The following is a 144,179-nucleotide window of genomic DNA, read 5'->3' as shown; positions in this document are numbered from 1 at the left end:
CCAAAATCCTCGTTTCAGAACATCCTGTAGAAATCTCTGAACATCCTGTAGAAACCCCTGCAGACATCCTGTAGAAGCCTGCACACTCGGTTGCCGAGCACCTGAACGTTGTAGACTTCTATGGAATGGTGTTTTGGATCCCCTGGAACCTCTCCTAACCTCCCTGACCTTTCCCAAGCTTTCCTTCCTTTCGCACCACCTCTGCACAACCAAACCCTAATAAGAAACAAAATCATCATCACTCTAACCAATTAAGCAAAAATCCAAAAACATGTTCTTTTCAATCAAAGTAGTTTAAGTTCATGCATTTCACATCATTAGAAGTAATGGCATCATTTCTAGACACTTGCACTCCACCCATTGCATCCTAGAGGATAAGCTAGTCAGATTAGGGTTTACTAGGGTTTCCATGTTTTGGTTGGCTTTCAGTTCATTTTTGCAAAGTAGATTGATTTCCTCTGAGATAGCCTTCGTCCATCAGTTAGAAAGCTTCTTCTGAGAGCATATAGAAGTTGGCTTGAGCCCTAGCGTACTTGTGCCAGCTGACCAAGTGACAGCTGCGACAAGAGCTAGTACTTGTGCATACAGCACCGTCGCTTCCAAGTTTGTACGAACTACCGGGTTGATAAAATTAGAGATAGGAAGCTCCAGGAGTTGTAGCATTATTGCTACAATACTGGAGCCCACCATCTTTTTGGCGTCGTTGCCAGGGAAGCGGCAGAGTATTGGTGATTGTTGCTATTCTTCTATCTTCTACTACAACCTTCTGCTAAGTAGTTTATTTCATTTCCATTATGCAATTTCATTTATGCAAAAGTAGATTAGCATTTCTTGCTTTCATAGATTAGCATTTCAATTCCGCAATTTCATTTCTGCAAGCGTAGATTAGCATTTCAATTTCGCAAGCGTAGATTAGCATTTCCTTCCTGCAATTTCATTTGAGCAAAATAGATTAGTCCTTTACTGCTTTCATTTCACTTCCGCATTTTCATTTCAGCAAGATAGTTAGTTGCAGTTCATTCTATTTCAGTTTTGCATGTAGAAGTAGAAAAAAGAAAAAATCAAGCAAAAAGATTTCATTTCATGCCTTGTAGGAGTAGAGATAAGTTAGAAAAGTGATTGCACAACACCCCCACTGCTTCACACAGCCAACGTTCTTCTTCGATGGCTGTGATGAAAGAACCCCTGGGTGGACATTAAGACATATCTGAAGAACCTCTAGGGGAGAAGAAGAAAGAAACATTCCTCTGGAGCAAATGGCTACAAGTAGAGATGTTCGAAGCAACATCTTGTCCAAAGATGAATTTGAAAATCAGATCAAAGATTTCAAGAGTGATATGAGGCAGTTTCTTGCCATGCAACTGGATACCTTGCGGATCCAAAAGAAGCAAGAAGAAGCCAAGAGGGCTTTGGTCATTTTTTGTCCTAGGTGCCTTAAAAAGCATCCTAGGAACGAATGTCCAATGCACTCCCTAGAAGTGTGTTTTGTATGTGAAGAATACCATCCTACAGATCAGTGCCCTTCCTTGCCCAGAATTAAAGCTGCATATCAAAGAGCCAAGGGAGCCACTGGATCACTCTATTATATGAACCAAAGGAGGCCACATGGACCTAGATCTTACCAGCAGGAACCACAAGGGATACCCGAGACCTATTATGACCCTTACCAAGCCACCTTCATGCCTTCTTGGGGTCCCCCTGCTCATCCTTCCTGGTCTACACCTCCTCCTTGGTCATATTCTCCTTGTTCCTTCACAGATCCATATTATGCCCAACCAGTTGCTCATTCATTTCACTCTTATGCTCAGCCATAGCCTCAGTGGAATGCACCTTATCAGGAGTGGAGACCCCAGTACAACTCTCATCCCGCTCATTTTCCTCCACCACCTGCTCATCCACAACCATCACCTCCTCCTCCACCAAGGCAACCCAAAATGCCTACCCAACCACAATGCCATCCATCTCCATCTCAATTTCACACCTCCACTCAACTACCCGTACCATTTCCAAAGCCATGCAATGGAGCAGCTCAACCCCATTGCAAATCTGAGGCACAACAGGTGCAAATGATTCCTCGTGAGCTCAATGATCTTCACCATAGCTCAGGAAAAGCATTGCAAAAAAGAGATCATCTTGAAAGCATTGAAGGACCAAAGGCAAAAGAAGATCCAAAAGAAAAGATCAAAGAATCATGGGCTGCACTTGATGAAGAAAAGAGATCTAAATCAGAGACCGAGAGAGATCCCTCATGGTTACCATCAAATCTTCCATGTACTCAAGAGAAAGATCAACAAAAAGAGGAAGATCAAAAGGTCATGATAGAAGGTGACATGAAGAATGATCCAGATCAGCAAAAGAACCAAGGATATCAAAGCTATATTGAGATATGGTTTCAGAAGGTCACTAAGTTGCAGCGGTACTTTCCTCCTCAGTTTTGTTTGATCCCTTCAAAGTCAGATCATGTGGTCTCTGAGATCTGGATACCTATCCAAGCATGCATTTCGAGCCTCCACATCATTTTTTCTCTAATATCGATGTGCACATGGCTCCATTGGAAGTATTCTTATACTTGAGAATGAGTTTTTTTTTCAAGTAGGGTAGGGTAGAAAAAAAAAAAAAGAGAAAAAAGAAAAAGAAAAAAAAATGAAAAAAGAGGAAAATAGAAATCTAAGGTGAAAACCTCCTCGGAGGCGCCTTAGATTGGCTCATCGATTGAAAACCTCCATGAGGCGTTCAATGGGTTGGAAAAAAGAGAAAAGAAAAGAGAAAAAGATCTTTGGGTGAAAACCTCCCTTGGAGGCGCCCAAGGCAGGCAATTAGGGTGAAAACCTCCATGAGGCGCCCTAGTTGTTTTTCAAAAAAAAAGAGAAAAAGAAAAAGAAAAATAAAGCTAATCTCCATTGAATAATTTCATGTTGCAGCAGTGACATTGCAGGTTGCGAGAAGGACATTGTAGGTCAGGTGGACCACTCAAAACAAAGACAAAGGAGTTTTTGTGCCTTCTACAGGAAGTTTCGTATCTTCTACAGGAAGCTTACAAAAAATCCAAATTGATCTCCGAGGAGGACCTGAGGGCTTGGAATATGTCCATGAGGCCTACCCACATCCATGTTTCCATTCCTCACCCCTTTTCCATCATTTTTTTCATGTCATTATGTTTCTTTCCTCAAAACTGTGTCTTCTACAGGAAGCTCTGTATTTCTACAGGAAACATCCTGTAGAACCTTGGGACGAGCCAAATCCAATTTCAAAAGTGAATCTAATGGTGGGAATCTGTTGATTAGGCCTACAAGCACTTGTGTGTCCATCCCTTGCCTTCATCCATCATTTTTTCCACCTCCTTGTGCTTCTCATTGTGCTTCTACAGGATCTTCCTGTAGAAATTGTGGGAAACTAGGCATGCATTTCAAAAAGTGGTTTGGCGAACATTCTAGCTTCCTCAAGGGTTTAGAAGTCCTCATGCAGTCTTCCAACTCATCCTCCATCATCTCCACACCTGCATCACAGCCAAAATTCATTTTGTCATACCATGCAACCAAAATGCAAAAGGCCTTGAAGCAAAAATACCTAGAGCCAAATTTGTTTTTGCCATAACTTGAAAACCATGCATCCATTTGACAAACCGTTTTATGGGGTATTGTACAAGGTTGATGACCACATGCCTGAACAGTTTCATGCAATTCCGGTGCACGGTTTCCAAGGAATCAGCCTCCATCACCATCAGCCATTTTTGCATTTTCTCCATATCCGTGCATCCGTTTCAAAACCTGTTTTGTCGAGAGATGCACATGGGTGATAGTAACCTACCCAAGCAGTTTCAGCCGATTCCGATGCACGGTTTCCGAGAAATTGAGCTCTGAATTATTCAGCCATTTTCAATTTTTCTCGAAATCCGTGCATCCATTGATCACGAATTTGCTATGGGAGATGCATAATGATGGTAGGAACATGTTCACCAAGTTTCAGATCAAACCGATCTACCATTTGGGAGAAATGGCAAAAAGAAGTTCTGGTCCTGTGAAAATTCAATGGCAGCAGTTTGAGGGTGCAGATCTGAACGTGGAAATGAACTCTTGTTGCATGCATCTGGCCAGAGGACACCTGCACAAGGAAACCAGCCATGAATCAGCAACCAAGCCATCATGCAACCATAAAATCAAGTGCATGCAGCAATGACAGGCCACAGCAGCTCACGGCAACCATTCAACTTCGAGGTATGTGACTAATCTCATTCTTCTATTGCATAGATTTAATTGGGAACTGCATAAACGAATGGGATGAGGGATTAAGCCACGAATGTAGCAAGGCTCAACTGATTGTCTGCTTCAGAACTCCGCCGGCAGCCACGCAGTGCACGTGGACAATGGACTCACGTAAAAATTAAAAAAATTTAAAAGAAAAAAAAAGCAGAAAGTTTAACTCTAGTGCAGTTGATTAACGGGGAGAGGACATGCAGCTTCACAGCACTGTCGTTTCATGTGGCCACGTACACTTGGCCACTTCACTCTCTCATGCAAATCACGCAGCAATTAATGACGGCTCGGCTGAAGACTCGCGTTAACTGCTGATTCACTTACACTTGCACACCTCTTCAGCCGAATCCTCTGCCTCTGAATTTTGTTAAACTGACGTCCTTCGCCAAGTTTTTCAGCTTGTTAAAAATCCTCCCGCATGCCAAGATCATTCAAAGACGCAGAGACACCCTACAGGCGTTTCTACAGGAAGTCTTCTACAGGAAACGCAGAAAACTGCCTTGCAAAAAGAAAACAAGCAGAAGAGAAAGCAATTGTTCAAGACAGTACTGAGACAGATGGTGAAGCATATGATGACCACAAACATCAGTCTGAAGTACGTGATTCAACTGCAGGCCAATCTAATGTGACTGGCGATAAAAAGAATGGAGTCTCTAAGGGTAATGGAAATATGTCTAACCAGCATTTGACAGAGTTGAAATCACATAGGCCTGGTTCAAGTGTTCTTGATAAAGGTGGAAATTCTCAGTGAGGTAGGCCTGAACATAACTTTCCCATGCAAATAATTCAAAAGGTGGTGAATTCGATGTGTTGAGGGGGTAAGGAAAATGTGAATGGGAGTCTGTCTACGAATTCAAAAGTTGTTTTTATTATCGCTGCCTGGAATTGTCTTCATGGTCTGCATATGAGATTTTCTCCAGGGTCTTGAATTAAAATCTCTCATGTAGAAAAATTGAAACCGCTGTAAGGCTCACCTGTGCACATATACATGTTTTTCTTTTGTGACTGCTATATGGTTAGTATGAAAATTAGCTCTGCACTCTGTTTGTGAGAGCCATATTTCAGTTTAACCGTCAAGTTTTGGGGCAGCAGCAGCAATATAACCAGACAGACCACCAAAGGAAAAGCCACAGGTAAAAGAACAAGAAAAGCTAGAGGAAAAGCAAGAAAAACGACAAGCTGCTGAGGCCAAAGCTGTGGGTGGAGTAAAAACCCAAACACCAAGGGAGAAATGGTTTCAAACACGGGCAGAGAGGACTAAAAATGTCAAAACAAGTAGGGACACACCCAAGGCAACCACAGCACAGGTCGAGGAGAAGGCACCCTCAGCCAAGCAGGCCAAAACAGCGAACTGTTTCTACAGGAAGACAGAAAAAGCCACTACAGGACAATTTCTACAGGAAGCTTGGAAAAAGGGCAACAAAAGGAGAAATCGGCCGGGATTTTAGCTAAGGAGGCAGCACCTGTGTTGGCCACCCTAAGCACATCCATCCCCTCCATGAACACTCATTTCTTTCAAAGTTCGGGCACAATTTAGTCACGGTTCAACCTTCTACAGGAAGTTCTGTATTTTTACCAAAAACATCCTGTAGAAGCCTTTTGGCAGGCCAGAATCAATTATGGAGAGGGATTTGAAGCTTGAAGTCTATTGAGGAGGCATGCAACCACTCTTTTCTTCCATCCTCCACTGGTTTCATCTCCTTTCACCACCATTTCCGCCATCAGATTGAATACACTTGCACAATCATACCCAAGCTGAGAATTCTTTAGGAAAAGGAGAAAGTAGTAGGAAGAAGCAAAGAAGCATGGTTTCATGACAAAGAAGAGGACATCACTTCAGAAGCTTGGCATGACAAGGAGGCCATCAGGGCCATCAAAGACAAGGAGAGAGATTGGTTGCTCAGAGGATGAGCAACACTTTCAGTAGGGGGGTGATGATGAGCCCCAAAAATGTACAATTATTTGGGCTCATTCAACCTCCTAATTTGGCTTAGTCCACCATTCTCATTTGTTTATTGCATGTTTTTGATTATTTTTATGTTAATAGAGTGAATTTGGTTAGTCATTATGCCAACAAGTCTAATGGGTGCTTTGTGTAGCCTTGTTGGTCAACTTGGAGACAAAATTGAAGGTCTTAATGAGCACTTGGCAGCCAAATTCGTGGGAGAACAAGCTAGAGTATTTGTAGGAAGGTGTCCCCCTCATTTAGGGGCCCTTACCTCGAATTCTCCACCATCATCTCGGAGTTCAAAGGCCACCAAATCAATGAGCACAAGGGCAGCCAAGCAAGTCAAGTAGGACTGCTGTTAACTACAAGTCTTGGGCAGCCAAGTCCCTAACTTTTAGGAGGACTGTTGGGTCCTCAAATTGTATAAATAAGAAGGCTTGGGGCCTCATTTTGGTTAGCTAGTGGTTAGTCATTTTGTAGCCAGTTAGTCATTTTGTTTTAGCCATTAGTTAGCTAGTTTGTAGTTCGATTTTTATGCAATAGATTAGCTTTGCTTTCAGCTCATTCTCAAGCTCTCCTTGTGGACAGTTTTGATGTAACTTTTCATTCTTGATTAATAAAGATGAATCCAGCTTTGCACCAGCTCTAAATATTTCTTAGGAGGCTGTAGCTCTTGGGTTTGGGCCCATCTCAAGCGCCCAGTACCTCCTTTGTTTATCGTTATGTGTCTTTGCTGCATTCTCATAATAAAATCTGCTATTTAGATTTAAATGTTGTGTTGTTGTTTAGGTTGCTTTTGATGATTAGCAAAAGGTTTTTAATGTTCAGATTTGCTTGATAGGTTAATCACAGGGAAGATCTTCAGAAAAAGGCTGCCAAACACCTTGGATCTCACCTCCCCCTTTGTGGAATCATGAGCTGGGACCAATGTGACTTTGCTGCCAACAAAAACGTTGTTTTGCTTTGCCATGCAATTCTTAGTGTTGGAATCCTCGTTTGTAGATGTTAATATTAGTAGTGTTAAATGCTTCAGTTGATGATTTCTTAGTGGCATAAGTTAGTTCATGCATTTCATTTTGAATAAGCTGCTGTCCATTCTTGTTACTGTTAGCTAGGTCATATTAGGGTAGCACAACTAGATCTTTGTTTTCTTGCATGTCTTTGTTTGTCCAGTTTGAAAAACCACTTGCAGAGTACCTGTTATCCTTCTCTATCTACCCATAATCCATCTGATAATCTGCTCCAACCCTTAGCCCATGATTCGTACCCTTCATTTGCCATACTTTCCCTACCTTGCCCTAATTACTACATTCTTGTGCATCATCACTTCCTCCATCCTTGAACAAATCCAATCGCTCCTTAGCCTCATCCACCAAGTCCTAGGCCTCTTCACACCCATACTTCACCTCCATACTCATTCGTCCACCTTTTTCCCTCCATCCATTCTCCAAAATCCTCGTTTCAGAACATCCTGTAGAAATCTCTGAACATCCTGTAGAAACCCCTGCAGACATCCTGTAGAAGCCTGCACACTCGGTTGCCGAGCACCTGAACGTTGTAGACTTCTATGGAATGGTGTTTTGGATCCCCTGGAACCTCTCCTAGCCTCCCTGACCTTTCCCAAGCTTTCCTTCCTTTCGCACCACCTCTGCACAACCAAACCCTAATAAGAAACAAAATCATCATCACTCTAACCAATTAAGCAAAAATCCAAAAACATGTTCTTTTCAACCAAAGTAGTTTAAGTTCATGCATTTCACATCATTAAAAGTAATGGCATCATTTCCAGACACTTGCACTCCACCCATTGCATCCTAGAGGATAAGCTAGTCAGATTAGGGTTTACTAGGGTTTCCATGTTTTGGTTGGCTTTCAGTTCATTTTTGCAAAGTAGATTGATTTCCTCTAAGATAGCCTTCGTCCATCAGTTAGAAAGCTTCTTCTGAGAGCATATAGAAGTTGGCTTGAGCCCTAGCGGACTTGTGCCAGCTGACCAAGTGACAGCTGCGACAAGAGCTAGTACTTGTGCATACAGCACCGTCGCTTCCAAGTTTGTACGAACTACCGGGTTGATAAAATTAGAGATAGGAAGCTCCAGGAGTTGTAGCATTATTGCTACAATACTGGAGCCCACCAGTGTCCTCAATTTTTCATAGATACCAAAGTTCATTTAGTGGGGTGGCTTCCTTCTTGGCATATATACTTGATGTGAAGTTGCCCCATTCCTCAGGTAATCCATTGAGCACCATAATTGTCATCTCTCTGTCTGATGTAACTTCTCATATTTCTTGCAGTTGGTCTCTCATCTTAGAGACCTTCATGAAGTAGGGAGCTATTCCTTCTTCCTTGGATATCTTCATTTTATATAGTTCATTACGCAACGATATCACTTCTCCAGTTGTACTAACTGAGAATAGATCCACCAACTTATCATAAATTTCTTTAGATGTTGCAAGTTTGGAAACATAAGGAATGAGAGGGTTTGATGGATTCTATCAGAATCCTTTGAGCCCTTGTTTCATCCTTATTATAATTTTCTAGGGCTTGAGTTTGTTCCTTAGCGGGAATAGTGACACTCCCTTTGATGTATTCCATAACTTCATTTTCTTTGAGAAGTAGATCAATCTTCTTTTTCCATGCAAGGAAATTAGTAGTCCCAGCCAATTTGTTGCTCCACTTGCAAAATTACATTTTTACATGTTCAAAAGAGGACATAAAAATACTTACTTGTGAGTGTTAGTGATGAAGAGAACCTCCTACTTCCTTCATGGATGAAACTTCATATTCTTGGATCTTGGAGTTCTTAAATATGCTTCCTTCAAGGTGCCTTATGAGATATTTGCTTGTTGATGAAAACTTCTTAATGTGTAGATATGGAGATCTTCAATGATGAGCTCGGATATGAGTACCTTCCTTTGAAAATAATGAGTCTTTCATGTAAACCCTTCTTGGATAAACCTTCTTGTTGATTCCTTTAGATGGAAGGATGTCCTCTTTCTTTGTTCCCAGGATGGTATTCTTCTTGATGAATCTAGGAGAGGAGATAGTAATCCTTCTTGTATTTGATGGATTTGGAACCCTTACTTGTGGATCTAATGTTTTAGCCTTTTTGTGCCCTTGCTTCTTCATCTTAATGCTTCAATATTCTATGCTCTCTTGAGATGCCCTTCCGCAATGTGTCACCTTAGCTCTGATACCATGTTGAAGAATATAGTGCATCTACGTAGGATGAGATTCCTCTGATGATGATAATTATTTGTGAAGTACTTTTTACTTTTCGTATTAGCACAATCTTCTCTTATTATTATTAGTGTGTGTTTTCTTTCTTCATTAAATAGATACCAAAACAAAAGGAGATAAGAACACAGGATATTAGTTCTCAGCCGGGGCAAAAATTCTCTCTCCTAAAGAGGAAAACCATTCTGCAAATTTCTCTTATTCAAGCTTCAATTGACAAATGCCAAACCCTAGACCCTTGACCAGTAGATCCCCCAAGCACAAGACACAGTCTCTGTTTTGACACTTCCATTTTTTCCTTCAATCAACGCCTTATTATTTATTGCATCTTGATCTCTTTCTTTGCACTTCTTCCGACACCTGATGGCACTTTCCTTCGCTCCTTTTCTGGAAACTGCAGAAACCATAGGTCTCCTTAAAGACATTATTCTTTTGTGCCTTCCTTTCCTTCGCTTGAAAATATTCCTTTTCCTTGACACTTGGACTAGGCAATGACCCTCTCCTTCTGGCATATTTCTGAGTTAGAGGTTGATCCTCTTAACCATGCTGTAGATCATATTTATTCTCATGTGTGGTTGACCTAGGGCTTGAGATGGACCTTTTTACTTGCTCCCTTCCTTCGCTAGATGTGGGATCTCCTTTGCTTGATATGGAGGCCTATTTGGAGTCCCTTCTTAGCCCAATCAAACTATATTATGTTGTTGACCTTGTGGATCTAATGTGATTGCAAAGCTACCCTCCTTTTTCACACATGTGATAGAATTAGGCCCTAAAACAACCCTCCCAAGCTCGATTTCTTTTTCCTCTTCTTTGTTTCCCTAGAATCACCTCAATACTCCTTTTTCACACCTCTTTTTCATCCTTCTTCGTTGATTTCAGAGATGAGTAGTGATGCTTTTTTGAGGTCAAAATGCCCTATATATAAGAGATTAACCCTCCTATTTTGGCTGACTTGAGCTAGTGAGGCTGACATGTCCTTAAGTGTATCAAAAATTCATTTTTGAGTCGACTTTGAAGAGGAGGCTTGTCTTTGCTTTGGAGGATTACTATAAATATATATATTTGACTCTAATGCATATGTTTACATAGTCTAACATGCCCACATTGGTCTTCAACAATTACATTGACTCTTTGAGTTTCCAAGAAGCACTTAGACATGTGCTTGACCAATCAAATGGGCAAGAAACCCATTCTTGATAATGACAAAAATAATAATTCTTTTATTTTACAAGTACAAATATCAAAATTACATTTATGAAGACTAAACTTAGTTACACTTTCTTCAATAGATAGATACCTGGGGTCAAACCCCTACGGGTGGTATGTTATTTGTTTTATATTATATATGGTACATAAATCTGTTATAACCATTACATCATTGTCAAATTTGGTCAGTGTTTCACCAACTTTTTTTGAGTGCTAAACTTGGAATGCCACTAGTTGTGGGTTAGCCATCCCTTTTGGCTTCCAAATGGGTGCCACATGGTGCTCAATGATTGGGTCGCATGGTGATTTTTCCACCTCACTACTGCTAATTTTAGCCTAAACCACTAAATTTGGCGAGAATCCACGTTTATCTAGAGCAAAACTAAATTTTGTCCAATGCCCAAGTTTGACTGGAACTTTTCCTAACTATAAATTTTGCATACAAACTCGGATTAAGGCACCATTTGCACCATTGGATTCCTTGCAGCGATATATTCAACTTGACATTGGTTTCATTGAGTTTTGAGGATTTCATTTTTTCAGCCTTTTGGGATCCTCCTGAATCACACATTATTATTTCCTTCATGATCATAATCTTCAAGGTGAAACATAATTAAAGATAATACAACAATGCCTCTCAATTAGTACAATGAACAAAATGCAATAAAAATATAAAATATTCCAAACATTCTATGTATGATACATAGGTGATTTTTTGATCCATACCTTAATGATTAATTCTATTATATTGCAATTTCAATAGATGAGGTGTCATTATTCATGGTTTCAATGTAGTCCCTTCTTTCCCATTGAAAATATCTTTTTCGGTACTTCAATACCTATTTTTCTTAGAGAGGAAGTTCGTATACTCATCAAACACCTCCTTTCCTAAACTTATAGAATGACAATATTTCACCTTTGGACCACAAACTCGACATGAAAATTTACCCTTTATTTGAAGAATTATAAGAGATGGATTAAACTATATACCAATTATTTGAAGTATGTTATTTAAAAACAATGCTTGACATGAACTCCATACTTAAAACACTATTAAATTGCAGTGTAATGTTACAACATACCACATAAATGTGTTAGCCCTGGGTCATCATGAATTGTCCATACAAGCACTGCATGGAATTGAAATTCCCTTTGCTTGCCTACTAGTCTAGAGATATCACGGATAGTGATGCCCTCCCATAACTCCATTAACTTGTTAATAAGAAGCTCGGCATATACCTTCATATCTTTGACTTGGTATTACCCAATCAATTGAACATGTAATACTTAATTACTAAATATATCGGTAAATAAAAAATTATCAAACATATAAGACATATTTATGAAAAAACAAGACAAATGAGATGATACTATGTTGAAAACAATTATTCTAAACAAATAACTAGAACAATCATTGTCAACATTATGTGTTCCCTCTTTTTTGACATCCATGGAGGAATGTTATTGTTGATAACAAAAACATAGCACACCAAGTAAGTAGATCGAAGGTCTTTGAATGGATTGACACCGTCAGCTGCGAATGAAAGCCTAAGATTACGATGTTCATTTTAAAATGTTGTCATATGTCTTGTATATTCTTAAATTTAGTTCCATCTACAAGCACTCAGAGGACACCATCTTTACTTTTATTCGTTGCATGTTAATCCATAAAATGTGTTATACTTTTGCACCTAAACAATCACCACAAAAGTGAAATTATGGGAATATAATGAATAACCTTGCAAGATACATTTTTTTACTTAATCGGTTTGATAACTACTAATTTGACATTTCGAGCATTCTTGTTTCAGCTCATGTTCTCCATAATACAAAATATGATCACCGGGACATGCATGAATAAATTGATATTCCATTCTAATATCTTTCATAATGGCATGTAAATATTGGTATGTGCAAGTTAAAACATTTGACGATGGTAACATAAATTCATCTAACAATCTACAACATAATTAAAAAATCAATATTGCTTAATGTAAAGAATATTAATCATACATATTGCATCCAAATTTTACAAATGATCAAATAATAATAGAGGAAAAAAGAAAACCTTTATCATCATGTACTAAATGTCACAAATATATTGCATACCTTAGAAGTTGTGTGACACAAGTGTTAGACAAACCATTCGTAACATTTAAGTTCACCGAAAACAATATAACAAAGAGAAGACTTGTTTTGGAGCCTTCATAAAGAGGTTTTTTTTCCTTCTCAATTAGAGGTCATCATCATCACCCTATCCAACATTATTAAATGTCTCCTAGATCAATATTTGTCCCCTCTTCGTGTACTTTGTTATTAGCATCATCATCTTCTTACATAGGATCATTAACTTGATTTTCAATATTTTCTCTATGTTCATGAACAAGCCCTTGTATAACAACCACGTCATCTTGATCCATGACCAGTGCCCTAGGGCACTGCTTATTTATAATTACAAAAAGACAAGTAGTATTAGTGTTTATAACAAATATTTAAATGACACAAACATTTAAAGGTATAATGTAGGAAAATAAATACAACAAATATAATGAAAAATAAAACTTAGGTGAGAGCGAGAAACAAAGACAAGAAATCAATGATGAAGCTCATGCAATTTATCAATATCTTTATGAATATGTTGAAAAAAATATAGGAAAATTATTAGTTTTATTGACATGCAGAAAGAGAGACACTTTGTGAGATATACTCAAAAATTGCGAAAACAACCTATTCTTATTTCTCCTTCATTATTATGTCATATTATTTCTTGATTTCACTTGGAGACCACAAGTTTAGTGTGGATGGAAATTTTCCTTGGTACAACTAATTGGAGACCACAACTTAATTTATAATCAGTTGAAAGTTGAAGGATTAGGGGTTGAGGTTATTGACATCCAATAATTAGGGGTACTTATGAATTGGTAGTCTAGATGGAGAAATCAACTTAGGTGAGAGCGAGAAATGAAAACAACAAATCAATGATGAAGCTTGTGTAATTTATCAAGAAGTTTATGGAATATATTGAAATTTTTAAAGAAAAACGGTTCATTTCTTAACATCTAGAAAGAGAGGCACTTTATAAGATATATAGTAAAAACTAGAAAAAATAACCTATTCTTATTTCTCTTTCATCTTTATGTCATAATTTTCCTTGATTTCACTTGGTGACCACACATGATTTTAATTCGATGGCAACTTTCCCTCTAATCCCTAGTCGTTAACTCACCCCTAACCTCTTGACCTTTATCCAGCCCTAACCCTTTAATAAGGTCAAACCCCTAAACACTTATACCCTATAATCCCCCACACTCCTTAACACCTTAATACCCTTCCCCTACTTAAGCCCTTAATCCTCTAACCCCTAAGCCCTTAATCCTAAACACCTAAACCATTTAACCCTAACCCCTTAAGGAATAACTCCTTACGACCCGTTAAGACCCCAAACTATTGAACCCTTACTCATCGAATAAAACCTTAATCCATAGCACTAAACCCCTTAAACCATAAACTATTAACCCCTACTCCCTAAAACACAATTAACCTCTAAATCCCCTAGGCCCTAAACCTAGCTTAAACCCTAACGTATTAAAACCTTAACCCCTTAACCACTAACCCTAACTTATGATTTGAAGTTGAATTTTTTATAATTTGAATATTTTAAGATTTTTAAAGACAATTTTATGACAAATTTTATGTAATTTTTTCGTTGATATTGTTTCAAATTTAATATTTTTTAATAAAAAATTATAAATTTTAATTATAGAAATAAATTTGATACTTTTCAAATCTCTCACACACTTTATATATATATATATATATATATATATATATATATATATAGAGAGAGAGAGAGAGAGAGAGAGAGAGAGAGAGAGAGAGAGAGAGAATTTTGAAAAGAAAGATAAAATAAATATTATTTTATTATTATTATTAAGAAAATGTGTACTATAATATAACTTTTATTAAATAAATTTATTAAAATTTAAAAATTATAAATTTTAATTTCACATATCGACTTAAAAATATTTAAATCCCACACACACACATACATATATACATACACCATTAACTCACTCCTAAGTAACATCTAAACCATTAACCCATAACCCTTTAATCCTTAATCCCTTAAAACCTATCCCCCTAATCCTTAACACTTTAACCTCATTAATTCTAATTAAGCTTTGAATCCCCTAACCCTTAAGCCCTTAAATCCTAACCCTAAACCCTTAACTAATAACCCTTTACCCCCTAAGTCGCTAAACTATTAGCCCCTTAATCCCTAACCCTAAACCCCTTTTAAACCCTAAATGCCTAATTTAAAAAAAAAAATACAATATAAAGACATATAATGAATAACTTACCAAATTACAATATTGATTCCTTCCTTCAAGGTGTGCAAATTCTCTACAATGTTGTTCAATCATTTTTATTAAAATTCTCTCCCTCTTGTAGCCTTTGCATTTGGTACAAGGGAAATAACATTTTCCATCACCCATTAGTAATGCAATTAACTAGCCTAGATCCATCTTAACTCTAGATCTACTAAGGGTGGAGAGGGACCAAATCTCCTTTCACTCTAAAAGACATTTGCATATCAAGAGATTTGATCTCTCTGGGCATTGATTTATTTTTATTTTATTTTAACTTTTATTTAATTTTGACTGCATCAAAATGTTTACAGGACATTACAACATCCTTGCATACTGCACTGGAGAGTGCCTCTCAAGGCAATCACTTTTAGCCTTCTATTATTTTTTAATTAAGCCCACATGTAAATGCTTACAAACATTTACACCACTACAACATCTCCCCATAGCGTTTTGCTTTTAGATTTGATTTAAAAAATGTTATAAAACTAAATATTTATAAAATATTTTGATTTTGAAATGAGTTATGGTTTTTGGGCAAGTCATATATATAAGCCATGGTATTGGCCCATGGTAGTGTAATAAATCCTATTTATAAGTTAATAATATCCATGGTAAAATGGGGTGACTATTCATGGTTAAGAATCTTGTTATATTGTAAATATTAAACTTTCATGTGCTTATTAATTAAATTTAAACATGGTTAGAAAATCCTTATTTTAATGTATATGGTAAATGGATGTTAATTTATAACTAGTATATTTTAATGTGGTATGCATATTATGATTTTCTTTTATCTAAAAAAATGTTTGTAATTTTAGTAATAAAAACAAAATTACAATATAAACAAAAAATGAATTTAGAAAATATATACATCTAACATCTAATGCCTACACATCTACCCTATACTAGGTTGTAAAGCGCCTCTCAATGCAATCATAATTATTTTTGAACAAAAATAGCCCTTATATATAATTTTTTTCCATCAGATTTGCAACATCCATAGATTATGGAGAGAAGTTGTATAAGAGTAAAAAAAATTGACCTCCCAACACTGGAATTTCATCATAGTTATGGATGACTTGGTCAAACATCAGAAATCCGACAAATGCCACATACACGTCAAGAATGTGAAGTAGTTAGAATGCATCGCATATCCGACGAATGTTTCAGATATCTGACACAAAATATAAATGCGTCAGATATCTGACGTTGTTTGAGTTCTTCTAAAAAATACAAAAACTTCAAGTAAAAATCTAACAATACGACCGATTTTATTAGTGTTGTTGGAGTAATGTGTCAGTTTTTCCACCCATATGTAGTAGTGTTGCTTGTAAATATTAAAACATATCCATCACTTTCCTCACATGAGCTACTTTCTGTCCTAGACTAAAAACTCTTCTTCTTAGTATATTTTCCTATTTTGTGTCTATAAGTTTTGTTTTATTGTTATATTTCTTCTTAGTCATCACTGTCTTCCCTTTTTGTGTATGAATATTTAGTAAAAATATGTCTGACTATACCTCAATTAAAACATTTGAAGGGTAGCTTACCTTTGTATTTTCTAGATCCTCTTTTTAGCTTTCTTACAAATTATGCATCTTTTGTTTCTGATTCATAGTTAGAACAATCATAAGATCTGTGTCCTATTGTATTATTTGATGCTTTGAAAATTGCTTCCTTCTATACTAGTTTTTATTTTCCTATCCTCATTTTATATGTGGTGAGAATCCCATGTAGTTCATCCATCATTAGTTTCTACAGATCCTTCAATTCTTGAATTGCATAGATCTTGGCATCAAATCTTAACGACGATAACCTTAGCACCTTTTGCACAAACAATGATTCTTCAACTTTCTCACCAAGTACTTTGATAATGTTAACAATTCCATCCACGTAGAGGAAATAGGTTGCAACATTTTCTTCATATTTCATTTTTAAACTCTTGAACTATCTTCTATAAGTTTCGAGTGTTTTTGCATTCACCTTGTCATCACCTTCATTAATGTTTTGAAGTTTTTCCCAAATTTATTTTTCTAATTCACAATGCATCACCTTGGAAAAATATGATTTTGATAGATCACACAAGATAGCATTCACGACTTTTTCATTATATTCAATAGCCTTCTCCCCAACTGTATATATTGAAGGATTTTTTGGGGTTGTATAACTAGTCACAACTGAGTTCAAAATATCAAACCCAAGAGCCATTAGATAATTCCTCATAATTATATTCCAAAATGCCATTTTTTTCCATCAAACAATGGGGATTTTTTTTTGGAGAAACCTTTTTGACTGGCCATGTGTGCTCTTGAAATCTACCTTCCACGGGTTAAACTGTTTTTGAAGGAAACTGCTCTAATACCAATTATTGAGCACACACTTGAGGGTGTGGGGTGAATCAATATAAGACAATTTTTACTTATTTAAACATTCATGAACCATAAAAAAACAATCACAAATGATATCTATGACTAAAAAACACAAAACACAAGATTTACATGGAAACCGTTTCAGGTGAAAACAACAAAACTTATTTTTATAATTCTTTGTAGGCACCAAACTAATGTTATAATGATTTGTAGGCACAAATATACTATGGACACTAATATCCACTGCTACAAATATTCGTAGGCACCAGCCTATTGGAGACATGAATCCCTACTATTACAATATTCATAGGAACCAACCTACTAGAGACACTAATCCCCACTATTGCAAGTATTTGTAGGCATAATCGATTGGAGAAACCAATCCCAGTACTACAAATATTTGTAAGCACAACCTATTAGAGACACCAATCCCCACTACTACAAATATTTAAAAGCACCAACCTACTTCACTACATCTTCTTGCTATTTCTTCCTTCATTAGTTTAACTAGTTGCTTCTGCCTTTATCAAGTCCTCTTGCTACTTTTTCCTTCACCAACTTTCCTACTCTAAAAAAATTGTTGTTTTTGGCCACTTCCTAGGAATGGACTTGAAAAACATGCCACATATCCAATTTTGCAATCTGATTATGAATTTTTTACTCGAGAAACATATGCATGTCTCCTCGAATCTCCAAAAATTTTAAATTCTTAAAAGTCCCATAGAAGAAGTAATTGAAAAGGTTCCAAGCTAACCTATTTGAAACTGATTTCAAGATTATTCAAAAACTGTAAATTCCAAAAGTCCTATCTTCAAAAGGATAGAGAACCAAAGTTTATATTTTTTCGCTTGAGGTACTACTATATGTCTACACACATTTATAAAGATTTCATAGTATAAAACATCTTTAAAAAAATTATAGAAAAAAATGTCAAACTGACCAATTTGAAGTTGATTTTAGAACTATTTAAAAACCCTAACTTCCATACGGAATATTTCCAAAATTATAGCGAATGAGTCTAAACTTTTGACCACATGTACCTAAATATATTGCCTCTATTTCTTGAAAATTTCACAAACTGAAATGTCCCAAAATTTAAGTTATAGAAAAAATCCCAAGAGGACTCACTTGAAGCATATTTCAAGATCAATCACAAACCCTAAATTCTATAGGGAATATCTCAAAAGGTATAATGAAACAATACCTATATTGTTTTCCACATGTACACAAATTTATTGCCTCTATCTCCTCTAAAATTTCACTATATGAGACGTCCAAAAAGGAAAGTGATCCATAAACTGTTGTGGATATTCCATTCAAAAGTTCGTCACAACAAATCTAATAATATTATATTAAAACTCTAAAAATTCTACACTATTAGAGTTTATTAAACTTTAAGATCTGTGGATTTAACTGTAATTAGTGCATGCATGCGAATGGAAATTATGTAGAAAAGTAGAGAATGACAAAATAAGCACACACACATATTGGACACAAGATATGCTCTCTAGGAAACCCTTTTGTGAGAAAACCGAGTTGGAAGGTGAGGCCTCTTCACTCTCTTTCTATGTCTGGAAATGTGGCTACAGGTACAAAGAAGTAATACTCGTGGCTCGTGAGCTACTACAGTCCATAGATCCTCTCTGTGTTCTCTAGCTCCTCTCTCTCCTAGCTATATTTTCTAAAATATGGAACAAAATGCTCTCGAAAGAATGAAGTACCTCTTCCTCCTAGTGGCCTAGTTTAACACAACCCAATAGCCTACTAGTGGTTAAGTTTGACTACATCAACTCTTAACTAGAGTTACAAAATAGACTCTTCTAGAGTATTTTACATCCCAAACACATGGCTAGCCCCTTTTCCATGAATAATGGGGGTTGACGTGGCATCCTCCCGAACTATAGGTGTGAAAATAGGAAGGTCAACTTATCAGTGGCATACCTTTTGCATACGGACTTTGCTTGACGTGCTTCTTGTGCCATTGGGAAGGTCTTTGTGTGTAGAATAACGTGTATAACTGCCACACTAAAGCAGAAAATTTTTAGCCCCAAAAAACATCATTTGGTGCCTCAAAACACTCCTAGAAGGTTTGAGACCCTGTTTTGCCAAACTAGGTCCCGCCAGTAAAAATGGTCCTGTGAGTCAATTCCTTTGCTTTTTCCACTCCAGATGCATTGAGATGGATGAGAAACAATATAATGATCGAATTTGGATCAGAAATTTATATTGAAAATGCCAAGATGACACATTGAATCCACAAATCACATTTTTTCTCCACATTTAAAACCCCAAGAGTATTTCCCATCTTCTCTTGTGCATCGTAGATCTCTTATTTCTTAGATGATATTCAAATTCATCCATTCATCCTTTATTTATAGTGTTTTTTCATTCACATATGGGTCCAACTTGTAAAAATGGATGGGTCGACCTATAGTTTCTGGGTGAGCTAACCTAATATAATCTTTCATATCTCTTTATTTCTTTGGAGTTAGAGGGAGTGCCATATACCATTGGAAAATTCTTGAAATATAATTTTCAACTATAATATCCTATTCTCCCTTTTGAGCTAGTTATTTAGAGTAAAATGGCCTTCAAATACATGATATCCAAATTAGGCATTAAAATTTTAAAAATAATATTCCCACAATCTCCATTGTCCAATTCTTATTTTTGATAACTATACTGTACCCCTATCTTTGACATCAAAGAAAACAATATTTCCCACGTATGAGTAATTTGAGGTTCGAGTAAAACAAGAATTCGTTGTTGTAACTTTGTGTATTTACATTGGGAAATGGACCAAAGATATATTAGAAAAGGTAATGAATTCCAGATAACTCATTGAAAATTTTAACAGTTAGGTTTTAGACTCATATCCATAATTTTAAATTTGGAAGAAATCCTCAACACAAAGAGTTTTTTTCTAGCATTGTAAAAAAATCGTCTAATTTGGTTCCCTACTTTCCTTCTTCTCACTTAATGTTTATTCATCCTTCTTAACTATGTAGCTTTCCAGGTATTAAGGCCAATTCCTAATGGTAGTTTATTTTCTCGTCCACATATTTTTCTTATTGGAGGAGCCCAATCCCTATCCTTAAATGGAAAAGTGAATTTTAAATTTCTCACATATTATACACTTTATTTAAATACTTTTATATTTTTTAGATATTCCATAGGGAAATATCAAGATATTATATTTATTGTAATCACTGCAATTTAAATTTAGAACTTGACATTCCAAGGTTCTAACTCTTTTCATCCTAATGAGTTTGAATGTAATTATCTTTTAAATTTCTCTATGAATGCATTCCATAATTGCTTTTTGTCCATCCAAATGTGTGATTCATTATGTACAATTGTGTTGGAAACTCATAATTGATCATTTATGTTTGAAACTCATAATTGATCATTTATGTTTGTATCATTGTGTTTTATATTATTAGGAATATTTAAGGCCCGGTCATGTGTCAACCCTTTCCCTTTTTCTATTTTCCTCTTTTTCTTTAATTTCATAATTTTCTTCTAAAGAGGACCACCACCTCTATGAAAATGGGGAGGAGGATAATTGGTTCCCTCAAATGTTATCATTGAAATTTGGTCAATCCCAACAATCAATAACACCATTGGATCTTTTCTCCTTTTTATAAAGTATGCTTTCAATCGTTTATTGTACAAGGTTAAAACCAACATTTTGTTCTATGTTAATAGTCATACTTGTACTAGAGTATAAATCCTTGAGTATTTGTAGTTTTTTTTTAATATCATAGGAAATCCTCACCATAAGAACAATATCATGAGCATAAAGGAGACGGATGTAGATTATAACAACCAGAGTCATGCCAACACATCCAACTTCTTCCAAACAATATTCTAGATTGTCAAATATGTATTTGTCAAAAAGGATAGATGATAGGCGACAACCTTGCTTGACTCATATATTACAATTAATTTCTTCCAACCAATCCTTGGTGTTCCTAAACATGGAATAAATGCTCTCATACAACTTTGCCATAAAATCTCTCATTTTGATAAGGAAATTTCAACTCTTCTAACATATTCCAAAGTGTGGTCTTCAACATTGTGTCAAGATCTTTTCTAAGGTGAACAAAACAACAAAATATATTATTTTTATTATTACAACACTCTACAACGATCCTAAGCATAAAAAGGTGGTCCAAAATTGAATGTTAGCTCCTAAATTTGATGTGGCTTTTATCTCTTTAGCCTTGGCTTTCTAACCACATGCCAATATTCTTTTGCAAAATAATCTCACATAGCTTGCTCAAAATGGGGCTAATAATAATGACCCTATAATTAGAGGGATTGTTTTTATCCACACTTCTAGAAGTAGGTACTTTGTATCCAGGATTTAAGGAAACATCACTTGGCTTCTAAATTGAAGAGATTGTGTATGTGAGGGATGAAAAATAGCCCTCAAAATTTTAAGATTTTAACATGGTAGTATTTGGTATCCTTATCATTTTACCCTAATTTCTATGTCTTCCACATCTTCATCTTCAAATTTCTTTGGATATGGCTTAAATAGGTGTAAAATATTTTCTTGCTTTCTATTTATATAACACTTTTTTTCCTTTTTAATTATGGATTTGTAGCTATTTATCTTATCATATTTTAAAAACACATTAGAAACATATTTAATCACTTTTCTAACATTTTTACACTCATTAGTATTATTTTTCTTTCTGCTTAAAAGCTTACTAAAGAACTTGTTAATGAAGTAGAAAGAATTGTTATAAAATTATAATATAGGTCTTCAACGTTGTTCTTATAAGATAGAGATAAAATTTATCAAAAAACGAGTGCCTTTTATTTCTAAAAAGAAAGTGCCTTTCATTATCAAAATTTTCTTCAATGGAGCTTTTGTGCATGACAGAGTATAAAGTTAGGGTTACACATTTATGATTAGAGTTGGGTAAAGAGTCAAAATTAACTATTTGGTTGTATACAAATATATATATATATATATATATATATATATATATATGATGATGATGATGATGGCGGTGGTGGTGGTGGTTAACGTCGAGACCAAACATTGGTCTATCGGACCTAAAGAAACAAATTATTTATTTTGATTTAAGATTTTATTCCTATGCTCAAAAAGCTTGGAGAGAAGCCTCATGAGCTCACTATAATTTTGACATTGTAAAAGGCTAGGAAGGTTAGTATTGTAACAAATATTGTGAAACTGAGATCTAATGTGGTTGTACGCGGGTCACTCTAAGAGGAAGTGGTTTTCATCCTAGGTGTTCCTATTCTCACATATATGATAGAGCCTTTCCATCCATGACACTACTAGCTACCCCATGAATATGATCCATCCAATTGTCTTAGACTATTGCAAATTATTAGATCTTGAGAACTACATATCTTGATTAACTTAATATCAAACAAATTCTTAATTAGATTTCAAATTTTCTTTACTATTTATCAACTAAAATGAAATACTTATAATACTATAAAATATAATTAATAATAAAAAATATCATTATATTAATCTAAATTTATTTCAACTCTATTAATTAAATTTAAAATTTAAAATACAAACTTATTATGTTTAAATAATTAAAATAAAAATATATTTAATTATTTTATAAAATTAATTTATCGATATCACTTACCTACATTTTCCCATGCATAGCAAAATATTTTATAATTGGTTACTTTCGACATAATAAATATTCCTTATATAATGCATATAAAACATATAACATACATACATACTTTTGTTGCTTTCAAGTAAATGTAGCTTTAATAAAACATGAAAAAGTTACATGGAAACAATAGGTTCTGTTGCTCTTTAAGTAGATGGATGGGAGTACACTCTAACTCGATAGCTAAAGTTAGAAACGAATTATGATTTCCAAAGTTGATTGGGATACTACTTTCCATGAATGAATAATAAGGACTATTCACAACATCTCATTCAGTCAGAAGGATAAGCAAGCTACAAACTAAATTTCTTGTACATTTCTGGTTTATCTCTTGACCATGTGTGGTTACTTTCTAATTATCATATTCAGTCGAGAGTGATGGAAGTTAGGAATCAAATCTCTTGTACATTCGGGATTGCTTTATAATTATCAAATTTTTCGAGTTGAAGAAAAGACTCGAGATTTTATTTTTCCTGGAATAGAGGATACTCTGGTTAAGTGGCAGTAACTTCAACCCCGTGTAAAGGCACTTGAGACCACAGGACTGAATTTGGTTTGTGGAGAGGTGATGGAAAAGTAGGAGCCTTCTTTTGCTTCAAAGGAGGACCATCTGGTCCCTAGGGAAGTTAAACTACACCCCTGAATAATCAGGGGTTGAACGGTATTCGGATTTGATTGAACTTGAAAGAAAAAGACAAAGAAAGAGACCCCAGGATTGAATTCAATTTGATGGAGACGTTTAATTGATTTGATTAAGGAAGGAAGGAAGGGAAAAAAAATGGCAGCAAGTTTAGGCGTGTAAAATCTGCGTGGCGTAGGGGTTGTTTAATAATAATTCAAATAGAAGGAAAGACGATCAGTGCATATATTTGTCCTCTCCACTCATGGCATGCTTATGCGTAAAAAAAACCGTCCCTACGAGATATTTCCTTTGATCTCTGCATTTTGCCTGCCTTGCTTTACTCGGTGACAGAATTCCTGACTCTCCCGATTCGTATCTGCACATCGAAAGTAGTATGGCACGGATGGCACTTGTGAAGGGTACCAACACCATATGCCACAATTGGTTCCGCTAGTCTTTTTCAGGCATCAAACTCCAGTTGACGGACTGTCGTTTCCTATTTTAGCTCTCTGCCACGCCATGACAATATGAGTAGCTGGATCGGTGCAAAACTCATTAACCCCTGCCATGCCATGCCATGCCATGAGAGAGAGAGTAATAGTAAAATACGAAAAATATACTGAAGCACGTCAGGAAAGGGTCAAAGGCACGGTGAAGACTCTACAAAAAGAATCTGGACCTAATGGCATTTATGAACTTATAGGATTAGCAGATCAATAGCGAGGAGGAGGGCATTCTTGATCTTGTGAAATTAAAAGTTGCAGCTGGTGCACGGATTGATTTATTCATCCAAGAAAAGATATTATAGCCTCCAGCTACCTACTTCGTTCCTTTGTCCTGAATCAATCAAGCAGGCTGCAACATGGGGCGTGGAAAAATAGAGATCAAGAGGATCGAAAACACTACCAATAGACAAGTGACCTTTTCCAAACGTAGGAGTGGCCTTCTGAAGAAAGCCCACGAGCTATCTGTCCTATGCGATGCGGAACTCGGGCTGATCATTTTTTCGAGCACGGGCAAGCTATTCGAGTACGCAACAGCTACCTCCAGGTTAGTGAAATCAATTACCAGATCGCTCCATTCGAATCTTTAAGAATATTCATATGTATATGTGCTTCATGAACCTGCTTGTCTTTCTCATGATGAGATAATAATTCGTTACCTGTTCAATTTCAATTTCTGATAATTGCCTATCTCTATCTTTCCATGCCTGTTCACTCTATAGTTAATGAATAATTTCCTTTCATATAATGTCTGTCTTCTGCTCTCTTTCCTTTGACTGAAATTTTTCTTTGAAGAAATGCTGCTTTAAAGACCCTACAGCGTCATATAATTGCAGATTTAACGTTCTCCCAGTGCTCAGAGCACCACAATACCTGTTTTTATTAGAAGACTATGCGAGGAAAAAGAATAAAAATATTATTTAGATATAATTTAGTTAAAGTGGTTAAAGGCTAAAGGCCGCATGTTTGTTTCTGAAAGATGATCTGTTTCCCAACGAGAAAATAGGAGTTCAAATTGTGTAATATATTGAGAAACTTTGAGATCGATTAATCTTTCGATTGTATTACTAGTCGCTTGACTCTCTAGACGAGCTTTTAAATACTCGTTTGCCATAGTTTGTCGCTCTTTATAAGGATTTCTGTGACAGACACACATATTAATCCTGCTGCTAGAAAGGGCAGAAGCTAGTCCTATCCTCTACAGATCGCAGATCGGAATTTTTATTATTAGTAGCATCTGATCTGTGTATCCAACCAAAGTTTTATTAATACAGTACCCCTCATTAGTGATATCGCCACGAAGATATTAAACCCTAGTGAAGGTATTCACAACCCTTTTATTGATATAAGTTCTATGATCATGGTTCGGTTCGATTTGAAAGAAGGCGGAGTTTTATTATGAAGTTATTTAGTTGAAAGGAGCATTCTTCAATTCAGTATCGAAAAAGAGTGTAACGTAGATCTGTGCTGGAAATTCAAAAGATTATGCGGCCTGCCCACTGTTTTCTACAGATGAGAGAATAGATCGGCCATTGATCAGTAGGGTCTCACTGTGGTCTCGGATTATATGGGCCTAGAGATCGGCTGTCCATAGGGATCCAATATGTGCTAATAATTTCATTGAGAAATTAATGATCGTCATTTTGCATACCGGAGGAAGAGGGTTGCAGAATTTGGAGCTGTCATGGCTATTGATTTGTGAGGATATGTGGATGTTAAATAAGAACTTACCTTGTGCGTTATGGTTTTTCTTGGACAACATCCTATTTTAGGGTTATGACATGGATCGAGCCACCAGCCACTTCGTATAATTTGTCAGTTTTGTAATCCCCATAAGCATAACTTTCTATAGGTAGAGGCTAGAACATAGATTATGGTCTGCACATAAGAACTACGAACACTGTAAAATATCCAAAAAGCTTCTTCTACCATAAATTGGATTACGTTAAACGGAAAATTCGCAATTTTATTGCTATTTTGTGATTATAAATTAAACGAGTAGGCAGAACTTTGGGGAACATGAAAGAATGCAACTGTTACAGCTCATTTGTCAACTTCCAGCCCTGCGGAAACAACAAGTTCTTGTAAAATTGCACGAGACAGGAGCTTAGCCATGGCTATTTCGGTGGAGCAGACAAGAAAGAATTGCAGGAATGACTAATGGCACAGACTCATCGTTCCAGGAATCAACTTGGCCAAATGTACTTGAGTTTATGATTTATGAAAACCGTCTCTTCTCAAACCTGAAGGGTTCTCAAGACAACAAAAAGGTAATTATAGCTGAAAGTTTTTGGTACACTTCATTGTGCATCTAAACATCTACGTTCCTGAAGTGGTGACAGGTGAAGATAGTGAAGCCTTTCTACCTTCATGAACAATGAATTTCATATATCTGTGATATTATCATATTAGTACGAGGGAGAAGACCCGAGTTCACAATTTCTGGAAAAGGAAAAATTCAGTAATCATAGCCATAAAACTGACTTTTACATTTATGAAGCAGTTTGAATTAATGACTTACAATGATATTCATAATGAAATTGTTTTACAATATGATTCTAGTGACCACTGCCCTCACCAATTTGACATAAATAATGATGAACCACCAAATCCGTGAAACCTTTTTGCTATAAATCATTCTTCCCGTTAGTAGGGGATTTTTTAATACTAAATTGGCATTAGGGTTGGAGGCAATAAATAACCAATCCAGTGAGGGAACGATGACCAAAACCTAAATGTCCGTAATTTTTTTTTTAATTCAAATTTATATAATATATAATTAATCTAATAACATCTCTCTTGTACAATCATATAATTTTTAAGTAAAACGATTGTAATTTTAGCAGATAGTTTTATAAAGTAATATTTTATCAAAAAAAAACTAATAAAAATTTCTAAATTTTTATTTAAATAATAAATAATGATGACTATAGTTTACTAAAATATATTGTTTATATTCTAGGTAAAGGATTATTTAGAAGTTTTTAATATTTTATTTTTATGTTATAAAAATATTAAGATAACCATTCCAATATTACTATAGTTTTGCTCATGTAAAAATCAAAGTTAAAGAATGTTGGTAGTGTGATAAATATTTCAAAACTTAGATTGAATATAAGACAATCTTTTCATCTTCAACCTTCTTAGTGTAATAAATGTGATAAGCTCTTATTTCCATAAGTGTTTTGTTAATTTACCAATGCTTAGTTTCATATGAAGCTCATGAGAATTCATTCTTATTTTAGCAATGTTTATTTTCTTCTAAACACTAGAAGAAAATATTTATTTATTTATTTTAGAATGAGCAAAGAGACTCATTCTACAACCATTATGAGGGGACATGTAAGTTTGTTCTTCTCTCAGTTCAATTGACATGTGCCCCTTTCAAATAAAAATAAATTATTCTCTAAGTAGAAAACTAATGTTGGCTATAATAATAAAAATTGAATATAATGTAGATAACAAAATATTCAATGCGGGTTATCAATAAAATATTTTAATACAAATAAATATTGGCATATACTTAAAAATATATTAATAATAAAAAAACTATTTTAATTTGGGTTGATAAAATGCCTCAATGTACATATCATGTAAAATATTTTAATAGCAATTATGTATATATTATATATCATTTTAAAAAATTATGTATATATCATGAAAATAAGTTTTAATAGTTAAAACATTTATTTGGTACTATATATACTATATATAGCATTCAAAAATACAATTTAAATAATGAAAAATTACACATTGTATTTTGTTTGCACGTGAAGAAATTTGATCTTTGTGGGCCCATGGCTCATGTTAGATCAATACTTAATATGGATCTATGGTGGTCTTCTTCTTAACACTCATTTTTTATTTTCTAGTTTAGGGTTGATCACCTCACAATTTCTCCTTAAATTTTGATGTAATAATATTCTTAATAGTATTGATATTGTACAAAATGACCTTCTCCTTTATCCCCAAATTGTCTTGCCAACACTAGGCATCCTTATGCCATCCCCACCTGAGGTTTTTTTCAAAGTTAGAAGAAATTTATGAAACCTCTTAGCTTCCATGTTGTTTAATTTCTTCTCATGCATAAGATACCTAGTCATACACATGCTTTCAATTGGGGAAAAGATTGCTTCAATCAAAATGATAGGATATGGAGTATTTCCTTTAATATTGAGATTGTAGGTTCTAAACTACTTTATTATTTGTTCAATCTTCCTCCATGACTCTTGGGAGATTCTTAAACCCCAAAACTCACATCCATATTGAATAACAAGGGTGATGAGAGTCTCACAAATGAGTTTTTTTTTTTTAATCTCATATCCAAAGGTTTGCTAGCTGATAATTTTTTTCAAGCCCATAATAAGCTTTCCCAACCTCCATTTATTTTTTTCTCAATTATCTAATTCTAATTGAGCTTGTAATGGATATCAATTCGAAGATGTTTGTATGAAAGAACTTCCTCCAAGTAATTTTCATATGTGAAGTTTTTGGATTTAATTATCATGACTTTAATTTTGTTAGTGTTAATAGTCATAACCATCTTGGAGGATTCTTAGTTGTTTGTGAAGATCATAATGGATCCTTGTCAAAAGAATAATATTGTCAGCATAAGAGTGAAGAGTTTTGAATACACCAGTAAGGTTGGGACCAACACAACTCTTGTCTTCAAAACACTCTTCAAGCTTCTCAATTTATTGCCAAAAAGGGTAGGGGATAAAGGAGACCCTTGTTTGACTTCAATATTACATTTAATTTCTTCTGAAAAACCCTCATTGTTCCTAAACTGGAAATAAAATTCTACTACATCCTTGTCACAACAACCCTCAACTTGAGGGGAACCATTATCTCCTCCACCCTCTCGACAATTTTGTCCTAGGAATAGTGTCAAAACCTTTTAAAGACAATTAAATAACAAAACAATTCAATTTTATTGATATTAAATTCCTCTACAATCATCCTGAGAGTAACAAGGTGATCCATAATTGAATGATATACCCTAAACCCGACTTGGCCTTAACTCTTTTTCTGTGGCTTTCTAGCCATAGGCTATTCTTCTTTTCCAAAATAATTTTCTATAGCCTAGATAAAATGTGGCTAATAATAATGGCCCTATAATTATACGGAATTCTTTTATCCCCACTTTTAAAGATATGCACAATGAGTCTCATCTAATGCATATGGATATGGAATTGTTTACGGGAAAAATTTCGCCAATTGGCTATTTTTTGGCCATTTATAAAAAAATTATTTTTCCATTTGGTTAAAATTTCGCCTATTTTTAACATAGATATTATTACACTGATAATATTTGCAAAAAAATACCAATTTTAATAGTAAATTACATGTTTTTTTATCGAACATTCTCTAACATTCTATATCTATGATTCTTCAAATTAGAATAGTCCCTTAGAATACTTTACATATGTATAATATTTGGATCCTCAAAAAATACTTTGCTTAGGGAAGCCTTGCTTCATTGCAAAATTCAAGAGCTTATGTGTGTGAGAAATGAGGATAGACCCTCCCATTTTAAAATTTTAAACATGGGAGCCTTCAATATCTTTAACTTTCCCATAAGCGAGCCAATTAAGCCCAAACTGAAATTCTTCCAGAGAAAATATATCATCCTCTATAGGGTCATTTGAAATGATGTCCATTGTGTTAGGGGATTTATAAAGGTTTTTAAGGTAGAAATTTTAGTTCTTCAAGGGAATCAAATTATTTTCTTTAGTTTTATGAATTAGAATTTTCTTATCAAGATTTAAATAATTTTTAGGAGCATCCCTAGTTGCTTCTCTACCAATTTTACAATCATTATGATACAACATTTGGTAGTTCTATTATGCTTTTTATATGACACCTTAATAGAGAACTTGTTAATGGAAGTAGATGCTATAGTAAAATTATGCTAAAGGTTTTAAATGTTATCCTTAGAAGTTAAGAGGTGCAAATCCCTATTTAATCCATTAAGAAGAGATCAATTTTAATTTTGTTGAAAAAAACGCCTTTGATTCTCACAATTCTCTTGCATGTGGCTTTTGTACAAGGCACAGTTTAGACTTAAGGTTAAAGTTATATGACCAAAGTTATTTTCATGGTAATTTAAAAGGTCAAAATTTACTGCTTGGTTGGAAATAGGAATATGTAATGTAACATAATCCACAACACTATTATCGATCCCATGAATATAAGTCCTGTGGTTGGAGTTTAGCCACTTGATTACACCATTTAAAACTATAAGGTCTTGAGAACCACAGAACTTGACTAAATTAATATCAAATAAATTATTGAATGGGTCTTTAGAGTTTATTTTGTATTTACTAGCTAAAACAAGATCCCCATCTAACCAAAGAGGTTTAGGGTTTTAATAATTTCTTAGAAGAATATATTAGTTAGTTGTGGTTCTAGCATTAAATTATCATGACAAAAGGATATTATGTTCATTCCTCATAGTTTGAATATATTGTTATAACATATTATAATGGAATTTTTTATCTAGTTTATTTTTCTTATAAAAAGTAGAGTTGATAGGTGTAAAATAACAAATTTCAATATAAATCCTATTAGCATTAATGCAATATATTTTGATCCAAATGTACTAGTTGAGGGGGTCTATATTATGAAGTGGAGTGTTAGGAAAAACATTCATTTTTATATAACAAGTTATTCCTCCAATTTCCTTGAAGGAGGATTTCTTATTCCATGTTGACCACAATGAATTGATTTATGTGACGGACCTTATACCTGTCATGATCCTAAGTTTCAAATAAAAATATAATAACAATATCGTTTGAGATCTAACTTAACATAAGACTATCATGCCATGGATACAAACAACAATTCCAAAAAAGGATCTAGAGTGTTCCAAATTCATATTTATTACCCTTATTTTGGTCTCTATCCCTAATAATAACTTTCCTATTTATAATGATTTCCCATTTTCATTCCTTTCTTGCTTCCTTTACCTTTTGAAGCTCCTTTCTTAACTTTGTTTTTTCTAGAATGATTTCATCATATATAAAGACCCTTGTCCATTTTAAGCTTGGAGATTTATTCAGTATGTCAAATTTATGATCATGATAACTTACCCTAGCACAGATCAATCTATATTTATTCTCGAGTATCTTTCCCAACCTTCTTGCTTCAATTAGAGTTGTTTCAAATTTTGACTTAATATTTTGTTCTTTTACTATTGCTAGTGTGTCTTCATTTTGTTCTTTTATACCAACAATTATAAAATTCAAGGCTCTTTTATTATGCTCATGATCCAACTCAATTTTCTTGTTCATTTTCTCTTTGATAGGTTTGCTATCTAATTTATTTTCCATACTACTTATGGAAAAATTGTTATTTAGTTTAATTATTAACTTTTTAATCCCATCTCTCAAGGATAAAATTTCTTCAATTATATATTGTTTTTTATTTTCCATATTTTGTAGCCTATATTCAATTTTTGTAGTTGACTTACAAACCCTAATATTTTTTCTCTAACTTTTCTACTAATAGTTTTAATTTGTTGTCAAGAATTAGTGCTAACCCTATTTTATATTCTACTTCTCTTTCTTCTCTTCTTTTATCTAATGAATCAATGTGATCATGAAGATTCTCTAGGGTGGCTTCACGTGGCCTCCCATTAAACCTAACTAGATAAATATTCACGACACGTTAAATATTCATAGTAGTTAAAATTAATTCCTATAAATATTCCTTGCAATATGTATGATAAAAAATTAAACACCAATATTCATTGCAAATAATTAGTTTCCTCAAGCTTTGCGACTTTGATGGTTTTTTAGGTGTCGATGTTTTCAGTGGCTCAATGACTAGCTAAGGGGGATATGTTCCTACACCCCCTTAGCTTTCTCTCAATATGGATTATTTCAACTCATTGGTTACAAATGGTCCAAGTCTTCAGAAATAAAATCCTTCTTGTTTCATTAAGAAATTGGAGGAAATCCTAAATGTAGAGGTATTTGCACCTTTGTTAAGAAATTGAGCTCTACAACTAGTTGAGCATGGTCTGGTGGGCCATTTCATGGGAATTTAGCCCTCCCCACATTTTGTGAGGTTGTGGGTGGAAAAAAATTGGAAACCCATGATCAAGGATTCCAACTCTTTGGCCTTTTGCAACAAAGGGTTTTTTACTTTCTTATTCGAAAACAAGGTAGATCAAGACCCGATCTTGCGAATTGGGCCTTTTTTCATGGGGGTCAAGGGTTATATCTGGATTGGTAGAGTCCATATTTTAATCTGGAAAGTAATGCTCCATTTTCAATCCCAATATGGGTGAAACTCCCATTTTTTCCATTGCATTGTTGGAATGATACCACTTTCAGAAGTATTAACAATTCCCTTGGAAAGTATATCAATTGTGCTAAGCTAAAAGAGGGGTTTTTCTCTTGTGTCAGGATTTTCATGGAAATGGATCTGGATAAGAGACTCCCAATAGCCACATATATCAATCTAGATAGTTGGTCCCATATCCAAGAGGTAGAAATGATCATCTTCCATTCAAATAAAAAGTATGCCATGAATATGACCACTTTGTAAAAATATGTAAAAAGAAACGGGAGGAGCAACAAAGAAAAAGAGAGGAAGGAGAACAATGGAGACAACAAAAAAGGAGAATAGGTCTAGTAAAACAACAAAGCAACTAGCCAAGGAAACCAGATCAAATTAGGAATAAAGGAAAAGTACTGGCCTCCCACATAAAACCTAATCCTTGAAGCAGAAAAGGAAGGAACAAAGGGAAGAAAAAAAATAATAACATATATGAGGCATTAACTATGGTGAATGAAGAAGGGGAAATTTCAAAAAATAACCTCTCCTCACAAGAGAAAGATCAAAAATAAATATAAGATCCAAATCCAGAAAAAAATTGAGGAAAATATGTTGTCATTAGAAGAATCTCTTATGGAATTAGCACAAAAAATCATGGATAATTCTATGGAGGATGAAGAATTCCTCTCTCCTAAAAACACTAATATTGGGTTGTACTTTCTGAGTTTGATAGAAGAGAAATCAGAGGATTAGAAGGAAAAATAATTAGAGAGGATCGAATGAAAGGCTCGATAAAATACTAATAGAGAGGTGGTAGTGGAGAAAACGGAAAAATATAAGGAAATGGGCACTCATTCAAGTCTAGCTCCAAAACTCAAAGGATATAGAAACACCAAAAAAGGAGAAAACTATGACCCTCGGCAAGGGAAAACTTATACAAGCAGTAAGTAATGAAGGTTCTCTCTTGGAATTGTATGGAATAGTTTCAAAAATATGAAAGGAGGAGGTGAAGTCATTAATCAAGAAATAATGGAAATTAGTTCTCCTACTCTAGGAGAAAAAATGGGGGATCAAGAGATCCTTCAAAAACATCATAATATTTGGAATGGTAATGGGATTCTTTCTATTAGAGACTTAGGTGGTGTGTCCACCCTATGGGCTCAATCATCACTTAGGTTTCTTGATCATCACTTTTCCACCCACTAGTTTGTTGCCATATTTCTTCATATCCCCTCAAATTAGCTATGGTCTTTTGTTAATATCTACATGTGAGTAAAATTTTGAGAAAAACAAGAATGTTGGGATTTTTTGTTAACTCTTGCTGATTTCATATTTAGAGGAGATTTTAATACAAATCTACATCAATGGGAAAAGAAATGGGGATCTCATGTTAGATATCACTTTCAAGAAAATTTAGAAGATCTCATCTAGAAATTAAATTTGTTGGACATACAACATTCCTCTAACAAATTTACTTGGACAAACAAACGATTTGAAACAGGCCATATTGTTGCTCATTTATATAGATTCTTAATAATGGAATCATTCTTGTCTCAAAATATATTGGTCTATTCTCGAATCCTTCCTTGGAATAGTTTGGATTACAAACCAATTGTTCTTGAAATCACTAAAAATGTTGATTTTGGTCCCCTTCCCTTCTATTATTATCCAATTTGGGAAATAAAGTGGGTTTCAATGATCAGGTAAAGGAAGTATGGAGTGACTTGGTCATGGGCATCTTGATGACAATCTAGGAAAAAAATATTAAGCAATTAAAAATCACATTGAAAATGTGGGCTCGAGAACAACAAATAGAGAGACAATTAGTGGTATAGGAACATGAAAAGAGAATGGAATTTATACAATCAGAAATAGAGGATGGACTTGTGACAAATGGCCTATTTGAGGAAGAAATGGGATAATTTGTAGCCTATCATAAAGCAATAAAAGAGGAAGAGGAAATTTGGTGTTTAAAGTTTTAGAGTATTTGGTTAAAGGAGAGAGAGATGAATAATATTTTTTTTCATAAACAGGAAAAGAACCAAGTTTGGAAAAATAAAATAAAGGAGATAACAAGAGCTACTAAAAACTAAAACTTTACTCAACTAAAGGAGGAGGAAATATGTCACTTTAGTGATTTGTACAACAATACAACCCTAGGTAGATTAGAAGTTGAATTATCAATGTTGGAATAGATTCTAGAATCTATATCGCAGGAGGATAACCTTTATTTCATAAAGGAGGCCGAAAAGAGGAAATATGTCAAGTAGTATTCCCCCTCAACCCAAACAAAGCTCTATGACTAGATGGATTTTCTGCCCATTTCTATCATCATTTTTGGAAGGTAATAAAAAAATATTTTTGCATAATAGTGGGTTACACTTTTAAGAATAATTGCATGGGGAGGGATTTAACTCTTCCTTTTTAGCATTGATTCCAAAATAATTAAGCCCTACTTATTTTTCAAGATTCAGGCCTATTTCCCTTTGTAATGTTTCCTATAAAGTGATTTCTAAGATTTTGGCTAGAAGACTTAAGCCCCTTCTTTTAAAAATAATCTCATAAATCAAAGAGGTTTTGTGCAACAGAGACAAATATTTGATAAAGTCATTCTTGTTTAAGAGGCCATCAATTATAGTCAAAATCGGGGAGATAAAGGCATGATTCTCAAACTTGACATGGAAAATTCCTTTGATAGAGTGAGTCAGGAATTCCTATTTAAGGTGATGACAAAATTTGGATTTGATGCTAAATTCATTCATTGGGTTTTTCTTTACATAAAATCACATTGGATTGTGCCCCCGGTTAATGGGAGAGAAGCTGGGTTTTTTTCGTGCCTCGCAAAGCCTTCACTAAGGTTGCCCCTTATCTCCCTTCGTTTATATCATTATGACAAATTCCCTCAGCCATAGATTGGAATTTGAAAGAACATGTGAGAACCTCCTAGGAATCAAGTTTGTCAAAGCTATCAAGAGCATCATTTACTCTTAATTTTTTGATGACACACTTTTGATGGGTGGAGCTTTCGTACTAATAGCACAAATACTTAAAAGGGTTCTAAATAATTTTCTTGAAGCTTTGGGAGGTAAAAAAATTCTAGATAATCTTATATGTATACATGGAATGTTTCATTTCGAACGAAGAGACACATTGGAAGAACAATGGGCTTTCAATTAGTGTGAAAATGGAATGAATATGAGTATTTATGCACTCTTATTTTCCTAAAATCACACTCAAACCAATCTTGTGAAGGTGTTCTTTCCAAATTCAAGGGAAAATTCATTGTCTGGGGAGCTATATGGCTCAATCTTTCAAGGCATGTTATTTTGATCAAAGTAGTCCTCTTTACTTTACCACTTCATCAATTCTCAACGCCTATTGCTCCACATAGCATTAGTTATAATTTAGCAGAAGAATTTTGCAAGTTTCTATGGGAAAGAGGAAAAAAGAACACAAAGAAATTCCATTTGATTAAATGGGTTACTATGAGGCATCCTAAAAATCATGGAGGGCTTGGAATTAGGGACCCTATACTATTAAATAAATAAATAGGGGAAAATGATTTTGAGATTCATTACCCAAGAAAAATACTAGATGAAGGAAGTTCTCAAGCATAGATAACTTCAAGGATACATAATAAGAAGTCTAGATTCAATTCAAGCCTCAAGAGGGTGCTCCCCTATCTGAAAATTATTTGTATTAGTGACTCCTCTCATTCATTCAAGTTTGTATTGAAAGACGGGAAATGGCGAAAATATAAACTTGTGGACTAGTAAAATAATAGATCAATTGCCAATGTAACATTGCTAGGAGTTTCTTCCTCTAAGATAATTCTTATGTGCTCAAAGCAAATTCACCCTAGCTAATATTTCGAATTGGGATGATCAAAATATTGGGCTAGATGGATCCTTAGAAATATTCCATAAAAATTTTATCCCTCGACCTTCAAGCTTCATGATTGATAGGTTGTATGTGCTCCATGGAGCTGAGAGGAAGTAGATCAAGTAGGATTCAATGCCTTGGTTTATTTGGAGAAGTAGGGATACGTCTCATTTCTCTTCTAGTCTTGAGTTCCCTCAAATCTCAGCACTTGGAAAAAAATATGGAAAGTTAATTCTAATATAGAGGTAAACTCTTTTTGTTAGCTTCTTGCTCATATAAAAATTATGAAAATTGAGAATTTAAGAACGAGACGCATTCATGGTCCCTCTCGATGTCATATTTTCTTGCATCAATCAGAAGACATCTCTCATATCTTTCTGGATTGTGATTATACTAGAGAAGTTTGGATGGAAACAATTGCCCCACTCTCCAGTAGAGTGAAATGGCCCTTTGATTTTCAAGAATTTTTATATTACTAGAAAAAAAATTATGTTGGAAGATTTTCGAGGAAACCTATATTCAAAAATTATTGAGAAGCTTCCCCAACAATTTATATATTGGAAAATATGGTTAGCAAGGAATAATGCAATCTTTAATAACATGAATATTCGTTCCCACATCACAACAATGAAATCAATCTCATTGTGTGTTGAATTTGGAGATCAAAATATAAACCCAGACTCTTCTCAACAAACCTTAAACTAAATGGAATGGGATTGGATTAGAAAGTTTATATTTTATAGTTTTAGAACAAGTTTGAAAATGAAAGATGGAAGCTAAGACTGACATAGGTAGAATTAAGAGCATAGAAGAGCTCACAACAAGGTTGGATTCTCTATTTTCATGGGTCATCCAAAAGAAACCAAAAGGTGGCAGGAGGGGGGGGGGGGTTACTCTGTGGCCTTGAGGGGGACAATGTATTCAAGTAATCCTGGGGCCTTGGTCTATGAAACATAATCCCTCTTTTTGTTTCTCATATATATCCTCCTTAGGAAAATCATGTATTCCTATTGGAAAGGAGAAAACAATTGGGAAATTTTGATGAATTAGTTGTGCAATGTCTAAAGTATTTAATGAGAACTAGGTGTAGAATTATATAATACAAATACTCTTTCCAGTTAAATTAATAATAATAATAATAATAATTTCCTTAAATGTATTGTAATATGTATACTTAGAAAATTTTCCACAAATATTCACCATAAATAAAATTAATTCAGCAGAACATGTGTTTCCTCCTAAGAGGTCACTGGTTCAAAACCAAAGGGGGGTAGAGTATGTATGCCTCCATAGACTTAGCAGTAAAATCATTGTGCGGAGGTGGGTCCATTGCCCCACAAACAAGGGGGTCTCATACACCAATTTGGTGTCTATCTTGGCACGTGAAGAAATTCGATCCCTCTTGGATCATGGATCTACGCTTGTTCTATAGGCTAGTATGAGGGGATGTGTTCGTCTGTGCCCCTTTAAAATAAAAAATAAAAATAAAAATTATGTTCTAAATAGAAAAATAATGTGTTATAATTAGAAAAAATAAATATTATGTTGTCAAGTAATTAGAAGTAAAAATTTGTGTGAATATGTTTAAATCTTATACTTTTCAAAAATATTTCAACAAGAGATTTAAAGAAACTATTTGAATATCTATGTTAACTTATTTGGATATCAACTTCATATATATATATATATAGAAAAAAATAAGTTTTATGGTTAAAATTTGTATTTGTATTTATCATTTAAAAATAAAATTTAAGCAAAGAAAAATAACACATTGTATTTTTCACTCTAAAAAGAATTGCACATCAAGAAGTTTGATCCCTCTCGGCTTATGTTAGATCCATACTTAAGATGGATCTATGCTGGTTCTATAGCCCTGTATGAGGGGATGTGTAAGTTTGTCCATTCATTTGTGCCCCTTTAAAACAAAAACAAAATTAAAAAATATGTTCTAAATAGAAAAATAATCTCTATTATAATTAGAAAAAAATGAATATTATGCTCTAAAGTAATTAGAAGTAAAAAAAAAATGTGTGAATCACATGTTTAAATCTTATACTTTTCAAAAATATCTCAACAAGAGATTTAAATAAACTATTAGAAGATCTATGTTAACTAATTTATGTCGATATCAACTTCATGTATATCTATATATAGAAAAAAATAAGTTTTATGGTTAAAATTTTTATTTGGTCTTATATATACCTTATTTAGCATTCAAAATTACAATTTAAACAATGAAAAATAATACATTGTACTTTTTACTTTAAAAAAGTTTGCACATGAAGAAATTTGATCCCTCTCAACTCCTGTTTTTTTTCAGGGAAAAATCACAATTTTATTCATTTGAAAAAATTACACATAGTAGATGTTAAAAGCATATGCATAATAACAGATCTTGGTGAATCAAATAAAAACTCATCAGAGAGAGTTACCATGATCTATTCTTACCTTTCTTTTTTTCCACTTTTCGCCAACCACTAGAGTTGGGTTTGGATGATACAATGGTTCTTTGAGTCTCGTTTATATTTGACAAGATTTCTTTGTCAGAATCCAAGGCTTCTGATGCATGAGTTCGTTTGGTACCAATTGCTTCTTTTTCGGAGGTAATCATCTCAATCTGTTGTTGTTGTTCAGTAGGCATTGGAACTAATGCTGAGTTGTGTTCTGCCTCGTCCTTCTGCATGGTGTCCTGGGAATTTTGAGCATTATTATTTGTGGTATTATCTATAGTTTCTTCTTCTTCTGTTTTAGCTGCCTGTGTTTCAAAAAATTTCCATCCTTTTGGCTTTTGTGGTTGTCCCTTTTTTCTTTTCTTTTTTATTTTGAGGACAATCACTTTGAAGATGACCAGTTTGAAGACATGTATGACATTTGAAGGTTGTATTCTCATAGTCAAGGGGTTGGGACCACTACTGATTGTTGTGATATAGAAGGATTTGATATGGTAATCCTTTACTAAGGTCTACCTCCACACAGATTCTGGCAAAGGTGAAGATACCCTTTGTGACACAATCTGCATCTACTTTTAAAAATTTCCCTAGGGCATTCCCAATGCCTGATAATACTTTTTTATACCGAAAATGCAAAGGTAGATTATGTAACCTTACCCACACTGAAATTTTGGAAAACACCATGGTATTTGCATCAAAGCCAGGAAACCATGGTATCATGAATAGACTTTCACCGCCCCAAAACCACGGTCCCTCGTGTAAAGAAAATTCCTTGTCTTTTGTTATGTCAAACTTGACAATGAAGAAACCTTTAGAGCATAAATGGATGTCACAGTTTTTTTTCCATGTGGAAAAAATCCATTGATGTAGTGCCTTCGATTTGGGCCAGAACCCATTCAATTTGCAAATCACTACTTTAGAAAGAAATTCATCATGAATCTCATTTACCTCGAGAAAAATAATTGTCAGAGTTGGCACCTGGGTCATCTACTCCACAATGTAGGGACCAGGAGTAGTGGAAGGTTATTCTGGTTGTTTTTGTGGCTCCATCTTCCCTTTGACTGCATCTTTGAATGAAGCTTTTTTTAGCTTGTCCCAGGACATCCTCTTAGAAGTCTTGTGTTAAGGAAGATGGCTGAGTCACATCCAATGTTATAATCCTATAGCTTGTATTCCTCCAGCAATACTTTCCCTGCATAAATCAAAGTTTGTAGACTAGTTGGTATACCCATCTTTTCTTGAATCATTTGTTTGAGAGTTTTTATCCACTCCCAACTCCAAACCTTCAAACAAACTGATTTCCCTTCAAGTGATTTGATAAAGATATGGATCAGAGTTCCTTCAAGTGGATCTGATGTTGGATCTTCAAGATCCATCCTTGACTTGCTCGCTATTGGACAATGTTCTCAGCCTGCCTTTATTGCTTGTTGTAATTCAAGGACACTATCATCCCTATCTCGCAACTCCCACTGTTGTATGCATTTTTCATCCCTCGGGCATTGATCCTAGAATTGATGCAAAGGAAAATGTATAGATCATTTTAGAGCCTCTGCATTGATTTGGTAAGAAAGTGGAGACTGCATTATTTGGGGGATTAGTGTTTGTATTTGGAGTAAAAATTAAAATCTAGTGAGAATGTTGCTATCAGGGATCCCACTCTGTTGTAAATCATGTGATCCACTGAGCCACAATGAGATCGACATATTTGTCTTGAGAAAGATTTACTGGTGGAGATCTCCCACAATTTCTAATCTGGATCAACAAGATCTACGCCTGGTGAAATCACTTTAGTGCTTTATGTGGATAAAAATCGCACCTTGGGACTCTTGTAAACTTCACGTTCGATGCATCACAGCCTAGCATTTTGTGACTACTTCGAATTTAGCTTCCTCTTGATCTATTACTGCGATGATGGAAATGGAGATGACCACATCTAAATTTTTGGGGTTTCTGCAATCCAGGTACCCACCAAAAAAACCCCACTCTGTGAGCTCCATAGATCCCCATCGTCCCCAACGTTCTTCGGGTCCCTCATCATATGTGAACATGATAGAATGGTAATTGGAGGACTCGGTATTTCGACAGACTTCCTCAACGATCTTACAGTTTTTGCCTCTAGTCAAAAGGCGTTTGTCTGCGAGCTTCGGTGGGAGTGGGATGCAATCTTCGCAAATAAGAGACTTCAAAGAGTTTTTGCCACACCATGTATCAAGCTGGGATCATGCCAGAGCCTTGCCTCACCGCAGCATGAAGTAGATAGTCACAGACCTGTAAAATCCTTACTTCCTTCGCCATTCTCAGAGCCTCCCCAACGTCCTCCCACTCTCGGCTCATGTTAGATTAATACTTAAGATAAATCTATATTAATTTATATTTTAATTTAATAATTAAAATATTATCAATCAATTAAACATATTTATAAAAATATACTTAAAAATTTGTTGATTATATTTATCTACATCCGTACTTAAAATGAATATCAAATAAAAATATTATTAATCAAATTAACTATATTGATAAATATATAATTAAAAGATTATTAATATATATTTATTTTGAAAATGTAAAGTTTCTATCTTAAAAGGTTAAATACATTGCGTTTATAATAAAGAATAATACAAATTAAATTGCTGGACATGGGAACAATCTCTTTCACTTAAAATTAATTGATGTTCATGCAATTTCACATAGCGTAACCACTAGAGAACGTTTCAAATTTATTAAATGTGTTCGAGATGAAAAGGGGTATGATGGTTTAGTTTCTTGGGTATAGTTAAGATGAGAAAGGGAGTAATGGTCTGAAAATTGTTCAATGGACAAAAGTCATTTAAAATAGTCCATGTCACTATAATGATTTGAAAGTTTTAAAAGTGTTTTTAGTCACATATATCTGCAAAGAAAAATGGCAAAAAAAATTATATATTAGTGGATAAACCTTAATGGCAGTAGAACATAACATTATCATTAAATATCAATAGAACATAACATTACTATTACATTGGTTGGAATACAAAAAGTCACGTAAATTATCTTATAATATAAGAAAATGCGGCCTACATTATATTCCATAGGAAATGGAGTGAGCAAAGATAGTTTTATAGCATGTATAGTTTTTTATTCATAAATATATATTGTATTTAGGTTGAAGGGCAATAGCTTGAGTTAGCTTGAGTTGTTGTAGTTAGTAAGTTTAATTTTTTATTTTTTTAAGGTTTTTTTTCAAAAATATATTAGTTTGTGTGGTAAAAATTTGGACATGTAGAAAATCTTGATAAAAAATTCTTACAAGTCTGTAAAACAGAATATATATATATAATCGAAATAATATATATATATATATATATATATATATATAACCGAAATAATAAATATATATATATATATATATATATATTATAGAGAGGATTATGTTTTATTATTTAATATGAATAGGAGTTTTGATCTTGGCATAGTATACCATAAAGATTTTTATGGTTTACTTTTTTAATTTTTATGGAAATAGATACATGTTATTAAAGGACAATAGCTTGAGTTGTAGTTAGTAAGTTTAATTTTTTTTTTTTCATTTGGGTTTTTTCTCCAAAAATATATTAGTTTGTGTGGTAAAAATTTGGACATAGTAGAAAATCTTCATGAAGAATTCCTATAAGTCTATAAAACAGAATTATATATACACACACACGAGATATATATATATATATATATATATATATATATATATATATATATACACACACACACACACACATATACACAAACATATACATATATTTGAGGATTATATTTTATTATTTAATATGAATGGGAGTTTTGATATTGGCATAGTATACCCATAAAGATTTTTATAGTTTACTTTTTGTGGAAATAGATACATGTTGGATGTAAGTTTCACATAAGAATGTACCATCTATCGTTTTTCTTCTTGTTTAGTTTTCTTGTTTAGTTGTGAATGCGTGGAGTATTAGCATTGGATATGCCATTTATGGATGTGGAAGATGTTTTGCTTAATGTTGTAAGTACATGTATAGGTGGTTGATGTTTTCAAGTGGGTTGAGAGGTATTTGGCTATCTAGGTGCTTTATATATATATATATATATATATATATATATATATATATATATATATATATATATATATATATGCTTCATATAAATCTATGTTGACGATAATAGATCAACTGCTTCATATAAATATATATATATATATATATATATATATATATATATATATATATATATATATATATATATATATATATATATATATATATATATATATATATATATATATATATATATGCTTCATATAAATCTATGTTGACGATAATAGATCAACTGAATATATACATAGTTTTGTTTTTCATATTTATTTAGTTTGGAAATAATATATTGTCCGAATATATTTATAGATTTGGACTTTAAAAGTATGTATGTTGGTAATAACACATTAATTAAATACATATTTTTTATTATTTACAATTTATATATTATTGAATGTTCCCATTTAATATAAGCAAGTAATAATTTCTCTAGTTTTTATTTTTGATAGACATAAATATCCTTCCACGCTAAGAAATTCACCCTTTCAGTGAGAGGGAGGACTAGAAGACCTACAGATAACCATTATGTATGTTGGAATTCAAAAATTCTTATATAGTAATGAACATTTAAGGGTTTACCCAATCATTTAAACCATCTATCCATGTCATTTTTTTATGAGTAGGCCATAATTCACAAGTTCAAATTTAATTAAGTCCCTTAAGATTTCCAATTTCTATTGTGGTTAGTGGTTAAGTCGTCCTCTATATGAATATTTCAAGGATGATTAAGGGATCCTACAATGTTCTGATAAAATCCCAAGGTGTTGTTTGAACTAAATGTCATTATTATTGCTAGAGATTTGGCTAGTTACATACTAATAGGTATCTTGTTTGAATCACCCTAGGTTAGGTGCATTAGTCCATATTATTGGGTTTATTAAGGAAGAAATCCATAAATTTGGGGATCCATAGCTTCAGTTTTCTCATCAAGTTTAATAACTAGAGGAAAATAATCCTACATAGGCATGCATGACTGATGATGACTTTTGTTATTGTCTAGATTTGAGTGCATCTGGCATGGTAAAGCTAGATATGCCTCTAATCATCTTAGAAGATGTTTTTACCAACATTAAATGTGGACTTGCATGGGTGTTTGATGTTTATCCCAATTTTGTAGATGGAATTTCTTGCAAATTAGATGTTTATCCTCATGTTGCAAGCAATCTTGCGATTCTAATGGTGTAAAGTTTCCAAAGTTAAGGAAGATTAATTTGGAGGAATTTATGTAACAACATGAAGATTTGAAGAGTAGAAAACCATTTGAAAGATGCAATCAAAACCTGAATAAGCTATAAGGAGAAGGAACTTTCTACTACTAAGAGTCAATTAAAAAATGGATAGTAACAAAAGCATCAATTTGTTAATAATAATGTGCTAATCAACTAAATATATAGTAATGATCTAGAAAACCAATATATTTCCAAAATCTTCATACAAAATGTTTTGAGATAGGTGAAGAAAATGAAGATCTTACTACAAAAAGGAACCACTAATATAAAATGCATGAACATCATAAAAAACTATAGTGTAAAATAAAAAATCTCCCTAATAAGTCATGAAAAATAGTATAAAATGGAGATGAATATCATTTTATAAGTTGAAGGTGTTGATAACCAACCAAATTGAATTAATTAAAAACTTGAGCATGATCTCAGAGGTTAAGAAAGTGATCAAATAAGAAACATATGCAAAATCATGGTATTCCCATCAATGCATAATGCTAAAAAAAACATCCAAGAATTAATGCTACCAAGGAATCGCTCAAATAAACTAATATCGTAGTTAAACAAACGACAAATATAGGAATTGTCAACCTAAATAATCATATGCCTAAATTAGCATAGATTGGTGTCACCATTGTATGTAGTATAAAATTTTGCAGACTTAAAAAAAAATCACTCAATAGAGTGTTCATATCAATGAGCTATGACTACTATAAGTTCCAAACATTAGGCTTAACCATTGATTTTTGAGAACAAATGAAAATCTACAACAATAAACAAAATTATTATGAGATACAAACATGTCATTTATCTATATAATTAGAAAATATAGGTTAAAAAAATGAAATCTATAAAGGACTTCATATACAAAAGTTGGGGAAATTTAAAAAAAAAAATAGTTTTAGAAACAAATTGTGATCCTCATGAGTTGATTTAGAAAAAATAGACATGGAACAGAGAAAAACCAAATTTAATGAAACAAGATGTGTTATCATTTGATAATATCACAATGGATGCAATCGTAACATCCATTTTCCTAAAAAATGATTCAAAAATCCATTTGAATATCTACAACCAATACCTCCAACAAAAAATAACAAATTGAAGCATTTAGGTCTAGAGAAGGCAATAACCAAATTGCGTGAATAAAGGTGGAAATAGATAAATCTATCATTTGAGACACAATGGGATTAATATTTTTCCATAAAATTATCACATCTCATAAAAATGAAACATGCATTTTGGGTATATATATATATATATATATATATATATATATATATATATATATATATATATGAAAATGAAAACATAAGACATGGATATCTAAATTACTAAAACAACATGTCTAATAAAAGAGAGTAAGGCTACAAATTCAAAATCATGTAGAAATGGCCTAAAAAATTTCTTTCAACCAAATAAAGATAAGGAAGAAATAGCAAGAGAGATAGGTTAATCTTGCAGTATGCATAAAATGATGATAAAGTAGTCTTCAAAGAGCATTGTTGAGTCTTATGAGATATATTATCTTTATAGAAAACAAAAAAACAAATATACACACTAGGACTAGGTAAATATGCATAAACATAACATAACACCAAGATAACAAGGAGATGAACGAAAATTATATAGGGAGTTACCACACTGAATTTGATGCCATGATAAATAATTAGATAAAAAAATGGTATTCCATAACAAAGGTCAAGCCTAAACATTAAGGATCTAGCCAATCATGATGCTCATGAATAACAATAGCATCATAAGAAAAATTAGAAATTCAAAATGAGGGGTGTGAAGATAAGATCTATAATGGTAAAACAAGAAGGTGGGGAAGATCCACCCTAAGTAGCTACTCCATTCATTGTAGAAAATATCATTACAACCTTCCCTTAGAGACCCCTCAAGTATGGAGTTCAAATGTGATCCATACATTCATTATACTAAGAAGACTTGGATTTATGGTAACCATGAAAGACATGTATCATTAATCACAGGGAACAACCAAGGATGAAGATAACCAATCCATAAAGGTTGATGATGGGGTAATTAAATTTTATCAAGATATATAGGAGAAGTGGTGAATAAGAATAACATAAGAGTGTAGGTCATGATTACTTTAGAGATGAATTACCACCAAATAATTCTAAAACCATCTCTGTGTGCATTATTACAAAATTGTAGTGAGAAACCATTACATGTATAAGTTCTTGACAAATGATGTCATAATTATCATCATTATTATAGCACCCCCCAACCACCCAACTAAGAGACATTGCCACTTAATTGCAACTTGATTGCTACATTTCTCTGAGAAGTAAAATTTCTCAACAATCAATGACGGTAACCTATTATTTGATTGAATACATAGGTATCCTATCCTTCAATAAAATTATTGACCATCAACTACCTCATAAACTATATGTTTGGATCTATAGTTGGTCAATTACCATGTCAATTAGACAAAAAAATTTACTATTCATTCACTATATAAAACAAAACTATGGTAAAATAATTGGTCCCACTAGGTTCTAATAATTGTTTATGGTATTTTAGTTAACCTATAAAATATTTTGGTTTCTTTACTAAACTTATTTCAACAACCTGGCACTTTTGGGCCTTAATAACTTTGTTCACGCATGTATAATGTGATTACATGACATGCAACATTAATTATGACCAAAACAATCATATAATCATGCATAAACACATAAATGTGTACAAAAAATATAGACTTTAGAGAAACACAAAATTTAATACATATAAACTATATAATTTCATATTTATATATTATAAGACACTAACTAGCTAAAAACCTTATACATTCCACCTAGAAATAGACCTCACTACTCTCATACTCTTGACATTAGGTCACCCTCAAGCTATGGATATGACTCCACTATGAAAAAGGGTCACCCAAAGCCAACCATACTCATATAGATAATACCAAATGAGTAATAATTTTGGTACCAACTCCAAAAACCTCTCTAACCATACTCCCAAATCCCCTATCCTACATAGCCCATGATAATGAATCTATTCTCTTCCTCTGTAGTCCATCAGGATATGCCACTACCCCTCCTAGGTTTCCATCAGATACCAGTTGATGTAGGAGCATCTAGGCCTAGCCAACAATGTGATGGTGTGGTCACATGTTGTGGCTAATGAAAGTTTGGAGGAAGAATTGGTTGTTTAATTTTATTAATTGCAAAGTATGTAAGTAGTTAATTGTTGCCTAATTCTAAATAGAATTGGGAATAAGTCGTAAGTGATCCTCCCTGTGTGGAGATCAAGCCAAGTAGTTATATTGATTAGTTAGGGTAGGATATGATTTCTAAATATATGGTGAATTCCTTCATTTGTGGAAGGAGATGGTTAGATAGAACATATATGTATTTTCCTTCTTTTCTGAAAGAGAGAGGGAGAGAGAGAGGATTCACGATGGAATTGTATGCCTACAGGAAGATTAGGAGAGCAGAGGATCTAATTAGAAGAATCAGGTCAAAGAGGGATGGGGAGCCTCAAACATGTAATTATGTGTTAATTTTTTATATACACAGAGTTGAATCTGCGTGTGGAAGAGTGTGATTCATTATGAAATGATAAATTCTATTGTATTAGTGATTCTGGTTAACATATGTGTCCAGGCGGAATTCAGTGAACACAGAGAGGAGAGTGAGACGGAGGAACTGTCTATTTAGCCTTTTTTAAGCTATTTTGTGTGTATAAACATTAATCATTTAAAATTCAATTTGCAGACATATTGATCAACCATCAATCACTATAAGGATCGATGGCGATCCATTGATTAATTGAATGATAGTAATATGGATGTCATAACATAGTATGGCAGAGGAAGGTGTTTTAACACAGAATCCATCAATTGCGAATGAAACTAAGTTAAAGAGGAATAGACAAAGTTGATGCATAGGATCCGTTGGATCTGTGAGATCAACGGTCCAAATCATGTCGCATGGAGCAGAACCATAAAAATTGCATTGGTGGAAACCCATTGGAATGATATCAGAACTAGCCAATGAGAAGTGGCGATTGCAATATTGCGATTAAGCATTAGCCATCGGATCGGCATCAGATCGATGGTCTCGATGTGATCGCTAATCGCATATCGGAGAGGTCCAAGGCCTAGCGGTAATGGATGTTATGATAGTGATGTGCGAAGGACCAATACGCCGAGAGCGTTAAAGTGTTGATTGGCAATCAGAGGTTTCAGAAATTGGAGTGCCACACTGTGGAAAGTTTAGCAAGGAGTGGACTCGACAATAATTATAGATGTGAGTGTATAAGTTTTGAGATCCGGCCTAAGCGTTTGTGGTCGGATTTCTTTGTATTTCTGTGTATTTCGATATTGTGTTTCCGCGATAAATGCGATAGCAATATTGCGATAGACCAATGGAAAAGGGGCAATGAGCAAACTCGAGGGATTTATGAAAGTGGGTTTAATATTTTTGAAGTCCAACTTATGTGTAGAAGCGGGTTCCCAATGCATTTCCGTGTGTTTCAATGCATTCTGATAGTTTGAAGAACTGGGTTTTTTTTTTAAACAAAATGCATAAATTTAACGCTTTCGATATATGGAATTATGGGTTAAGTCTCGGTATAGGCCAAAGTAATAAATGTTTTATGAGGGTTAAGAGTCCCGATAGGGTGTTTATGGTGTGGCATCCATATGGTTGGGTCATTTTGGTATCAGAGCAAGGATGTATTGCTTATGAGTATTATGATGACAAAGGTAACAAATTTGCAGCAGTTGAATGAATGACAACTTTGACACCAGACTACAGTAGTAAGACTGTAGGAAGAAATTTTGGGAGTTCTTAGAGATTGTAGCAGAACCTCATTCAAGCTGAGGCTTGGAATAGATAGGGACAAAGGAGTCCTTAAAAGAAGTGAGTGGAACAACCAGAGGGAGAGAGCAAGAGTGCTCAGTGCAAGTTCTAAAGAAAGAGACCTTAGAGACCAGACAGAGGAGAAGCTTGGTGAAAAGATCAACATAGAAGGAAGTTGATTGGTTGGAGGTGTAGAGCTCACACATAAGAGAAGATGGCTATGGAAAGTCATATGGAAGGTTTAGAAGAAGGCTACAAGATGAAAGAGAAGGGTGCTTAAACAATCTATAGGAAACAGATGAGTCAAGCAAAGATTAACAATGAAATAACTGAGATAAGAGAAGAACTCGATGTGTTAGTAATGTTGTTAGAGGAGAACCAAAGAAAAGATTCAGTCTTGAAGAGGAAGCCAGTGAAGTGGCCTAAGTTGCAAAAAAATCTACAGTAAAGACAAGTAAAGTGGTTGATGGAAAACCTCAGAGAAGCAAAGGCAGAAACAAAAGTTTCCATTTGTAGACTAGAATAGGGTGAAATGTTGGGTGAAGAGGATAATGGGAGATCATCTGAAGATCTCATGAACTATTGGAATAGTTCAGAACAACTAGAAGATATGTTGACAAGGGAAGCAGATGACGCAATGAAGCATTGTGATTTTAATTCTCATAGTTTGTGTATGTTTGCAGGATATGTAGAGGATGATGGACAGTCTGGTTAAACTGCCACAAACAGGAATGAAGCTCTTGAGGTGAAGTATGATGGAGAATGCCTTTTAGAGGAAGAAGGTGCTGATTTATTGCAGCAGAAAGAGTTCATAGATGAAATTTTGTTTGGTGTAAAACAATCAGATGAAGTTGATATGGACCAGAAGTCTAATGAAATTTCCATAGTGGTATTCCAAGAAGGTAGGAAAATGAATTTGTCTGATGAAATTGATGAAAGAACTTTGCAATATGATAGTGTAGAAAACAAGATAACTCAGGAGGATTGCCATAAAAAGACTGAAACTGAGAATGGAAGTTGTGATGAACTGTTGGAGAGATTTCATATGGAAATAGAATTCTTGGAAAGATTGCTCAAGGAACATGAAGGAGAAACGAAGCTTTCAGAACCTGGTAAAGAAAAGAATATGGTTACTATGCATGATAAGGATGAATTGTCTCAAACATTTATAGAGTTAAGTAAATGTTTAGACTGTTCAGTTAATGATGTGACTGTAGGTATGGAAGACAACATTCATAAGTATGATGCTGAAATCAGAGAAATTGAGCAGAGCTTATTTGAAGGTGAAATGGAAGATCAAGAGCAACAAGGAAGTTATTCCCTTAGAGACATGAAGGAAATAGAAGTATTAATCCAGTAGGATAAATATGGAAGGAACCAGTAATTTAAAAGAGATGATCAGCAACATGAGAGTGAATTTGAGGAAGGCATTAGATTGCAAGAGTATAGCAACTGGCAGCAGAATGAAGAATAAGAGATTAGTCTAGCAGTACAAAGGAAGACAGATGAAGACCAAAGATACAGGTGGAGAACGAAGAAACGGGTCAAGTGGAAGATATTGCAACAGAGGTGGAATGGTAAGATGATGAACAAGTTCAGGGAGCTTGAACAAATTCATATTGATTTCTTAGAGAAGGAGAGACTCAAAGGAATGGAGTCATAGCAAGAAGGATCTGCTGAAATCCAGAAGATCTATGATGGAGGATTGGTGCTTGAAGCATCAAAAGAGGATGAAGGATCTTGTATTTTGAAAACTGAAAGTTCTTGTGTGTTTGCAGGTATGTAAGCTTAGGGAAAAACAAACAGTTATTGGAAATTGTCATATACACATGTGGAAAGATGACTACCCACAGTCATATGAAGAATAAGGAGAGAAGTTACAGTCAAGTGAAGGAAGATCTCTAATCAGATGACATCCAAAGGATAAGTCAAAAGGAGGATGGCAAAGGAATTATTGAGATCAAAGAAGTGTTTGGAAAGGAAGAGATCCATTCATATGAACATAGAACAAAGAGTTTTCTTAGGAAAACTGATGAAGCTAATACAAAGCAAATGGAGAATCTTATGGTGTATTCAGGAAGTGGGAGTCAACTGGAAGGATTGATGATGAAATTATTTGAGGAGATCTTAGTGTCTCATAGTTTTGAAACTAATATTTTGTGTGTAAATGCAGGATACATTGAAGTAAGGCAACTATTTAATGTTGTCATAAGGGAAAGGAAAAGTAAAGATATGAATTTTTAGAAGTTAGAAGAAGGAAATTCACATAATCTTGTGATGCAGAGGAAAGAGCAGTTGTTAAACATAGCTGCAGTGAATTATGCAAATATTGGACAAATATTGAGGACTAAAGCTAAAGGAAAGTAGCTACTGAAGGTTGATATAGAAGACTTTGTAGATATTAAACAATTATTGAGGATTATTGACCTTGAATAAAGCCAGAGTAAAGAAGGACTAAAGACAGATGTTGCAGACAATGAAGTTAGTGAAGATCGTGTAGAGCTCTTGGGAGAAATTCCAAATGAGATGGTAGATTTATGGCATGAGTCTAGTCTTTTGGAGAAGAGGCAAGGAATAAGTGATCAGACTGTAAAACCAGAACTGAATAAGAATGAAGAAGTTGTCATGGATGACAAATATGGAAAAGAAGTTTTCCAAAATGTTGGCATAATGAGGAAACATGGTAAAGAATTTGTGTTTAATGAATTGAATAATTCTAGTGAAGATTTATATGTAGAAACAAGGCAATGTGAATTCAATTCGAACCAAGGAATTTATTCTGAAGATCAGATCAAAGTAAGGAAGGGTGAGATCAGAATGTCTCAAAAGGATGGAATGATGTTGAATCTACAATATGAAATTGTTGAACTAGATATGATTTCAAGAGATTATAGTAACAGGATTACTATTGTATACAAAGAGTTATTGATGAAGAAGAGGCTGAAAATGACATTTCAGAAACAGACAAATATGATGCCATAATCCTTAAGGGTGAAGAAATTAAGTTACTAGAAGAAGAGGTATTCCAAGTACCTAAGCAAGAAGGAAGAATTCTTAGTTTTCAGGAAATTTGTGGAATTGCAAGTATACTGGAAATTGAAGTAGGAAGTGGTGAAGTCATGAATGAGAAACTAGAAGAAAGAACTGGAATTATTGTAGGGGATCAATGGAGAAGGAATTTGTACATTTTAGAAATGTATATGGAAAATATTGGCATATGGATTATGATGTTCTTATGCAAGAACACATCCAGTTGCAGGAGAATACTATTCATCATCTGAGTATTGAAGTGGACAAAGAAATTGATGAATTACTAGAGGACAAAAGGAGAAAGGTAGATTAGCTGGAAAGAATGGTACAGGTGAAGGTAATGTTAAATTTCAAATTAAGGTGTGGAAGCCTGACATAAATTGTGATGATGAGCAAAAAGCAATAAGTTATATGAAAAAGACAGCAGCAGAAAGTGAGAGCATAGTTAATGGGACAATGCAGCATAAAGTATGGAGACCTGAAGGACAACCAAAAACAGCAGTAACCAAGGACAGACTACTAAACAAAGTATGGGATCCAGGAGGACACAAATCAGAAGCACATGATCAGGAGATCATGATTATTTGTAACCTTGGCAGTCTGAAGCAGGAGCATCTAGGCCTAGCCAGCAATGTGATGGTGTGGTCACATGTTGTGGCTAATGAAAGTTTGGAGGAAGAATTGGTTGTTTAATTTTATTAATTGCAAAGTATGTAAGTAGTTAATTGTCGCCTAATTCTGAACAGAATTGGGAATAAGTGGCAAGTGATCCTCCCTGTGTGGAGATCAAGCCAGGTAGTTATATTGATTAGTTAGGCTAGGATATGATTTCTAAATATATGGTGAATTCCTTCATTTGTTGAAGGAGATGGTTAGATAGAATATATATGTATTTTCCTTCTTTTTTGAAAGAGAGAGGGAGAGAGAAAGAGGATTCACGATGGAATTGTAAGCCTATGGGCAGATTAGATGAGCCGAGCCTCTAATTAGAAGAATCAGGTCAAAGAGGGATGGGGAGCCTCAAACATGTAATTATGTGTTTATATGTTATATACAAAGAGTTGAATCTACATGTGGAAGGGTTTGATTCATTATGAAATGATAAATTCTGTTGTATTAGTGATTCTAGTTAACATATGTGTCTAGGTAGAATTAGGTGAACACAGAGAGGAGAGTGAGACAGAGGAGCTGTATATTTACCCTTTGTGAGCTATTTTTTGTGTATATGCGTTAATCATTTAAAATTTCATTTTTAGGCATATTGATCGACCATCGATCACTATAAGGATCAATGGAAATCCATTGATTAATTGAATGATAGTAATATGGATGTCATAACAGAGTATGGCAGAGGAAGGCATTTTAACACAGAATCCATCAATTGCGAATGAGACAAAGTTAAACAGGAATAGACAGAGTTGATGCACAGGATCCGTTGGATCTGTGAGATCAACAGTCCAAATCATGTTGCATGGAGCAGAACCATAAACATCGCATTGGCGAAAACCCATTGAAACGATATCGGAACTAGCCAATGAGAAGTGGCGATTGCGATATTGTGATTAAGCATCGGCCATCGGATTGGCCATCAGATTAACGGTCCTGATGTGATCGCTAAGCGCATATCGGAGAGGTCAAAGGCCTAGCGATAATGGATGTTACGATAGCGATGTTCGAAGGGCCGATACAGCAATAGCGATAAAGTGCCGATCAACGATTTGAGGTTTCAGAAATTGGAGTGCCCCGCTATGGAAAGTTTAGCAAGGAGTGGACCCGACAATAATTATAGATGCGAGTGTATAAGTTTTGAGATCCAACCTAAGTGTTTGTGGTCAGATTTCTTTGTATTTTTGTGTATTCCGATATTGTGTGTTCGTGATAAATGCAATAGCAATATTGCGATAGACCAATGGCAAAGGGGCGATGAGTGGCCCAAGGGATTTATGAAAGCAGGTTTAATCTTTGTGAAGTATGGCTTATGTGTAGAAGCAGGTTCCCAATGCATTTCTGTGTGTTTCAATGCATTCCGATAGTTTGAAGAACTGGTTTTTTTTTTAATGCAAAGGCATAAATTTAACGCTTCCGATATATGGAATTGTGGGTTAAGTCTGGGTATAGTCGAAAGTAATAAAAATTTTATGAGGGTTAAGAGTTCTGATAGGGTGTTTAGGGTGTGGCAGCCATATGGTTGCGTCACCAATCACGAAGTCTCAAAGTAATATAGCTTTGGGAGTTTCGGCTACCCTAAGGAGTCTTTTGGGCAACCCCTTAAGCCTCACTTTTAGCAATTCTACCCAACCAATTCCCTATCTAATCTCCAACCTTCCCAAGACGAATAAGGAGAATTGTCCACAAAATCCCACCAATCAGTTCAACATAGGTTTACCAAGTTATAGGCTTAGCCTCTGTCCAAGCTCACTTACCCTTAATTCTATTACATGAACTATCATTATATTAACAATGAAACAGTAGGGTACTTGGGAGAAATGATGTTTGAATGATCATGGAATCCATGAGAGAATTATGGGAACATGAATTTTGTATGCATGTGGTATTTCTACTAAGTATGACATGAGGAAGTTACCCCCACCACTTAGGAACTCACATAGACCACTTCCCCCTCACTTTTCAAATCTAGGCTTATTTCATGTTTTCATAAATTTGGGATATATTCATAAAGTCACTTTTAGAGTAAATATTGTTTTAACATTTTAGGAGGCATGGCATGGTTCCACTCCCTTACCTTTCTCTCTTATGGAGTATTATCCCCTTATTTATTGTGTCCAAGTTGATTTGTAGTGATGGTGTAATTTATTAATATGACTATGATTTATATATTGCATTGTTAGGCTAATTGGCCTTAACTACATAGGCACTCTAACCTCAAAAAATATAAACATAAGCACGTAGGCCCCAAAACGAATATATACATATGGGCACACAAGCCCAACAAAACCTAGCTCACTAATCTAATAGAAAATCTACAAGCGCAACTAAGGGGTTATACTAGGGGTGCTACAATTGTGACACTAAGAGCAAGGTCACATCAAGCCAATTAACAAGATTAAAACACATTCTAATAATGATATACATATATTGTAAGGAAATATCGTAATGGCATAATGTTCGCCTTCCTTTATCTATCTATCCATGATGCTACATCTTATATATTATTTCTCGACCCTTTCAACATAGTATTGGGTCTTTTGATTAAATCATCTCTTCACACATAATTTCAGACAAAGTCATACTAGACACCACATAATTAGAGGTAGGAAAAATGCTAAGAATAAGAAGACCTTCAATATACTATTAGGTATCCTATATCAACTATTAAACAATCAAAGTAATTTACTCCTTACTATCAATTGCCATGTTTGAGATCAACATAAAATTTAGCAACACCCCCTATATGTTCTAAGATAGAGTGTATTAATCCACTACATATATTTTTTTTTTGTTGATCCAGGAAATTTCATTATATTATCAGATAGAAACAACATCAACCAGATTTGTTAACGAGGAAATCCAAACAAAAACATAAACAATGTATCCATTTCGTACAGATATCCCAAGGTCAAAATGGTCAGATTATCCAAAGCACATTCAAAACTAGAAAACATCTTGTAATTTTCATATCAAGGAGGGGGATTTAGAGCTTGACCGCCCAAAGTTGCTGAGGGCGATGACCTTCATGGACATGATAGTTGATGTGTGCGAAACACACATCAATCTCATCCATTTTCTCATTTTTGCAACACTGGGTGTGTTGCACATAACCCAACTGCTCCAAAATTTCTCCCTAGTTGTAGTGAACATCGTTGATGTAGGCTACGATCTCATTTTGGTCATCATACATTTGTTGGCAGATAATGTCCAGGTTGGCCTGAATATCTTGCAGTTGATCAACTATTCTTCCAAGTGAGGGAAGTTATTCTAAGCGGCATGCAGATTGGGCCTGGGCATGCGCTATCTCACCTCCCATATCCACACCTCCCACCTCATCCTCATTCATCTCCCCCGCCCTGTTAGCCCGAGCACCATGTTGGCCACGGAGGCCACCACCCTGTTGGGCACAGCCATGCTAGCATATCATCTCTTCTGCATGTAGCTGATGGACTCCCCACCAAGGCCTCACAACAAGGGGTTTACCCCACTAGTGGACCACGTTACGCAAAGAGACGTTATATCGCATAGGACCCGACCCTGGCACTCCCCAAAAGGAGAGACGAGCCCAGAAATCCCAGTAATGGTAGAATTGATAACACAAAATATCAATCAAACAAGATGCAATAATACCTCTAAGCAAAGGGCCATCATAGGCCTAGGTTGTCGCTGCCTAACCCCACCCTAACCCCACCCTAGACACACATTGTTACCTTGAAAAGTTGGGTACCTAGAGAACCCTAAAATTCTGACCATGCTGGTTCAAAAGAAATTTCCGCCACTACAACATCTTTCATCAGAAAGCCATAAAGCTCCCTGGCGACCAGACCATAGGATCATAACCTGCTACTCACATTGCTTCAAGATCCGCACAAGTAAAACATTGACATGAAACACTAAGAGGGATAGGAATGATTGAATTATCTCCTCAGTTACTTTTGCAACACAAATTTGGGGTCATGAGGCTCAATGCCTACTCACTGAGCTGAGGGTAGCTATGAGATAGCGAAATAGAGCCAATCCCCAGATAAAATGTGAACAAAATTGAAAAGAAAGAGATGTAGCTCTCAGGTGTGGCCTAGACCTGGAGACTACACTCACAAAACAGAGAGATCACTCTCGTACACTCTATTCACCATCAATGAAAGATTACATCATTAAATACAATACTAGGAATTAGGAAGTTGCACCCAAACCCCTAAACTTTAGGAACTAATCCTAAACTAGGGAGAACATTACAACAATGTAACCATTTTTTCCATTAATACAAAATAATATTAATTATTTTTAACTCCCCCCCTTAATGGAGAAAGGGTTCTCCTGGACTCCTAGCATCCTTCTAAACAATTCAAATTTCACTCGTGTAAGAAGCTTTGTAAAAATATAAGCCACATTGTCACAAGTTTTACAATATTCAACAACAATTTCTTTTGACTGTATTTTCTCTCTAACAAAATGGAACTGAGTGTCTATATGTTTGGTGTTTTTGTGAAACATTGGATTGTATGCTAATTTAATGGTGCTCTGGTTGTCGCTTTTGATGGAAGTGGGATTCTTCTGTTCTTTTCCTGCATCTTTGAGAAGCCTTCTCAACCAGATCACTTCGCACATCGCTGCACACAATGCTTGAAACTCAGCTTCACACGATGACAAGGCTACAGTATTCTGCTTCTTGCTACACCATGCTATGACCCCATGCTATGACCCCGGATCCTATGTTGAATGTCTAACCTGTGATGGACCTCCGATCATCCAAGTTACCTACCCAGTGTGAGTCTGAAAAACCTGCTAGAGTAACATTAGATACATTAGTGTATAAAATACCATAATTAACAGTACCACAAAGATACCTCAACACGCTCTTCGCTGCTACCCAGTGACTTTCAAGCGGTTTCGACATGAATTGGCTCAACACACTAACAGATTATGCCAAGTCAAGTCTGGTTGTGTTAAGATATATCAAGCTGCCAACTAGCTGTCTGTACATTGTGGCATCAACCTCTTTAGTGCCATCGTCACTGCTCAATTTCAGATTTTGCTGCAAAGGTGTCGATGCTGATCTACACTGATCCATACCAAACTTTTCCAACAGATTTCTGGCATACTTCCCTTGGGTAAGAAAAATTTTCCCAGTATCTCTACATACTTCTAATCCCAGACAGTAGTGAAGGCTTCCGAGATCTTTCATCTCGAAAACTTGTGCCATAAGCCTTTTGATTCCTCTGATTAAATCATCTGCATTTCCTGTTATAATCATGTCATCCACATACAAAGAAATCAAAATAATCTGCCCCTGATTATAGTACTTGGTATACAAATTTGGGTCATTTAAACTTCTATGGAAGCCATGCTCTACAAAGAAAGAATCAACCTTTTCGTACCAAGACTTGGGTGCTTGCTTTAAACCATATAAAGCCTTTTTCAATCTGCAAACAAGATGTTCCTGCCCCTGCTTTACAAATCCTTCTAGCTATACTAAGTAAATTTCCTCTTTTAAATCACCATTTAAAAATGCAGATTTAACATCAAGCTGGTGTAATTCCGAATTACATTTAGTAGCTAAAGCAATAAGCATTCTGATTGTATTTAACTTTTCTATAGGTGCAAAAGTATCATCAAAATCTATACCTTCCTGCTGTGAATATCCTTTTGCAACCAGCCTAGCTTTTAATTTCTCTATACTTCCGTCTGCATTCATTTTTGGTTTAAATAGCCATTTGCATCCTATGGGTGTTTTATTCTTAGGCAGCTCAACTAAATCCCAAGTATCATTTCTAAGAATTGATTCCATCTCTTCATTCATTGCAGCACTCCATTCCTTAAATTGACTAGCTTCTTTGTAATTAGAGGGTTCTACAATGTTCAAAACCTTTGACATCAAAGCATAGTTTCTCAATTTTAATGGTAATTGAGTCTTCCTACCTGATCTCCTTGGTAGGGGACTTACCTCAAATTTGTTTTCTTCTGCTACAACTGGGCTTGCATTATCACCTTCTTGCTGTTCTTCTTTTTTCTCTTCTTTCTGCTCCTGCTCTTTCATCCTCGCTGCTTTCCTCCAACAACAATGGAATGTGCCAATCATCGCCAACATCATCTTTCCCTTCTTGTACCTGCTCATGAAACACTACATCCCTGCTTGCAAATGTCTTACGAGACTCAGGATTGTATAATTTATATGCTTTAAATTCTCTGCCATAACCAACAAAGATGCATCTAACTGCTTTAAGGTCTAATTTCTTCCTATTAGCTTTGGGTATATGGGAAATGCTTTTGACCCAAATACTCTTAGATGGTTTACTGCTGTTTTAAATCCATATAGAGCTTCCAAAGGGGTTTTGAAGCCAAGATACCTGGTAGGACTTTTGTTCTTCAAATATACAGCAGTGTTGATAGCCTCTGCGCAAAAACTATTAGACAGACCCTTACCTTGTAGTATGCTCCTTGCGCATTCCACCAAGGTTCTGTTTTTGCACTCTGCAACTCCATTCTGCTGTGGTGTGTGTGGCACTGTATACTGCTGAACAATCCCGTGAGATTTGCAGAATTTCATGAATTCCTTTAGCTTGTATTCTTCCCCTTGATCAGATCGGAGAATTTTTATACTCATACCAAACTGTTTTTCCACCAAGGTTTTAAATTCTATAAAGCACTGGAAAGTCTGACTTTTCTTGTTCAAAAAATAAACCCATGAATATCTAGTGCAGTCATCAGTAAATAACAGAAAATAATATGCTCCTCCTAGCGACCTTGTCTGCATAGGTCCACATTCATCAGTGTGCACTAGTTCTAAAATATCTGTTTCCTTCCTCCTATCATGCACAAGAAACTGTTCTCTATGCATTTTTCCTAAGGCACAACCATCAAAATTTAACTGAATATTACGAAAGATAGGGAGTCCCTCAACCATACCTTTCTTCTGCAATAACATGAGGTCCTGCAAATTCAAATGACCGAACCTCTAATGCTAGAGTTGTTCGGTTGTCGATCCTCCTGCAACCATGGCTTGCTTTGGTATACTTTTTGCATCCAGTCTGTATAGGCTTTCAACTCGCATGCCTATTGCAACTATTTCATTCCTGCAATCCTTTATCACACAATGAGTTCTGAAGAACTCGACTTGCATATCTTGATCAACCATCATGGATACAGATATCAGATTTTTCTTAATTCCAGGTACATATAAAACATTTGTAAGGTGACTAATTTTTCCATTTGGTAACTTACCTGAAATCACCCCATAACCTTTAATTGCGTATCCACTATCATCTCCTAGATATATTTTTGATCCATTTATACTTTCTTCAAGGCTATCAAAAAATTCCTTTTTACCTGTCATGTGAGAGGATGCTCCGGAATCGACATACCAAATATCGTCCTCATTAGATGCTGAAAGGGCATAGTCGATTGTGAACAGTCGAAATTCATGACTGAAGTCTTCTTCTTCAACAAAGTATCCTTTGTGCTTTGCATTTGTCTGCCTCCTCTTTGCATCATCAGCCTGCTTCTTATAACATTCACTCTGTATATGACCCTTCTTTCCACAATAATAACATTTCTTTTCAGAATGATTTGCAAGCATACCTTTATGAGAATGTGAATTCTTATGTGATGTTCCTCCTTTCTGCTTTGGTTGCTGCTGTGACTGCGTTCCTTTGAAAGATCGTCGTTTCACCATCAGTGCAAGATCATCACTCTAGGGGTTCAAGTTCTGCCGCTGCTCCTCTTGCTGCAAGATCCCTGTGAGATCATCAAATGTGGGTGCTTTCTCCCTTGGCCGACAATCCAGTGATGAACATTTGAAAATCATCTCGCATCCCGTTCATTGTGATTGCGACAAGATCTTCATCAGACACCGTCACTCCAATGGCCCCCAATCCGTCTTTCACATCTTTAATTCATGCAACAAATGTAGTAGTTGTCTCCATTTCATCCATCCTCATTGAAAATAGCTTGCTTTTAAGTGCCAAGACTCGGCTTGTGTTCTAGGTCTGATACAGATTTTTGATTTTCGTCCAGATGTCCGCGAACGTTTTACAGTCTCTGATGTGCGCAATGACGTTGTCCTTCACAGACATCTTCAACAAGACTTTGGCCTTGTTCTCTCGTTTTTCCCAATCTTGCTCCTGTGGCCCTGCGTTCGGCTTCTGCTCATCGCCTGTAACTATGGACCAAGCATTCGCACCCTCAAGCAAGGTCTGGATCTTAAACTTCCAATTCGTGAAGTTAAATCCATCAAGTTTACGAGACTCGTTAAGGTAAGATTCCATCGTATTACTCATTTTGACCAGATCTACAAAATGAATCTACCCAACAACAAAAAAACAATACCTGTCAGATCGATCTGTCACCTCTGCCACTGATCTACAGTGTCTGGCAATCCCGCTCCAATGAGCAAATTCGGCGTTTTCAATACAGCCGAAGAATTGATCTGATCAAAATTGATTCGATCTGCCTCTCCCGGACAGATCTGCAACTTCGCCGATCTACACCCGTTGCAAACCGCCAAACGAAGTTGAGGCTTCCCGCAGATCCCCTTGAAGGAAGATTGGTGCGTCCTCCTGTGTATCGGCGCTTTCCCGAGCGAAAAATCTGCACCAATTAAAAATCTCTTAGAGTAATTTCGCTGGCGCGATTAATCCGTAAAATTCTGCGCCAATCGGATGTTCCGGCGCTATGGCGCGATTAATCCGTAAACAATCGTGCCAATTCCCCCTGCTGGCTCTACTGTCAGCGCGAAAAGCGCGCCAATCTCCTTTCTACTCAGAAAAAAAAAAATTATCCGAGTCCGAGCCAGGTGTTCTGCAGTCTACCTGCTGAATTGAGCACAGAGCTCTTGTGTACACGCGACCACAAAGGCACTTCAAGCCACACAGGCAATTCTACCACACAGGCAAGCTAGCTACAAAGGCACTTCAGCCACAAAGGTGACAAAAGATCAAGCTCACCCAATCTGAGCTCTGATACCAAGATAAAATGTGAACAGAATTGAAAAGAAAGAGATATATCTCTCAAGTGTGGCCTGCACCTAGAGACTACACTCACAAAACAGAGAGATCATACAGTCTATTCGCCATCAATGAAAGATTACATCATTAAATACAATACTAGGAATTAGGAAGTTGCATCCAAACCCCTAAACTTTAGGAGCTAATACTAGACTAGGGAAAATGTTACAACAATGTAACCATTTTCTCCATTAATACAAAATAATATTAATTATTTTTAACTTCCCCGCTCAACACCGACTTGAAATCCCATACAACTACTTGTTCGGCTTTTGCTTGCAGTGCTTCCTCTGAATGCTAGCTAGCCTGTAACAACTTCTATACCCTAGCTTCGCTCTCGAGAAAGGCCCTCTGAATGAACCGAGCAAGTGCTATCTTCCAACTTTTCATCTCCTTTTGACACTTCTGCTCGCCGCAACTATCGCGAGGGGAATAATAACCCAAGCAATCTCCAGAAAATTCTCTGCAAGCCACCCGGCCTCTAGACTTGACATAAGTGTTTTTATTGCAGTCGCGTGGGAAGGCTTGAATTACCCCCAGACAACGTGCTTCTCAAGTCAGTCGTGGGGATAATCCACTACATACATCGTTTACATCAACGTTTTTTTTGGCTGCATCAAATATTTTGTGCTCTATAACACTAGAAAACTGCAGTCGATTTCTCTGCGTGCTGCTCTCCTTAGCTTCAGCATTCATTTCAGTTCCACTAGTATGCCTGCCTAGTAATGTCAAACACATCGAGCTATGCATGTTTAATCATCAAGCATAACATTGAGCTATGCATATGTTTGCTTGCAGACAGACATACGAGGAAGGTTAAAGACAAACTTCGTGTAGGATCTCTAGCACCTCGTTTAACTTGGCAGGTGGACTCCAGAATATTGTTTTAGAAGTTTGAAGGTTGGGTTTTGTTTTAAAAGTTAGAGGGTTGGGTCTGTACGTTCCACCTCATTCATGAAGATAATTTAAAATACTATTTCGGGAATAAAAACTACTGTAAAAAAATAAAAACATTTTATCGGGAGAATACATAACCATCTAAATTCAAATGATTAAAACCATGCACCATCACGTAATCAAATCGATGACACTCATAGGACAGCATTTGTATGAAATCGAATTAGTTTGGATATTAGAGTTTTATTTTTCAATGGTTAAAAGAGACTCATTGGATAAGATTTGTATGAAATCAAATTAGCTTGGAATTTATAGTTTTTACATATATATATATATAAACTGAATTTTGGCCCAAGATTTTGGTCAAACACAATTGAATATCATACAAATTCGATCTGCTTAGTGAGAGAGTCAGTACTATGTGAATCGTAGGATCAGTCCTGAAGTCGCTGTGTTCTACCACTAAGAAGCCAAATCAGCTTTCTGCACACTTACTGGATTCCTCGACTTAGTTGGACCCAAAATCCTGCGTACGGTTGAATCAAATGCACAAAAAAGTCCAACCCGACTCTTCATCTTTGAACACAGAACTACAACTCCAACTCTGTGCACTCACGAAGTCTCGTGCGCTTTAGGAGCCGAGGCCGTTGTCGCCGTAAAAGGCGAGCGCAGCAATTTATTTTTTTATTCAAATAAGAAAGAAATCTTTAATAAACCAAAAAAAAATTAAAATCAATAATTTTTTGGTAAATTAAGTTTAATATTAAATTTTATAATTATGTTTGTTTTATAATAGAGTTTTATTAAAAAGTAATACATAGATGATAAGGATTTAAAATTCTTATGGAAATTTTCATTAGTAGTGAAAAGGTTTAAGAGTTATGTTAAGGTTATTTATGTATTTGTGCTTTTTTTAATTAATTAATATAATTAAAATAGTATAAAAGATATATTTACAGAGGAGATCAATTTCAAATTGTTATTATTTTAAATTTATGATTATTATAAAGAATATTTTAAAATATTTTATTAGGGTTAAATTTTTATAATTTATTTAATATTTATTTGTGGTTATTAATTAGTATAGATCGATTTTAAATACGGATCTAATATGAGGTGTTATACTTTATAGTGGGCTGTAAAATGAACTTTTCGACTCAATAAAAATATTTTAGAATTTTTCATGGAGGTTAAATCCTTGCTATCTATTTAATAATTATTGATAATTAAATTAACATTATAGGAGACTGATTACAAAATAGACACGGCAATACAATTTTATGATGATGATGGTTAACGTCCGTTGAGACCAAACTTTGGTCTATCGGACCTAAAGAAGCAAATTATTTATTTTGATTTAAGATTTTATTCCTATGCTCAAAAAGCTTGGAGAGAAGCCTCCCGAGCTCACTATAATTTTGACATTGTAAAAGGTTAGGAAGGTCAGTATTGTGACAAAGATTATGAAATTGAGATCTAATGTGGTTGTACGCGGGGCACTCTAAGAGGAAGTGGTTTTCATCCTCGATGTTCCTATTCTCACATAGATGGCAGATCCTTTCCATCCATGGTGTTTTAGGAACTGCCCAATGACCTGTTTCACTATGGAGCTCATGAGAATTTGTTCTAATCTTTGCTATATTGATTTTCTTCTTTGAGCTAGTTAAAATAGAGAGATACTTTTGATCCTCTAGGGTGGGGTTGATGACCTTCTTATAATAACTTAATTTTCTTTTAGCCGCTAAATCTTTCTCACACCACAATTTTTCTTTGAACTTAGAAGTAACAATATCTTTAATATTATTAATGTTTTGTAATGCATCATTCTCTTTGATCTCCCAATAGTTTAACCAGGCCCTCGTGTCTTTATACCACTCCCACTTGAGCCTTAGGTGGTTTTGGTTGGAATTTAAAGCTAGCTTAGGAAGTCTATGATCGCCTATGTTATTGAGTTTGTGCTTGTATAGCAGAAACCTAATCATAGCTAGGCTTTCGATAGGGGAAAGACATACTTCAATAAGGAGAATAGGATAGGGTGTATTACTTTTAATTTTCAGGTTATACATTATAAAGTGCTTTTGGATTTGCTCAATATTTCTCCAGGATTCTCTAGAGATGTTGTAACCCCAAACCTCACATCCATATAAGATAACAGGAGTGACTAAAGTTTCAAAGGGGAACTTCCTTTTATCCCATGTTACGAGGTTTGTCGTTTTACAATTATTTTCAAGACCAAAATAATATTTCCACCCGCCATTAATCCTTTCTCAATGCGACAGTTCCAGTTGAGCTTGTGATGAATATCAATTCCTAGGTACTTGTAAGAATACACTTCCTCCAAATTATTATTGTCATACATAAAATTAACGTGCGTGTCCTTCTTGGATTTGATAGTCATAACTTTTGTTTTGTTCAGTGTTAACAGTCATACCCTTGGTGGAGCAGAAATCCTTAAGAAGTCTGAGTTGCTTATCAAGATCAAATGGGCACCTTGCGAGAAGAATAATATCGTCAGCATAGAGAAGAAGGATGACGACAATCCCAGCTAAGATCGTGCCAGCACATCCTGCTTCCTCTAAATAGCCTTCGAGCTTGTTGATGTAAATGCCAAATAGGGTAGGGGAGAGGGGGCAACCTTGCTTAACTCTAATATTACACTTAATATCTTTTGACCACCCCTCATTGCTCTTAAGCTTGGCAATTACATTCTCGAGAGGAACCTTATAGCGACAACTCTCAACTCGAGAGGAACCTTTAGCTCTTCCAATCTATTCCAAAGGTTGTATCTAAGAACCGTATCGAAAGCCTTTCTAAAGTCCACAAAGCAACAGAAAAAATTGGATTCATCATTATGACATTCCTCCACAATGATCGTAAGCGTAATGAGGTAGTCTGTTGTTGAGTGATGCCTTCTGAAACCTGCTTGTCCTTTAGCCCACTTACCTTTACTTTCAAGCCAAATGCTTAACTTCTTTTCCAAAATACTACCATATAACTTGGCTAAGAGAGGGCTGATCATAATTTTCTAATAATTAGAGGGGTTATTTGTATCCCCACTTTTAAAAATAGGGATAATGAGGCTCTCAGTCCAAGGTTTAGGGAACCCTTGCTTGACAGCTTGATTGAAAAGCTTGTGGATGTGGGGGATGAGGACAGGACCTCCAATTTTTAAGATTTCTACCTGGTAACCTTCAATGTCCTTGGCTTTTCCATTAGCGAGGTGATTAACCCCAAACTTAATGTCTTCTAAAGAGAAGACTTCCTTCGTTGTGGGCAGGGTTTCGAATTTATCCATGACATTTGGAGATTCATCAAGCTTTTTAATATAGGAATTCCAATCATGAAGAACAATTTTATTATTATCTTTAGTCTTCCTCATTAGAATCTGCCTCCAAAATTTCTTAGGAGCTACCTTAGAGAGGTGTAAGAGATTCTCCTGTCTTTGACGAATGTACTGCCTCTTTTTCCTTTTAGTTAGGGCTTTGTATATTTTTATCTTGTCCATTTTAAGAGATTCATCAACAATTTCCTTAATGCTCTCCTCGCATTTTTACAATTTTTGCCATACCATGGGTTGGTTTTGTTATTTCTTATATATATATATATATATGAATTAGGGTTTTTTGAGCATGCGGTGTTGATAAGCCATATTATTACAACAAAGCCTATTTATATGTTAAGAATCTCTATGATAAAGCTAGTTGGTTAAGAATCTTGTTACATATCTTTTTAAGTATATATATTTTAAATTCATATACTAATTTTTTTGAATAAATAATAATAATAATTTAAAATAATAACTTTCTCAATATAAGATGTATCATAAGGTAATTTTTTTATGTCTATTATAGATCCATGTTTACTAAACATTTGATTTTTATAGTTGTGCTCATATGATATTTGTTCCTTAATAGACATTCTTATTTATAAATTAAATTTTGTAATTAATTTTAATATATATATATATATATATATATATATATATATATATATATATAAATTAAATTGACTAGCTTAATCTTAATTGGTAACATGGAAAATAAGATTTATCAACCTATTTCAATTATTTTATTAATATAATTGTGCTAATTATTAATTACTATAAATTCATAAAAAAAAATCTATATAATAATCATGATCAATAAACCTCAGTTAATAAAAAATTAACTTCAATAATCATGATTTATTTGCCATTGAGTTAAGTTTTGGAAAAAGTGCCACTAGAATAATTTTGCCCGCAAAAAAAAGAAGAAGAAGAAAGAAAGAACAACAATAGAGATAATATGAAACCTGCTCCATTTTAATCGTGTTTAATGGTTCATATCATAGGTGGTAGTGCTAAAACACCAATAATGATGTGTAGATTTTAGAATTAGCTAAATTAAAAAAGGAAAAAAAAAACACAAACAAAAATCCATCAAATTCAACCACGATATAATCTCAATACTTGCCAGGTCTACAAATTAAAGTTCTCCACACTCCTTCAACCTCTTAGGAAAATTAGGTGAATGGGATTGATTTCCACATTGCTTCAACCCCTAGACAAAAAGGCATGCATTTATTAAATAGAAATAAATCATGGATGATGACGATCAAAGAAAGAATGTGTGAGGAGATGTGTGCCACGCACTGCACTCCGCTCCCTTTGAATTTGATGTGATAATTCAAATATATGAAACAAAAAAGAATTGAATCATATCAATGCAATGCGTCTTTGCTTTGTATTCTTCAATAAAAGGAAGAGGTAATATTATTCTTTCTCTCAACCCATCAATGGAATCATTTTTGTTTGAAGAGGTGATGGCCGTGGTGAAAATTTTGGAATCATTTATCACACGCTATAGTTTAGCGAGCCGCTTGTCTTTTAATCTAATATTAATACGACTTCGTGAATTAAATGTTAGATTCAACATATTAATGTTGTTTTGCTAATTAAATGTTAAGTTTGGTCAAAATATACTACTAACAATTAAGGCATAAAATAATTATATACTATTAACCATTATTTTTTAAATAATTATAGAATTATTTTTTAAATAAATTTAAAATATTTTTAACAAAATATTTAAAATTTTAAATTTAAATATATAAAATAAATAAATACTACATAAATGAAATTCTTACTATTGAATATTTCTATAAAGCAACCAAAAAAAATAAATTAATTTTCAAAACAATCCCAATCATAGAATTAAACCATTAAAATAATAACTAAAATATAACATAGATGATAATTCATGTTTTATATCATAACTAAATCTTTCCATAAAGCAACAATGTATTTTTATTATTATCAATAACAATGTATTTTTATTATTATCAATAGTTAAATCAATTAAACCACTGAAAGAAATAAATAATGTATAATATTTTTCAAATTGAGATGATAATTCACCTTTTATATAATCACCAAAGTTTGTGATTCATATTAGTAAATGGAATTAATATAATGTTAAATAGTATTAATATTAGATTTTTAGGTAATTTATATAATAAATTAATAATGTTCAATAATAATTTTTTTTGTGAAATAAATATTCTAACTAAATATATTTTCTGTGAAATAAATATTTTAACTAATGGTAAGAAGATTTATTAAATTTATCAATGTTATATATATATATATATATATATATATATATATATATATATATTAATATTTAAAATTTTTTGCGAAATTAATTTCATTTTTATTTTTAGAGATATAGATTAGTGGGTGATAAAGTGCATTATTAAAACACTCTTTGGAATGATTCAAATTTGGACTAGTCTTATAGAAGAACGTAATACATCTAAATATTATAGTGGTAGAAAAAGAAATTGACTCATTATCACATGATTATAAACCCGCCCTAATTTCAATTCCAACAATAATAACTAATAATGTAAATAAATTAATTAATTTTCATTTTTTTCAATTGAATAATTACTTTATTCTCTATCATAAAAAATTACATATAATTCTATGTAACCTTGGATTGATTATCTAATATCATCATATTTATTGGTTGATTTTAGAAGGTTTTTTATTATTTTGACTTAACTCATTTTGGATGTGGAACTGAATGTTTCTAGCATTGTTGAGATATAATATGTTATTATACTTTTTTATTTTTAACTCTTTACATATATCTTATTAATTCTCCAAACATAAGGTGATTCTTAACTATATGTGTATGTAATAGAATTTTCGGAAGTTGTTTTTTTAAGCTTAAGACACTTTATATTAATCTCAAAAAGAAGTACATATTATCTTTCAAGGTTTATTGATCTTCCATTTGGGAAACTTGACTAGTAGCAGAGGTTCAAAATTTTAACATTACATATTGCAAGAGTTACAAGTCTATCATTTAAATTGAAAAGAAAACTAACAAAAGTGCTTTGACAAAAATTGAGAATCATAACTAAAAGAATGCCACAACATAAGTCCATAACATAAAACTTGGTTCACCTGATCATGTTAGCCTAAGGAAGAGGCCACTTGTATTGATGGAGGAGGATAATTGTCTTCTTTAGAGGAGGTGAATGTAAGGATTTCTAGCTTCTTGGCTAGAACAGAAACATTTCTATCTAACCTTTCCATTTTGTCAATCATCTCTGCAATACACATTATAATTTCTTGATGTGTATCTCATCGGTAAATGAGAAATTTTTGCATGATATTTTTAATGTGTCAATATAGATTAACAATTTTCATATATGAAGTTTGAAGTGATCAGGATGAATTAAAAATCTTTGATATCCATTCCTTGTGTCCAAGTTAACCTGATAATTAGGGGTAAATCTATGACTATACAGACCTCCTCCTAAACCTTCATAATAGTTCTGCAAACTTCTTGAGGAATTACCTCTATAAATTGAGTCATAGAATGATGAGCAGTAGCCTAAGCTCAAGGTTGAGAAGACAAAGGATGATGAGCCTTGGGATGGAAAGGAGGGGTTGATCTACCTCTTCTTCCTCCTCTGAGAATAGACGAGACCCTGGGACATGCCATACTAAGAGGAGAATATAATGTCCCATTTTAGAAGAAAAGGGAGATTGAGTCTTAGACTATCTAAATCCCATAGGATAATGATAATAAGAGTAAGGGGTGATCATAAAATAGCATAATAATTAATAAAAGGGGAAAAAAGTCACCCATGGTATTTATCGTGTTATTTGAAAGAGGGAATCACTATAAAAAGGAGAAGGATTATGATTGAATAATTATTGGGAGATTGTTAAGGAGTTGTAGGAGCTACCAAGTAAGAAGGGATAAACCCTGATATTTATCAACTTCGGTATTGAGATGCATACCCTAGTTATAGATCATTAGCTTCAGGCTTGGAATAAACTCCCTCATCAAATATTTTGCTGGAATTGGCTCTGGTGGCCACAAAACTATCCTAGCCAATTCTTTCAATTCGTACATGGAGCTTGCAAGAGCATAATTGATAGTCATGGAAATTGACAACTAACATTCAGGAAGGTCATCCCACGAAGGAGCCAAGTCAACCAATGGAGGGCTTTTCGTTGGACCAAATGGAGAAAACCATATGCCTCAATACCTATGCCAAGTGGATAGTCTGCCAAACAACTAAATTATAATTCCATCAGGAATCATTGATATTATTAATAACAAACTAGGAATATAGAGCCGATAGTTCAGCGATTTAGTGCGCTCGATAATTTTCTAAACCAAGCAATAGTTTGTATCTAGAATATTTCCAAGGAAAGGGCCAAGTCCCTCATTGATAAAGGTGATAACATAGGAGTGGGGGGCGATTTCCTCAGCTCGGGGTGGATTTGACCAGATCAGGGTTGAGTACCTCATTAACAAACTAAGAGCCAATCATTATTACCAAGGTAGAGTTTTCTAGGACCGAGGGTCGAGCTGCATTGCTTCCTATGCCAATCAGGGTCAAGGTTGTAACAAAGGGAGCAGGAGTCATGTCCCTTAACTCAAGGTAGAGTTGCAGGATTAGGGTCGAAACCCTCATTGACAAACTAGGATCCAAGCATCATCACTAAGGTGGAGTTTACCAGGATGGGGGGCTAAGATCACATTGTTTTCTACGTTAAATCGGGACAAAATATCTAGGATTGGGGGTGGAATCTCTTGTTGATTAAGAAAAGGGTGAATTGATAGATCGTGGGATACCAAGTGAACAACTGTAAAATATTTGAGCTTCTCATTTGGAGGATCATATAACATAGGTTGTTGGTGTGAGAGACAAATCTAGCTACACAAAGATTGAACATATCATGCATACATTACAAATAACTTCCCAAGGGCTCACTGTCAGCAAGCAAAATGAAGGGGCCATATCCATGAATTCATCAGAATCAAAATATTTCTATGCAAGAGGATCAATTTGTCACTAGGTGTGTCATTCTAAGTATTTACAAGGGATATATTCTCAACATTCATGTACAAATTATCCCACTCTTTATCAAATGATAAAACAGGTTATTATAGTGGTATCAAAGCTAGTCATATTGACAACCTAGTAGGGTTATTAGTGGATGTTTCTAGAAGGCCTGGGAAACATAACCTTCAGGAAGAAGAAAAAGGAGCAAGAGGGTGAACAAGACCAAATGGGGGATCATGAAAATCAACAATGGGAAATACTTATAAATATCTTAAATGATTTAGCTAAAGGGAAATGAGAGATACTCCAAGAATTAGAGTGTGGATAGTGGGAAATGGCCCAAATGATAACAAGGGGTCAACATGAGGTGGATTCAACTCTAAAGGAAGTTACACAGACCATGGTAAATCTCTATGATAATCAATCCCATCAGGGGGTAGAAGGATCACATAGGAACCACAATTTATTTGAAGGAGATGATAACAAAAAAGTGGAGGCTAGAAACTCCACTAATTCAGTGCCCCCATAAGTGAATCCAGCTTCATCAAGGCCAATCCTACCCAAGTTTTTGGAAGAAAAAGAAAAAAACAAATAGAGATAGGGTGAAAATATTTTTGGAGTACCCGAAAGAATACCAAGACATGAGTACATAATTTCAGTGCCAAATGTCGTTCCAAAACTATTATGCTATAAATCATAGAGGAAAGTCAAAGGATTCTAAAAAATAGTGGATGAATGATGATATCCTAAAGGAGGTTAGGAAAATAAATATCCCCACTTTCATTGGAACTTCATGAGGTTTAGATAGAGCTTGGGTACAGAATCTTGACACATACTTTTAGTTCAATCCCATGAGAGAATTGGAGGCAATCCAATATGCAACTTTACATCTAGAAGGTGAATCTCATGAGTGGTGGTAGCACATGTTAACCACACTTGGGAATTCTAGAATCAACTCCTATTTAGATTTTTTAGAAATATTAATCCATAGGTTTAATAAGAGGGACCTAACAATGCATTTCTGGTACCTTGCACAAGTAAAATAGACAGGGATTCTGAACAAATTTATTTCATAATTCTAGAAATTAGATGTGATGGTTACATATATATCTCAAGAAATGTTTGTGAAGTTGTTCACAGAGGGGTTAGTTGAACCATTGCATGGATAAATCAATGATTTTAATCCTATCAAATTAAAGGAATCCATCACCAAGAAAAAGGATATGGATGATGTGGAACCTAAAAAAAACATCTTCCAAACCACCACCTTTTAGCAGGTTGTAGATAAGCCTCCTCCCCAAGAGGAAGAGATCAAAAGAAGTAGGTTGGACCTTGGATCTCAAGATGGGTTACAAAGGAAGTAACTTTGCTATTGCTTCAAGGAGCCTTGGGAACTAGGGCACAGATGAAAGGGAAAGGGAAAAGTGCACTAGATTGAGGTTCTCTCTGAAAATGAGGGAGAAGAAGAAATAAGACCAATGTAGAGTGAAAAAAAAATTATTTCAGACGAGGAGAAACCAAGGGTAGAAGTAGTAGGTTGTGCCATAGCTACGCTTTCTGGATTCCCTAACTACAACACCTTCAAAGTCAAAGGTTCCATACATGGGCATCAGGTCACTGTTCTAATTGATAGTGGGTTAGACCACAATTTTAGTGACTCATAATCAACAAAAAAAGAGGCATCCTAATAAAGGTCCCTATACTACTAGTGTAACGCTTTACTGTTATTAGTGCAACCCCCTTATTTTATTTTTGTGCCCATATAATCGCCATATTGTTATTATTGTGCCCCACAGAAGCCCACTATTGTTATTGTTGTTCCCTTACATTATTATTGTTATTTCGGCTCTAATTATATTATGACACCTTAGACTCTTATATATAGAAAGGGTGTCTTGTCATTTGTACCATCCAAGAATTATTCATTTGTGTAGTGTAAATGAGGTTACCCCCTCGAAGAGGTTTATTTCTAAGTCGTTGATCTATCTTTTCTATCTTTTTGTGAGTTGGTTTCATAACATTTGGTATTAGAGCATTGGATTTTAGGGTTTCGCTGCTCCAAATAGGTTATTGTGGCATTTTCGCTATAACGTTTTGACCCTTTGGTGGTCAAATTTCCCTCTCTTTTCTTCACTTCTCCCAATTCTAGGCCTAACCCTAGAAGGTCTCCTAGGCAATCACACAAAATAATTTGTAGCCATCTAAAACCCTTGAAAATTGGTCCACAACTGCGCTAGGGTATTCTCACGGTGTCCTCCAAACTTTAGCTCAATCTGATGATGGAATCTCGAGATATCGTAATCCCTAGCTCAATAATCATTCTTCTCCCTAGGTTCGCTTTGGTTAGTGTCTTCATTTGGATCATTGGGTTTAAACTCCAAAAGAAAATTATTCCTTTGATCCTATTCTCCTCCCATACCCAGTCAAGTCCATCTATTTATGATCAACCCCACACCCTTGACCTATTTTGGGTCCACTTGGGTTCTTTTTTGTCCCACAACTTTGTAACTCACATTATGCAAGTGTTACATATAAGCCATTTCTCCTTCATTATTCTTAGTTTTATGATACATCTTGTTAAAATCTATTCACCAAACCTAGGTCTAAGTATCCCCATATCCCTTCTTAGAGAGCCAACCACCTTTCTTTCAAAGCAAGCAATCCAATTATTTGAGCCTCTCTTGTGAATAGGCCTTGGGAATCACTCTTTATCCATTCATTGATCCATCCTTCCTAGTGGTTCCCTTCATATTGGGTCTCCTCCCATTGGTGAAATTCCGTAAAGAGCAAGGACCCTTAACTGAGGGGAGAGTGGGATATCGCTCCATTGTTTCCCCTTGACCTAGTAGTTGTTCTAGAGGACATCCATCCTAAGACCCTTGCTAGTTTGAGCGGCAACAAGTATCGGGCCACACGGTTTCCCTGATGCCATGAGTTTGGAACTCGAAGATGGTTGATGCAGAGGACCACAGGCAAATAGGTTTGCAAGCGCTAGGGTTGGAAACTTGATGGGGTTCTAAAACCATGAGCCTTCGGGTGGTGGAAGGTCGCTTAATGGGCCAACTTGTTGAGACCTTATGGAAATATTATCTATTGGATGAGGTTGATATGAGTCGTCAGATCCATATAGGGTGCAACTTTGTGTTAACCCCCACACAAATCCCAGACCCGATGGCATCACAATCATCCAATATGCTAATCTACATCGTTGATTAGATAAGCATGAGGTTGGTGGGTTCTTTGGTTGATCAAGGCCATCTATTCCCAGGCCCCTTGTCGTCATTGATTAGTTGAGGGATTCACATGATTATATGGGGGCTAACTATAATGCCTTTATTAACTTATTTAAGATGTTGTTAGATGAGTTATTTAATATGTTATCTGGGGTTCATGTGACACAAAGATAGAAAGGATTTACCTCGCAAAATTTATTTAAAATTATACATGAGTTATGACCCTCGTGAGTATGGATGGAACCACGAACAGGTTCCACGTACCATCTTTTTTTTTTTTTAATATATAATTTAACTATATATGAAAGCTCGATAATGGGGTTATGTTTTGTGGATACATATTTTATTTACATTGTTTTAAGATATATATATATATATATATGTGTGTGTGTGTGTGTGTGTGTGTGTGTGTATATGTATATATATATATGTATATATATATATATATATGTATATATATGTATATATATGTATATATATATATATATATATATATATATATATATATATATATATATATATATATATATATATATATATATATAGAATAAAGTAAAATATAAAAATAAAAATAAAACTTTAATATATAGATATTCATATAGCTAAAAAGGTAGATATATAAAAATGGACACTTGGCAGCCTAAAGTAAAAAAGAAGATAGCATGTGGCCACATGGGGAAAGGACCATAAAGTCAGTTTGCTTCCAATAAGGAACTATGAAAAACCTGAGTTGGAGAGAATAATCAGAAGTAGGAAAAGGAGTCCATATGCATCAAGTATAGTTAGTTACAAGCTTAAAGAAGGATAATACAGACTTGTTGGGAGTAGGCAGAAAATCAAAATTTCAGGCATGGAAGAATTGGGGAAAACCAACTAAAATTGAAAAGGCCATCATTCTTACAAAATTCAACATATGACGAGTCACTGGAAAGATAATTCTAGGAAGAATACAACCATCCACCCATAATTATTTTTTGAGGAAAAGATTTCTAGAAATTTTTAAAAGAAAGCTACAAGTGTTTTTAAAGGGGGGAATGATTTAACAAGCTACAAGATTTCAGCTCGTGTATTAAAATAATGCAAGTAGATAGTCAATAGAAATTTATTAATGAGGAGAACCACCTGGTAAACCTAAAGTTTGGAATTCAACAAGGTTTTTAGGAGAAATTCATGGGAAAAGATATAGGTAATTAATGGGGACAAATTGCATAATGGTAGATAGAAGTCCAGAAGATGCGCGGGTGCCTTATAGTGAAGAAGAAGAAGATAGAGCTGAAGCTATCAGCTTCGGTAATGTTTAAACCAAATCTAATAGGTATGGAATGGAAAAATCAGAGGGTGGATATTTGGAAGAAATTTTCAAGAGTCTCAAATTGGAAGTGCTCATATACAAAGCATATGATGAAAAGTTTATGAAGGTGCAACAACAGATTAAGATCCAAATTTTGTGGAGTTTGAATAACATTTAGAGAGAATTGGGCCAAAAAAATGAGTCTAGAATAGAATATGAGCATAGCACCAGAGCTTGGGAGAGAGGCATTGGAAGTTCGAGGCACTCCGGGAGTGTTTCTCATTAGCACCATTACTTGGAAAGGAGGACCAGTAAAAGAGCTTATTCTACATTTGAGTCTGGAAATAACCTTAATGTTTCACTAGCTAGGAAGGCAAGCAGAAAATCAGACATGGAAGATTTGCAAGGAGAGCTGAGGAAAATAAAACCACCCATCTTTAATGGAGAAAAAAATAAAGGATATGAGGCTGAAGTTTGCTCGCTAGAGATGAGAAAATCTCTTCAGTTGTATAATTACTCTTCAAACTTGGAGGCCATGGTTTCCATATATCATATGAAGGGAAAGGATAATCTATGGTGGGAACAACTGATCATTCTCTTCCATTTTCGATCTTCAACTGAGACACATGAACATGGAAGAGAATGATCGAAATTTGTTGAGTTATTGAGGTATGTCCACTTTATTAAAGATGAAAAGGTTAAAATACAAAGATACATCAATGGACTGTCATCCTTTTATGATGATAAGCTGAAATATGACGAACCTAAAATCCTGGAGGCAACCATGAGGAAGGAAAAACAATTATATGAGAAAAACAAAAATAGATCAGTTTTGCACATACCTTTGGGCAGTAAAAATAAGAATTTCATGGAGCAAAGAAAGAAGGGGTTTAAACCCTCACTTTATAGGAATACTTCTTAGATAGGCCATCATACAACACCAACTCATGATGGGTTGGAAGGGGGTGATCCTTAAGTTAGGAAAATTCAACTTCCACCTATTAAATGTTAGGGTTGTAAAGGAGATCATAGGTACAAATATTTTCCTCATAAGGAAGAGAAGATGAGGACTATTCACAACATCCAGGCAACAACTATTGTGGATGATGTGGCTAGGAACATGCCTAGAATTTATGCAACTTTAAATAATTGATAAGTGGAACATCAAGAACATATGACTGAGGTTGAAGGTAAGATAAACAATCAATCCATTATTACTTTAGTTGATTCTGGAGCTAGCCATAGTTATAATAATGCAAATCTAGTTGAAAATTTTAATTTGAAGGAATGTAAACATTGCAAACCTTGGTTAGTACAACTAGCTACAGGTATGAAGATAAAAGTTATTGAATTGGTCAAATAATGCCCAATTTACATGAATGAGACGAGAACAATAGTTGACCTAAATGCAATTTCACTAGGTACATATGATTTTCTAATTGGCATGGATAGGTTGGATAAGAACCATGTAATACTTGATTGCAACAACAAATATTTTAACTGTATTGATGATGATGGACAATAGAAGTAGGTAAAAGGGATTCCTAGGTCAATATCCATTAGAGAGATATTGATTATGAAATTGATAAATAACTTTAAGAAAGTATTCCAGATCATTGCACCTCATTCGTAAGAATCAAATATGGACTAGCAATTTAATATATAAAATTACCCAATGCTACAAGAATTCGTGGATGTATTTGTAGAAATATATGGATTACCTCCAAGGAGGGATCTTGATTTTTTTATTGACCTAGATAGGAGTTGTTTCAGTATCAAAGGCACCATATGGGATGAGTACTCAGGAACTTAAATAATTACAAATGCAGCTAGAAGAATTTGTTGAAGAAGGGACATATATGCCTTAACGTATCACCGTGGGGTTCTCTAGTTCTTTTCGTTAAAAAAATATGAAACACTATGTTTGTGTATTTATTTTCAACAATTAAATAAAGTTACTAGTATTAAAAATAAATACCCATTGCTAAGAATTGATGATCTATTCGATCAACTTCGTGGAGAAAAATATTTTCTAAAATTGATTTAAGATCAAGATATCACCAGCTGCAAATCAAAGAAAAAGATATTAGTAAAAAAAACATTCCACACTCGTTACAGACATTACAAATTTATTGTAGCACATTTCCGATTATCTAATGCACCAATAATTTTTATGTGTTTAATGAATGGAATATTCAGGGAATATTTAGCTAAATTTATCATTATGTTTCTTGACGACATTTTAATATGTCAAAATATGAAGAGGAGCACCAACTATTGATTCGTAGCATCGGATGTTCTCTAAGCCTAAAAAATTGCAAGGAGGCTAGGACGCATGTATTCCAGAATACCCAAAAATCGTTTTGGGAAATTCCACCCAAAGAAAGTTTTATTAAAATAATTAATTATTTTTAAGGGAGGCCTATGTTTAAACTTAGAAAATTAAAATAATTAATTAAACTGGGGGTCAAACTTCTAGAAGAAGATGAGGATCAAGCCAAAATTATCTGATCCATTAAATAGAATCTAATATGGGTCATTGAATTATCAAAGAGAGGATTATAAGAAAAGGCTTGATGGGTGTTTGGAAATCACATCGAGTAAAAGATCAGATATTGATTTTCTCAAGAGTGCAGCGCAGCAGTTACCGGAGAATTCATCAAGGATATTTCTTGGAGTCAGGGGCAGGCATATTTTTCTGGTTGGAGAGTTTCATGATCCATGGATACATTGCAGAGGAGGCAGAGAGAGAATGAGAAGAGACAGCCCAGAGCCATGCTGGGTAGCATAGAGCCACGCTGAGGCAACTCAGAGGAGATTCACAGTTTTCCTAAGGATCATATCTGATCCAGTGTCCAGAGCTAGGGTGTGAGACTAGAGGGCCAACGAATTGAGCATCCAACCAATAAATTGATCAACTAGATGGAGTGACACAATCACCATCATCTGTGACGCAAAGCAGCACAATGATTGCATAGAATCTGCACAAAGGCAGTGTGGGGCTAGCCATTCAGTGGCTGGATTAGTGTCTGATCTCCAATGATAGTATGAGCTCTTAGAGATATCCCGCCTAAGCTTATAGTTCTTGTGCATAAACAGTGTTCGTGTTATACTTCCTGAACTTCTGGTAGGGCTTGAACCAACCCATTCAATCTCTCTCTCTCTCTCTCTCTCTCTCTCTCTCTCTCTCTATATATCTATCTATATATATATATATATATATATATATATATATATATATATATATATATATATATACAAGCTATCCTTCTTGAGTTTAGCAATGGATAATAAGGCTTGAAAGCCAAATATGTTAGTTACATAATAAATAAGACAGAGGTTTGTCCGTCCAATTATACTTAGGTCCATTAGATCCAATTCGAGCTCATAGTAGTTCAAACACATACAAGCCTCTTAGGCTAATGATAAGTAGAAAAACAAGCTCATGAATGCATACAAGGATTCATTCAACTACTCATGAATATTATAGGAATTAACATTCCTCAAGTGCACAAGAAATCACATTCCATATTACATCATAGGAATTAGACTGGTACATTCAATCACTGGCAAAATAAGCATAAGCCAACAAATTAATCATACACTTAATAATCAATGTAAAAAGGCTTGAGTATACACTTATCATTATAAAATGTGTTCAACAACTGAGATTGAGACTTCAACTCTCCATCAAACCTTAGACACACTACAACTAAATCTTTCTTTCAGTCATCAACCTGAATCGAGATTCTAGATCTTGATGAGGATTTCTTAGTACTATAAATTAATGCTTCCAAGTGAAACAAGGCCTCCAAAGGTAACCCACTAGCTAGTCAAATAACCAAATACACAAGGACTTACTTCCCTTAATTTTTCTCAACATTTTTCTCACTATCATGTCAACCATTCTATCAAATCATGACTACCTATATATTTATCTATAAACTCCTAATTCATTATCATACTACGATTTGATGCACAATCATTAAGATGATATTTCTTATTTTTGTAATTAAATAATATGATGAATCCATACCCAGTCATTAATATATTTAAAGAAAAAAAAATCCAAATATTGAATGCTATAGTCAACCACCTTTACTTTGAGCTCTGTTACCACAAACAAACTATTTGTATTTGGTGCACAATAATGCTTTAGCATCGCACCCAGGTAAAAAATGGCCAATCAAGGAATAATTAGGTTTGAATTATAGGGAGTGAAATTGTTGGATGCCCATCCCAAGTGTTGTGACATACTATAGAGGGCTAGTTGGATAGAATACTTTAAAAAGTTTTAGGGACATAATCTAGAGGTAATAAAGGTAATTGCACAAACATTTGACGGGGAGTGTGCTTAAGTAGGGAACTTAACTCTACATATTTCATATAATTTTCCATGAATTTTCTCTTGGTCATCATAGGACTACATCATGAAGGTGAGTGTTGGTTTAAGAATAAGTGCATGGAGGGAAAATATTAGACCCATTTCTCAAACAAAGTAAGATAGAGTCCAAATTCGGAAAGCTTTTGGACCCCTGGGAAAATATCATTTTCCTTATTTGAAATCACATAATATGTCAATGAAGGTATAACTTTATTTTCCTATATCATATTAGGCTTCAATTACATTAAAAAAATAAGAAGTTGGTTAATATGCCATTTTATTTATTGAAAATGCTTACAAAAATGGCATAAGGCATTCAATGACAAATCGAGAATATAAATCATAGTTTATATCATCATGGTCAAGTGAAATTCGTTGTTGTGGTTGAATTGTAAAACAAAAATACATCCTCATCATAGTTCCTATCATAGAATGGGTTTCAAGGTGAAAATGATATAGAAAATGTACAAGAGCATTTTGAAGAAGAGAGAAGAGTATTGAAAAAAATCCGAAGAAGAGTAAAAATACAAGCAAGGCACAATAATGAGAATGAAGTTATAGCATATCAACACATGGTCACAGAGCCATGATGAGGGAACTAAAGCATAAATATAAGGAAGATAACATAGGTAATCCATCGAATGAAGGAGAGGATTTAGGGCTTGCAATTATAACAGAGAAACCATGAACGAAATACTCCATAGCATGACCATGACCACATCGTGAGGTGGATGTGCACCAACAAGATTTTTATGAATATCTCGAGAGAAGAGAATAAAATTACAAAAGAAAATTCTCCATTTACTACAGTAGAGGAAAAATAATTTTCTACATTTACTATAGCTAGTCATGAAGATCCTTCTCTATTGTACAAAAACGACTAGGTACACCCTTCTACTATTTTCTCAACTTCAAAAATTGCTAAAAAGAAGAAGAGAACTAAAAAGTTAACAAAAGAAGTTAAGGAACTACAATTCTTTGAGAGATCGTTCAAGACTGAAAATGAAATGCTAAAAAGGTAGAGTATTGAAATTCTATAGGAAAATAATAGATTGGAATAGTGAGTGCATTCTTTATGAAGCAAGCCTATAAGTGGTATGAGAAAAAACAAGCCCTAAAGTTACATAACTAAAAACTCAAGGTCAACATTCTCGGGCAAAAACTAAATAATATTTATGAAGGGTTTTACTTCAAATACAGATTCTCTACTTAGGGCAGTAGAAAATATTTGAATAAGGGATGGAAGTGGACACAATTTTGGTTAAAATTTTGCAAAATTTAACATTACATGAGGACATGAAATGACCTTTGTTTGGGGGAATGTTGGGGATATTTAATGTTTCCAATTACACTAAAAATATATTAATTTCATACCTTTATCCTTCTTATTTGACCTTGATTATATCCAATTTTGACTAATTTTTCCTAATTGAACCATGAAAAGGCATAATAGGTATTATGTTGTTTTATTTTTAATTATAAAAACTTGATAGGTTAAATCTGGTTAAAATTTCATTTTCAATGAATATTTAGACACATTGTTTCATTTTGGTAAATCTTGAATTTCTTGGACACTTGCAACTACCTATAATTGAAGTGGCCACCCAAGTAATTCTATATTGACATAATTCTTGGGAAGAGATGATTGCTTTATTTTTTATTTTTCTTTCCCTCATCCTTGACAGTTGCCTATTTTTCCTCACTTATGAAATCAACAACATGTTCATCATTTTCAAATATTTGTTAATATTATTCATTATCTAGTATTGATGGATGGAAATTATTTTGACTTGAAAAGTATTGGAATTTTGTGGATCAAGCGAATTGAAAAGGGAAGTTGTTACTAGAAATGCATCTACATTTTGATTCTTTTCTTAGGGAACACATTTTAAATTAGATGAATTAAAACATTCAATAATGTTACATATCCTCTTCACATTTGGTTCCATTTTTTTCTTTTTTGATTTTATATTTTTTTCTAATGTTATTTATAGTTAATTCATAATCCCAAGATACAACCAAGACAGTGACTTGGATTTGCATTGTGATAATTAATCCTTATGTCAATGCTTCATATATAGATTCATTATTAGTACAAGTGAATTCTAATGCAAAAGCATATGGATAGATGTATGATTCTATTTCTAAGATAAAATTGACACCAATTCCAAATCTTGAATAAGCACCATCAAATGAAATTTTACAGAATCCTTGAAAAGCATCATTTTTTCTTTGATTGATAATCTTAAAGTTATTTGAGTTGAAAAAAACATAAATTTATATCCCAGAGTCATATAATTTTGGATAATTACTATCTTCTCAAATGAGATGGGTTTTCTTTGTCCTTATGGGTTTCTTATGAGATTTCCATCTTTAAATCGTAGAATGGTACAAGTTCCATCACTCATTATATATCATCCAATCATTCAACACCAATCACAACCTAAAATTATAACATATATGGTTGGAATATGTACTACTATTACTATAAAAATTGTTTTGATATGTGGTGTTGAGTTAATCCATGCACAAAAGTATTTAATTTTTCCATAAGTTGAAATATTTCTAGAATCTATAAAAAAAAATGATTTCTCTAGTTTCATAATATTTAGAACATTATAACCCAATACATTCCATAATTGTGAATACCATGATGTTATTATTAACCACACTACAAATCATACAATTATGAAGTATAAAATCATGATTTCCAATTGAAAAATATAAAGTGATTTTTTTTTCCTCTTGGTCTAGTCCCTGCATGCTTTGTTGTCATTGTTGTGAACTGACCACTATGGCTTCCATTCTGGGACTGTATGAACTTTGATCTTCTATAATTTTAAGCAAATTATAGTTTAATTAGTGAACTTGACCACCTCAAGAATTCAGAGTGTGGTCCTAAGATTAATGAGCTCATAAAAAAGTTATGGGACTCATATTCATTAATTCATGGAATTGATTTGTTGTATTTTCATTCACTTATTCATGATTATTTAATTTCTCCTTTTCCTTACTCGTTTTATCTATTGGTATGAACTTATTTAGTTGGCCTCTTGTTTGTATAATATTCTCTCGATCCTCCAAATCTCCTTATAGAGACGAACTATATTCAACTAGAGGAAATGAATGTTCCATTTCCATTGTTGATTTTCATCATTTGTGAGTATTTCAACAAATTTTCGATTCCTCTAATACATCATCTTCTTAAATAACTTCTTTGAGAATAAAAGCATTAGAATTTGGAACTCATGGTGCTCTTGGTCTATGATCATCATTCCTTTGGATTCTATCATTTTTTTCTCAGAATTTTTAGTGTAACAGCCAAGACTCTTGAATATGTATTTGTGGAACAAAATTATCAATTATTTTTAGGTCAATTATCTCATTATGCATTTACCTTATTTTACAATTCAACTGCACTATTTTTGCAACATCACGTTTTGCTTGAGCTTCTTCAATTATAGGAATATTTCTTATGTTTGGAGGTTGACTCTTCTTTTTGTACCTTTGTCTTCTATAACTATGAAGGAAGATAAAACATGTATGGTTATAGATAAATTTATTTCTTGTTATTGAAATCATCCCAAAATAATTTATGGTTTAGCATTATTTTCAAGCATATCTTCCTCCATTTTTTTCGCTTTCCACATTGCATCATCTATAATTGTGATTTTTGTAGATTTTATCACATATTTTACATTTGATGGCATTGCATTCTTGTATAGTCCAAATATTACTAGATCAATGAGATGTTTATCCTTTGGAATCTATCACAACATTGTATATAAGTGTAAGTTCAAGTCTTTAATTCTTTCATTGTTTTTTAGATGTCTTTGAATAAATTGTAAGAAGAGTATGATACAACTAATTGAGCAATGTGACCATAAATGCTCCTCCATGTCATCAAAGGAGATGATATATCATATTCGTGATGAAAACTACCAATAATAGGTTGTACCAATCAGGTTTGAAGAAAAACTCTAACCATAACATTGACATGTTTAATTATATTAATATCACACATAGTAAGGAACTAATTATTTTTACTAATAATTATTCCATAACCAGTAAAAACATGTAGAACACCTAAAGAAAATTTAGAAACTAATGTTCCCCCCTTGTAAGTCGAAGTGGTTGGCCCTTAATACTCTTAGTGCACTGCATTGTCTATCATACTCTTTTATTTTATTATTAGGAATTTTATTTCTTGGCTCTTCTCAATCCCCAATGGGTATTATGATCAAATATTATGATGTAGAAGCTTGTGTCTCTTGCATGTTGTCATGAATATTACTTCTTCATCTGGTCAGATGTCCTTTGTATGATTCCAGCTTCAAAACTTATCATCTTCACCTTTATCTTTGAACTTTTGCCTAACTGACATGTTGAGCCAAAACATGTTAGGCTTTTTCGAATTTTGTGGATTCCTTGTAGTGGGTAAGGTAAAATTGAATGATATTAAAATTTCTTCTTTGGTCATTAAAGCCAATTGATATTAGTGGTTGTACCAGATTCTCTTGAGTCATTCAAATTTTTTGGTATGTAAAATAAGACTTTTATTTTGAAAGATACCATGTACGCTTGCCAAACATATTAATTTATACATTAGGGGAATTTTGAGGTAAAAAATGAGTCTCAAAACAAAAAATTTATCAACAAAATTAATTTTTAAAGAACCAATAGAATTCAAGATGGTGATGTCATCCTTAGCGGTAAATATTTTGGAGGGAAAAGAAGAAAACTACCCTTTTTAATTGTATTTTTGGTTTATCTCCTTATATATTTACTCAGATATCAAGTGTAGAGACCTGTTGGATGGATAATTAAATTTCACATCCAATGAGAACTGACTCTACATTCTTCTGAGTATACCCACATTGAAAAAAATTGAAAATAAATGAAAAACATGTTCAACTCGATTTTTTTTTAATGTATTTTCAATTTTTCTCAATGTGGGTCTACTCAAAAGTATGCATAGTGGGTACTCGCTAGATGTGGAATTTAATTCCACATCCAAAAGGTGTTTACACTTGAAATTTGAGTAAACTTATAAGGAAATAAGCCAAAAATATGATTAAAAAATAGTTTTTTTTTTTTTTTTTTTTAATTTTTCTTTAAAAATTCTTAAGTATTATGTCACATATTTATATTGTTTTTGGAGAGAATACTAGTTCGAGAGTTTGTATGGTTTACAAAGGTTTTCAATTTCAACTAGGAATTCTAATCAAAGAGGGTGAGGGGATTGAAAGTGTGCAAAGGTCTGAGAGGGAAAGATAGATTCCCCCATCTAGGAGGGGGTGAGGCGGGTGCAAACCTCTCTTATAGAAATGTCCTAGATGAAATTCAACAAAGGGGCATTAGAGGAAATTTTATCCTAAAAGTGCCCATGAAATTCTCACGTAATTTTGATGTCATAATATGTAAACCAATCAAAATCCTTTAAATTTAAAAAGAGGTACATGTCAATATTTTGGACGGAAAAGAAGAAAAACTAATTTTTTAAATTGTATTTTTGGCTTATCTTCTTATAGGTTTACTCAAATTTCAAGTGTAGACACTCATTGGATGCGCAATTAAATTCTTGATACAACGAATAACCATTATGCATACTTTTGATAAGATGCACACTGATAAAAATTCCAAATACATTAAAAAGTGTGTTCAACACGCTTTTTTAGTGTATCTGGATTTTTTTTATCAATGTGGGTCTATTCAAAAGTATGCAAAATAGGTACTCATTGGATGCGGAATTTAATTCCACATCCAATGAGTGTATAAACTTGAAATTTGTGTAAACATATAAGGAGATAAGCCAAAAATACAATTAAAAAAGTAGTTTTGTTCTTTTCCCTCCAAAATTATTAACTCTTATTTTATTATTTTAACTATTATTTTATTATTTTTCCTTAGGAGCCCACTTTTAGGCTAAAATTTCCTCTAATTTTTTGGGGAGTCTAGGGGTGGAAGCCCCTCTAGTGAATCCCTAATTTTTGGAGCGCAATGGAAATCCCATTTGAGAGGCAAATGCATTCCTAAAGTAGTAAAGAATCCAGAAATTTGTCACCCCCCCAATAGTTTGGAGGATCACAAAAAGTGCATGAAAGACCATGCCTTTATTTGTAAATTCGTGGGTGGATGTATGATGGAAAAGGAAATTGAAAGTTGGATACATTAGAAGTGGTAGTTGAAAGGGGAGGTAGACTTACAGTTGGGACCCAAAGGTTTTTTCACGGCTATTTTCTCTAATATGGAGGACAAGAACATGGTTTTTGAGGGAGGCCCATACTTTATGAACAATGTTGGTTTATACATGAGACATTGGGAGGAATGTTTTAACCTAGATTATGAAGAATATTTTGCAGCACCAGTATGGGTAATATTATACTCTCTTACAACTATCTTTTGGATCCTAAAAATATTGGAAGGTATTGGGAACACAATTGAAAATTTTGTTAAAATATTGGAGGTCACAACAAGAGGGAAGCACATGTCCTATGCTAAGATTTTCATATATGTGAACATTTCATAGCCCTTCCCAGAGTCCATATATTTCGTTTACTAAGAGGAGGTTTGGTCACAACCCCTAGATTACGAACATGTTCCATTCTGGTGTGGTTGTTGTAATGAGCATGATCACTTTTTTTAGACTGCCTAGTAAGGAAGAAGGAGATGTAAGGGGTAGGACCTCAAGGGTCAGTGGATGGGTTCATAAAGGTGGTGAGTAGGCACAAAAATTGTAGAGGGTAAAAATAAAAGGAAAAACAAAAGGGTTTTGAGGACAAGAATGTCTTCATGCTTTTGGAGGATATGGTAGAAGCCTTCTCTCTTCCAGATGACATTACTATGGTCGAATCAAATATGGAGAAACTTTTAGATAAGAAAAACCCAAAGATGAAGTCTCTAGAGGAGGAACCAGAGCTGAAGTGTTTTCTCAATTTGCTAGGAATTGGGAGGTCTTGACAATGATGGAAGAGGATGTTGAAACTATGGGAGAGGAAGAGAGGTTTTTGGTTATGCTTATGAACATTTGGGTACAACATAATCTATCTAAGCTCCCTCCAAATTAGAAATAATTGTACGCATAGGTTTTTATGCACTAGAAAAGTCAAGGCAATTAACAAGAGGTTGATAATAGTAAAACAAAGATCTTAAAGGGAGTGAAGGGAAAGGTAAAAAGCACGTATCAAAAGAGGTCAAGAGAAAATGTAGAAAAACTTTGAGAGAAGCTATTCAAATTGCAAGGGAACAATTGATAAATTCATGCCAGGTTATGGCACTTCCAGAATTATTTCCCCCTTCTCAAAACCCTTTAAAATTAAAATCATTACATAGAATATTAGAGAGATTTGTAGCAAGGTAAAGTAGAGGTACTTGAAAGAGAGGATTAAAATTGAAAAACTAACCTTGGTTATTTTGCAGGAAACCAAGGTATCAATGGAAAAAATCGAGGATATAGGAGGAAGATGTTAGAAGGGTTGTGAAGTAATGACCTTAGATGCAAGGGGCAATGCAGGGGGTCCAATAGTGCATTTGAACCCTTTAGAAGTCAAATTCCAAGATTATAAAGTGTGTCCTAGAATTTTGTCAAGAACTTTTATATATTTGGGGTTGAAAGTGCAAGTTGGCTTAATGAAAGTTTGTGGCCCGCATGTTTTGAGTGATAAAGTGTATTTCCTCAAAGCTCTGATGGCCCATAGACGATTTATTCAGGAACTACTATTGATTGTGGGAGGTGATTTTAATCTAATAAAATCATTAGAAGAGAAGAAGGGTGGCATTAGGATGCTAGGGAATGATTCCAAGTTTTTTGAAGAATGCATTGAGGATTTAGGGCTTGTATATATCAACACCATCAATGGGATCAGCACATGGAACACTCATAGAGGAGGTAGCCATCAAGTGGCTAGAAGAATAGGTAGATTCTTAGTATTGGAAGAGGTGATGGAGAAGGAGATTTTTGTGGAAGTTGCAATTCTCCATTGCCTTGCATCAAACCATTGGCATGTACACCTAGAGGTAGATTTAAAGGAGGCCCCTAAGAATAGGTCTTTACATTTTGAAGATTTTTTACTCCAAGACCTAGATTTTGTGGAGAAAGTGAGGTCCTGATGGGATGAAATTAGGGAGAAAGGAAGGAATAAGATGCACACTTTCTAGCTAAAATTAAAGGAGCTCAAATCAAAGATCAAAATATGGAACAAGAAGGAATTTGGACACGTTTTGGAGGAAAATCAAATTCTCGAGGACTAGATGGAAGACATTCAACAAAGAATAATTTTAGAGAGTAGAATAGATTGGTTGGTGAGGATGGAAGGTGTCACTTTAAATAAATTGGAGCAAATAAGGAAGTAGGAAGAACTCCTCCGGAAGTAGAAATTGAGAACTCAATGGCTAAGGGAGGTAGAAAAAATCACTAGTTTCTTTTAGAAGTCTATGATTAAGCATAAACACCACAACATAAAATTTTCCCTCATTGAAGGCATGACCAAACGAAGCTTAATAACAAGGAGATAAAGAAGATTTGGTGGAATTTTACAACAAGATTTTGTCGGAAGCTTCCCAAAATAGGAAAAAGGATATAAATAGGGTAACGACCTGTATCCTCAAGTTAGTTACCAAAGGAAAGAATGAAGATCTCGATGAAATAGGTGGAAGATGTAGTGATGGGGATGTTGTGTAATGAATCCCCAAGCCCAGATGGATTTAGTATCAAATTCTTCAAATACTATTGGGGCTTCTTAAGAAAGGAGGTTCATGTAGTGGTGGAAGAATTTAGACAACGAAACAGAGTATGGGCGAGGCTAAATGCCACTTTATTATATCTCATTCCTAAAGCAGGGAAGATAGAATAAATGAGTGGTTTCATAAAAATCACTCTCTACAATGTCATTTACAAGATAATCTCCTCAATCATCATCAATCACTTAAAGCCCCTGTTAAATGTCCTAATTGCACCTTCTGGAAGGCTGTCAAATTTCTAGTGAGATAATCATAAGTCACAAGATCATTCATTCTCTCAAATATAAAAAGAATCCAAGGATGGTGATTAAATTAGATCTTTAGAAAGCTTATAATAGGTTAAGTTGGGATTATTTGGCTCAGGTTCTCGATGTATTTGGCTTCTCTTGGAAATGGATTGCATGGATTAGATCCCTTGTATCTACCCCTTTTCTTATGTCTTGATTAATAAGTTGCTATCCTGCACCTTTAATCCTTTGGGAAGGCTTTATAAAGGAAATCCTTTCTCCCTATTTTTATTTATTTTGGTTTATGAACCCAACTCACAAAAAGATATAAAAGATAGTTGAACGACTTAGAATTCAGCCTCTTCGAGGGGGCAACCTCCTTTACATTACACAAATGAACAATTCTTGGATGATTCAAATGACAAAACCTCCTTTCTATATATAGGGGTCTAAGGGGTCACAATATAACCAAGCCGACCTAACAATAATAATATAAAGCCACAAAAATAACAATAGAGGGATTCTATGGGGCACAGTAATAACAATATGGGGACAATAGGGGCACGACAATATTAATAAGGGATACAACTACAATATTAATGGGGGCATCACTAGTATTATAGGGACCTAACATGCCCGTCTCCTTCAAAAAAGTGTTGTCCTCAACGCTTGAGTAGTTCTGGATGCTTCTGTATAAAATTCTCATCCTCCCATGTGGAATCTTTAGTGGATAAGTTCTTCCACTTGATGAGATACTTTGAAATGGATCGATTTTGTAGTTTTCGAGATCTTGTTTCTATGAATGCTTCCAGTTCCAATATAATTTTTTCTTCCTCGTCAAGTTCTGGCAATATTGTTTGAACTAGGAGCTTGTCGCCTATAACCTTCTTTAAACATGAAACATGGAAAACTGGGTGCACTCGAGAAGCTGCAAGAAGCTCCAATTTGTATGCCGTAATCTTTTGCAACACCTAGTATGGTCCATAATACTTTGGTGACAATTTTTTATCCTTCTTAGCTTGCTTGAGGGACATTTTTTTATATGGTTGTAGCCGTAGGAATACCTAATCACCTACATCAAAACTTATTTCACTGTGATGTTGATCTACCTATTGTTTCATTCTATTCTGCGCCAACACGAGGTTATCCTTTAAGAGTTGGAGAACTTGTTGTTGATGCTCGATGTGATGTTCTACTGCTTGAACCTTAGAATTTTATCTTAAATATGGTGTGATGGATGGTGGCTGATATCCATAAAGTGCCATAAATGGGGTCATTTTTGTTGCAATATGGAAGGAAGTATTATACCACCATTCAGCCAGAGGCAACCATTTGACCCATTGTGTCTGTTTTCCAAACATTTATTTACTATCTCCGTTTTCCCATCAGATTGAGGATGATAAGATGAGCTATGAGCTAACTGAGTACCACGATAAGAAAATAATTCTTTCCAAAAACTTCCTGTAAAAATGGGATCTCTATCACTTACAATAATCTTTGGGTTTCCATGTAGATTTTGAATTGTTTCCATAAATGTCGTAGAGACTGTATTGGCTTTAAATGGATGTGATAATGCATAAAAGTGTGCATACTTGGTAAGTTTGTCAACTACCACCATGATGACACTGTTTCCCTCAGACTTGGGTAAACCTGCGATAAAATCCATTGAAACCTCCTCCCAACGTTAGCTTGGAATGGATAAAGGTTGTAATAGACCTGGTGTCTTAATTGTTTCAGCTTTATTTTGTTGGCATACCAAACATTCTGCCACAAACTTTTGAATATCCGATTTAAGGCCATCCCAAAAAATTCCTTCTTAACCCTGTGGTAAGTTTTTAAAAATCCCAAGTGCCCTCCTAAGGGAGAAGCATGCAATTCCAAAAGAATCTTTTGTTTGAGTTGGGAATTCTTACATAGGTATAAGCGATATTTGTACCATAACGAATCATTTTTCCAGCTAAATGTATTAGATGTACTGGAATCTTGTTGTAGCTTTTGAATAAGTTCCCACACTTCTTCGTCATTCTTCCATTCCTCCGTTGCTTCATTTATCCAATCTGGTTGGATAATAGAAATGGCGCACAACAATGCTTCCACATCCTCATCCTTTCTTGAGAGTGCATCCGCCACAACATTTTGCTTCCTTTTTTTGTATATGATTTCAAAGTCATAACCCAACATCTTTGTGACCCATTTTTGTTTTTCTTCAGGTGATAATCTTTGTTCTAAAAAGTGTTTAAGGCTATCATGATCCATTTTTACCTTGAAGTGTCTTCCCATTAGGTAGGGTCGCCATTTCTTAAGTGCATGTAGTATTTCCAACATTTCCTTCTCATAAATAGCTTTGTGTAAATACTTTCCCTTGATTGGATGACTTTCAAAAGCAATGGGTCTTTCATCTTGCATTAAAACAGCACCAATTCCATTTCCGGAAGCATCACATTCCACAATAAAGGTTCTTGTGAAGTCTAGTGTAGCTAAGACCGGTGCTTGGCACATTGCCTCTTTAAGATATTCGAAGGACTTTATTGCTTCTAGAGTCCATGAAAATGCATCTTTCTTCAACATTGTTGTCAGAGGTGCTGCTATTTTCCCATAATTCTTAACAAACTTGCAATAATACCCTATCAACCGAGAAATCCTTGCAAATGCTTTTTGGATGTGGGGATTTCCCATTCATTAATGGCTTTAATTTTTCTAGGGTCTACCTTAACTCCTTCATGAGATACAATATGACCTAGATATTCCACCTCTTGTACTCCAAATAAACATTTGGATCTTTTTGCATATAATTGTTTCTCCTCCTATAATTGTAGCACCCTGTCAACGTGTTCAAATGATCCTTCCAAGATTTGTTGTAGATTAGTCTATCATCAAAATATATTGACACAAATTTTCTAAGGAAGGGTTTGAAAATGGAATTCATCAAACCTTGAAATGTAGAAGGTGCATTGGTAAGGCCAAAAGGCATGACCAAAAACTCATAGTGACCCTCATGAGTTCTAAATGTTGTTTTTGGAATGTCTTGAGTCTTCATTCTGATTTGATGATATCCTGAACGAAGATCTAACTTGGTGAAGTAAATCGATCCATGCAATTCATCCAATAATTCATAAATGACAAGAATGGGAAACTTATCTTTAATAGTGAGCTTGTTGAGCTCCCTATAATCCGAACACATGCGCCATGATCCATCCTTCTTGTGCACCAATACTACTCGAGCAGAGAAAGAACTTTGGCTAGGTTGAATTATACCAGCCTCAAGCATTTCTGCAACCATACGTTCAATTTCACTCTTTTGGGCATAGGAATATCTGTACGGGCTGATGTTCGGAGGAACACTTCTTGGAATCAAATGAATAGCATGATCATGATCATGAATAGGTGGGAGACCTTTGGGAGTCTCAAATACCTTGGAATGATTGTCCAAGACTTTTTGGAGATTTGGAGAAATAGATGATTTCGATGTGGAAACATCTAGCAAACATAATTGTGCAATTACACCTCATTGTTCCTTTTTTAGAAGCTTTGTCATATCGTTAGAGCTCATTATCTTTCCTGGTTTCCCTGCAATACCCCTTAATTCAACTTCCTTTCCTTCTGCATAAAATTTCATGAAAAGTTCTTGAAAGCTAAAAGCTATTGTACCCAAGGATTGTAGCCATTGGACTCCTAGTACAACATCAGCACCTCCCATTGGAATGGAAAGCATTGGGATTTTCAATACATATTCTCCCATGAATAGCTTGATATTATGGCACTTTCCAGAGCAATTTATCGTTCCTCCATTTGCAACCATCACTTGACACTCTGGTGCTGCATATAGGAAGAAATTCAATTCTTTTGCTATCTTACAATGAATAAAATTGTGGGTACTTCCTGAATCAATCAACACTATTACCTTTTTCTTCTTGATTTTTCCTTCTATCTTGATTGTTTGAATAGTGGTAATTCCAGCCAATGCATTACAAGATATGGTAGGATTCATTTCTTCTTTATCTAGGCTTTGTTCCTGGAGTATATCCTCTTCTTTTGACCTTTCTTGCTCCTTTTCTTCTTCCTCTTCACAACCTATGTAGAATAATTTCTTCTCAGAACACTTATGACCTTTAGTGTATTTGCTATCACAACTGTAACAAAGCCCTTCTACTCTTTTTTCTTCCAATTGTTGTGGTGTCAAACTTATAGGTTGTGGAAGGCTAGGGGCAACAACACTTCCATCTTTATAGTTGTGAGGGGTATGCTTCCTGGTTGCCATAATTTTGCTTTCCAATTTTCTTGCTAACCTGAATGCCTTCTCTAATGAATCAGGTTCCCGAAGGCGAACATCATGTTGGATATTATCCTTTAAAGTCCCTATGAACACATCAATCCTATAATCCTCTGGAATATTTTTTACCCTTATGTTCAATTTTTGGAACTCCTCAATGTGCTCCATTATTGAACCCTTTTGTTTGAGACTTATCAATTGGATAAAAAAGTGTTTCTTTTTGTATCCTCATAATGTGTTGTCAATTCTTCCATAAAAATTGCCCAAGTGATAATTTGTTTACGAGAGCAAAGCCATTGATACCATACAAATTGATTTGGTTCCAAATATAAAGTTGCAATATGTACCTTTTGTGTGTTTTGCACATTATTGAAATCAAAAAATTGCTCCATATGTAATATCCATGTTACGGGATCCTTGCCATCAAACTTCCTCATATCGATTTTTGGAATATGGTGGGTCTTCGATCCAACATTAGAGTCTATGGAATCATGATTAACATTTCTTTTGTTCTCATCATGAGTTTCCTTTACTACCCTTTCACCATTAGTGACCATTTCTTGTAGCAACTTATTCAAATTTAACTTCAATTCTTCCATCTTATCATCCATGCCATCCATTTTAGCATCCATGCCATTCATTTTAGCTTCCATGCCATTCATATTAGCTTCTACGCCTTTCTTTAAACAATCCATCTTAGCTTCTACACCTTTCTTTAAACCATCCATCTTAGCTTCTACATCTTTCTTTAAACCATCCATCTTAGATTCTGTTACTTTTTGTGCAAGTGACACTTGTTGCACTTGGTCTCGTAATTTTGATATATCATGTTGCATTTCTTCATCTTATTCATGAGTCATGCTAGAGCTTTCAGGTTTCTTACTAGGTGTTTTCATTTTCTTTCCTCGAGGCATCAATTAGCGATAATAGTGCTTTACTATGCCCTTTGAATTCCTTCAAACTAGTTTTTCAAACCAAGCTTATGCAAATATTAAAAAAAAAAACTACACACCTTTTTTCACTTTGTAGGAGCTTGATATTGAATCTGATGTATCTCTGTAATTTCGAATAATCTAGTTCTGAAATTATGACCTGCAGTAGCCCTCTATGTCCTCTTTCCAATGCCACCAGTCTGATCGAATTTAGATTCTCCAAAGCAGATTTATGCACAATCTCCCAAGATGACGTAATTATAGACTTTAACAGAAGAGTGAACTTGTATGAAGTGCCACATCTCACTGTTTCAACCTTTGGCTCTGAAAAATATATACAAGAAACTATAGTCTTTTCTCTTTATGTACGTTCTTACGAAATTTCAATCCGATGCTCAGATAGAAAGTTATGACGATTTTCCCCAGGTCACTTGTTTGGAATGTAATCAGGAGTCTGCAAAAAGACCAACTTCCTTAGATCATATCTCCGCAAATATAGCGCGAAAAGCTATGAAATTCGGACCCGAGGTTCAGTGCAATTTCTTCTTAAATGGGTTTTTTTTTCTCTTCTGAAACTTCACAGAAAAAAGTTATAGCGAAAATTCCACGATGACCTATTTGGAGCAACGAAACCCTAGAATCCAAAGCTCTGATACCAAATGTTATGAACCCAGCTCACAAAAAGATAGAAAAGATAGTTGAACGACTTAGAATTCAGCCTCTTCGAGGGGGCAACCTCCTTTACATTACACAAATGAACAATTCTTGGATGATTCAAATGAAAAAACCTCCTTTCTATATATAGGAGTCTAAGGGGTCATAATATAACCAAGCCGACCTAACAATAATAATATAAAGCCACAAAAATAACAATAGAGGGATTTTATGGGGCACAATAATAACAATATGGGGACAATAGGGGCACAACAATATTAATAAGGGATACAATTACAATATTAATGGGGGCATCACTAATATTATAGGGACCTAACAAAAAAGGCCTAGGGAGATAGCACATCTCGAGAGTTTAGAGGATTGGGAATTTTTGGTAATGATCTTCCCATAACACACTAGCAATTCATTGATGACGTATGCTTATTCAAAAATCCATGTCTAAAGGAAGTAAGAGATATCCTTGTGTTGCTATTGGTGTTCATGGAAGCCTCGGGTACAATTATAAATAAAGATAATATTAACACCTTTTTTTTTAATTGCAAGGATACCGTTCAACGTCATTTTGCAAGAGTTATGAAGTTTTAGATAACCATTCTTCCTTCAAGATATTTGGGATCTCCTCTTGTCTCCAATAGAAATAAATTTTCATGTTGGCAAGAGGTAGTTATGAAGATTTCCTCTAAAGTGAATAATTGGGACTTTGGATCTTTAAATTTCACTAGTTTTGATGAAATTAATGCTTCAGGTGATCCTAGTTTATCATATGGTGGTTGTGTCTATGCCCAAAGTGGTCTCCAAATAAATTATTTCAATATGGAGATATTTCCTTTGGTGAGGTGCAAAGAAAGTGAAAAAGTGGTCATTGGTGGCTTGGGAGAAGTTATGCTTTCCAAAAAAAATATGGAGGCTTAGGATTTAGAGACCCAAAGATCTTAAGTGGGGTGCTAGGAACTAAATTGTGGTGGTGATGGGTGATGGGAGGAAATGAGTTATGGAAGTATATTTGGTCAAGAAAATACAACCCTTTGGAGTCAGAGGCTGACTATCTTTGGGACCACTTGTGTCGCCCGAGCTCGACCATCTAGGAATGGGTGTAGGAGAACAAGATTCTAATAAAAAACCACTCATTTTGGGAAATTTGAAGAGGGGACTCAACGCGTTTTTGGGATGAAACTTGGCAACAATTCCCTAGGTTAAAAGATAAGTTGGATGAGAGAGATTTAGACCTGGATGTTGTAGAGAGGAGGGCACAAGGTGACATATTTCTAGAAAGAAGATCAAGGGGATGATAGGTGGAGAATTTGGAAATATAGGGTGGACTAGGGAGAAATCCATATGGAAGTGGCATGGAAAGGTTTCAATGATGAACTGCAGGAATGGAAGATTCATATTTCTTAGGACCAAGATAAATTTAGGTGGAGATATAAACCCATTAGCATTTTCACACTTAAAGAACTGTACTCACTTTTGGTAGGGCATCAAAGATCTAGAGAAAGATGTGATATGGATGGTGGTCTCAGTATGTTTCTTGCAGCCTCAGGTGAGTTTTTTCCTTTGGTTGGTATTAAAGAGGATAATTTTAACATGGGATCAAATTAGGAGAAAGGGATTCCAAGGCTTGTCATTTTTCTACATTTGTCAAGCACAAGAATAAACAATGGAACATATTTTATGTGTCTGATCATTTGTGGAAGAGACATGGGATATTGTTTTAGCCTAGTTTTGACAAGAGATAAAATCGAGGAATATGTGATGGATATTATTAGATGAGGGAACATAAATAATTTTGAGAACCCCATAGTTAATCGTGCTTGGGCCATGAGTGGAGAATTCATTTTATGGACAATTTGGAAGGAAAGAAATGCAAGGATCTTCAAGAGAAAAAGGAGGAAGGTGCATGAGGTATGCCAAGTAATTAAACAGAACATTCGAGAAACAATTTTGGTAGGGTGTTAGACATCATAATATTGGAAGGTTGTAAGTGTAGAGGCTTAGATTAAAAAAAATGGATTTGGAGCAATACATGTGTGCCCCTTGCGAGGCTTTTCTTGTTGGAATGTCTTCGATCTCACTGGATTATTTTACTCCACCTCCATGTAGTTTCATTAAAATGAATTTCAACAGTGTATTGAAAGGGAACAAAGATATTGCAGGTCTGGAAGGAATGGTCATGGATGGTGGCTCAAGAACCTTGTGGTTGTTTGCACAGAGTTGTGGTTCCACCCACAATAATGTGGTGAAATTCATGGCGCTAGGGTGCGGCATTCAAATTTCCATCGAAGAACAGTTCTGAACCAAACAAATCAATGGCATTCATTATTATTCATGAACTACATCCAAATAATGTTTTTTGTACAACCATTAGAAAAATTGGTGAAGAGTTGGAAATTGGAGAGTGTGATCTACAATATTCATGGGTTGGTAAGCCAATTGGAATACGTTGTTGTGCACCATTCATGAAGAGAAGCGAACAAGGTGAAGGATATTTTTTCAAATCTAGGCTACCAAGAAAAAGAGGTGAATATTGACTCCAATTGGAATCCTCTTCCAATGTGTAGCTAAATTTAGTCTCTCATTGCTTTGCTGGAGAATGATAAGAAAGCCCATGATGGGGGTGATAAAAAGAATTTAATGGGGTCCATGGAGGTTGTTCCTGCCAACCCATAGTTCCTTCACGTATTTATGGAGGCAGATCACAACCTCCCTTTGCATGCATGTGCATGCAGCTTAGAGTTGGCGACTTTTGTTTATTTACATGGCGAGGATGAAAGTGACATAATTTGATGGAGATAGGAGCGGAGCATATGATCATACCTCATCTTCCTAGTTCTACATATTGTTTTCCTTTGGGAGAGTAAGTGTTGTCAACCGATGGTGTTTCTATGGTTTTGGTAATCTGGGCGTTAGAGATGTTGGTGTGAGAAATCCAAATGAGATAGAATTCAAGGTTCATTCGCATGCGTGGTCGATAGAGGCAAGCTCGACAAGGGGGTTGTGATTGGTGTCCAACCTAATTCAGGGAGTGAATTCTCAGGTGATGCATAAGTATATCTTGAGATTTTTCTTTTGGGGTGAATATGTGTTTGGTTTAGGAATTTCGGGTTTCAAATCTCTTGTTTTCATTAGCTCTTGGGTGGGAGTCTTAATTCGAGGTCTCGTGTTTATTTCCTTTAGAATTCCAGTTAGGGTTATGTGGGATAGGCTCAACTCTGGGTATATGAATTTTATTTGGATAACTCCTCTAGTGTTGTGTAGGGTTTGGTTTGGTCTTGGGAAAATTAAACTTAGGGGATTTAGAGAAAAGGGTGGTCATAATCTAAGGGGTGTCGTAGTGTGATTGTCCTTAGTTGGTTGGGGATTAAATGTTTAATGGTTTCAAGTATTCAAAGGAGATTATAACTACTTCTTTGTCAATTGTAGGGTCGTATATTGAGTTCGGCGCATTTCCTTGGGTGTACTATGATAAGTTATCCTATTGTTTTTCTATTTGTGTCAGTTTTGGGTCTAGTTTGGTATTATGTCCCTTTACAAGTTGAGGCTCTCATTCTAAGTGTTGGGACTTTGGACCTGATTCTGCCATGTTGCTGAGATAGAGGGGGAGGAGAAAACGAGAAGATGGTGGTTGTGCTCAACTAGGGAAACATGGTATTAATCCTTTTTCCCACGACTCAGTTGCTACCTTTTTTAATGTTATCCCGCCAAAAACATGTAGAGAAATCTACAAGCTTGAGACATAGTTTGGGATCGAGAGACAATTTACTTTCATATTTTGAACTGATGGAGGACACGTCAACTTGGGTTCTTGACCCTAGGCACACTAGGGGCAATAAGAAGAAATGACTAAATTTGGTGGCTCTTCATTGGAAAATGAAGACCCTTCTAGGCCTAGTCGTGAGGGATAAACAAGTGGAGAAGTACAATTTTCTTTCATCCTTGGAAGATGTGAAGAGAATACTCAAGAACCAAAGGTTCTGTTTAGACATAATTAACTCTTGGATGACCCATATTAAAAGTCATATCACGTGTGAATTTGATGGAGGGGACCAAATAGATCCTCCTAGATCCATTGCAAGGGCTTCAACAAATATTTATTCTTTTGATAATGATTAGAAAATGCAATGGGGTGAGGGGCAGTAAGAAGACTCTTTGTGTTTTCTCCTAGCATGTATAGCTCGGCGTATGGTGTGTCCTTTTGCCTCTTGGATGCATGATGGTCATTTAGAATGACCCTAGTACAATAGGAATGACATGCGATGAATTTTCTAGTTCAAGTTTCCTTTGGTCTTTGACAGTTCACGATGCTCAAGTTCTGGAAGAATTTCCTAGTCTGGCCTTTTGCAGTTGGGTTACAACTTCTACTTTTGTTTTTTGTTTGATGTCATAACTGATGGGGTGTCCCTTGCAATGTTAAGGCCTAACAATATTGTTGGTTTTATTTTGTAAATATGCTAGTTGTTTATGTGCGAGTTTCTGATGCTTTTTGTAAGCCAAATTATGCCTGTGGCCTGCGAAAATTTGGGATTTGATGTATGTAGTTTTTATGGTTATGAGACTCCTCTGGAAAAGTTAAATGATAGGGTTTTGATGAGGATCCATGCACCCTCCAAGATCAGTCTGGCTATCTATGTGACCCTATGTATTTAAATTTTTTAGTAATATAAATGCACCAATTAAAAAAATAAATCATAACTAATATTATATTATTTTAACTATTATTTTACTAATTTCCTTGGGAGTCCCATTTTAGAGCTCGGAATTCCCCTAATGAGTCCTTCAGGAAACATAACAGGGGAAAATCCCTTTTTCATTTTTAAAGAGGTGGTGCTCTTTTGTATATGTTGCGATAAAATACACCTAAAAACTAAGATAATATAATATTAAATAAACCATACATTAACATGGCGGAGAACTAGGTTATTCAAGACATATTACATAGGCACTATTTTATAGACATAATATGAACAATATTATATAAGGCTATGTGGATGGACTTTTAATGGGGAATTTCTAAGCATGTCATTTCTAGCAACATAAAGTAAAGAAAAGAATATCATTTAGCAATATGAAATAAACAAGAACATATTTGCAAAGTATTTAAGATAATGAGTGAGTTAAAACTAAGAGGAATTATGGCATACAAACTTGAAATCTCATGCTTAAAATTGAAAGTCTAAGATTACATTAACTATGTGCCCGTGTAGTCTATAGTCCTCTAGGATATTTTTCAAAAAAATAAACATATGTTTTTAAATAAAGATTATGTAATATTATAAAAGTAAAAAATGTATTCCCCCTAATGGGATGGGGTTCTTATGGACAATAAATAGATGAAAAATACCTATAAGCCACAAAGGGAGAAAATTAGAAACCAACCTATAATACTCAAAGAATTTGGTAGTATTAAAGGTATAATGATCCAAAGCTAATAAGGAAATATGAAATGGAGATTATGAAAGGAATGCTCTACTCGTGGTGGCTAGAAGATATTTCTTATTTTGTTTATGATGTCACCCTTTTATCTTGCTCACTTTGATATAGTTTGATAGTTGTAACTACTTCTTAATGGCTTAGTTTAGCTATGTAATTAGAGCTTTCTTTAAACACATCTTAATGTATTCCTTCTTAATCTTCATATTTTATTAACAAAGTGAATTACCCATTTCTCAATTTCAACTTGTAATAATTCATTTAATAATTTGATTCATTACCCATGACATTTTTAGTATGTCAAGTTGTTCTTGCCTTCTTTATTTGGTATGTAGTATAGAACTCATTATAAGATGTGGGACTTCCATCTCTTTTACACAATCAACAAGTTTAAAAAATATATCACTTTTCTTTGAATTAATTGTTTATGCTCGAATAATCAATTTGTTTGGACATTTAATCTTCATTAACTTCAATGTGCTTTGAATTGCCTCCAACAAATATTTTAAGGAAGATTATGTTTTTATTTTTATTTTATATATTAAGCCTCATTCATACTTGAAACCTTTTAACTAAATGTGTATTTGGTAAGTAGTATAAAACCCATTATAAGATATGGGACATCTATCTCTTTCACAAAATCAACAAGCTTAAAAAATATATCACTTTTCTTTGAATTAATTGTTTATGCTGGAATAATTACTTTGTTTAGACATTTAATCTTTTTTAATTTCCATGTACTTTAAATTGCCTCAAACAAATATTTTAAAGAAGATTATGTTTTTTTTTATATTGAGCCTCATTCATACTTGAAACCTTTTAACTAAATGTATAGATAGCCATGTGTAGATACATTTTAACTAAATATGTAGATAACTTATCTATACCATTATTCATTATTCTTCAAATATTTTTACAAATATTTTTTTAAATCTAAAATCTTCAAAACAATAATAATTGAACTAGTAATCATTTCCCAATATTCTAAGATTACATTAATTCTCATATTAAAATTATCAACAATATATTTTTCTCATTGAATTCAACCATCTTAAAACTCCTTCAATCTCATGATTGATTCCAAAACATCTCCAAACACTTAGCTTTAATAGTTGATCAAATCTAAACACATAAACAGCACTTAGCTTTAATAAAGAGCACTTAGCTTTAGCTTTAATAGTTGATAAAATCTAAACAAATAAAGAGCACTTAGCTTTAATAGTTGATAAAATATCAACAAATAAAGAGCTAGCAAACAAAGAATCCTCCAATTCCTCTTATCTTTTTTTTTATAATATGACATTTTTTATTTATTTCTCATTAATGAGATACTATATAACAGATCACTCGTGGTTTCTTGTACGCTAGTTCCATTGTTCTATAGCCATTTTATATTTCATATTATTTTTTTGTTAGCCTTTCATGATAATGGAGGCACATTGATGGTTAAATCTCTCTTTGGGAGTATACAATTTATCCATAACACGAGGTAAAATACAAGATAGCACTGGTATGCGGTCCGGTATCAACATAAAACGACTGAGGCATCTGCTTGGTTCTAAGATCTTCGAAATGCAATATAAAGATTAGCAGAAGTAATTGAATATTTCGCCTATATGGATTTTTGGTATGTTAGATGGTTTTTGGATTGATTTGATGGTCAAATATTGGAACCTTAGAGCTGTAGAAAATCACTGCAGATATGTATAAGAATTAGCTTCACGATTTGGCACAGAGGAGCTGCTTCAACCTGCCATCATATGGGTGTATGAGAGAAGGGCCAGACCATGCTCCGAGACTCAAATCCTTTGTGAACTTTAATGGAGAGATCTTCGAAAGTCCGAACTATTGCAACACTCTATGACAGGCCGAACATTCTGCTGCAGAGGTTGCTCTCAATACATTGTCAAGGAGAGGACCATCTAGGTCTTTGGCTATTTAAGTCCTCGATGAGACTGGAGTGTACAAGAATTTGTTACAGTAGACTGCGCACAAAGTGGGTTTGAGTCTTCCTGTGTATACTACAACCTGTTTAGGGCCTGGTCATTTGCTTATTTTAAAATGAAGTGTAAACCTTGCTGGATTGAGATTCTATGGGAGTCTGCTAAAATGAAGAAGCAAGCTGAGAAGAATGTTGCAATGGATTCGTGGTTAGCCCTCCAGAAATTATCACAGTTGAGTGGATTGTGCTCTTCTTCCTGTGACAGTGAGAACAAGAGAAGATTAACATTGCTAGGGTTTTGGAAAATCTCTATAAAGATGAGACAGATAGGGTTTCCTGGTGGCAAAGAAGGAAGCTCCCTGCTAAGAGGGATAAAAGTGTTTTTATTTTGACATATTTTCAGCTGTATGTTCACTCAGAATTTGTGCCTAGTTTCAATCTCAACAGCCCCCCTGCTTCACGTGTTGCTTCCAAATTCCTGTCATTCATACATACGATTTTTCCCCAGAAAAACCTAACAACAACAACAACAATCTGCAAGCCCCAGGACTACTTCGACACAGCCACAACCAGCTGTAAGGGAGTTCTATAATTTGTTTAAGAAGAAGACCGAAATCTGTCATTTTCCCAGTACCGACAAAATCCCTGCCAAAGCCAAGATTCTATCAAAAAGCTCCTCAAAAATTCTGCGCGGCATTACCTCAGAGGCAATAATGTAATATGAAGATATATCAGATCTATGAAGAATGGAACACAAAATGAAACAAAAAATGATGACGGGAAGCAAAACCTTGCACACATGTACACACAATAGCTAACCTAGGGTTAATTTTACTGTCCCAGAATTAAAATGAGGATTTGAATAGGAGGTTATGCCTTGGAAGGCCGTCGTGACACCAAGATTGCCCCGCAAGTTGCTTGGTTACCTCTACGTAATCTTTACAGCAATTTTGACCCTTCGAACAACATTCTCCTAAATGGTGCAGATTCCTCCCTATTCACATATCTGTATGAAGGATGACATGGAGTTTCTGGTGAAAAGAATACCATCGGTTGCCAATTTTACCCCGTGTTGTCCTGTAGCAGATACTTAATTGGCAGTCTCTGTCCTCTTATTAATTTTCTGTCAATAAATGAAAGAGGCAACGACCAATAGACAATCTTTGTGGCCCGCTTTTGGTTGGATTTTGAAATTGGGCTTCGCTGAATAACTGTTCATCTAGCATAGGCATGGTCCATGGATTATGCATTAAAAGATGCAGTGAAGGTGGTGGGAATTCCACCTCTCAGATGATTGTGAGAGATACAAGACAATCTCGCAAAAACTGGAAAGGAGATCCCAAGAGTAATTAGAACCAGGAATGTGACGCGAGGGATAACAATTATAGCTAACTCTTGTTCACAAAATTAATCAAAGAACCTACCCTGTAGATTACAAAGCAACAGGCCTGTAGAGGGGTCACAGGCAGAGGAATTATCTTAATAATAGTAACTAAAAAAATTTGATGTAGGGTTTCACCTGTAAGAATTGCTCAGAAGACAGTCGTAACCGTCATGGTTTGGCATAAACAAGTCTAGAAAAAACTAGACACCTATTAAGATTAGATAAGATAAACTAAACTAATGATCCTAAAGTAGGTTAAAGGCACTGTTGAGTACAATGATGTTTATATAAAGTCAGGGAATCAAAAAGCTCTCCTATAAAACATACAATGCTATAAAAGATACAATGCATCAAGCCCTAGCTGAGAAGATCCAGGAGCTAATAGGTTAAGGATCAAACCCATCTCTCATAACATCCTAAGTTGAATGAATACTTAAGAAACTCAACAAAGTCTGCTGGCAGGATGAAGAACCGGTGCAAGTGCATACTGTCCACTAAATTGTTTCCTGGGGGGTTGAGTGGGGCTGAATGCTGGAAGACTTAGTCTGAGGACAATGGATCTCTTGATGCTTCTATAGGTATTACCCTGAAAAATATCATGATCCTCTGTGCAGGCTCTGGTCTGATGAGAGGCTGAAGAATATGAGCTCTGAGAGCCACCGGCATATATAAGGCCAAACATCTCTGATCGAGATTCCTGAAAAAATCAACTAACCTCCAAAAATTTCAGAATTGCAAAGGAAAAATAACAAAGTACAAAACCTAGAAGAGATTAGGCGGACCGTTGATAAATAAGAAAGGGATTTTTATTCCTTCCCTTAAGTACATTTCGTCAAAATTGAATGGTTCATGATTGAGGCAATTCAAAAGAAGATAACCATAAAGTTTGCACTTCAAAACTAAGAAGAATTAAAAGAAAAAAAACGACGCAAAAGGAATTTTCGGGTTCTGATTACCGGGCAACAACTAATACTCCAGGTATCATAGCAAGTCTGTCAACAACTTTTTTGATAACATAGCTCTCACCAGCAAGGTAGAGAAACTCGAAATGGGGTGAAGCGACGACAGGGAGGAGGGGGTCCGATCAAATCGTAAGTGAGTTCACCGTAGATCTGGTTATCGCCAACCCTAAGGTGGAATTAAATTTAGGAGCAATAACTCAGAGCATTCGGAAGAAGGCAGGTCGCGGGAATTAAATACCTTGGTAACGCCATCAAGTGGACAGACAACAAATATGGTGGGTAAAATATTAATCTATAGATTCCGCTATGCTGACACACAATAATTTTGCACGGTTAACTTCACATTCGTGTCGGGTAAGTGATTGATATGGATACGAACTATATAATGTATTACCACTATGCATATGCCGGAATGAACCTTGATAATGCTAAGTGCGATCATCCACAAAAAGACTTTAAAGATATTTGATAACAGGTAAAAGAAAGAAATGCGTTTAATTGCTAGTACATGGTTAAACCTTACAAGTTAGTCAAAATCAAAATCTCGAAGGGTGTGCTACCTGTTATAGTACGTTTATTTATTTATTTTATGAAACCAACCCTTTTTCTTGTGCTAATTAAGAAAACCCTGCTCTTGAATATGACATTGATGGTATAAACGATAATTAAATTATATAAATTAAGCTAAGAATCTTTATATTTTGATGGCGCCAAAACATTCTAAGAAGAAGTAAACCTGGGTAAAAAGAGAAAAAATAGCATTGAGGGTTGTTACACAATGGTTTAATCAATGTAGAATTGACTCATAACCATGAAAATTCACACTATTTAATATATCGATGTGGTTAGAAAGCAAAGGCTGGAATGGTTCCTCCTCCTTTGTCTCTTTTCATGTGGGATATGGAACTTGAGTTGTCGGGATGTGCTTTTATCTCATGAGAAAAAGATCATAAAGGTTGGGGTCATTCCTTATATCCAATAAGTTTTAGTTATAGCATATTTCTTCTCTTTCTTAATGGTATTCCACCCTAATGAATAATATCATTTTGTTTATGGAACTCGATTTCTTTTTTCTCAAAATTAGTATTTTCTGTTGGATGTTAGTCGGCAAACAAAATTCTCAAAGTAAAAAATCTATGTACAAGAGGAATAGTAATGCCTTCCTTCGAGATGTGCTTGGTGAAAAAGAAAGAAAAATTGCATGTTTTTAGTAGATACGGGATTTTTTTTTTTAAAACATTGCCCTTATCTTTCAAATAAACTCTCATCCCGTCTAGCCTTTGTAATTAGAGGCTCTTCCCTTCTAACTAAAGTATTAAATTCTCATAGCTCCTTCTAATCTTCCTCCCAAGAAATGGATAATATGGAAAGAAAATAGATTCAATGCAAGAGGTTTAAAAAAAAAGGGAAAGTTTATACTATTGAACTAGGAATTGCCAATGATTGGATGTTAGGACAAAATCATCTACTTCTATTCCCTTCTAACTAAAGTATTAAATTCTCATAACTCCTTCTCATCTTCCTCCCAAGAAATGGATAATATGGAAAGAAAATAGATTTAATGCAAGAGGTTAAAAAAAAGAGGGAAAGTTTATACTATTGAACGAGGAATTGCCAATGATTGGATGTTAGGACAAAATCATCTACTTCTATTGTTTGATGAGGTGTCAAAATCCAATCCAAGGGTGGTAGCAATAGCGGAAGGTGTGAGGAGTGTAATATATTAACCAAGAGGAGAAAGAGAAATTTTGTACTCTTAGGGTTTGGGTTCATTCTCAAACAATCAAGCAAAAACCTGTAACCTTTATCATGGCCTACTCCAAGCAGTATCATTGAAAGCCACAACCTTAACTATAATAGATGACTTCTCTCATCATCTCTTATTTACAAAAAAAAAATCCTCTCATGATAATTTGAAATCAAAGGCTCCCATTGCAAGAATAAGAGGTGGCTTGCTTCATACATTTGAATACTATGAAGCTTTTCATATTCAAAGACATAAAATCTCAGAGGTTGACTTGTTAGAAAATCATTAATTGAGATTAGGAAAATGGGTTTTAGTTGTTAATAAAAATAAAAATAAATGTGTAATTCCTCAAATAATTGAAATTTCATCATACCTAAAATCACGTGGGGCCTTTCAAAATATGAAAACAAGTGGAGTAATTAGTAGGCTAAATAAGCTCATCTCAGCTCCAAGAGGTCATGCCAGTAAAGGAGGAGAATGACTAAGAGAACAAGAACCACTTATTAGTAGTATAAACCAAAAAACAGACTAGTGCCCAATGAAAGGTAAATTTTATTTTTTTGTTAAGAAGTTACCAAAAGTTTTACAACTTATAGACGAGTAGATAACTTTGAATTGTATAGAGAAGAACATTCCCAATTTTAATTATTATGGCTTATTTAATACAACAACAAACAAAAAAAATTACAAAATTTATTTATATATATATATATATATATATATATATATATATATATATATATATATATATATATATATATATATATATATATATATATATATATATATATATATATATATATATATATATATATTTATATATATTATATATATATTATATATATATATATATATATATATTACCACTTTTCAAAATTAATATTAAATGTGACCTCTCATCAGACTAATAATTTTATTAATAAAACATCAAAATTTAAAAATTATAATAATATAACATTTTTTACAATATAATTATAAATAATCATCTTGAATGATTACCACTCCTCTTGAATAATTACCGCATAGTGAATTCATGAAAATGATATTTGAGGATTTGGAGGATAGCATGAAAGTTTTGGACAATGACCCTTACTTTATGAATAGTGTGAGACTATTCACAAAACACTGGGAACCTTGCTACAACTCAGAGAAGGAGCAATTTCTGGCAACACCCATCTAGGTTAGAATTTATTCCTTACAAGAAGATTTCTGGGAATCAGACATTTTGGAATCGATAGAAAACTCTATTGGTAATTTTGTGCAAATATTTCACAAATATTATGCCTGAGTCTGTGTATACATGAATATTTCCCAACCACTGCCAGAATCAGTGGAGATCGGATACTATGAGTAAGTCTAGTCTCATCCTCTAGATTATGAACACATCCTCTTCAAATTTCTAATCTACAATGAGTATGGGCACCTCTTTCGGGACTGCCCCTAGAGGAAGAAGGAGAATCTAACTCCCCCAACTCACGCTCCCCCAGACGGGTTTCAGGAAGTCATAAGATGACGCTCATCGAACAATAGGGGTCCTCCCAATCGTTCGCCTCTGTGCCCGCCCCCCCCCCACCCGACGACGCCCTCGAATCGGAAAGCTAAAAATCACTTCACCCTACTGGAAGAGCTTGCGTAAAGAGAAGGCCCAAAAGCACCTATAATAGAAGCCCAACCACAACAAGGGATGGAAGTCAAAGTGGGTCTTGAAAACCCTAAGAATAAGCCAACAACTAAAAGGAAATCCCCAGAGGCATAGTCAACTAGTAAGGAGATCCAAAGGGTTCTAGCTCAATTCCAACAAGCATTAGAGACTGACATAAAAATGGATCAACTCAACTCTGATGAATAGATGATGGTGGTCTCCTTCAAGAATTGGGCCAAGGCTGGCTCAGAGGACATACCTCAAGAGCAACTGGATCAATTTTACGAGATCTTCAAAGAATGGGAACAACGTGAGGCCCCCATGGAATCTTCTCCACATTCATCCCTGGTAGTCTGGGAGGAGGAAGCCTCAACGAGCGTGCAGAGTCTAGTTCATACTTAGAAAAGAGGAGGAAAGATAGAAAACCCATAAGAGAGGTAATCAAGGAAGCTAGAGCTATTTTGGTTAACTCAGGACAGGCTAATGTTCTCACAGAGTACTACCAGAGGTCTCTTCCCCCCCGAATGAAAGTGATCAAATGAAATATAAGGGGCATCAACTCGAAAGGTAAGTTGACGTATCTCAGAGAACATATTCATCAAGAAAGTCGGATATCATAGTTCTACAGGAAATTAAAGTATCGCAAGAGAAGTTAGGTGAAATTATGTGTCATTGCTGGACAGTGGCGGATTGCATCGCACTTGATGCCAAGGGCACGACTGGCAGGATAAGGTTTACTTGGGATAGTAGATTTATCTTCTTCAGATCTTGGATAACATTCCCCAACATTCTTTCTCGACAATTTGAATGTATAGGCTCCTCTGCAAAGGTCTAGTTAATAGGGGTATATGGAGTGACGATCCCTCGAGGGAAGGCTAGTTTTCTTTATAGTCGTCGAGAGTTGAAAGACATTATAGTCGATGATAGTTGGATCCTTTCTGGGGACTTCAATATGATCAAGGAACTTAGTGAAAAGAAGGGAGGCATTCGCAAATTGGATCCCATCTCTCGAGCCTTTAAGAAAACCATTCAAGAAATAAACATGGAGGATATAGAGTTCAGAAATGGTATTTTCACATGGAATAATCAAAGGGGAGGCAAGCATCAAATCACCTCAAGGTTAGACTGATTTCTCACCTCAGCTAATATACTTCAACAAGATCTATATGTTCAAGCTTCTATTCTTCCCTATTTGGCATCTGACCACTGGCCCATTCAGCTAGAAATCGATCTGAGAATGACCCCAAGAAATAGGAATTTTTGTTTCAAGGCATTCTGCCTAGAGAGACCAGATTTCATCCAGAAATTAGAGGGATTGTGGAAGGATATCATGATATCTGGGAGTAATCTCATGGAAACCTTCCAACTCAATCTAAGGGAGCTCAAAAATAAGCTTAAAGAATGGAACATCTTTGACTTTGGAAATATTCATAAGGATAAACGAGCCCTTGAGGACAAAATGAAAGTAATCCAGTAAAGGGTTATTCTAGAGGGAAGGATGAAGGAGCTGGAGGCCTAGGAGGGATGGGTCCACATCGCCCTGGAGCAAAGAAGGAAATAAGAGGAGATTTTTTGGAAGCAAAAATCAAGAGTTAAATGGCTCAAAGCATGGGAGCATAATACAAAGTTTTTCCTTCGAACAATGATAAAACATAGGCAGGTGAACAAAATCTTCTCCCTCAATGGGAAGGATGGAAAAAGGCTTGTTCAACACGAGGAAATCATGGATGCGTTGATTACACATTTTGAAACTCTATTTACAGAGACTTAATTAGACAAGAGGGAAGTTAACCATAGAATCAGAAAACGTATACCTTAGTTGGTTTCAAAGGAGAAAATTGAGGCATTAATGCAAGAGATATCTTTTATGGAAGTAGAATAAGTGGTACGTGATCTCCCCTCCAATAAGGCCCCGGGGTTGGATGGTTTCACCTCAAACGTATTTAAATCTTGCCTGCCCTTTTTGTGTCGTGAAAAACATGAGTTGGTGGAAGAAACCCGCTGATTCCAGATAACTTGGTTAGGTCTAAATGCCACCTTCTTGACTCTTATTCCAAAGAAAGGTGCAGCGATGGACCCAAATGGTTTAAGACATATAGCCTTATGCAATGTTATTTATAAGATAATATCACGTGTCATGGTTCGACGGCTTAAAACCTTAATGAAATACATCATCAACCTCGAGCTGGATTCGTTGAAGGCAGATAGATCAAGGATGGCATCATCACGACTCATGAAATGGCACGCACTCTCTAAAATCTTGCAAAACCCTTGGTATTCTCATCAAAATAGATATGTCTAAATCATACGATCATATGAGCTAGAATTATCTCCTTTATGTGCTTGAATCTTTTGGTTTTTCTCTCACTTGGATTGCTTGGGTGAAATCCATGATAAAAACCCCCTTCTACTCTATTATTGTCAATGGTTATCCCTCTTGCCCTTTCAGGGAGTCAAGGGGTCTAAGGAAAGGGGATCCCCTTTCCCCTTTCCCATGTATTATTGCAGTAGAAGGTTCGGGGATATTAATCAAGTCGACCTCTGAGAGTGGTCTCCTTCAAGGTCTAAGAATTGCCCTAGAGGCCCCTCCTGTACTGCACCAACAATGTGTAGATGATAATATTCTTTTTTGTAAGTCTACATTACAAGAATTCCGTCAAATGAGTTCCATCCTAGAATTTTTCTAGCAAGCTTCAAGAATAGTGTTCAATGGAGAAAAATATGACATCTTATTTTTTAATACTCACCCTGGGGTTCAAAAACACCTTGCAAGGTCCCTTAGTTACCAAATTGTCTCATTACCTGGTACTTATCTGGGGATCCCCTTGGTACCAAACTTGCTGAGGTCATTGTGTTGGAAATATCTTCACGAACATTTGGATCTCAAACTCTTAAGCTAGACGTTCAAGATTCTGAACTCGGTAGGTAGAATCATTCTCCTGAAATCAGTTCTACAAGCCATCCTTGTCTACCAACTCTCCACACTCCCTGCCCCAAAGAGTGTCTACAAAGAATTAGTTGCTAAGTTTCCAAATTCCTTTGGTCGGGCAATGAGATCAGAAGAAAATGGTCCCTGGTTTACTGGGATAAACTTTACAATCCTAAAACTCATGGGTCTCTTGGTTTGAAAGACACAGAGACCTTATCTAGGGCTCCATGTGCAAATATTTGGTGGAAATAGCTGCAAGGAGGACAATAAATGTGGAAAATGTTGTGGTCTCACAAGTATGGCAGAACTGTACCTGATATCCTTTGTCAGGCCCTCATACCCTTTCTGATGGCTCCTTCATTTGGACCCTGGCTAAAGAAAGTAGACACTTAATTTAGAAGAATGGATTCTGGAAGATACATAATGATCACATAGGAAAATTTTTGGAGGAAGCATGGATGAAACAACCCAAGTTGACTCAATTAGAAAATCTCAGGGAAATCCAGAACTTCACCTCTCAATTAGGGGTGGTTTTCATTAAATATTTCTGGGTAGCTTCCAACCCGCCCTCCAAATGGAGATAATGGAAGTCGCAAGCTCAATGGCCGAATCATGACCCATCCCTGCCATGGGATGATATGATTAACATTCTCCAACAATGCCTCATATTTTCAAGTGATGATCCAGACAAACTTCGGTGGGGCCATCATTCCAGTGGCACGTTCTCGAATAAGGAATCATGTTCCATTCTTTCAACCACTGAGGACCCTGAGTAAGACCCTCTTTGGAGACAAATCTGGTATTCAGGTTTATGGCCCAAAGTAGCCTTCTTCCTCTGGCTAATTGGTTAGGGAAAACTCCTTACTTGGGATAGGATTAGGAGAAAAGGTTTTGAAGGCCCATCGTGATGCCCTCTTTGTATAAAGGAGGAAGAGACAATGAATCATCTCCTCAACTTTTGTCTGATGGCGGAAGAGCTATGGACCCAAATAGAAAATATTTTTGGAGCTCAAGACCGATCGATGAATAGCTTGAAGGAATCGTTGGAGCTCTGGTGCTAAAATTCAAGAATCCAACAGTCAACAGAGTATGGTGCCTTTCTCAAGGTTTTACTTTGTGGAACCTTTGGAAAGCTAGGAATAAGGTGGCCTTCCACTTAGAGCCTATCAGGACCAGTCATGCATGGGAAGCGATCAAATGCAACATTAAAGAGTCCATCTTGGTTGAAATATGAGAGGACGAGTACTGGAAAGTTGATGGAAGGGAGTCCTCTATTCTTCAGGCCTTGGAGCTTTGTCCAATTTCCTCTTCTTCGGATCCCTCTAGGGTGAGATTGGTGAGAGGATCATTGGTAGACAAATTTCTTTGGCCCCCTCCAGGATTTTTCAAATTGAATTTTGACGGTGCCTCTAAGGGAAACCCTGACCCTGCACGATTGGGCAACTTGATCCAAGATGTTGGGTCAAATAAAATTAAACTATTCGCAATTCCATATGGCATCACTACTAATAATGTTGCAGAGCTACTAGCTTTGGAGAAGGGCCTCCAATTATCAACAAAGATGGGTCTAACCAATCTGTAGGTCTTAGGGGATTCCCAGCTGGTAATTTCTATCTTACAGAAGCTAATCAATGGATCTCCTTTGGAAAAGGTGGTCGCGAGTTGGAGACTAGAATTCATGTGTGAGAGAATCTAACCACGCTTATGCTCCTTGGAATATATAATCACGGAGCATGTTTGAAGGCAAGGGAACCAAGCTACTAACATGTTAGCTAACTAGGGAAGCAATCATAGTGACTAGGATCTTCTCTTTGATTGGTCATTCCTCTCCACTTCCACTCTTCTAGATGAGATATGCTTAATTGTCAATATAAAGGATGATTCCTCGATGGGGGTGGTGGACATTTGGAACACATTGATTTCCAAAGCGTGACATATGACATTTGGCATGGGTGGAGGAGGGAAAGGAATCTTCCTTCCCATTATGTTGCGGTTAATGTCTTTGCTTCATAACATGTGAAACATCACCCCTCGCTTTCGCGAGAGGGATAGGATAGTCTCGGGGATTCATGGCACTTGCGATAAGGTGGTTAAGTAGTGTCGATCATGCAACAGTCCAAATGGTATTTGGCTCTCTACGGGATGTGAATTGGTATGTGGTTCCTTTTCTCTAGGTCGTGTGGGTATGGTGGCAGACCTCCAACTATCGCTCCTCTTGCAGGATTATTAAGGTAAAAACTCCCTCCTTTCCGTTGTAGGTGAAACTTACCTTTTCATATTTTGGCCAGAGGATATGTTGGTTGGAGAAGTGGTTAGTATTGGGTATAGGTGTCTCGGGCCTAGGTAGTTTCTTGAGTTGGTATTTCGAGTGGTGGTTCTTTGTCTCTTTGTGTATAATGGTTGACGCTTTTTCTAGTGGTACTAGGGCTTCTGGTGGTGGTGATTTTGCTCGGGATGATGTTTAGGTTCTCAAAATTAGGCTCAAAAATCAAAGTTTCAGAATCTCTATAAACTTAGCTTTAGATCGAAGAGCTCATCATCTTGATTCCAACGGTGCAAATGACACTCCAATCCGAGCTCGTATGAAAAAGTTAGAGCAAGTCAAAGTTTAGATTTGACCTTAACAGATGGCAAGAAAAGGTGATGTGGCAAGGCTCTTCAGCAAATGGGGAAGCACCGAGTGACAGGCCACCATTGGCCCCCGCATTTCACAAATCGCATGTCACAGGTGGGCCGACATTAAAAATCGGCCCTGGAACAAGCCAGGGTGTGATGCGATAATCGTAATCGCACATCGCAACGGGGCAGGTGGAAAGGCATTAAAGAATCGACCCCGACAGTTGCAATGCAATGATCAGCCCCCGAGCAGGGAATGGTTGTGATGCGATAATCACAATCGTACACCACTGAAAACAGAGTCTCGCATATATAAGACCATCGATACTCCTCCAATTGCGAATTGCAAAAGAATCCCAGATGAGATAAGTTTATGAGTTCTAGTTAATAGTTTTGTCGGGTCCGCCATATCACAAGTGTACATCTCCCTGCCACGGTCACAAACCATAAGCCCATTAGTTCTCGCTGATTGCGATTTGCGATGGAATAGTCGGTGCCGAAAGATTATGGACCACTGCACGACGAAAGTTTCCCCCAATTAGTGAAATTTTTGAGCGAAATTGTAGGTTAATGCCGAAAAAGGTGCAATTTGTGGAGAGAATATGGAGAGAACTAGGGAGGTAATAACATCTCCAGTTTTCCACCAAATTGGAGGCAAAAAGAGGCTAGATAGCCATCTTTGGACATTCTAGACTCATTGGAGCAGGTTTCAGAAGCATTTGAGCATTGTAAACACATCTTTTTACACTTTTGAGCATAATAGAGAGGCCCAAGCCTTTGGAAGCTGGGCCAAGGAGATGTAGCCTAGGAGGGCTGAAATCCTTTATCATGTTCCTGTTGTAATGTGTTTTTGATGATGTTCTGTACATGTTTATGTTGCTTTCCAGTCTCTTATTAATGTTAAATTTCTCATAAAATTAACATAAAAACTTTTCATTTCACTTGCAAAGATTCATGAATCCTTAAGCACAATGAAATAATTTTGTTTCTAATTTGAGAAGGATATTAGCAAAACAATATAATATTCCAAATCATATCATTTTGGCATCAGAGCACTAGGTTTTCTTTGTGAAAGAATGATTTAACTGTTTGCAAGTTTATGTCATGCTTACAAGGTTAAAACTCAAAAGAGGAGAAGGGAAGCTGATTGGAAGCCCTGAAGTTGGGTCAAGGGGAAGGAGAGCAAGGTTGCCACAATCTCCAACACCAGTTCAGCCTCGAGTTGTAGTTGAGACTCCAGAGATCATGTCTCATGAAGGAGAACCTACAAACATGACAGAAGATGAGAAGACCTTCAAAAAGGATTTCTTTGATATGACAAATATGGTGAAGGTCCTCTATGAAGAGAGGAATACCAGGTTGTAAGGGGAAAGTTCCAAACCTCCCAAAGGAGAAGGTTCTTCAGGAGGAGGTAATGGAAAAGGAGGTAATGGAAATGGAGACAAACCTCCACCCTCTCCACCATCTTCTTCATCTTCTTCTTCACAAGCATCTTCACCCTCTTCCACTAACACAACCCTTATACTCATCATCATACTTCAAAAGGAACTGGTAAATCACATTTTTAAAAATTGATGTTAAATTTGAGGTGCCCATGTATAATGGTGAAGTGAATGCAGATAAGCTTGATAATTTGATTTGTGAATTGGAGGTCTATTGCAGGATTCAAAACCTTCAAGAGGATGACATAAAGATTCAGTTAGCTTCCTTGAGAATGGAGGGTGCAACACTAGTATGGTGGGAATCAAAGACCCAAGAGGAGATTAAAAAACACGGTAAGATCTCAATTTCTTGGAATGATTTCATTGCTGCAATCAAAAGACAATTCTACCCTCTAGCTTATATGTAGAAAGCCATCATGAATTAACAGAACTTTAGACAGCATAAAGGTCAAAATGTGCAATATTACACCCAAGAATTTAGAAAAAGGTATTTGATGTTAGGTGTAGATTTTCAATCACATGACACATTGTAGAAGTGCATAGGGGGTTTACACAGTCACCTTAGGCATACTATCTTAATGTTTAATCCCAATAATCTAGATGATGTGTGTGTGAAAGCCACTCATCTTGAGGCAAGAGGGAAAAACACCCCAGAAGAAGGTAGCAAAAAGCTATTGAAGGGTAAAGAGAAAGAAAAGGGTTTGAAGGGAAAGAAAAATGCATCCATTAAAAAGGAACGAGAGAAAACAATATGTAAACATTGTTCTAGAGAGGGTCACGATGAAGCTCATTGTTGGAAGCTTCATCCCGAAATGAAACCAAAGAAATTCAACCACAAAGGAAAATAAAAGACAGTTGCCGTCATTCAAGAGGATTTGGGATCCAATTCGGGTGATGAAACTAAAATCACAGGCATGGGGTTAAAAGGAAAAGAATCCATTTTTAGCACTAGTTATTCAAACTCACAAAATGAAACTCAAAATGAAAAGAGGAGAATATAAATTTTTCACATAAGGGTGATATCAAAACACAACAAGATTGATACGCTTTTCGATAATGGCTCTCAAGCCAATATTATCTCTGGAAACATTGTCAAAAGTTTGAACTTGGAAACTGTTCCACATCATAAACCATATCCACTTGGATGGGTATGTGACAATGCGCAATTGCAGGTTAATAGAAAGTGTAAATTAAGATTCACTATTATTTCAAATTTCATAGAGGAAATGGAGCTTGGCGTTGTGCCGCTAGATATCTGTGGCATAGTTTTAGGAAGCAAGTACCTTTATGACATAAAATTAATCTTCCATAGAAATGAAAACAAATATAATTTATTCAAAGGTGGAGTAGAATATATTGTGAGATATCATAGCAAGAAAATAAATCTTTTGCTTGTTAATGCAGGGTAGATGAAAACACTAGTGAATTCGATCAAGAATTTTGTGCTTCTAATGATCAAAACCAAGGATGATGTTGATAATGAAGCTTTTAAAGGTTGTGATTCAAATTTGAAATCTGAATCGGTTGACGTAGTTAACCAATATGACGAGATGTTTCAGGAACCAAAGGGATTACCTCCCAAGAGGGGAATCCAACATGAAATACAGTTGCAACAAAAGTGTTTTCTTCCTAACATTAGCATGTATAGGATGTAATGGAAAGCACATAAATTAAGACGCAAATCCAGGGATTGTTGAATAAAAGGATCATTCGAACTTCTCCTTTACCATGTGGTGCACCTCTTGGTTTTGCACCCAAGAAGAATGGTAAGCATTTCATTGAATGGGATTCAAGAAGTGGTTTTCATCAAAGTATAGTTGTTGAAGGAGATATATGGAATACGACATTCAAAACCAAGCAAGGTTTGTTTGAATGGATTACTATGATTTTCAGTCTTTTCCATGCTCCTACTACTTTGCTGCATATGGAGCAAGACATATTGAAGCCATTTCTAGACATGATAGTCTACTTGGATGACATTTTCATTTTTAGAAAATTTCATTATGAATGTTTCATGTGTGAGAAAAAAATACTTGATGTCATATGTCAAGAACATTTGTTTATGAAGATTTCATAGTATTTGTTGGATAAAACTTCTTTGATGTACTTGAGCCATGAAATTGGTTCTTCCAAGCGCGATACTATAAGTCCAGCGAGTGGGATTTGTGGAAGCTACATATCTGTCACTCTGGACCTCGTTCCAGTAGTCTGCTTGGCTGTAATAGTCTGTGGTGGTATTGAGTTCATTCTTGTTGACATGGGTGAAAGAGTTATACATCCTCGTGAAGCCACAGACGCCTTTGCTCTACTTGCAATTTATGCAGGCATGCTTAAGATAGTCATTTAGATAAGAGGTTTTTTGGGAGCAGCCCAATGTTGGAGGAGATATTTTGTTAATTTTTCTTCTATTGTAGCTCATTTGCATTCATTAGCAGTTGTGCAAAAGGTCTTCAAGTAGGGATGAAAACAACGAGAGACATTTGATGCTTTAAAACAAAAGATCAGTTCAACCTTTATACTTACTCTTCTAAACTTGAAAAAGTCATTTAAGTTTCAAGTTGATGTACATGACTATGCCATCCGTGCAGTCTTTATGTAATGTGGTAAGCCCATTTCTTTTCATTCAGAAATTTTAATGGGAAGTGTTTAAGTTGTAGCAACAAAGGCACTTCCTTTGGATGGGTTTTCTTCTACTATTCCACTTAGTCAAAAGGTATATGAAAGGCATAAGCGACAAGTTTGTTGATGTACTTTCTAGGCCTATAGTTTGTATAACAACTTTCCTCAAGCATCATTTTGTTTTACATGAAATTTATGTTAAGAAGAATACATACTTTCAAGATGTACATTCAAGCTTGAATCAAAGGAATCAAGCGCAAGAATTTGTTTACCATTTTCATCATAATGTATTGCATCATCTTGGTAAGAAGGATGTTTCTACTGATAGTAACATGGAAAAATCCAAAGAGTTCATTGAATGACTCCAAATGGTACATCAAACAGTGCAAGAACAACTTGAAAAGGGAAAAGGCAAGTACACAACAAGGCATGATAAGCATCGTGTAGATCAAAAGTTCCAACTCGATGATAAACGGATTGAGATTGGAAAGGTGAGAGAACTATACTGTCACCTGTTGGACAATTGAAGGTGATCTTATGAGGTCCAAAAGGCATCCAATGGGGAGGAGTGATCAGGTGCTCAAAACTAGAAGTGTCAGAATCTCTATAAACTTAGCTTCATATTGAAGATCTCGTCATCCTGATTCCAATGGTGCGAACGACACTCAAATTCGAGCTCGTATGAAGAAGTTAGAGCAAGTCAAAGTTCAGGTTTAACTTGGACAGATGGCAGGAAAAGATGATGTGGCAGGGCTCTTCAGCGAATGGGGAAGCACCAAGCGACAGGCTGCCATTAGCCACTGAATTTTGAAAATCACATGTCGCAGGTGGGTCGGCATTAAAAATTAGCCCCAGAACAAGCTAGGGTGCAATGTGATAATCACAATCGCACATCGCAACACGGCAAGCAGAAAGGCATCAAAGAATCGGCCTTGGGAGTTGTGATGTGACGATCGACCCTCGAGCAGGGAAGGGTTGCGATGCAATAATGGAAATCGCAGATCGAAATCTCACACTGCAGAAAATAGAGCCCCGCATATATAAGATTGTCGTACTCTGCCGATTGTGAATTGCGAAAGGATCCCAGATGTGATAAGTGTATGAGTTCTAGTTAATAGTTCTGTGGTGTCCACCATGTCGCAATTGCACATCGGCTTATCGCATTCACAAACCATAAGCCCGTTGGTTCTTGCTAATTTCAATTTGCGATGGGACAGTTGGTGCCAACAGATTATGGACCATCGCGGGATGAAATTTTTTCCTAGTTAGCACAATTTTGGAGCAAAATTGTAGGTTCATGTCAGAAATGGTGCAATCTGTGGAGCAAATTTGGGGAGAACTAGGGAGGTCATAACTTCTTCAATTTTCCACCAAATTGAAGGTAAAAAGGGGCTAGATAGCCATTTTTGGACATTATGAACTCATTGGAGTAGGTTTCAAAAGAATTTGAGTATTGTAAACACATAATTTTACACTTTTGAGCATAATAGAGAGGCCCAAGCCACTGGAAGCTAGACCAAGGAGATGTAGCCCGGGAGGGGTGAACTCCTTTATCATGTTCCTATTGTAATGTGTTTTCGATGATGTTCTGTACATGTTTATGTTGTTGTTCAGTCTCTTATTTATGTTAAATTTCTCATAAAATTAACATAAAAACTCATCATTTCACTTGCAAAAATTCATGAATCCTCAAGCACAATGAAAGCATTTTGTTTCTATTCTGAGGAGGATCTTAGCACAACAATCTAATATTCTAAATCAAATTAGTTGAGGTTCTAGAGCAGGCCATATTCTGGCTCTCTGTGATTGGCATTGTTTGGTTTTTCTTTCCTGGTGCTGCTGGGCGAAGAATTCAATTTGGGGAAGCCAAGTGGCTCTGGCGACGTTTGGGCTTCTAGGAGTCTAAGTGTTTTGCTTTCCCTGCATGTAGTTGGGTGACTTTCCTTTGGACCCTCCTGGTGAGGGGTCATTTGGCAGTGTTAGCCTAAGTCTCTAAAAGATTAGTGGTTAATTTAGTTGGTGGAGACCAGCGGGGTTGGGCCATTTCACCTCTTTTGGCTACAACGTGGAGTGCGGGGTCTCTCGTGGAGGTCAACTGGCTAGTAGAGTGTGTAGATGTTGGTGGCGCGGTTCAGGGGATGACTGGGTGGATGTTGGTGGCGCATTTTAAGGGTTGACTGGGTGGATGTTGGTGTCGATTTGGGCTTGTTACAAGACTCTGGGATTCGACTAGGCTTCCAGGATGAAGCCAGTTCCCCGATCCATGCGAGCTCCTGTGTTGGTGAAGTCGGAATTGTCTCGACTAAGCGAGGGGACATCTAAGTTTGTTGGTACCCAAGGTGGCGATGTGGGAATTGGTGTTGATTGCAGTAGTCATGATGCCGACATTATGCGAGGAAAAGCTCGCAGGGCCATGGATTTTGTGGTGGGAGATGATTGGTGGTCGGTCTTGTGGGCGACAGGGGTTGCAAGATCTTGGCACAGGGTGGCTATGGGGTAGGCAACAGGAGGAGGGGCATAGGTCATGATCACAACAAGAGAACTTGAGCGCAATAGGAGATGTTCCAATTTGCCATGGATACACTAGAATCTCATTATAGGACCCAGAGGGAAGAACATGAGGCAATTATGGCTAAGCTGGAGAAACTCCATTAATTTGTTTTTTTTGGTCAAGTAAGAATGAAGCCTTCCATTAACTGAACTAGTACATTACATATGTTATAGGGTAAACCAAAATCCCTTTCTACCAAAATTCGATCCTGAGGCCTGTGGGTTATAGCCGACAAAACCTATCGGAAGCATTATTGGCTTTAAACCTTTAAAACTCGGAACCATTCACTCTATCAAACTATATGGATTACATAGGAAATACACAGAAACCCGACCCACAACACTTAAGGTTGAATTTCAAACATTTTACTCCCGCAACCATAAATATCGGCGGGTCCACACTTTCGGTCCATCGCCTTCCCACTATGCTCTCCAAACACTGATCTCCGATCGGGCTGATCTCTGCCATCTAACTCTTTCATTGATCCAACAACTATCGACATATCACTTAATCGCATATTGGCGAATCATAATTGCAATCGATCGCTGATCAAACAAATTTCACGATGGAACCACCACCGTTGATCAACACTTCGTGGAACCAACGGTCCACGATGATTTCGGGTGGACAAGTAGCACGAGGATTAACCGCCTGAAAAGTGGTATCCTCTCTCCTCCTCGATGCTACGTGTCGCTTGAAGAGTGGAATCAGAGGCCTTCCTTGAAATATCTGTTACCACTTAGACCTCACCCGAAATACCACTTATGGTTCGAGAAACCACTTCCCTCACGAATTAACTTTCGTGTTCTTCCTCCATGTGAAGACCATTGATCTATCCCATCGAACTTTTCTCGTTCCTTTCTTCCTACGCCGTTGATCTTCTGCTTATCGATGGATTTATGGTTAAACCCCAGTTTCTCTGCCATACTCCGTTTAATACACAGACACTCATATATAACAATATTTCGTTAATCAATGGATCGCCATTGATCCTTACAGTGATTGATGGTCGATCAAACCTATAGAACTGGAACATTCAAACACTTTATATGAAATACGCACACAGGATATCTAAACAGTCACACACAGGCGCACTATTCAACACTGAAACACACACTTTCTAGAATCGGTCCTCATGCCACTGCATCCCTGGTCTTCCTCCACTGATCTCAAACAACCACTCAAGTCCAATGGAATATTAATGCCAATACAATATGCAGACTGCTACCAAAAAACAGGCAAACAGTTTAGGCTTCCCTATCCTCCCACCTGTTTCCTGAACCTCTTTGATCCATCCTGTCAATCCATCGATCCCTATCTTTGGCAGCCCGACAGAGACAATCCTCTAACAGTTTGCTTGGGGGTAACAACTCCCAAACGTGCCGAGTGTCCCTTTCCTTTTTAATCACTCCATTTTCCAAATGGGCAGCTAACATGTTATCTTTTATTTTCACATGGACAAAGTTTATAGTTTTTAAGGTTTGCAGGTGGGTGTAGATACGGTGAAAGACCTGCGATAGCCTCCAGTGTTTTGACACTTTATCCGGTAATGTACCATTGCATATTTTCTTGGCCGCTCTAATAATCAATTCTGAATTTGCTTCAATGATGACATTGTGTGAATTTGAATCCATCAAGATTTCCAAGAATTGCTCTAAGGCCATGAGTTCCACCATGTTATTGGTGGCCTTCCCCAAGTGGCCATGAAATATCTCCTTTATTTGACCCTGTTCATCTCTTATAATACCCCCAAAACTTGCTAACCCTAGGTTTCCCTTAGATGCTCCGTCTATATTGACCTTTAAGAAGCCAAGTGAAGGAGGCTTCCAAATATTTATATCTGCATTTGTTTGGCGCACACCATTGATTGTAACCTATGGGCCTATAGACTGGAGAACCAAATGCAGTAGAATACATGCATCTTGGGGTAGAGGAGGGTCCTTAGAAAGTTTCCTCAACAAGGTGCTGACTGTGTCTTTGAGTTGCCTTAAAATTTGGTCAATTATATGCTGGGGCTTGCTTGCTTTGTTCTTGAAGATCTGATTATTGTGTTCTTTCCAAACATCCCAGATGACAAAGCCTGGAACCAATGTCCAGGCTTTATTAATGATTTCATTCCTTGAGAATTTTTCCCTCCAATTCTTCAAAGTGTTGGAGATGTTGAGTCTATCCCTAACAGTGTGCCTAAAGATTGAGGCCACCCATTCCCACACGGTAGAGGTGAAAGGGCAGAGGTTGAGAAGGTGATCCATCGTCTCCTCTTGTGAGCCACAAAGGTAACACTTGGATGGTCCAATGAAGCCTTTTTTTAGGAGGTTCTCCCAAGTTAAAATTTTCCTTTGATGAACTAGCCAAATAAATAACTTTATTTTCATCCATTGGGGGCTCTGCCAAAGATTCTTCCAAACTTGATCAGGGTTTAGGTAGTTAAATCTTGTTCTACCTGTTTATCTTCTTTGAGGTTAAAGTTTCCTTCGGTGTTGTTTCCCCATCTTAGTTGATCAGGTAAGGAGGAAACTAGAATCCTCCTATACTCTAGATCCTGAGCAAGAGAGTCTGCCTGGGCCTTTAGAGGGCTCTCTTCAATGTGGCCTAGATCCTTCCAAATTCTCCATTTTCCATTGTTCCTTACCTGGTCCCAGAAGTCATTTACCATAAGTAGACCTTTGTTTTCTGTGTCATTTTTGAGAGATGCTAATTCTTCCTTGTATAAGTTTGGTTCCTGTTGCCAGTTACCCTCCCAAAATCATGCTAGTTTCCCAGCTCGAATCTCCCAGAAACTATATTGCTGAACCATGCCTTTATTTTCCCAGGCAAGTTTCCAAATGTGGGAGCCCTTAATATGCCTTGACATTCTAATGTGATCCTTCTCCTGCCAATTCTTGGCATATTTTTGTTTCCAAAGCTTAGTCTAGGGAGTTGCTGATTCCTTGATCCACCTCCACCAGAGTTTAGCTCCTGAAACTCTGCTGAGGGTTTCAGGATCATGAAGCCCCAAGCCACCATGGCTCTTGGGTTTACAGATCTTGTCCCATGATACTAAAGCCCATTTCTTTTTCTCTTCTCCTCTGCCCCATAGAAAATCCCTTTGTATGCTCCTGATCTGTTGCTTAATTCCTTTAGGAGCAGGAAGGGTTGAGAACATTAACATGGGAATTGCCTGCAGGACAACCTATGTGAGCACAAGGCACCCTGCCAAATTTAAAGACCTGCATGTCCATTTTCTGATCTTGTCCTGAAGATTATTTATTATTGGCTCCCAAACTTCCTTTCTTAGAGGTAAATCTGTGAGAGGTATGCCAAGATACTTGGAAGGTAGCTGGTCCCTTTAAAACATAAGAATTCTGGTGATGTTTCTCTGAATAGCAATGTCAGTGTTAAAGAAAAAAACTTTTGATTTGTTGAGGGTTACCTCTATGCTAGCTGCCATAGCAAATTCATTCAAAATATGTTTGATCGTTCTGGCTTCCCTGAATGTGGGTATGCCCTGCAGCATTGTGTCATCCACAAATTGTTGATGAGTGTTTGCCGCTCCATCCAAGGTGAGTTTGATACCTTGGATTCTTCCTTCAGCATTTTCCATTTTAATCGCTCTGCCTAGCCCTTCCATCATGAGAACAAAGAGGAAGGGTGAGAGTGGATCCCCTTGTCTGAGACCTTTGGAGGGTGTGAAGAGTCTTGAATGAGCGCCATTAAGCAAGATGGAAAAATTGGTCATGGTAACTAGTGCCATAACCCATCTTATCCAGTTTTGGTCGAAGCCATAGGCTCTTAGAACTGCCCTTATATAAGACCAACTTAGCTTGTCGTAAGCTTTCGCTAGGTCCAGCTAAATGATCATACCAGCTTGTTTGTTTCTTTTGAGAGAGTGTACCACCTCATGAGCTTGGATGATGTTATTGAGGATTTGTCTTCCTTCCACATAGCCCGTTTTCTCCTCTGAGATGAGAGCTGGTAAAAGGGGCTTGAGTCTATTGGTGATCACCTTGGAAATAATTTTATACACCACATTGCATAAAGCTATGGGTCTGAAACCATCCAGAGTCATGGCTTTTTCTTGTTTTGGGATCAAAGCTATGAAGGAAGCATTAAAAGCCTTCAGAACCTTTTTGGATCTTCTTGAGTCTTCCACCACCTCAAGGATATCTTGTTTGACTGTTTTCTAGCAGGCTTTGAAGAAGTCTACATTGAACCCATTCGGGCCTGGAGCTTTTCCATTTTGCATTTAATTGATCACTTCACTGACCTCCTCTTCTGACAATGACCTGTTAATATTGTGGTTGTCCTCTGTGGTAACCAGTTGAGGGATATACTGAGTGAAATGGTTGATGAACCTGGATCTATCCTCCAGAGGCTCCTCTACTATGCTGAGGAAATGTTGTACAAGGATAGATTCCATGTCTTTGTGAGAGACGAGTTCTCTCCCTTGAGAATATTTGAGCTTTGTGATTCTGTTGTGTGCCCTGTGATCCATGGTGGATTTATGAAAGAACTTTGTGTTTCTTTCTCCCTCTCTAATCCATTGTATCCTTGATTTATGTCTCCAGAAAATCTCCTCTTACAAGCACCTATCTTCCCATTCTTCCTACAAAGAATTAGCTATCTTTTTTTTCTCCTCGGTAAAGCCCTATGTGATGCTGATTTGATTGATCTCTTGGAGTTTCTGATCATCTTCTCTTTTGGCTTTGAAGATATTTCCAAATTCCTTTTTGTTCCAATCTTTAAGCCTGGATTTGATATGTTTAAGTTTCTATTGGAGCAGGAACATTCTAGTGCCTTGAATGTTCAGATCCTCTCTCCACCATTTGTCAATATTACTGGTGAATTCAGGGTGAGAGAGCCAGGCATTTTCAAACCTGAAAGGTTTGTTTCTTGGTGTACCCATAAAAGTGGCTTCCAGCTGTACAAGCCAATGGTCCGAACCTCCAAAGGGAAGAATAGAAGCTGTCATGGCAGGGCTTGAGAGAAAGAGGTCCTCTGAAATAATAAATCTATCTAGTTTAGAGGCGACTTGTGAAGCCCCTATCCTCTTGTTGTTCCAGGTGAAGGTCCCATTTATTGTTTCAGTGGTCACTAACCGCATGTTCATTATGAAGTTTTGGAAGGCCATGGATTCTCTGTGTAGCTGTCTGATACCTCCTTTTTTCTCTGTAAGAGATCTTATCATATTGAAGTCTCCTGCAACGATCCAGGGCATATTAGGGTGTCTTGCTCTTAGTTCCTCAAGGGAGGTGAGAAGCTTGAGTTTGTCTTCTTTCTTTTGAGGTCCATATACATTTGTGATCATGTATATCTCCTTATCACCTAAAGGTTTACATACCAAAGAAAGATAGTTCCTAGATGCCTCAACATCGAGGATTCAAAATTTCTGGGGATCCCATAGCGTGAGAATCCCCCCTCACTGAGTTTTTTGCTTTAACCTCTAGATACTCATACTTGATTAGCCATTTATTATGAATTTCTAAAATCTTATCCATTGAACATTTTTCCTCCTGAATAAAAACCATATCTGGTTTTTCTTCTTTTATTCTATTACTGAGATTTCTTTGTTTCCTTCTATTTCCTATGCCTCTAATATTCCAGGTTGTGAGCTTCATTAAGAAAGGTTTGTAAAGGAATAACTGGTGAGATCTTTCATCTTACCTAAGTTAATCAATAGTTTTCCACATTCGTTCAACAACTCATTATGTCTTTTTCTTCCTCTTTTCTTGCCTGGGTTCTTTGGAGATTATGCCTGTGTCTCCTCCATCATCTTGACCCATCTATGCTCCTGGCTTTCATGATTTCTTTTGACTCCAGATCCCTTCGATTGTGATATCCATAGGAAGAGTTGTTGAACCCTATCATATTCCTCTTTTGGCAGGGATTCCACTCCTTTGGTTGTCCCTTGTTCCAAAAATTTCTCTAGATCTAGATTTTCCCTATCTAGAATCTCCCGCAGTTCATGGTCCTCCATTCTCACCTGATTTGGAGTCATCTCATGGTCCCTATTTATCTCCATACTACTCGGCAAATCCTCCTTTTGCTAGCTGTTATCTGTGATATCTTCCATGTTGTCATCCCTTTCCTTCTCAATGATAATGTTCTCCATTTCCTGGTTTGTTTCTTTGTTTCCTTCTTCTTCTTCTAGGATCTTAAAGCTATTGTGGCTCGGTTGTCTTTCCTCATTGGTCTTCTTTTGTGGCCGCTTTCCGCCTTTTCCTTTGCCCCCAACCTTGGTAAAACCCTCGGAATTTTTATCCACAGTGGTTTTCACTTTTCTCTCCATGTTGTTTATTGGGCAGTCTTTATATAGATTCCCATGCTCATGGAATTTGCAGCACCTAAATGGGATGTGCTCATAGTCCACTACTTGTACCCATTCTTTATCATATACTTCTAAAATTATCACATCCGGAAGTGCTCGAGATAAGTCCATTTCCACACATATGGGCGAAGGAGGTATATTTTCATTTCAGAGTTGCATCTAAGATCATTAGAAAATTCCCCAGTTTGTTTCCTATTGTTTTCAGAGATTCCGGTAGCCAATAATCTAGAGGAAGGGATTATAGTCTAATCCATACCGGTACCGATGTGAATGTTTCACGTTCCGAGACAAAGTTCATCATCCATAGTCGCATGTAGAGGCCTGTCGTAGCATAGAAATATGGTTCTCCTTCAAACACTATGTCTTTGTCCTCTACGCTTGTGAATACTACTGTGAAGAAGCCCTTAGATCCCACATGAAGGTGTATTTCCCCCTTTGGCTTCTAGTGGCTCTTTTTCCATATGTGCAACACCCTCTCCGTCAGCCATATCCCCATGAATTTGCATATGACTGCATATTCCATCATATGATCCCTATGTGCTTATAGCGTTGGGTTGCTTAAGATGACCCAAGGAATGATGTTCGACTTGGGTTTACAGAGCCCATTTGTCCTTGGAAGTAGGTTTTTGACTGCTACCCCCTTTTTCCTTCTGCTTACTAGCTTCTTGCTGCTCCCCTTCCTGTTCATGAGGTTTGTTTCTTCCGAATATTTCCATGTTTCTTTCCTTTGTAGCCTTCTCCACAGGTTTCTTGAAACGTGGCTTTCCCACGTCCTTGCTTCTATCCGTAACTACTTGACTGTAGGAGGGAGCAACACTCCCCCTGCATGTCCCTCCATGGTGCCCAATGCCAAAACCCTAACGCCAACCCTAGATCAAGTTGTAGAGCTCGATCTCTAGGTTCCTCTTGTCAAGAAACTCCATTAATCTCAATTCCACGTTCGAGAACGAATTGTGGTGGTTTGGCATGGACAAAATGTACTCAAAGAGAAGATTCAGGAGCTAGAAACTTGGCTTGCTCACTTTGAGCAGCATGTCCACCGTGTCTATACCGCCCACCTCCTCCTCTAAGAAAGGGTCCAGACAATCCTGCTTCTATCACTTCTTATGGTAACCGGTGTCTTGTTCTTTTTGTTTTCTGGTGTGTAAGGCCTAGAAGGTTGTAGACCTCTGAGTTAGGTATTTTGTTTTTTTTGTGTAACATGGTAATAGTATTGGTTAACAAACTTGGGAGTTAGGTATTTGGTTTTTTGTCTGTAACATGGTAATAGTATTGGTTAACAAACTTGGTCGAGTGAGGCCACATGCATTTTGACATCTCTATACATACCTTTTGAGTAATAAAAAACTTCGACTTAAAAAAAAATAATATATCTGATTTTAGGTTCACCTCCTACTCTAAAGAATTGATATTTTTATTTATTTATATTTAATTAGTATGTAATTAAATAAAATTAAAATTGATTGATCTAGTGGATGATGCTCATTTTATTGGGTTATTTCATTGTATGCTATTCATTTTATTGGGTTATTTAGTTAGAGATGAGCTTTACTTTATATTGGTTTTAGACTTTTGTTTATGTGATTGCTGTTGTTTTGTGTTTTTTTTTATTATTATTACTTATATCATAGAAGTATGATTGCAATTTTTTTTTTTTTTTTTTTTTAACTCTTTTGGGAGAATGGTCATATTATTTTTTGAATGGTCGCTTTTGAAATAGATGTGAAACAAAGAAATAATAAACAATCTTAGATTGATTTTAAATTTAATTTGGAAGTCTTCCATTTGAAGATAGGTTAAACGCTCATTAAAGTTAATTTTGACTTCCAACGTTTTTAACCATTCTATTGTCCATGCTCAGAGTATCCATATACCAATTATTTAGCATCCATCTACCATATTATTTATTAAGCCAATAACAAGGAAACGAAGTTTTTCCGAATCATATTAAAATATTGCTACACTCATTCTACAATTCCGAAATAAACAATGATATATAATTGTTTCTGTTTTAAAAAAATTGTTTAATTTGACTAAATTTCAATGCAACTGAAAATGGTAAAGATTAAACAGATGCTGAAATATAGCCTCCAGTCGCAATTCAATCAAATGTGAGGTGTAAATTGTTTTATAAAACTTTTAAAAAAGGTTTAATGCTTACTGTAGTTGCAATTAAACTCTGCCCAAGCTCATGTTGTTGGAAATTTCAGGTGATTTCAAACTCAAAAGACCAGAGAACAACGCTCTGATACCATGTTGGAAATTTCTGCTGATTTCAAACAAAATTTAACAGAGCAGAACAATGCTCTGATACCACTGTTGGGGATTTTTCTGGTAAAATCCCAAAAACAAACAAACAAACTGCACACAGAGTTAGTGCTTTGTTTTTCTGCCACACGATCTTTTGCACAGGGAAGCTAACTTGTTTTCTGAGAACAGAAATTTTTCACACCCCAAAAGAACTTTGCATTCATCAATATGACTACCTGTTACAAAAAAAAGGTCTTCCTCTTAACAGAGGGATTACAAAACTGCTGTTACACAAAGGTCTTCCTCACATAGAGGGATTCACCAACACTGCTTCAGATGCAGTTCCACAAACAACAAAAGAGTCTTCCTCACACAGAGGGATTCACCAGAGATTATGCTGAAAAGCATCTTCCTCTTGACAGAGGGATTCACCACACTGTGCTGAAGAGCACCTTCCTCTTGACAGAGGGATTCACCAAGACACTGTGTTGAAGAGCACCTTCCTCTTGACAGAGGGGTTCACCAAGACACTGTGCTGAAGAGCACCTTCCTCTTGACAGAGGGATTCACCAAGACATTGTGCTGAAGAGCACCTTCCTCTTTAACAGAGGGATTCACCAAGAATACATTTCAACCAACAAAAATTTACTCTGTCTCCTTCTGAGATTTTACACTGCTGTGTGTAAAAATCTCATTTACATTTACTGCTGTAAAAACAGAGTTTTACATATACTGCTGTAATAAAAAAAACATTTACTTACATTTACTGCTGTAAATGTAATTCCTTACATTTCATTAAAAAAAATCTCCTTTACTGTCGCGCTGCTGTCTCTTGCTAAACACATTTTTTTCATTCTCACTTCTCTGGAAAAATTAACCTTAGCTCTGGTTTCATTTTCTTCACACTGCTGTGCTCCCCCTCACTCATTTCATTGCTCTGTTCTGGTTTTCTTTTATCCGCACTTGCTGTGCGTTTCATTGCCCATACATATGCAATAAACAACGCCCTCAACTCCTTATGCACTGCTGTGCATCTCCTCTCGTTTTTCTGCTGCCGCACATTGTCTCATTCATCCCATGTGCAAATAAACATAAAACAAAACATTACAACACGAGCCCTTTTTCGTTTCACTCGTTATATGAATGAACCCCAAAACAAAATTATATATGATATTTTTTTTTAATATTTTGAGCCATGCTCCCGTGACCAAATACAAAACATCAAAATTAAAACTTCACCAACCATTTACGAATGCCATTTAATTCTCAGCATGGTGGTCAATTAATTTAGTCGGCCTTGCTGACAGAACCGACAGTCAAACTGAAACTTCACGCAATGTCCATTTTTGTGCAGACCTGTACGCAATCGTTGATTTCATCGGACGATTATCAAACCATATCGCACGGCTGTTGCCATAACCATTGAATTATGCGATTTGTTTGACAGAAGGTGCGATCTACGATGGCTCAGGTCGCATCGCATCGCGAAGAGCTTAACACACAGAGGTTTGAATTTGCGATCTGCGATCTGCGATCGCATCGCATCGTCATCGTCGCAGCGTAGGGGACAAGGAGCGGAGGGGGGTAGCGATCTGCGATCTGTGCGATCTGCGATGGATCGCATCGCAAGTGGAAAACTGATTGCGTTGGGTGAGAGTGTACGGAAACCACCTGCAGACCAAAGGCGGTCCGATAACTCACGGCGGTTTTGCTGAGCTGTTTTTCTTGCTGCGTGCTGGCTGAGTCGGCAACTGACTGTGCCGTCGCTGTCCACGTCCGCGTCCGCAAACACTGCCTGCAGTTGGAATTAATATTCCAACACTCCCCTTTAATTTTAACTGTTGGGTTATCAGTCCTACCCAGACACTTCATCAAAAATTCGAAACTTTTCTGATCCAATGGTTTGGTCAGAATATCTGCTACCTGCTCCTTCTCTGCTCTCATGGGAGTTTTAATTTCATATCTCTCCTTTATAGAAAGATCCATATGATAGAGTTCTACGAGAGTCTTCATCCAATATTCAATCTCTTCCTCTGTCATATTGACAAGGGTGTTGGCAGTGAAGCCCATCTCAGACATCTTGGAAAGAGTTACATATCGAACTCTATATTCTTTAAACAGATCTTCAAGGAACTTTAATTCCTTTCTCCCACTCATGGGTTTTGTCGATTTCTTATCTTTAACTCCATCTTCTAAATAAACAGGGTCATCAACATGACTGGATAAAGCAAACAAAGAATTCATACCTTCATTTGTTGCCTCTTGTTCATTTCTCCTCAAGGGTGTCTCTTGCTGCCCTTGTGTTGGCACTGCTGTTTGGGAATGTACTTCAGCCATCTCCTCATCACCTTCATCATGAGACAAATAGTTTTTAACATTTACTGTTTTCTCTAAGCTTTCATCACAAGCTTTCTCCTTAATGAACTGAGGTTTTACTGTCTTTACTTTCCCCATGCCTTGATAGGCTGTCTTGAGAGTTTCCCATGCTTCTCTGGATGTCTTAGCTGCTGCTATCCTTAGAAACACACTCTCATCCACTGCTCGATACTAGAAGTAGAGGGTCTTAGCATCCTCCTTCTTATAGTTCTTCAACAGCTCTTTTTCTACCCGAGTTAAGCTATTAAACTCATCATCGTTTTCTGGTTTTTCAAACCCATCTTCAACTAGTTCCCATAAATCTTGGGAAGCGAACAAGGCTTTCATTGTTATTGCCCAATAGTCGTAATTTTTACCATCAAATAATGAGAGTTGCATACCCATGCTATTGCTGGTGCTGGTGCCAGCCATTCTTGCACTACTTGACTATGCTTCAAATACCTCACTGTGTATTTAAAATAACAGACTGTCTTCAACAACAACACAAAAAAACTTGAGAAATACCTTGGATTCTTTTGCCTGAGACTTCACTCTGCTGGAGAAGGTTTACTGCTGCAACAAAAGGAACCTTCCTTCAACTTCTTTGACACCTTCAAAGAGCTTGGACTAGCTCTGATACCAGTTGTTGGAAATTTCAGGTGATTTCAAACTCAAAAGACCAGAGAACAACACTCTGATACCATGTTGGAAATTTCTGCTGATTTCAAACAAAATTTAATAGAGAAGAACAATGCTCTGATACCACTGTTGGGGATTTTTCTGGTAAAATCCCAAAAACAAACAAACAAACTGCACACAGAGTCAGTGCTTTGTTTTTCTGCCATAGGATCTTTTGCACAAGGAAGCTAACTTATTTTCTGAGAACAGAATTTTTTCACGCCCAAAAAAAACTTTGCATTCATTAATATGACTACTTGTACAAAAAAAGGTCTTCCTCTTAACAGAGGGATTACAAAACTGCTGTTACACAAAGGTCTTCCTCACATAGAGGGATTCACCAACACTGCTTCAGATGCAGTTCCACAAATAACAAAAGAGTCTTCCTCACACAGAGGGATTCACCAGAGATTATGCTGAAAAACATCTTCCTCTTGACAGAGGGATTCACCACACTATGCTGAAAAGCACCTTCTTCTTGACAGAGGGATTCACCATGACACTGTGCTGAAAAGCACCTTCCTCTTGACAGAGGGATTCACCATGACACTGTGCTGAAAAGCACCTTCCTCTTGACAGAGGGATTCACCAAGACACTGTGCTGAAAAGCACCTTCCTTTTGAGAGAGGGATTCACCAAGACATTGTGCTGAAGAGCACCTTCCTCTTTAACATAGGGATTCACCAAGAATACATTTCAACTAACAAAAATTTACTCTGTCTCCTTCTGAGATTTTACACTACTGTGTGTAAAAATCTCATTTACATTTACTGCTGTAAAAACAGAGTTTTACATATACTGCTGTAATAAAAAAAACATTTACTTACATTTACTGCTGTAAATGTAATTCCTTACATTTCATTAAAAAAATTCTCCTTTACTGTTGCTATGCTGTCTCTTGCTCTGCATGATTGCTCTTTTCAATGTTGTGTAAAAACACATTTTTTTCATTCTCACTTCTCTTGAAAAATTAACCTTAGCTTTGGTTTCATTTTCTTCACACTGCTTTGCTCCTCCTCACTCATTTCATTGCTCTGTTCTGGTTTTCTTTTATCCGCACTTGCTGTGCGTTTCATTGCCCATACATATGCAATAAACAACGCCCTCAACTCCTTCCTCTCATTTTTCTGCTGCCGCACATTGTCTCATTCATCCCATGTGCAAATAAACATCAAACAAAAAATTACAACACAAGCCCTTTTTCGTTTCATTCGTTATATGAATGGACCCCAAAACAAAATTATATATGATATTTTTTTTTAATATTTTGAGCCATGCTCCCGTGACCAAATACAAAACATCAAAATTAAAACTTCACCCACCATTTACGAATGCCATTTAATTCTCAGCATGGAGATCAATTAATTTAGTCGGCCTTGCTGACAGAACCGGCGGTCAAACTGAAACTTCACGCAATGTCCATACTGTGCAGACCTGTACTCTTTCATCGGACGGTTGTCAAACCATATCGCCCGGCTGCTGCCATAACCATTGAATTATGCGATTTGTTTGACAGAAGGTGCGATCTGCGATGACTCAGGTCGCATTGCATGGCGAAGAGGTTAACACACAGAGGTTTGAATTTGCGATCTGCTATCGCATCGCATCGTCATCGTCGCAGCGCAGGGGACAAGGAGCGGAGGGGGGCAGTGATCTGCAATGGATCGCATAGCAATTGGAAAACTGTGTGTTGGGTGAGAGTGTACGGAAACCACCTGCAGACCAAAGGCGGTCCCATAACTCACTGCGGTTTTGCTGAGCTGTTTTTCCTGCTGCGTGCTGGCTGAGTCGGCAACTGACTGTTCCATTGCTGTCCACTTCCACTGCCTGCAGTTGGAATTAATATTCCAACAATGTATACAAGCATCGATGGATAATTAAAAAAAATTAGTTGAATAGCAGACTTTTTCGTTAAAAAAATTATAATAATATTAAAATTTATAATTTATATGTATTAACTCTCATTTTTAATGATTGATGATTAATTTAATATTAATGGCCGAAGAACACATGGTTTAGCTTCCTGTTCGTGAAATCATAGCGTGAGTTCTCTACATTACTGATATATGCTACTGTCATATTATCCCTCATTATTTTCATTCTGAGAAAAAAAGAAATTGTTATGAAGTAGAGTAACATGTTTTTGCAGCTTCTTCTTGATTTTTCCATTTTGTTTCGACTAATTAGTTCGTTCTGCAATGTGGTTACTTTGCAGCATGAGGAGGATTATAGAGAGGTACCAAAAAGCTTCTGGTGCCCGACTGTTCGAGTTTGACAACCAGGTTTGTTTTGCTTTCATGGTCAGGCTCCATCAAATAAAATAATCTTTTGTAACTATTATTTTTCAATTAAATTATACTGATTTTTATCCCATATGTATCACAGCATTTATACTCGGAGATGACAAGAATGAAGAATGAAAATGAAAAGCTGCAAACAAACCTGAGGTAAATAAATAAATAAACCTTTCAAAAATGATACAGAACATTGATTAAGCTTTCTCTATGTCTGTCAAAATCTAGCATAGCATATGGTAAAATATGGAAAAAATTGTTTCAGGCATATGATGGGTGAGGATCTGACTTCCTTAACTCTGAGTGAGTTACATCACTTGGAACAACAACTGGACGTTGGCGCCAATCGTGTGAGAAGCAGAAAGGTGAATATGAAACACCCCTGGATTCATCAATAATTTATTCACTTGCTTTCATCATTAATTTAACGTTCTAAACCATTTATATTTCTTTCTGTTATACACAGAATCAACTTATGCTGCAACAATTAGATAACCTGCGCAGAAAGGTAATAACATACCCATCTTATAAAATAGTTAAAACTTATTATATATTATTTCTATATATAGATCAATTACTGCTTGTTTTGTTTGACAGGAGCGCCTTTTGGAGGAGCAAAACAATCATCTATGCAGGCTGGTAAGCCTCAAGTGATGATTATTTTGTCACTGGGGCCATGCTATTTCATTTGCATTTGCATTTGAATATTCTATTCTTTTCTATATGTCATAAATGCTGATCTACTAATTAATAAATTATATTAATATTAATATTAATACCATGGTGAATGGTGCAGCTAGCCGAACATCAAGCTGCAGCGGAGGGGGTGACAGAGCCAATGGTCGACTTCGGAGTATTATTTCCAGCAGCAGCAGAAACACGCGAAAATCCTCTCCATTTGACGTTGTCGCAGCTGCAAGCATATCGTCTACAGCCAACTCAACCTAATTTGCAAGAGACTGGAATGCAGCGACCAGCTCTACAACTTGGGTACATACATGAACAAGTTTCACACACCCTCCTATAATTCTCTTCTCACCTCATCTCCGACCCATAAGTTTCAGCGATGCAGAAAAGCCCGAATAACATTGCTAGCCCCCATGAATAGTCATAATCAACATTTCCTATTAATCCTGCCATCTCCGTTATATGCACAGATACTTATCATATGAGAACTAGCCCGCCCAGTAACTTTAATATTTTTGTGGAATGATAATTGTCTTAATGTTCGCTTAGACCTCAAAAATGATAATTTCAATGCAATATTTTTTTTCACTTTGCCCTTAGTCTTGTAAAGATAAAATGAAACCGGATCGATTAATTGAATTTAAAATAATATCGATGAATTAGGCGTAGTTTTATAATAATAGTAATGATATAATAATAATGTTTTTAGTATGATTAAGTGCTTTTGTCAAAGGGTAACACTATGACATTCATTCCAACTACCATTATCTTCCATATGATAATTCCACATATCAAATCCTTGCTTACCCTTCAAGTAAATATAACATATGTTTTTTTGGAAAGTTGAACAAAACTTATAAAGATCCAATTATGTGATATAGCTTCCTCTTCTTATTCCATGTTAATAATGACTGTTTAAGATTCATAATGTTATTCATTATCATATATATTTTTATGTGATATAAATCTTCCTATTCATATTTCAATTTCATTTTATAGTCGTTAATGTTCGAAATCATATATATGGGTTAAATATTTTATATAATTCCATTTTAAGTTATTTTGTTTAATTTTTTTATTTATTAATTTAACTTTAAGTTATATTTAAAAAATAAAATTGGTAAATTAACTATTAAATTTTATGTTTATCAATTAATGAATTAAATATTTATTAATAATTAAGTTCTTAAGATTAAATAAATCTTGTAGTAAATTTAAAATTCAAAATTGGAGGTAGACACTTATTGTGAGTCTTGTTTTATGACTAAGTCTTACAGAGATTGTTGAAGTGTTGTAGCTTTGTTGATTGTTTTCTTCATATGTGTACATAATAGGTTGAGAAGAAGTACCCATGATACTTGAGAAGATAAGCACCATATTGTTTTATGTGTCATGTGAAGCTTAAGTTCTCCTACTTCTCTAACAAGTTTCATGGGTGAGAGTGTTCATTACATCTTTGATTTTTTCCACTATTTATATCTATTGAGGATAGAATTTGATTTCCATTGTATTGAATTTTTCAAACAAATCTCCCAATTGGGTACTCTATCTTGTCATCCAATCTTCATGGCTTTACAAATCATAAATTTTGTTTCAAAACTGAAATTAGTCAATATTTTTATGCTCATTCAATCCTACTAGGTGCCCTATCCTCACTGTAAAGAGGGGTCCCAAAATCATGATCTGTCTTGCTCCAACCAAAAATCTCTTAGAATGCAAATTACCAATGGCTGAGAATTTGCCTGCATGTTGTCAACTCTCAAGGATTGGAGCAAGGAGGTTGTGCCATCCAACTCAACTAGTTGTTGCAGAAATGTCATCCATTAGGGGCTTGAAAATAGCAACTAACACCTTTGGAGAGATGTGATGGGGGCATGATCATGCAAGCAAGAGGTCTTGCCTGTAGGGAGAGTCAATAAACCCCCACTTGAGATAAAGAAACCATGATACTTAGATTACAATTGATATAGGGTCTTTGAAGAAGAAAAGGATTCACAAATATATAGAGTAAGCTCAAATCAGTATGAGCATGAAGATTGTGTAGACCAACCTAAGGAGAATGCTTGTTGCCTTTCAAATTTTTTTAGCCATATGTTTTATCCAAACTTTGTCTTGTCAACCTAAGATGGAGAAATCATAAGAAAGGGTGGCTAGGATTGTGACCACATGAGGATGAGAGAGGGATCTTATATACAAACTAACATTTGGGTCATAATTAATGTCTACTCATTGTTCCATGTGTTTACTTGTATTGATGTGATGTGTTGGTTTCATGGGGGATTATGGGGGTTGAGCATAATCCCTAAGTTTTATTAATAAATCTCCCATTTTATTTTCTCTTGCATAATTAGTGAGACCATTAGCCTCTTAACCATCAACTTCTTGTCTAATTCACTCCAAAACTCTAGAATGGAGTCCAACTGATAATCATGTAATGCTAGTTTGAGGAGCACAAATCTAATAATTAAATTCAAGCCTCCAATCATAATCAACTTGGAGATATTAATATCTCTTAGCAGTTTTAATCCTTATAATATAGTGTATTCTTTTGCCACACCTGTGGTAGTTATTCTAAGATTACAGAACTAATATTAACTTTTGTCCACTAAAGTTATAGATAACAACTTTACACCTACCATCCCCAATTATAGATTCTCTCATGACATGCTACATCTTTTTATTTTTTTTAATGTTATAAAAATTAAATACATTCAATAATTTTAGTTTTATTTTAATTTAATTTAATTAATTAAAACAATATAATTAGTTAGGATATAAATTTTGATTTATTTTTTAAATTAATTGCCATTTAAATCAATTATCAAAATTTTTAATTTTTAAATTTTATTCATTATTTCTAAAAACTAATAAATTATATAGTTATATAAAATAAATAATAAAATGACATTTATAATAACTTCAACTAATAATTAAATAAAAATGAAATTTTATTTTTTATACACTGTTAGCATTCCTCAGTGTCCCAAGGCTGAGAAAGGAAGCCAAGGAGGTAACCTCAAACCAACTTTGGACTTGATAACTAGTGCTACCAAATTAGATAGGGCTCTCTCAAAAGCAATCTCACAGTCAATGGAAGTGACTGGAGAATATGTAGATCTTAGGCTAGGTATTCAGTTCACTAGGGTTTGATTTTTAGGGTTTGCTAGATTAGGGTCATAGGTCTAGGAACTAGGTTAGGGTTTTGAAAGATTAGTTGCAGAGATACAATGGGGCAAGGTAGGTATGATTAGTGACATATTTAAGTTTTCATTGTGGTATAGGGTTGAAATAGGGGAGGATCAAAATGAGCATAAACTTATGAATTCATTTATTAGAAGAAATGAAACATAAACATGAAGATCTCATCAAAACATAGCATAAAACTATGAATATGCTTAAAAACTCATGAGATGATCACATGAAAGCATAGATATGGTAGAAAAGAGAAATAAATATTAAAACTGATGATAAAACTGAGAAAAAACACTGTCACTAACCATAACACAAGAATCCCAAGATAATAGTTGCAACTGCCTATATTATTCCTGCAAAAATATGGTGTACACTAGCTCCAAGCTTCTGACTCTCAAATGTCCAACCCTTGATTTGACTTAGATCAGGCTACATATAGATGAAAAACTACATTCCCCCTCTCAGGGGTCGAATCCATCATCATAGGAACTAATTACATGAATATCTCTAACCATACCAAAAACGAGGGAGGGTAGAAACCAACTCTCTGTTTAGGCTTAACTAACTTAGTTGACTTTACAAGCATTGACTACAGTGAAACTTACATGAAATTGACCTTTACCATCACTATGAATAATTACATCATGTGAACTCTTAGGAAGACAAATTACACCAAAATAAGTTGACTTTGACCAAGAAAAACTCAAAATCTGGCTTTCCCATAGAAGCACAGTGAAATCATAGAAGCACAATGTGGTCTAGCAGAAGTGCATCGTGGTCTTTGAGGAGCTTTTTTGGTGGCTTTACTTGATTTTTGAGTTGAACTGATAATTGGTGAAGATAGTTGAGGATGTTTAGAAGGCCTCTGAACCTTTAAAACTGAAAAAATCCACCTCCATGGCACCTAAAAATTCAATCTCCTAAGGCTACTCCAGAAGTGCAGCATGGGGTCCAAAATAGTGGCAGAAATATGAAAAATTGCTAGTTTTTTTTACCTTTTCTTCAGAACTGTGAGCTGACATGACAGACCAAGTATATATCTGTGATTTAGGGGTCAATATATATCCATACATGTAATCCACTTGTCATTTGGATTCTTTGAGAAGAAGCGTAGTGTGGGCATGTTGTGTTTCTGTAGGGTCAAATTTCTTGGTTTTCTACAAAAGTAAGGCTCAAAGATGAAGCAATCTCTATCTAACAATAAAATTGTTTAGAAAATTGGGAGAGGTTTTTGTAGATAAGGTTGTTTTGAATAAAAACCTCTCTCATGCTTGTAAAATTACTTCCCATAATCTCGGAATCGAAGTTTGAAGTTGGTCACTAAAAACACAACAAAAAATAGCATAAGCGCACCATGCTTAGAGCAGAAGCGCAATGAAAGTTTGGAGAGTAATTTGGAGGCCTTTCTAGAGGATTTTTGGGCTGAAAGTGGTATGGGTGGAAATATTATGATTTCTACTATAGAATAGAGTCATCAAGCACTGTAGACACATGCTCCAAACCCCTGAACAATTGACTTGAAGTGAAATTGTCCAAAAGTGTAGCAAATCTCCTATAGCGACTATATTTTGGGCATTTCTCTCAAATCATAACACCTGTGCATAAAATGAAGGATATTTTTGTTCTTTATTCTATGGTTGATAGAAACCTCTTTCACTTTTGTAAAATTCATCTTCATTAGTTCAAAAACTAAGTTTGAAGTAAGACTATCCCTGTGTGCAACAAATTACCTCAAAACCTTGAAAATCATGCCAATCATCTCTGCTGATAACAAGAATTCCATCCCTCCTATGGTGGTCTTGTCCATTTTGAAATTGGTGGCAAAACGATTGGTCAACTTAGCATGGAAGTCCACCTCTTGTATTTTTTCACAAAACCATAGGCAACCCACATCATCAAATGACTTTTTGATGAATGATGAGGCATTGATCTCCTGGATATGAGTTGGCTGATATCTAGAGACATGTCCTCCCTTGTTGTACTTCTTATTTTCACTAGCCATGCAATTGTTTTTCTTGATAAAACCCTAGTTTGATAGGAGGGAAGGGTAGGGTTTAGGATTGGGAAAACATGGGAAAAAGGGCAGCTAGTTTAGGGAAGGGAATGGAGGGGATAGGGATAAGGAAAATTTGTAGGAAAATTCAAGGGAGTAGGGGTAGATGTTAGGGAGGCTAGGGAATTGGAATCCCTTGAAATGAGTGAGGGGAAGTGGGGAAAAAGGCTAAAACACAATCCTAACCTAGAGTTTGGCAAATATGCAGCGTGGGCTAGAGTTTGTGGAGAAAATGATGGAAATTAGGGAGGTGAATGTGGTAAAGGGTTGGGGGAGGTATATGAAGTATGAATGAGGGTGTTGAAACAAGAAAAATATGGATTTTATGACTGAGTTGAAGTAAAAACTTAGAGAGACCAAAAGCACAGTGAAGCCCTAGGAGAGGGATTTGCATTGAGTTTTTAGGGAAATGACTGCATGAGAGAGGTAGTAAAGGCTAACTTACTTAATTTGGAGTCCATGGAAACTTTTGAATGTTTAATGAAGCCCTTTGGATGCTTAGATTTCCTCCTTTTCCAAAAACACAACGAAGGCACCAGATGCACAACGAGCTAGGTAGGCAAGGGTTTTAATGAAGAAATTTGATGCCCTAGTGGCTAAGATGAATCTCGATGATGGAGAGGTGCTCAATGAATATGAAATGAAGTTTGAATGCTTGGATGGTCTTCTTATAGCTCAAAAGTTGATTTTTTGCTTAGGTAGTGTTATGACATCACATATGCTTTTTGAGGAATGACGAAATGTGGTAGTGTATTGCATCTTTTAACTGTATTATGTAAGGTTACATCTCCATGAGGGGTGAAATGTACTTTTAAAATATTTTTTGAACTTTTTTCACTAATTACTAACTCTCATGATGGTGACTATGGTCATTTCATGACTCCTATATGACTTTTGATGACCTAACCTAATGATGACACCAAATGCATATGTAAAATCATTATTTGGAACTTGAACCCTTAAAGTATGCATGATTATGATCTGATGACCAAAATGATGACCAAGACACACATTTGATGCCCTATCACAAGGAGTGATGACATGACCATGATGGAATTTTATGACCTTGAAAATGTAGGGAGTAGTAATAATACCTAGACAGTAACCAATGATCAAATTTTATTTGAAATTCTATTTGAAACTATAAAAATTTGACCTAAGACCCTATCAACTGACATTGAGAGAGTACATTTGATCATTGGTGACACATATACACTAGCATTGGATCCAACTGGGGATGGCAGCTCTTTATGAGATGTTAAGAACACTATAGACTAGGTAGCCTTATCCATTGGGCAATGTAGTCATATACAAAGGACTTGACTACATTGTAGCCATATAATTATTTGGCTTACATATGGCAACAAATCATCGGGATCTTAGGGCCTTCACCCCAGGCTTCAAATCCTGATGATAACCACTCATCTACTGAAGATATATATATAAAATCATGTGATATGATCCCTCGAGTGTAACCAATGCAGCAAATAGCTACTTACCTGAATCCTGCTCACACTTTCCTTAAGCATGTAGAAAAAACAAAAGATAGGCAACTCCAAGTGTCCACTGAACATGTGTACATGATCCATAAATATAATAAAACTCATCTCCCTTCATGGCTGCAGCAAATTAGCAAAAGGATATTCAAACAAATGTGCACTAAGGTTTAGCTCATCCAACAGATTGTAATTCTGATCTAGGTGGTCTTTATACCATGAATATAAACTTTCTTTTTCATCCTTACTCTCGTCCAATTCTAACTTGTAATTGTCCTGATATGACTTCACATTTTCGAATGAGCTTTGTAATGAGACTCCTGCTGAAAAAGAAAATGAATTCGGTTGTCTGATCAAGCTTTTATCATCTCTGTTTTTAAGCTCATACTTAGCTAACGGAGAAGGACTTTGACTACATATATCATCCAAAAAAACAGCTATTGGATCTTGGATAAACTGAGAAAGCTGTTGAAACTTGTTATACATTGGTCCAACGATACTACATGATTTTCTATCTAGGCTTTTCATTATTTTGTTTAGAGATATTATCAAAACAATTCTTCAAAAATTGAAATGAATCAAAACTTAATGGTGCAGAAATATCCTACATCAATTGATAATATGTTTCAGGTTCTAAGCTTTCATTTGTGGTTTGAAACTCAATGTATCTCAGTGGCTATGGTTTTGGAGTGAAATAAGATTCCATGTCACAAGTGACATCCTCAATCAATTCATGAGAAGGTTTCCCATTTATACTGTTGACAACTTGCTTATCTATTTGTTTATAACTTTCTCTTATTTTTCCAAAATGAGTAGAAACACAAGGGTAAGGAGTCCCGATCAAGAAGTTCATTGTCTTGTACATGCTCAATATCAAAACTGAAAGACTTTTGATTTTTAATTTTGGAAAAGTTTTCTCTTAGAAATTGAAATGAAGTGAAACATAAGGGCAAAGACCTTTCACTTATTTTGAAATTTTTTGCATTTTCTTCATTGATGTCATGATTGATATGCATAGGTTGAGTGCTATATTTGAGTTGTTGTAGTTGAACTTCCTCCTCCCAAAAACATGCCGTTGATTGCCTTGAAGACTCAGTCTCTATTTCGACAACAAAATCATCATCATACTAATCATACTTGAGTAAATCATCCATATAAACAATGTCATCAATCATACACATTGGATCAGTAGATTGCTTCTTCACAGGTTGATCTACAAATCCATTTTCTTGACCATCCATAAATGAATACATAAAACAATCATTTTCTGATCTATGGTAACTGGAATTAGTAGGAAAATGGTTAGGGCCAACAAATTCTTCTTCTTCTGCAATCAATAGGACATGGTGTTTTTGAACAGCAAATTCATCTCTCGTGATGATCTTTTGCATCATTTCTTCCATCGTACTTACCAAAATGTCGAGCTTCAATTCTAAAGATATCAGGTACACCTCTATGTTATCCCTCTCTTCTGCGTTCAACTTTGACCTTTTGACCAATAGGTTAGCTTCCACTTCTATTGCACTGTCCTACATTTCCTCGAGTGTTTTAGTCTTCCTTTCTCCCAATTTAAACTCCATTTCTGGATCAAAGGAATCCGAGTAGTGTAAGAGAGCTAAAATAGGAGGGGATTTTATATCAACAGGCATTGAATGGTATACTTGACTGAACCTAGCTGAAAAGTGTTGTACTGTTTCTCTTGGTTTTATTTTCAAATGATTATATTCCTCTAAAATTAGGAAAGGATTCCTTTTGATCACCCATTTATCAAGGAAGACTTTCACAAACTATTGGAAATCAAAAATTCTTGTGGTCAGCAAGTTTTTGAACCATTTCTTGGCTTTGACTTACAAATATAGAGAAAAAATCCTGATACTGACTTCATCTTCTTCAACCTCAAAAAGGTCGAGAAAATTTTCAAAAGTTTGAATGTTTTTTTCAGTAGTGATGTTACCATATTCTCCATCAAACCTGGGAAGATATTTGTAATAATATTCAGGGAAATCATGAAGTATATGAGGTAAGATGAGTGGATTGTATCTTTATGGAGTTATACAAGGTGTAGGAGTATGTACAGAAGCTGTAAAATCAGTCTTGATCTCTTTTGGCTCATCAAATTGAATATGATCAACATAAGTGTTATAGACATTTTTGGGCACTGCAACCCCAATCATATATGTCAATAAACCAAGGGCTTCTGAATCCATAAAAGTGTTGTTTCATGCCCTAAAGGAACAAGGTCAGCTGATTACATAATCTCCCAGAAGTTCTCCACAGAAAATTGCTCAGAACTGGTCAAAACTGGACCATACAGGTTACTCAATGCTAAGGGTGCGATGCATCTCACATACAGGTTTCTCAATGCTAAGGGTGCAATGAATCTCACCTGCCCAGTGTAAAAGGTGCGATGCATACTGGAAAGCCCTTCTGTAGGGTGCGATGGGCGAGAATGGACAAATGGCAGAGACAGTTTGCAAGGTGGATGATCATGGAATCTTCCAGAAACTTCTCCTGTGACACTTGCCTCTCTAAATTCGCCCAGGGATGAGTAAGAGATCATAAATCTCCAAGTGGAATCAAGAACTATCAGAGAGAAGACACTAATCAAAATCCCAAAAGTTGACTCACCTCCCTGCAAATCTATATATGGATCCCTCATCCCAGAGATCCAGAGGCTGGAATTTTGTATCTTGTAAGGAAGTGCTGTTGGTTTCTTGGAGAAATATCATAGTGTTGGGTGATCTAAGCTTTTCATGAGGTGAAGAAGGGCTTTCATGCTGGGAGGATGACGCTGGGTCAGATCAATGGGTTGTAATCCTCTCTTCTAATCTTTATATCAATAAAGCTATTCAAGTTTTCCTCCACATTCTTGTATGTCTGATAGTATATGCATTTGTGTGGTCAATATATATCTGGTCCTATATTGCTTATGATTGTAGA

General features: G+C 35.6%; 1 protein-coding gene and 1 pseudogene across 1 annotated transcript; both read left to right on the top strand.

The window, feature by feature from the left end:
- The first annotated feature begins 24,325 nt into the window (after positions 1-24,325).
- Positions 24,326-135,099, top strand: LOC149180479 (MADS-box protein GGM13-like). Its single transcript, XM_089418179.1, has 7 exons — positions 24,326-24,730; positions 133,733-133,799; positions 133,903-133,964; positions 134,077-134,176; positions 134,278-134,319; positions 134,409-134,450; positions 134,608-135,099. The coding sequence occupies exons 1-7, from the start codon at positions 24,543-24,545 to the stop codon at positions 134,836-134,838; spliced, it is 732 nt and encodes a 243-aa protein (XP_089274305.1). The 5' UTR covers positions 24,326-24,542; the 3' UTR covers positions 134,839-135,099.
- Positions 101,796-102,427, top strand: LOC149180480 (double-stranded RNA-binding protein 3 pseudogene; annotated as a pseudogene).
- Positions 135,100-144,179: the final 9,080 nt, after the last annotated feature.

This window comes from Pinus tabuliformis, chromosome 3_2 (assembly GCF_031772625.1).
Source record: "Pinus tabuliformis cultivar Carrire ecotype Pingquan chromosome 3_2, CPIR1, whole genome shotgun sequence".
NCBI classification, from domain to species: domain Eukaryota; kingdom Viridiplantae; phylum Streptophyta; class Pinopsida; order Pinales; family Pinaceae; genus Pinus; species Pinus tabuliformis.
The sequence above is the reverse complement of the archived record's forward strand: the minus strand, read 5'-3'. Positions and strand labels throughout refer to the sequence as shown.

Bases quoted from the DNA above. Each gene is read 5' to 3' on its own strand.
- LOC149180479 (XM_089418179.1), top strand. From the start codon at position 24,543: ATGGGGCGTGGAAAAATAGAGATCAAGAGGATCGAAAACACTACCAAT. The intron at 133,965-134,076 runs GTAAATAAATAA...AAATTGTTTCAG, and splicing joins AAGCTGCAAACAAACCTGAG to GCATATGATGGGTGAGGATC. The intron at 134,320-134,408 runs GTAATAACATAC...TTTGTTTGACAG, and splicing joins TAGATAACCTGCGCAGAAAG to GAGCGCCTTTTGGAGGAGCA.